A 137,200-nucleotide genomic window follows, 5' to 3' on the forward strand; every position below is an offset into this window, starting at 1 on the left:
TTGATACACAGATGCCAAATACCAGGGAAAGAAGTAAAAAAAACCTGTTCACTTTCTGGTTTGCTGCAACAAAACTATACCTAAAAGCATGCTTTTAAAGTACAGGGAATTTGCTGAGAAATCTCTCCATTTCCACAATCTTCCCAGGTTTCCTTCAACATGCAAGATGGGCACGAACAGAACAGCAGCTCGTTAAATCAACTTTGTCCCGTTTACTTGCTCTTTCAAGGCCACCTATAGGACCAAAACAAGCTGTGCTGCAGAAAACAGATCCAATCTTGAATTCCACCTTTTGACTTTATTTTAATCCTATATCCAAATATACCAAAAGAAACACAAACAGGATATTCCCGAGGCAAAATTCTGCTAGATTAAAACTTGACAGCTAGTATTCTTTGCCAAGGGAATCTTATCCCCCTGGTTTGGCAGAGCTCGCTGTAGTTACAAAACCCTATGCATGTCCGCTTCTCAGATGCACATTCATTTAATGTGAAAACAAATAATTTGTTCCTGGTGCTAATTCCCTGTAAATACTACTACAAAGCCAATGGGAACTTTAAACTTGAGCTGGCTACAGGACTGAGCGGTCAGTAAATGCACTGGGTTCAAAAGAGCAACACCAAGGAGAAAGGCAGCTGAAGGCTCCACGTAACGATAGGATGGTCAAAGACTAGTGACAGTGGGGAAGAAAAGTAGCTCGTGAAAAACCATTTACAGATCCTAGTATTGCACCATTTCTTAGAGTAAGTAGTGTTTACTTCTAGGGTCAAAAGAAGTGCCACACCTGCTAGCTGCTAATTAATCCTAAAAGTGAAGTGCAGTACCTGGAGGTAACTCTACAGCTGCTCCAGATAAAGAATCCATGTTGATGGCAGCATATAACTGCAGATACCACAGCAGTGAGGCAGAAATACCTGTCAAGGGTAATTGCCTGGTATGTTTGAAAAGAAAAGGGAGGAATGCCATAAGCTGCGTTATTAAGTCACCCCATTCCAGCAGCCTGGAGCATCCCTGTCTGACATCAACCAAGCCTATGCTACAACAACCTCATTTTACCACTCTACTGAATAAAACAGACCCAACAGGTAGAGAAGCAGAATCTGCAGCCAGGCACCCGCCTATGGCTGTCAATTAGCACACGGGATTTTGTGTTGGGGAACAAAGCTGGCATCTCACACGGCACCCACACCAATACAGCAACCACCCCGTGCTGCAGCTGGAGGCAGGGGCAGCCTGGTCTCCTGTCCAGCGGCAGCAAGCACCAGAAGTCTCGGAGACCACTGCTGAGCGTGCTGCTGCGCTGGGGCAGGGACAAGGCCCACCCGATGAGCTCACCACAGAAGCGCATTGCCGTGCCGAACCCTTGGGAGAACCTGGTCCTCAGGGTGCTGGGAGCCTCGCCCTGTCCCTGTTGGAAACGGGGCACTCGGCCGGAGGAACCCAACCCCGGCCCGCAAAGCACTGGGACCGCAAAGCAGAGCCCTGGGGAGACCGCATGGGGCGGGGCGCTACCGCCTCCGCCCCGCCCCCCGCAGCCGAGGCCCCGCCCCCGGCCCCACGCGGGACCCAGCGCGCCCCCTGCTGGCGCGACGGTAAACGGAGCAGAGCAGGAACGGGAAGGGAACGCAAAGCGGCGGCGGAGGCTGCGGTGTGCGGGGCCGGGGCTCTGCGGCTGCAGCTGACAGCGGCTGCAATGCCTTGACAGCACAAACTCGCCCTGCACCGCAGCCTGCAACGCCCGGCCCGAGGCATGGGGAAGGCAACCCGCACCCACGGGGATGCACCCGCCTTGGGTGGACCCCCCCGAGCAGCCGCCGTGGATGGGATCCCCTTGGGTGGATCCCCCTGAGCGGCCGCCGAGGATGGGATCCCCTTGGGTGGACCCCCCCGAGCGGCTGCCGAGGATTCAGCGCCAGTTGCCCGTAAGCGCAGCTGGCCACCTCCCCCTGACACCCACAAAGAACAGGTGGAGGATCTGCTGTCAGTGCCAGGACAGAGACGGCAAAAGAGAAAGGCTATCGAGTGCTCACAGAGGCAAGGGTGATGCGTAAAAGGCTTTGTGTCTCCTCATCATCGCTTTTCGTAATCGGATTTGAACCTGAAAACCTCAACTCGCAACAGCTCTCCTGTGGAACGGCCTGTGAAACCAAGGATGCCGTTCTTTACGGCCAACATGACCTCATTCGTTAACTCTTCCCCTCAACTCATCGGGAGCAACAGGAAGGTCACACTCGCCCAACTGTTCTGGCCAAAACCTGACTTATGCTCCTCAGAGAAAGCACAAGCCCTACGCAAAGCAATTAATCCCAAAGCCAGCAGACATCATGAAAGATGAACACATTTTTACATCTCACTAATACTCACAAAAACAAAAAACAGCCACAGAAGAATACCTTCAAATAGCAGAAAAATTACACAAGCCGTGTTTATGGGTTATAAAAGCCCTTTTATAAAGCCATTTTTAAACAAAACCAAAAAGTTTACAAAAGAAAATAAAAGATACAGAAGAATGAGTTGCTTAATATATTCCAAAAAGGAGAAAAAATAAAAGAGGGGACACAATTCCAACATGCTGAACAATAAAGGGTTCTTTTTCCTTGTGTTTTTCTTTAATACAAAATACAAGCGAAGGATACACATACTTAAAACAGAGCTCAGGAGCAGGTATGCAGTCCTGGGAACCCTTTCAATAAAAGCAAAGCAGGGTTTTGTTAATTTTTTTTCTTTCTTTCTTTGCAGGTACATACAGAGACTGGAATATGTAAAATTAAGTAGCACAAAAGACCATCACACAACTCTACCAATGAATGTTGCATCTATAAATTCACGAACATGGTCAACAGTCATGTTCACTTCAACCCCTTAAAAAAAAAAGTGTTGTTTTTATTTTAAATAAAGCATTAATGTTACATTCAGACTTAACTCCTAGTACCATGCGGTAGATCTCAGTCTTGTCAAGGTATTGCAAGAATCACCAACCCTATCGTGCCCAGTAGCACTGAACACCATTTGCAGCTGCCCCTTTGCCTGTTCTTATTAAAAAAAAAAAAAGTTAAAAGGGATAGGGAGGGGAACTGCAAAGAGCCTGCTTTTTAGAAAAGCTGAACAGGGGGTTGCAAATACTCAAGACAAATATTCGTTGCATACCATATAACGATGCCTTGCTGATAGCTGAAGGCCCAAGGCCCTACCTGGAGTCTCCTCCTCTACCTTCACGGTGATTATTCAGGGTTTGCTGTGACATGATGTTCATAGTTTAACAAAAATTATGTAGCTCTTATTTACACTTTTTTTGTAACAATTGCTTCTGCAGGAAAAAAAAAAAAGTAAAACTCACAAATCTTTAGAACACAAAGGGAATAAGATGTCAGACACTCCCATGCGCGCACTCACACCCGCGCACTCACACACAAAATACTTCAGGGGCTTTTACACACATTATTCTGGCTTAAGCTGATTGAGTATTTCTCCATCCCACCCATTACCCCTCCCAAAATATATATATAAAAAACCCTTGCCCCAATATACAAAGCATATGCACAATGGTGTTTTGCAGTCACACTGAGCATGCTCAGGCCGATGGACCCACTCGATTCACCGCGGCTGAAGGGGGCAGGCAGTCTAGAGAGTCGTTTCCAATAGTGGTTGATGCACAGAGTCAGCACATGTGAGAACCTGGCTAGACTTAGAAATATTTGTGGTTTGTTTTTAATATAAAGAGTTCAATGAAGAGACATTCAAATGCCAGTCACCTACTGAAGTGGGGAGTCTAAAACAAGGATACACTTGATTTGGGGAGGTCTCGAAAGGACACTGTCATCTTTCGGAGCTCTGATATTCCTCATAGTACTTTTCAAAAAAAAGTCACCTTAGACAGTAAGAACAGAATAGTTAACTTTGCTTCCTAGTTTCATTAGCAGAACTTGTATTTAAACCTCCCCAAACTGCAGGAAAATATTTGAAGTTCAGGGAAAATTTTCTATTAAATCATATACATATAGAATATACATTTTCCACACATAGATGTGAGCCCCCCAAACTAACATATCCTATATGCCAGTAACTGTTTTGTGACAGTGTCCCTTCAAATATCCATTTGCTTACATTTTCATGTCCTGCCTCCCCCAACAGATGAATGTCCACTTCGCAAATACTCAACTCATGGATCAGTTTGTAGTTTTTAAGAACCATGTGTTCAACAATATGATCTGTTATAAAAATAAACACTTCACAAACAAATTACATAAAGCAAAGCACCAGTTTCTACAGCTCAAAAGCTTCCAGCATGTTACAGTTTACTTCCCTCCCTCCTTAACCTGGGTGCCTCAGTGTCTATTGTACCTTTGTGACCATCACCAGTGGAGGGGAACAAAAAAAAAAAATAAAAAAAAGAAAAAAGGAATTCAAGCGCATCTTCTGCCATTGCCTTGGCAGTCCATCACCTGCGGAGGCAGCCGTGCGGTGGCACAGGAGCCGAGCACGCTCAGAACCAGCCCCCAGCACCAGTGAGGTTCTCGTGCTGCTTCTCGCCCCACGCACTCTTCTGCTCTGACGAAGTCAAAACAACAAAATTAAAAGCTTCTCGGCTGCCCCACTTCTAAGTCTTGCTCTCACTCACAATCCATTCTGAAACCCATTTAGCTTGACACATTTGGCATTCTCATGCTGATCAAACAGAATCTGAAGCAAATAATCTTTAGTATGAAATTCCAACTGAAATTGCAGATTTTTACTGATCAAGCCTTGTGGCCAGTTAAAGGCAGTACTATTGGCATATAACTGCGAAACTGTATGTGGCGGTGTGGATTCAGAAGCAGAACGTACGAAAGGATACATCATGGAAGTTAGTTATGAACTACCATTTTAAGAGTAAGACCAGGGCAGGGCACTAGATTAGCTAAACTTTGGAATAAATCCATTTACCTCTCTGCAAAGGCTCCCAAACTACAGCTGTGTAACAGAAGACAATCTTTTCACAGCATTCCTCTGTGAATGAAACTTTCTGCTCCGCGAAGAACTAGTCGTGCTCCTTAAGAAAGGCGTTTTTACAGCTTTCCTTCAAGAAATCAGAATGCTTAATACAAATTAATTAAAAAGGACATTTACAAATGTTAAGTCTGCCGGTACTGAAAAATGTTGTGTACTAAAAAAAAACGTATTAATCTTCACAATCTTCTTCTATCTGTAAAAATGCGAACTGCTGTATTTCTAACAGAGTAACCAAGAGACCGTTAGGGCTTAGTGTTTGCACAAATCAGCAAAACAGTAAGATATAGAAAAAATTACAAAATCCCAGTAGTAGTACAGGATTTCCATAGTGTTTGGGTTGTGACAAACTCAAAGATAAGCATCATTCAGCCTCTAACAGCCATGAGAATGAACACACCAGAAAGCAGAACATTTTTGTAAGATAAAGGGCCAAAATTGACAGGCATAAAATAATCCAGTCCAAAACCTGAACTGAACAACGGAAACATATTTTTCACAGCCTTAACTTCAGTTAACTGTGTTAGAAAAAAACCCAAAAATACATTTTAAGTGGAACTTACAAAATACACTCTTCAGCAAAAATCTGGTCTAGCAGTTGAAGAAACAGCTGTTTGGCCAGATCAGCCAGAGGTGTTCTACATTTAAGTAATCCTTGTACATTTTAATATCAAAAAAACCCTAAGAACCCAATAGACAAGAATAGCTTGAAACATCATCTGGATTGAGAGGAACTATGTGGACCATTCACAAAAGTGTACACTACTCCCAAACGTAATCCAAACGTTTTTTAAAACCTGGCCATTTGTTTTCCCGTATTATCCAAGAAGCACTGGAGTAGGAGTGGAGGGAATGCAAGGGACTCTGCTCTGCCAGAGTTCTGGAAGGTGGGAAGGGGTATGGGACAGGAAAGGGGATTACATTCACTTCTTTTTCAAGACTGATACTTTACTCCAGCCTTAAGCTGTTCTGCAAAATTAAACCACTTGAAAAAAAGATTTACAATGGAAACACCGATCATCTTTATTGTAACGGCAACAGTAGTTTCATTATAGTAAAGAATGTTAGAGAACTTAAATTTTTATAAGCCAAGGTAAAGTATTTACCAGCCTCAATAAAATCCATGGCTATGAATCACACAAGACAATCACTTGGCTGTTATATTAATATTCCTTTCCACATTTTAGGCTCCACACTGCGCTCAGCATCTTCAGGCTCCCTACACCATTCAGCCAAGTGTCCTTCCTGGTCATATTAGTGTATCACATCTAAAAGCTCTCTAAAATCCAAACAGGATTAAAAATCTGGTAGCATGTGCACCATAAATCCAACTAATTAGCTGCCTTATGTTACCTTCAAGAGGCTGGTTACAAAACATGTAGTTTGTGACAAAAAAGATGCAAAGGTTGTCAGCTATAACTGTGAGCAACATACAGAAAGCATAAAGGGTTTAAGAAAAAAAAAAAAAAGAAGAAAGAAAAATGGCAGGTCCAGTTTTCAATATTTCCACCAACAAACATGGCAGCAACCTCTGTATTTGAAAACCAAGGCTTGTGTACTTTAATTAAAGTTTAAAAAAGGATATGGCTGCTTTGATAAAAACACATTAAAATGCCACCACACACATCTCAAGTGTCCTGCATTTAGAGGGACATCCTGCTTTTACTATAAAACAATAGCCCTGCTACACTGCTTCCAAACTCCGCTTCCTCCCAGCTTTACCCTTTAATACTGTTCCCTATTCAGCACTTCTTAGGCTTAGGGAGCAGAACGATGACCAACAGTCAGAAGCAGACATGTCGACATGGGAGCAAAGCCTCCCCCACTGTAGGATGGAAGGATGACGAAATGGAAGTGGTATTGGGGTGACATTCGCTATCGATGGAAGTCTGCTGTCCCACACTGCAGCTGGAGCGGCTGAGAGGTATGCCTACATAGCCTTTCCGAGGACAGATGGAGCGAGAGAAGAGAAACACTTAAGCGTGACTCATGGGATCCGAGACTGACCAGAGCATTACAGGAATCCTTTGCTTCACATTTATAGAAGGACATCCCTCGCCCCAAAAGCTAGAGAATTTAGTTTTACACTACCCATCAATTTTTTGCCTTGGAAAAAGTTTAAAGGCATTTTCCACAATACCAAATGGAAACCAGAGTTTTAAAAATTGATTTCAATTTCTCTTCCCTATTCTGCCCATCTATAGCCAAACCTTGGAAGAAATAAAATAGAGCTAATGGACGCGATAAGCCTGTAGGTTCTATATCTGAATTTGTATAGAATGAACTGCAATTTGCCTAAAGCAGAATAGTATTCTATCCAGCAAAGACAAATGATCTCATAACCTAATTGGAGGGTCTTTTCTAAACAAGACAGTTGCTCTCCATGAAAAACGTGTCTGAATCCAAGAAACACAGGTTTCCTCCCCATGTTTCCTCTTCCTCAACTGTAATTATAATCAACTACATTTTTTCTGAGAGTGAACTTGTATCAACAAAAGTCTGTTAAAGCATAGGTTCATTTTTTCCATATATTCAAATACAGCATAATAATTGTAAAGAACTCTTACCAGCACTGGGAAATCTATTCTACTCAATGATTTGTAAGTATGGTTTCCATGTATCAGTCTCAAACCTTATTGCTTCACAACTGCAGTATCCCTTGGAAAAAATATATATTTAAATGGTCTGTTAATTTGTCTCAAATGGCTTTCAGATTTGGTGGGGGAGGGAGAACGGAATGGCCAACAGAGAACAGTGACTTCAAAATATTACTGTATAAGGGTTTCCTCTTATTAAAAAAAGGATACACTGTATTAAACAGCTGAAAGTAAAGACAGCATTCAAAGCCCATGAGTCAAGCCACAGCCAAAACCGTGTTCTACCCCTAAGTATGTTTTCTTTTCCTTTTTCTTTTTTTTCTTTTTTTTTTTAAACAAAGATTTCCTCAACTGCCATTTAATCTTCACCAGAGGGTGCTTCATCTTCAGATCCCTCATCCCCTGACTTCTCTGGTGGAGGGCTGGCTGACTTTTTCTTTTCTGGAGGACTTTCAGGCTCTTCATCCTCTTCTTTGGGGGATGGGGTCTTTTCTTTTGTTGCCTTGGAAGCTGTGGGGCGGCCTGCCTTCCCTTTGCCTTTCACCGGACTGGGGGTCACTGAAAAAAGAAAAAAAATTATAGAAGTTATCATCAGCAACAACAACAAAAAAAGTCAGATGGCTTTACACAAACAGGAGTGACAAAACACTTCAGCAGCAGGTTTCATTTTGCTTTGACCGTATCACACACATGGTGTTTTTTGCACTCTGTATTACTAAGCCTGAACTGAAAAGTTAGCTAGCAAGATTTTAAAACTATTTAACTGCTAGTCCTGACTAATTACTGGATATGACATCATAAACTAACATAGCTAGACTCTTGTCAAACCAGTACACACGTTGCTATTACGATTTTAGACTTCCTGCAGAAATGCATCAAACTTTCCTTTTGGTTCAGGTTTCTCCACCTCCCTCCACCCTGAAAACATCACAGTCCGTGAGTCCCAAACAAAGCCACAAATCGCATTATTTGGCTATGAAACATAGCAACTCAGACTGCAGCACCTCAACAGGGAAGGTTTTGCAATCTATGCGGTTTTTGCCAACAAGACGCAGATACTAACTCAGTCTCTTGATCAAGTAAGAATTAAAGCCACCTTATTATTTCATAGTGCTGCTTTAAATTAGCCCTTCAACATTCTCTGTGAATGCCTACTGATCTCAAGACTTCCACCGAGTCTTCTACAGTAGAAAAAGAAGACACTAGTCTTTGAAGCAAACTGCATGACCTTCCTTCCATAGACTCACCTGTAGCCTTTAGCCTGGGCTTCGGCATTTTCTTTTCTTTCCTCTCTGGCTTGGATTTCTTGGAGACTTTTTTATTTTTCTTTTTTGAACTGCCATAGTCGCTATCATCATCATCTTCCATGAGGAAGTCTTCATCGCTTCCTGAATCTGCTGAAAGCAGAAAGAAATTTAAGTTTTTGGAAAAAAGGAAAGGGAACAGAAGATACAGTTGAAAGATCTGCCAGTTAAACTGCAGAGACAGGAAATTCTGACTCTGTGACCTTATGAGCTTCCATCTATCCACTGTACTAAAGAAATTTGACATAGCAGGTAAGATTTTTACATTGGTAGGGATAAAGCACTATTATGATGAAACAGGCAAGTGTTTTGAGGTCCTCAAAACACGCTCTGTCTCCTTAGTAAGTAACCCATCTCAAAATAAAGAGAGCCTCTTGACAGAGAGAAGTTAAGTGATCTGGTACTCTTCATTCTGAAATCATGCTTGAACTTTGTATTTCAGGAAATTACTGCAGTTCGTTACCCACTGAACCCGTCTCTTCTTAGGAACTATACCCATGTCACACTGATTTCAACTTTTTACAACCCCATGTACTCACTTTCCTGGAACTGTGCCTCATCATCCTCTTGCTCTTCCTCCTCACTACCCACATCATCCATTAGCATTTCTCGCTGTTTAGAAGCTGCTTTGGATGCTGCCTGTCGTTGCTGACGCACATTTTTGTGGTCTTCTTTCTCGTCCTCACTGTCCTCTGCAGCAAAAGTCACCAAGTTATAATGAAGATACAGAATACAGACCACCTTTCTGGAGGTAGCACACGGGCAAGACAAAGGTCAAGTCATTTGTGAGAAAATTCATCAGAACACTCGATGAATAACTGAGCTGTGAGCAGAACAGGGTCACATTCAACCTAATATGCACATTTCTGTAGCCGCCCAACAGTGATCCTGTGCAGTATCTTTTGCTGCAAAGACTAGCAATTGGCAACTTTTTTCCTTTTTTTTACCTGCAGGCCTTTTCCTGGATTTGGAGGCTGGTCTCTTATTTTTTTCTGGTTTAGCCTTTTTTCCTTTTTTGCTTTTTTGCGAGCTCTCATAGTCACTGTCAGCTTTGCCATCATCTGCTCCTAAGTCATCATCTTCACTGCCAAAATCTTCGTCTGGAAGGAAAAGGTATGAATATGAAGCTTCTTGTATCATTCTGAAATATTGACAAGAACTACAGGGAAGATCTTAACATACATCTATCTACCCGTGAAGACAAACTTTATAGCAGCATCATATTACACACACACACACACAAAAAATCTGTTATCCCAAACCACAGCCAGAAGTAGCAGCAGTAGAGGCAGCATCCACTTAAGACAAGTCTATTAGAAAAGTGCGTGCTTCTCTAGTCAGAAAAATTTCTTTCTTACATCAAATCCTACTCCCCTGCCTCTTACAAACAGGTCTTTATTTTGAAGATACACTATCAGTCAACGTAGTTAATTACCTGCCGACTGTGAATCATCTTTTTTAGTCTTCACATCTTTGTCTTCTGAATCCTCACTGAAAATGAGAGAAAGACAGGGTTTGACTACTGTTTTAACTGATTTCAGTCACTGCTGTATGGAAAATATCGATTTTCAGAGAGCAAATTGGTATCTAGGCTGTGAATATGCACTTTTCCTGGACATTACCACATTATACTTCAGGATTACTCAGCTGTGTATGTAGTTATCGTGGTTGGAAAGATAATGTTCAAACTCTGAATCACATACAAACTTCACACAGAGTCAAGTGAACCAACCAGGAAATAATACGGTTGAGATGGATCATGCACTTCACTCCGAAACCTACCAATAATGCAGATGCCTGCCATTTTACAGAATTTTGAAGTTTTGTATCCTAATGAATGGCTGAATCTACAGATGGAATAAAGTTTTATTCTGAACAGATTTATAGCCAGAACTTGTCTTTAGGATATTGTTTTCTTTGAAATCTTTCACTCTGTGCACATTGCTATATAGTAGATAACCAGCACGTATTTGGTCTACAAGCTCCCAAACAATCTGATCTCTCATGGAGTTTCACCGCTCCCTTTAGTGGTTTCAATCCTCAGGGGGTTCCCCTATCACAGGGGTACTAATCTTCTGCTCTTATCCAACTCCCATCACTAGTCCTCACCACTGTCCAGAGAGGGTTCTCCTTCCAGCATGTGTAGGAACATGCACTCCAGTCAGGGAGCAAACAAGTGTTTTAAACAGGAATGATGAATACTCTGTTGTTGAGGGCAACTGACATCTGCTTCAGGAATGGCTGAAGTGCGGAGTTTGCCAAGGTCAAGACGTGCAATAGACCAAACCTTTCCTACTTTCAAATTCGGCAGCTGGAGCTGACACACAACATCTCTCAAGAACTCTTAATAGTTTAGACAACCTGTCACATTACAGCCCCTCAGGCCCGTTTGTCTTCAGTCCGATAGAGACAACTGTGGATTTCAATCACTTAAATGCATGAGTTTGTTTTACATGCAAGGCCTCTGCAATGTTTGTGATACATACAGAAGTGTTCTTACATACTTAAAAGTCTCCAAAGCTAATAGGACAGCAAAGTTAACTATCTAGTTGCTTTGGGAGCTGCCTAGCCAAATTTCTTTACATGTCATACCCATTAAATCTCTGATTTTGGGTGTTCTAGGCATTTTCCAGGGTGAAAATAGTCTCTCCCTCTCAGTTCACAGTAGCAGGTGGACCATGCAAATACTCCCATGCCTGCATTAGCTTTCACCATCTAGAACATGAGCACGATGGGGAAGCCTCTTACGCATACCTGCTGGTAAGTTACCCATATTCCAGCAAACAGTGCAACAGAATAGAGACACTTTGGGCTTACAGAAGAACCATCAGCTGGCAGAAATGCCATCCCTCAAGTTGATGTGTGTCGTGAAAGCAGTCTAATGACTTCATAGACGTTATGGCAATCACTTGCTGATCATAGGTATTGTAAAAAGCAAAACGCCCTCGCTCTCCAGGACAGACTTTCACTATTCAGTACGGCATCATTTAGCACTGAGTCCTTTCACACTGCTGGAGCAACTCAGTTATCAAAATGCGTTATTTTGCTTCTGAATTAGACAAAACAGGAAACGGGAAACAAAGAACCACGAAACTAACAAACGGTCCCTACTGCCAAGTGCCACTGCACCGTCCCATTTAATCTTTAACCACAGGAATGCTCTGAGAATACAAGAACATCATGGAAAATTAAATGCATCTTGCCACTAACCTACCTGGATAATTGCACTAGTTACCAATTTTTGTAACTCAGATCATATTCCTTCCCATTCTGTCTAGCTCTGGAAAGCTATTTTAATAATGAAGTACTAGTGACAAGCACTTGGCACATGATTTCTCTGTCTACTCGAATAAGAAAGAACCACCTCAATGTCCAAGCTGTGTATGCAAGCTTTGTGATTGAGAGCTCTGTATCTTACACTGCAGACCTTGAATTCCACTTACAATCAATCCTCTTAGAAGATACTGCTCCCCATATACAGGACAAGGCTTGGAGACATGTTCGTAACAGATGAAGTGCTTCTTTTACCTGTCCTCCTGAGAATTCTTCCCAGATCGCCTCTTATTTTTAGCCTCCCGGGGAGACGAACGGATTTTCTTGGATGGGGGACCTGAATCTCTTCCATAATCTTCATCTGGACGGGACAGTACAAAATGGTTTTGAATCAAACGCCTAGTTCCCAGCAAACTGACTTCCTCAGCTATAACTTAAACTGACCATTTCATGCACATCAAAAAGAAGCCCTTCAAAAAAAACAAAAATCACAAAGCTTCAAACAAAACTTTATAGAAGCAAAGTCCTGTTTTAAACTAGCAATTTACCTTTTCTTCTGCCAACAGCACAATAAAAATGCCACACACAATCAAGGGACACAGGAGTAATAGAAAACATACAAAAAGGCTCACAAGAAGACACAGTATCTCATTTTACAGCTAGTCAGAACGAGAGTTATCATGTAAACCTATTAAAAGTTAACATTCATACATATTTCTACATGCTTTTAACAGCAAACACCATTTACTGTCCTATGTTAGGAAAAAAAGTACGTCGTTACATAGCAGTTTATGGCATAACTTTTTACAACTATTACACAATACCTTATACAATATGTGTAACAGGACTCCAATTAAGACCTACGCATATTTGTTTCCATTAATTACCAGTGCAACCTCACTTAGCAAACAGTAGCAGTATGTCTATTTTCTAAGAACACAAAACATATTCCATATGGCTTCCAGAAATATTTCATTAATTCACACAGAACAAAGATTATTTTTTTTTAGATGCAATTCACAAAAATGCCTGACATGATGGGATTAACTAGAGTCCACCAAAATAAATTGAAAACATATTTTACTGCAGTAAAAAGTGGCATCAGGGAGATTCTGCCACAGAACATAACATAGACCAAGGAAGAAGACAGTTGCTGCCAACAGCCTCAAGGCATTACAACAATACAAGCAGTAAATAATGAGATTTCTATCACCATTGTTTGTTTAATACAAAACATATGAGAATCATTATATTTTCAAATACTTATTAACAGTTCAGAGACTGAGAACAGCAGAAACTCCTTAGAATTAAAGATGTGACTAGAAGCAAAAAAAATAACATGCAAAGCAATAAATGAACTGCTCTAGCCCAAGAACATTATACTGTTAAGAAAAAAGTCATTTACCAGCATCATCTGATTCCTGAAACTGGGAGTAATCGACCACCTTCCTGTTCCTGTTAAAAAGCAAGGAGGGAAAAAAGATTAGCAATTCATAATCTCAGAGATACAAAAGCTTTCTTCAAGTAACAAGAAAGTGCCACATCCTTGCTTGCAGTGCAGGATTTGTAGTCCAAAAACATCCCAGAAAAACTCTCATAAACAAGCGACCTACACCTCTGAAGCAAAAAATAAATACAGAGTACATTCTAGCATTTTCCTAAGAGTCATTATAGACTGGATTATATTCTCACAATTTTACAGTGCTTTTTTGTACGTAGCACTCTCTTACAGCTCATGACTGCAGTGAGAAAGAGCCATCTTAACCCATGCTACACGGTTCTTTCATTATATATCACTATAGTAGTGAAAGCGCTGTTTTAAAGCGGTGTCTGCACCCAAAGATTAAAGACTCATTTAAAGAATGCATCAGCCTGAACTTAAGCCAGAGCTCCCCCTAACACCCTGTCTCAAAGCTGTGATACTTCAGACTAGGATTCCAGGTATGAAACAAGTACACTAATATTATAATGAATTAGACAACTGTTTCCTAACTGCTCTTTTTTGAATTTCTGTTTCTCACAGCTCAATGTAATCATGCTTGCTCTCATACCTTCTCCTCGTCATTTTTGTTTTCCCATGTGTTCCCTGTTTCTAAAGCATTTTAAGTTTTCAGCAGGGGCTTCTAGGAGCTTTCTCAATTAGTTACTTTGATGCTCTAACAAGATGTCAGAGAGCTGTTACAATGCTTAACTGTATCACTAGGCACAACAAGGGAAGAAGATAAGCATTCTACCCAACCTACGTTTTTGGACAGCGAATGAGCATGGACCTGTACTTTCTTTACCTTATCAGCACCTTCTCTGCTCTAACCAAACCAAAAGTAGTGCAGGTAACGAGGTATCATTAACAGTGCAAATGCAATGGCCAATTCTAGGCAAAATTAGTTAATTACACAAGCAGCTATTACAGAAACCAATGCCTCACTTGCAAAAAAAAAATCAGATCTGTTTCTCTAACTTGTCAAAACCTAAAAAATGAAACCTAAGTACTTGCTGGCTACTTTCTCAGCACCTGTCCCAACTATTTTATTGACAAGACAGAACTGCCCTGCAATACAGCTACTCAAGGGAACCAAGACAGCGACATAACTGAATTCTATTTGAGTTCTAGCTGATAATGCCCAAGTCAAACGCAGACCCCAAGCACCCACCTCTTCAGCTGACACGCAACAGGAGGCGGCGGCACAGCTGAAACAGGCACCAGAGATCCAGACACCCCTTCACACACACTTTTTACAATCCCTTTGATCCAAAGCCAATGCTGACCTTGATTTTGTAGCAATCATCACGTGAACTCACTTTTACAGCTAGAAAAGTCAGGCAAGCGATAGATTGAGTGACCCACCCAGCACCACAGACTTGGGGATCACTGCAACCAGAAGCCAACACAAGCCCCATCCAGCACACCGACCACAACGCCCTTCCCCTCTCCCGCACTGCAGAGCGCGACTGTTGAATTTCACATTCAGTTCCCACAACCAAAGTGCACTTTGTGATTAACATCACGCACTGTTGATCAGACTGTTTAGTTGAAAGACACCCCAAAAGCCATTGTTGCGTTCTGACTGTTTATCCACTTGAAATCAATAAGTTACTCTCTTGTACAAGTACCTCTATTCATGGCTTACAGCAGCAGCCTTCAAAAGATCAAGGAGCATAATTATTTTATTTTAACCCTACACCAAGCCTCTTAACCCCTCCCCAACCAAAAAAAACAAACAAACAAGCAAACAAAAGGAAGACAAGACCAGTCATTAGATTAGATTTCTACAGGCTGAATCTCATCCAAGCTTCAGAGTACACGTGAGTGGAACAAAGTACAACAGCAATGTGCTACAGAGCCCTGCTTGCTCACTCGCAGTCTGAATGTGGTAAAATACCAATTTAGGAATACAGCTACTGGCAAGGCTTGTTCTGGTGCACCGTCCAGGGATTCTAATTCCTCTTCTAACAGGTAGCCTTCCTCAAGATTACCTCCTAACCCATCTCACATGCAAACCCAGTAATTTTGTTCTGCTAAGCATCTGAAGAACAACAAAGTTACTAAATAAGATGTTTGATTTGGTGTAAGTATCAGGTATTAGTGGTTTTTTTCTTCTAAAAGTGTAAACAAGGGGAAAAAAATAAAACTGCCACATACTCTGTTCTAGCAGCTTTGTAAAAAGATGGTTTCTGACATCACTTATCTAACAAGCAAGATGGAAATTGCAACATTGCCACCTTGTAGTGAGTTGGTCATACAGAGTTTCACCTTGCTTATTTCAGTCAGAAACCCATTTAAATCAGGTACTGAAAATGTAACACAGGCAGACAAAACTTTAACTGAAAACAATGTCTACCTCCTTCCTCTTTCTAAGCACCACAGCCTATTGTTTTCAGCTAGAAAGTAAATCTCGCTGGGCTCTCATTACCTAGTGAACAGGACTAGTGATATTTGTATCCAGGAAAAAAAAAAATATCACCATGGTAGAAGAAAACAAGAGAAGGCAGTCTGACTTGCTTTAGTTATTTTGCAGGGCAAGGAGAAGGGTGGAGGAAAGAAGGAATATCTGCACTGATATTACCGAAGATAGAAACTTCGAAGTCTTCCCAACAGAACCAGCGAAGCTCACCAGGGCAGAAATATCAACACCAAACTGCTCTGGCATCTGCTGTTCTCCTCACCCTATATTCATCATTCACCCTATTTAGATCAACTTCTGTTTTTCTTCAGACCTGTCAGCAACACTGATGTGCAATACTTTATGAGTTTGCAAAGAGAGACTGCATCTTTTATTACACCAAGGTGACAAAACCACAGTAGATAACTTCACTGGTGTTAAAAGCCAGGAAAAAAAAATATTGCTGGTTTTGTCAATGAAGAGTATCTCTCTGCCACTAACAAAAACTAGAGGATGTTAATTAAGGCAAGAAACCAGACATAAGAGTAAACTATTTGTTAAATTCAGTTAGACTGAGCATAAAAAGGCACTCTAGTAGACATCTGGGATGGATATTGCTCAATCTGGTTTAAAATATGCACTAAAATTTTAAGATAATTTACTAGCTAATTCAACTTAACATTTAAAACACCCGTGAGAAGGAAATGGGGGAGGGAAGGTATAGAGGTCCCGACAGCGTAAGTTTTTAGCAACAGGTGTCAGTCCAATATTTCTGGAATAAAGAGCAACTCATCTAGTCAGTCATCAACACGTTACGTCAGCACTAACTTAGCGAAGTAATACTCAAGTAATTCAGTAAGAACTCAGAAATGCACAGTAATTCTTACAACCCATACTTCATGCCTACCAAACTGAAATTCCGAAATTATGAAAAGCAACATTAACATTCAAAAGGATCACGAAATGCCTATACAATGGAATAAAGATTGTGTAGTAATACCCAATCTTCTGCTAGTAAGGTCCCTAAACCCTTAGTCTTTGTAAACCAACTCCTCAGAATACAAACAAACAATCAGTTAGAAAGCTTTTGTTTTGTTAAAAGGGAATGCTTAGATCCCCAGGTATTTCCACAGGCATTCAAATACACAGATAAAAGTCCAAGTTTAAAAAAAAATACACATACAACTAAAAAGCAACGCTAGAAGGAGTCTTCAGAAAGGTAGCAACTGATCTTATGTGCTGAGGAGGAATGTTTAGGTCAAACAATTGCCTCCAGAAGTAACAACCTATCCTCTTTTACAATAAGGCAAGTAAAATGAACAACAGATTAAATGGTTACTGAGATTTTATTTAACCAATATAACTGTCAAACTAAGTATTTGTAAAAAAAGTCCTGGACCTCTCTTCTCACATCGCAAAGGCTGCTGCGAGTCTGGCCCGGAGTGGTCAGTTTCACTTTCTGGTTCTCATTCTGGTTGGTAAAGGCATCTCACTTTGAGGTCAACATGTTATCAATAAATATTACCATTAAAAGCACCCCTTTGGTGCCTTTTTTTATATGTAGATAGGAAAAAAAAGACAGATAGGAAATATTTCTTAATGGTATTCTCAAAGCTGTGCAAAACAAATAACGCAGTGCTAGAATGAGGCCTTCAATAAACAGATATTCACTTACAATTACGCATCAGGAGTCAAAACATCAAAGCCTAGTGACAGTTATGGACCTAAAACACGTCACTATGGTGTTAGTCTATTGAAAAATCGGCACAACTGTACTCAGACAAGACTCACCGACTAGAGGTTCCCAATTACAGAGGTCATTGTTTGGGTCTGGACTTGGTGTAACTCCAAACGTCTGTAAGACTAGGCACTGCTCATGGTATCTGCAGAATTTTTAGGGATACACATGACTTGAAACTCCATAAAACAATGAAATGATTTATGCAGCAACAGTTTAAGCAGTCTTGTGCCCATCCTCCATTTGAACCTAACTACAATTGAGAAGGTTTAAAAATACCATATAGAAATGTTCTGATGCAGAGCAGGACAGGGGGAAACAAACCCCAAAACACACACACACACAAATCAATTCTGTAACCTGTGTTGTTCCTGGTATTTTGATTTTTATTGTAACTCTACCCTGCTCTTGCCTCCTCTTTAGATTGGAAGTTTTCAGAGCAAGGATCACATCTTTGTATTTCTCTGGAAAGCGTCTATAGCTTATCTCTGGATGCTATCAGTCACTACTACTCAAGTTAAACGCCAGTCCTCAAGGAAGTGTTGCCCTCCTGCTACCCCACGCAAGTTTTCCAGAATCACAATATTTATACTTTACATTGTCCAGGTACAGCACTGGCAACAAGACATGTTATACTTATGTATTCTTTTCCTGCAACTAAAATTTCAAAGGACTACCGTTCCACTGTAGTGCCAATAAAAGGCTGGGATTCATGAGTTACTAATAAAAATTTAGTACACAAAGCCTTGAAGCACTGAGATAATCAATTCATAACTGGCTTCTAATCTTCAAATGAACAAACAAAAAACCCCTGTGATTTCCATACCTGCCCTCACCGCTTCATTCTGCGGTGCCTGCAGAGGAGTACCAGCAAGTGAAAGTGACCAGCGAGGAAAAGCAGAAGCAAGTTTCATCAAATTTAAAGTCAAAACTCTTACTTCAGACACATTAATTGGTGCTGTATATAAAAACAGTGGCTCAAAATGTTTCACTTCATTTGTATTCAAGAGTCAATAGGGACATAACCAATGCTCTTTGCGGTACTTCACAGGAGTTAGCCACAAGATGCAGAGGTGCACTAACGGTAGGTTCCTTAACTTTTTACTGCCTGCCGTTCCCTAACAGTAGTTCCTACCATCCTTATCCACCCAGGAGAAGTTTAGTTGTGTAGAAAGCACTTGGCTCCTAGTGCTGGGCACATGCAGCCTGTAAATACCAGGGCTTTATTACTACTACTGAACAATTTTAAGAAACTGACTTTAACAGCCAGACTCAGTCTTAAGGCAGTCTCCTACCTACAAGTAGAGTAGAAACTGGGGATTATATGTTGGATTTTATTAAGTTCATTGTTTTAGGTGCATATATATTCACTAGAAACTAGGAGACATAATAAATTAACTCAAAAACCACTGAACAGAGGAAAACCTTTCCAACACTAAATCTTATTGTGATGAGGAACCCTTCACCAGACTTCCATCTCACCAACATTAAGCTAAGACATCCAGAAAAAAAATGTATAAAGTTTTGGAGTTAAACCTGCTAGGAGACTTCTCCAGTTACTAGCAAATGGAGCAATACAATGTACTAGCCACTGAGTATGAACATTTTTTTCCCCTGAAAGGGCCATTAAATACAGCTAGACAGCAGACTGCTACATCTATTCCTGACACGTGCTAAAAGGTTTTCTGCTACTAACAGCCTGCTGGACTTCGGCACTTCATTTTGCTGTAGACCAGTGCCTGGCAACTGAGGGTAAGATAAGTCAGGTCTTTCACAATACTGCAGGATTTTACACTTATTTTTTTTTAATTATTTTTTAGAAATGGTCGCTTACAAAGTTACTTCGCACCAGGAAACTTTAGCAGCTATACTTTTACAGATACAACACTTTCCTTACCTGCAGCAAGACTCCAGTGCTGGCAAGTAAGTCACCAGCAGAACGTACACTGAAGTGCCACCCTGAGCAGCCAAGTCACATCACCACCGTGTTTCAGAACACAGGCACCGTCATTCAACATCAGACCACGGGCCCATCCAGTCCAACATCCTGCCCTGCAAAAGGCCAAAGCCTGATGCTTCAGGGCAGGGCATACCCAGCCCTATTAATCCACCTTCTGGACCCGAGACTATTCCTTAAGACTGGAGCTTTGAGCTTTACCCTTACCTTGCATGCAGGAATACACTACTGGTCAAAGAAAAAGCTATGAAAAAAACTGTTTTACTCATCACTGCAACAAAACCTCTCTCCTCAGCAAAGCTGGCCTAGTTTCCATTTATTTTTTAAACTCTCCTGTATTAGAGGCGTTACTTAAGTATGCAGGCTATCACCTATAATGTACATATCTAAGTTTTATAGCCGCAATTAGTTTTGTATTTATTACTCCAAAACATCCAAAATACCTAGGATCCACATCCCAGATCAGGCTTACTGGGAATAAAATCACAACCAGTAACTTAAAGTATCTTGAGAATAAAAAAATCCCAGAGCATCTGGAAGAATACCTTATGATACCTTTTATCTCTTCTATAAAGACAACTTAAATCACAAGTTTGCTCTCCGAGTACTTTCAAGAGAAAAGTAAGAAAGAATACACTCCTCTCTCCTCAGTTTAGTTTCAGATACACGGCAAGCTCTCAACGCCGTAGATTTTCAAAGTTCTCGCGATTCAACAGCGCAGCTAAGCTTCCCCTGCAACTCCCTGCTCCAGGTCCAACGCTCTTTAAGTAAAGACACAAACCCCACGACCTGCCTCCTTCACCGCTGGGGCAGAATACAGCCCCTTCAGCTAAACGGCCCCCCCCAGCCCTCAAACCGGCCCCCCCGGGCACGGGGAGGGGGAGCGGGGGGGAACCCCGGCCGGGGAGCGCGGGCGGGAGGGGAAGGGCGCGCGTTCACCGCCGCCGCTCCCAGCAGAGGGGGCGGCTCCTCCGAACTCCTCCCCGCAGCGTGGTTTCGCGGGGATGCACGGCCCCGCTCCTCCAGACCCTCGCTGCGTGCGTGTCCCCTCCCCCAGCCAGCGTGGTCGGCTCCGTGTGTGTGTGTGCGTCCCCTCCCCGCCCCGGCTCCTGCGACAGAGGCCTGCTGGCGAACGCCGCCTCCCGCCCTCCCGCCCCGCACGAAGTGGGTCACGGCGGATGGCAAAGATTCGCCTCCCCCCCCCCCCGTTACAAAACGCGGGAGGCCGTGCGGGGCCTCTCTGCAGGCCGCCCGCTTCGCCGAACGCGCTGCCGCCTCCCCGCTCCGCCGCCGAGCGAGGGCCGCGAATGAAGAAAAATAATAAAATATATATATATAAAAAAAAGAGTTGTAAGGAGAAAAACGAAGGGGGAATACAGGCGCAACCAGGCCCCGCTGCATCCGCGCGGCCTCCTCGCCCCCCCTCCGCCGCGCACGCTTCTCCTCCCCGCGGCCACACAGCCGCCCCCCGCACGCCTCCCCTCCGGATAGCCCACACCGCCCTCCCCGGGCCCGGCCCGCCCGGCCTCGGGCTGCCCCTTCCCCGGGCACGGCCTGCGGCGAGGCCTTGCGGCGGCGCGGGCGGGAGGGCCTACACGGCCGGGCCGCCGCCGGGGGCCGGGCCCGGGCTGAGGGAGGGGACGGAGGGAGGGCGGCAGCGCTGGCGCCGCGGGTGGGAGGAGAGGCGGGAGCAGGGCCTCCGCGCTCCGCTAAGGACTCACCTGACAGGCCTGGACATTTTCCCCGGCGGTTCGGGCCCAGCCCGGGGGACGTCGCCCAGCGCTGAGGGGAAGGAGGGGGAAATAAAACAAAACCCCGAACGCTCGCCTGCTGCGGGCTCGGCGCCGCCCGTCCCCTCCCCGCAGCGAGCGGGAGCCCTGGGCCCAGCGCCTCAGGCCGCGCCTCCGGAGCCGCCTCTTCCCCCTCAGGCGCCTCCGCTGCCGGCCCGCGCCCCCGCCGCGGGAGACGCCCGCTCCTCTGCGTGGGCCGCGCGGCCCCCCCCCGCCCCCGGTCACCGCTCCGCCGCGGTCGCCGCCGCTCAGCCGATCCCCCCCGCAAAATGGTCGCGTTCGCACGGCCGAGAGGATGCGAGCAAGGGGGGGCGGTGCAGCCTACCCCGCTGGCACCGCCTCCTCCCCCCCGCTCATTGGCCGAGGCGGGCGGATCGCCGCGCTCCATTGGCTAGTTCGAACCATCACGGCGGGCAGACCCTGCCCACTCTCCTCCGCGGGGAGGGGAGGGGGGCGAGGACGCCCCACACGCTCAAGGTGCTGTGAGCGACAGAGCGGGGCCGCGGCGCTGCCGGCAGATTCGCTACCGGCTCCCGGCCGTCCCCGCGCCGCCCCGCTCCGTCCCGCCGCCTCGGGCCTACGCCGCCCACCGCCGGTAGCCGGCCCGGATTTTTTCCCCGCCCGGCGCACGGGAGGGCCGGCGGAGCGGCGGGGCCCGACCCGCAGATTCGCCGCGCGGGGCCTCACAGCGTTTTGGAGGGAAAACGCCGGGAAGGCGCGCGCCGCCTCACAGCGACCCCCGGGGGCGTCGAGGGCCCCGCGCGCGCCGCCCCCCTGCGGGCTCCCCCCCCCCCCCCCCCCGCCGTGGGCTCAGGGCCCACCCCGCGCGTGGGGCCCGCAGGGCTCCGCAAGGCCGCCCGCTCCCCTCAGAGCGGGGCCCGGCCCTGCCGCGCCGTCGAGGCGCGACATGCCTATCGCGACTTAGGCAGGGAGGTTAGGGCCCGGCCGCGGCCCCTTTGTCATGCAAGCGTGCCGCCATTCAGAGCCGGACTTCAGAGGGCCCTGCCCGGGGGAAGCCACACGAGGGGGCTGCCCGAGCTCCCCCCCCGCCCCGGGCGCCAGCAGCGGGCCCCGACACCGGGCAGCGCGACCCACGCGTGTCCCGGCCCCGCGCTCTGCAGCGAGACCCCCCCTCCCCCCCCCATCAGACCGGAGTCACGCTCCGGCTGCAGCCCTCCGTGTTTCCACAGCACGCTGCCCCTCTTTTGTTTCCGTGGTTCGGGGGAAAGCTTTTTCTCGTGAAGAAATGCAGAAAGTGAATTCCCACAGGTGACTCCATCACCAGCACCGGCTCCATCACCAGCACCGGCTCCATCACCAGCACCGGCTCCATCACCAGTACTCCAGGACCACCACCGCTTTTCCCCGTGCTACTCAGCAGACAGAAAGAACACGCACAACTTACGCAAACTCCAGGGGAGGTTTTGGGTTCGTTTAGTTCTCTACAAACCCGTCATTACCCATTTTGTTTAGAAAAACGAGCTCCTTTTGCCATGGAAAAATAAAACCTACCCCGCAGTCCAGTAAAATGGCAGCTTCTGCAACAGCAAGTCACTTCTGCTTTGCACTTCAATCTTTACAGAGAGTCCTCGGTTTTATCAAAAATAGTGCTTAAAAACATTGTTTTAATACGTCAGGTTATCTGAAAAGACTGGTTTGACAATACAAATATGGTCAGCTTTCTACCTAATTACAGGAGTAATTTGAGTTCATTTAATGCCTTGCTTGAGCTTAATTTGTCTCCGCTGGAATTGCTGCCATTTTTCTGATCAGTTTGGACGCGCCCTGTCCTTCGTGCAAGTCAATACTCATGAAAATCAAGCTGATCAGGAAAGAAAGAGGGGCATTCAGAGCGGCTGCCTGCCCGCGCAGCCAGCCCCAAAATCCACTGTGCGAATTAATGAGCCATAAGGAGGAAGGCGTATTAACAAACAACCACATCAAGGAATTCTTTTCTTTCTCCTCTTAGCTGGATATATTGGATTAAAAGCCACTATGACTGACTCTCAGATGCGAAAGTTCTGCATGCTTACGTCCCGCTTGTAGGTCAGTAAGACTACGAACATCGAGACAGATGTTTCAGGGAAAAGGAGCCAGTTTGTTTGGCTGGCAGCACAGGGCGGTTCACGCTGTACGCCCTACATGCACCCCGTTACTGACAGCAAGAGTTTCTTGTTTGAACTCGTGAACCCTTTGGTTTGGGCTGCTGGGACAGCAAAACAACAACAACAACTACTACATAGGCAACGTCAAACTTTTATTTCAAACTTTTGCAATACTGCATTAGTGACTGATTGAGACAGAGAAAACCTCCCAGCAGTTTCTTCTCTGGATAGTAGCGTGGTAATACTGCAACGTCACAGTCATCAGAACCCTGTCTCCAAATTACTTCTCTGTAACCGCAAGCGATTAAAAAAAAAAAAAAAGCCCAAGTTTTGATATTGTTGACTTATTTCTGAACTGCAGTCTGCCCTCATGATTTCAAATTCTATTGCAGTAAAAATTTCCAGCTATGCAGACCCATAGTGTGCTGTCATCAACCTATAAAATACACCTTTAAACTTTGTGTGGTTTTGAGTCCCACAACCACAAATTAAAGTTATAGGAATGAAAAATAACACGTGGAAGAGTGAAAGAGGTAGAGTTGGCCCAGAGTCACACAAAGAGCACAAAGTCAAAGCAGGCACTGCAGAAGGGAAAACCAAGCACCTTCATTTTAGAAACGGCTCATTCCTAACGAAGGTGCCAGTGAAGCACAGCTCCTCAGAGTAAAGACGAGGCTTTTCTGATTCGTATTTGAAAGATTCAAGTTCTCACTGGTCAGCAGGAACAAGACTTAATTTTGTTTAAAGTACTTCTTAGAAACGGTTTCACTCAAGTTGGCTTTTCCCTTTCAGTTGTTTTAAAAACAAGAACTGTTTCAGCTAGCACAAGCTGGGCACAATCTATTTCACAGGCAACGGTTCTTCACACGCTGCAAAGAGTGTGTTCAGGTGGGGCTTTTGAATCATTTTTAGTTTACAGGTCTAAATCAAGGGGTTTTGTTGTTGTTTTTTTTTAATTTTCTTTTGCTTTTTTAAGCACTTTGTGGGCCACAGAGCAAGCTCTGAAAAAAAAACACACACATCTGCACAGTAAAATCGTTTTCCTGTCTGTTTTACACCGAGCTCAAGCAACGACCGTTTCTGTTGCGCAGGCTTGTTTTTTGACACTTGTCTACTTATTAAGATGTTAACAAGCAGTAAGCAGTGGGGAAAAAAAAAGCCCCAAGGCATGCACTGGTACCGGAAACCACTGGGCAGAACAGAAATTATGTATAATAGAAGAAAACCTTCAAAGACCTTCCTTTGGCTTTTCACTTGTTTCTGAGAGGCACTGATGAAAAAGAGGTCCGGATTAAGAGGTCCAGACACCAAAGAGGCACCGGGACACACCATGCTGAGGCGCAAAAGGCATAGAGCTGCTTTCCTGCAGGACGCGTGGCCCAGCAGCTCGGCCATCGCAACAGGAATTAGAAATTTTCCTTCCAGCGCCAAGCTCTTACTGTCATTAGCTGGTCGTGGGCAGAGACGGCCGCCGTGTGCCTCGGCTCCTCCGCCCCTAAGGACAGCTCTAACGCTTGGCCTCTGCGCTGAAACGCTTTGAGGTGCGGATACAGAAATCAATAAATAACACATCAGTCTTCATGGTTTCGTGACAGATCTTTAAAAAAAATTAGACCCTTCTCCCTATGTTCCATAAAGAACTAGAAATATTTATAGGATTAAAAAAAAATGTTTTTCTTTTTTTTTTGAACACAATGTTTAGGAAGTAAAATTCAACAAGACAGTTCAGCTTTGTTGCTAACCAGCTCTACACGTTTCATGTGTTTTGGCAGTTAAAGGGTATATTTAAGCGCCTATAAAACCAAATTTGGCAATATTTGCACAACAGAATCCTAGTCCAGACATTTCAGCTTTTGATTAAAACAGTGGAACACAACACTAGTCCTAAATTTCTTAGCCCTCACTGGTTACTTATCGATCGTTTTCAACTCCAGAGGACGAAAATTCAGAATTTTTTAGTGCTTAGTGCAGGCAATCAGTTCCTGGTCTTACCACCTTCTCCCTCCACAGATTACATAAAGTAAGAAAAGAGAGACAGAAGGAATATTTTGCCAAAGAAAAGCAGTCCTAATTCTGCAGGAATCGGGACAAACCAATTTAGAGTCCTGTTTTCAAACTAAACTACTCGAGAAGGTGAAAAACGTTACGGAAGACCACTTGTTCAAATCCTAACCTAAAACACGGGCAGGACAATCCTGTAACATCGCATGCTTACATAAAATGTGTACAACGCCGCACAGCCCCAGCCCCACAGACCGAGCCTCCTGTTAACTCCCCGAGGTAACTACCTAGTCTGCTTTTACCAATTTTTTGCTGCTGTTGGCAAGACCTGTTCTCAACGACAAGGACCTGGGGATACGCTAGGGAGAGCGGGCATCAAAAGGCAAGAGGGGAGCGGTTCTCTTCATTCCCTTTTGTCCCACAAAGCCTTCTCCTGGGCCTCCCCCTCGCACCACGAAAAGCAGCAGGTGGGCTTCCAGGGAGCTGCCTTCCCTGCGCCATCCCCGCTACCACATTCACTCATCGCTACGGAATAATTGTGGGAAGGCAATTCGTCGGCAATTGCAAAGCTGTTTGAGACGGCAGGATACAGGGTGTTCTAAAAGTGAAAAGGACCGTTGTTCTGTCATACAAAGGAGTTTACAACCTACTCCTCATTCAGCTCTCAGTGCCCGAATAAAGTGGCAGCAGAACAGAATACATAGGATTGTGCTAGACAGAGGGCGAGTGAGCAGGAACGAACAGAAGGCAATGGGGCAATTTTGGACGAAAATCTGAGGTATCTGCTGTTAAACCCCGCAGTCAGTATACAGGAAAGGGCGGGCTGTGCTACACCACTTCTCAAATTCACGCTGATAATTTTACAGGTCTGGTTACGTGGGACACCGTGCTAATCCACACCTGGCTTCACACCTTCGGACAGTTAGTGGCGATGCTGAGATGCGTTGGTCTCCCCAGGACACGTAAGCAGAGGTATGTTGTTCCAAAGCACGAAGCAAAGAGTTTGCTGTAATCCCACACTGGGAATCCACAGGCACAGGGAGACCACTTGCGCTCCGCGTGCCCCGGATGAAGGTCACGGGTGCCTCTGTATGGTGGCTGCAGGCGGTGAGGAATAAAAGGTGCAACAACATTAAAAATGTACCTTCGACATCCTTTGCCCTGCCTGAGACAGGCCATCACGTGTCAGAAGATGAAGTGCTCAAAATTAAAAAAAATGAATCCAAGCCATGTGCTTGAACATGGCCCACGCTACGTTACTGGCAGCAGAGCTTCCAGTTGCTCCTACACTGGGAGAAAGAGAAGAATAATCCTTTTCTCACTCCTCTCTTCTTTCCACTCCTCACTCCAAGTCATTGTAGCAATGCTCTGCTGAGTACAAATATGCACTAAACAGAAGACAGTTCATGATCATGTAAAAAAAAAGAAAACAACAAAAAACCAAAAAACAGTGACAGCCAGTTTAGGAAAAAAAATGATGATGGTAATAAAAGGACATTGCTACTAGACCCAAAGCAGATGGTGCGGTCAGTGCATCTAACAGCACGCCCAGCCTGGCGGGGCGGTCTCTTTTATGTTAATATAATCCCCACTCCCAGCAGCAGAGGAGCTTCCATCACCGGTGGATGAGGACATCATCTTTTCAATCAGGACTCTGGAAGACAAACGTAAGTGAGGTTTGCTTGTTTGTTTTTTTAAATGCGCAGCATTGAGCCACACAGTTTTGAGGCAGGACAAAAAAGAAACAGCCATTCATTCTAGAAGGACACAAAACTCGAGAACTTTAAGGACTACACAGTCAGGTTAAGGAACCTCATGGCACTGACACCAGCACCACTACTGGTACCTGGCAGCATCAGAAGACTCTGCCCTAACAGCCCTACGGCAACCACCGCACCTCGGGTCCAGTTTAGGACTGGGACACAGCAACAGGCTTCCTGGGTACCACCCGCGCAAGATCAGGTGCGAATACTCAGTCTCATACCTTTCAGAAAAGGCCAAATTCTCCATCAAAGGACTGGTGCATCACACAGGAATTTCTAGCATCTTTGCACAAGAAGTCTCATCCTCCTGGTAGAGGCTAGCACATGAAAAAAACATCCCTGGTACTGCTCAAAGAATTTCTGTTTCCAAAAGCATGGCAGAGCTTCACCAAGGACAGAAAAACTTCTGACCTTTCAGTATTCAGTTTCCCTTCGGGAGACTGACTTGTGCGTTAGTGCTGCTATTTGTTACTTACTGACAGCATCTCCCCTCACCTCCAAATGGCCGTGTCTGAAAGGGGAATTAACTCCCAGACGTAGCCCCGGTCCCTGCGCCTACCTCATGGACTCATTGATATTCTTGTTTTCCTTGACAGACGTCTCCACCCAACCGGAAAAGCCGTTTTCTTTGCTGAACCGATCCACTTCGTCTCTTGTCACTGCCCATGGGGAAAGGTCACACTGTAAAACAAGAACCAGTCATTTTAAGTTTAGCCTTTTGATTTTTAAGCTGGGAGGGGAGTTCTCCCCCTCAGCCATGTGCTGCCTGTGCGCGGGCAGGCAGCAGGCAGGTCCAGCCCCCCGCATCTCCCAGATCGCACGCTGATAGAGAGCTCTCAGGGCAAGGCTCTTAATGGGATGTTGCAAGCAGCAATACATTTATCTCATCTGAGACACTGACACACCTCAGCCAAGCACGCGTGGAACGGAGGTTCATCCAGCACAGGACAAGGGAGCGTTGTCGCTCCTCCAAAATCTGCCCAGCCTCCCCACAGCAAGGGAACGTCACCGGTGCGGTGCCACCGAGGCAGCCACGCCGATGCCAAAGGGACGTGCGAAGCGGCACGGAGAAAACCCATCCCACAACAGCTTGTGTTAGCGTGACTGCAGCACGTACAGCCACACGGATTTCCCTAACGCAGGCAAAACTGTTACCTTAAAGCAGCTATCGGGGGAAAGCATTATTTGTGAAGAAGTGGAGATGAAAAGCCACTCTCCTGCCCACCCATCACGTTTTTGAGTCATCTCCACTTTCAGGCGCTCAAACCAGACAAGTCTCAAACTGAATCTGGAGAGGGCTGCTGAGCCAACATTGGCAAACGAACAACATAAAGGTAGTTTTTCAATGAAACCAAAATAAATCATTAAAAGACAGCAACCAATCCACGCAGTGAAACATGACGCTGCATCCAGATGAACACTGGCCATCCCTCTGGCAGCGCCGAACAGAAACTTCACCTGCAGCGTCGTGCACAACCTGCCCAGGCTACTGCACGTTAAAGACCAAAAAAGAAAAGGAGAAGCTTTATAATCCAGGAGCTACAGAGCTGGAGCTCGGACAGCACAAGGCACTGCATCTTACGACAGAGCAGTTGTTGACCTCTCCTTAGTGCCATCCATGGATTAAGTCCCACCAGTGTCCCAATTATGGAGGAGAATCCTTGCTAGAGACAGATAATTCAAGAAGAGTTAAGGAAAGGATTGAAAAGACCAGAGGCTACAGGACAGCTCTGGGCAAGGCTTAGTGCTACAGGGGTCTCCTCCCATTCTGCACTCCCGTGCACACACAGGCACGCATCCAAGCACGCGGAGCGCGTCTGGAGCTGCTCACCTTGTTGGCCAGCAGCAGGCAAGGCACGGGGTTCCCATCTGGCAGCATCAGCTTGCTGTCCAGATCCTGCTTCCACTTCTGGCTGTTGCTGAACGTGCTGACGTTGGTGACATCAAACATGATGATGCAGGCTGACGCCTCCCTGTAGTACAGCCGGGTCATGGATGTGAAGCGTTCCTGCCCTTCGGGATCAACAGGAAAGAAAAAAATCCCCCCCAGAGTTACTATTTTCAGATTTGTTCATGCAAATTACATGTTTAACATCATTTTCTCAGCTGACACTAATAATCTCCACTTAAATAATGAGGGAATATGGGCACTGCAACGCGTCCTGCCTGGGGCACCTCAGCAATGCAGTGGCAGAACTGGAACAAACTGGGCAGCTCTTAATCCTGACCCAGACACTCCGACGTCCCAGAAATCCTTGCATTCCTCCTGGTGTAATAATTTAAATTCAGCGTCCCTGAGCACACGTTTGCCTCCCCTCGAGCAGAACCGCGGTGCCTGGCACCGACGCGGCCGTCCCTGCTCCGGCAGCACTCGTGCCACCAGCATGGCCTCCTGCGGGCACGGCGCTCCCAACCAGGCTCTCCAGAGAGAAAAATTCCCTACGAAGCAGAAAGCATCACAGCTGACATACGCTGCTGTCGCTGTTTACACCGTACGGCCTGCCCGTACCACCAAAACTGCGTCCAGGAGTCACTCCGCCGTGCCGCGGCATGGTCTGGTGGTGCCTGTGGAGACGGGACACACCGCAGAGCGTCACACGGGTCGGTGGCACCGTGAACACCAGCACTTCTGACACCAGGGAGACCGCACTGCGGGCTCCCATGTGGCCCCACAGCTGGTCAACAGGCTTTCTGCTCCGCAGCCATCGAGATCCGAGCTCTCCGAGTCACCTCAAGCTGTCTGAGCGTCTCTGCCCACCCCCGAGCTGGAAGGCAGCGCGGCGGGGCCTGCCGGTGGGTGCATCCCCTTCGGCTCAGGGCACGGCAAGAGCGCTGTGACCAGCGCAGCCCCTCTGCTTTCCAAACCTTCAGTGCCTTTTCAGGGCTGAAACTGAAATCAGTTTCTTGCTGCAATCCTCTTGCTGCAAACTTCTCCTTCCTGTTTTCTTTTTAAGGATTCCAGGCGCACGCGTCTGAGCAGCGAAACTGGAAGAAACCACAGCCCTGTTCTCCTCACCCCTCCAGATCCCGAGGTGCCATTCTGGAAACACCCTGCACCGACCCGTCCCTGGTCTCCTGCTGCTAGGGAGATCGGGGAACCGCATTTCTCCACTTCATCGCACACAACGCTGTCCCCCGGCGCGTGACCCACTGCCAAGCTGGCCCCACGACCACAGTGGCACCCAACGGCCTCCTCTTGCCATGATGGCACCCAAAGGATTGGCTGGTTCTGCTCACACCGGTCGCCCAGCAGCTGATCCCAATCCCGATCCTGGCGGAGCTGCTCCATGCAAAGCTCAGGCCTTCCTGGCCATCACGCCAGAAATTGGGATTTTAGCAGAAGACTCGGAGCTGAGAAGCTACATATCCAGCTACAGATGAGCCTGGTTCCCCATTCACTCGGCTTTGAAATTGAAAAGAAAGGCTCGATAGGATTTATCAGCTGCGCTGCTGCGTTCTCTGCAGATGGGCTTTTGATTAAATACTTAAATTACTGCTGCAACCTAGAGACAGCGCTGCAGACCAGAGCAGTCCTGCCCCTTGGATCGACAGGCTTTTAGGATTTATTTTTGTAGCAGACTCCTATCGAAAGAAAAAAGAAAAGGAGGAAAAAGAAGAAAAGGAGGAAAGAGAAAAAGAAGAAAAGGAGGAAAGAGAAAAAGAAGAAAAGGAGGAAAGAGAAAAAGAAGAAAAGGAGGAAAGAGAAAAAGAAGAAAAGGAGGAAAGGCCAAGGCATTAAGAGCTTCACCTCTGCTCCTGAGCAGCTTCATGCTTCTTGTGAACATACCTGCAATGTCCCAGAGCTGCAGTCGTACTGTCTCCGATTCCGACCACTGGACCACCTTCAGCGCAAAATCCACTAGAGAATCCCCCCAAAAGAAAGGAAACCTCGTTAGTGGCATTCCGCACCGTGGGCCTTGCTCCTCGGCAGCCTCGCGCCGTCTCCCAGCCCAGCGACCGCGGTCCCAGCCGCCGCAGCTTGGCCAGGGCCATCGCCCACCAGCACAGCCCAGGCCCCGAGCAGGAGGCTCTGCAGGCGCCGACCCCACTCCTCCATCGCAGAAAGCTGCAAAATAAGTGTTAAATCCAGCGGGCTCCCTGCTCCCCAGCCTGCGGAGAGGATGGCCACACGCACACAAAATGCCTTCAGACAAGCAGAAGTCAAGAGCATTATCAGCACCTTGTCCCTCCCCGGGATGCTACAAGGGGCTTGTCCCTTCCTGAGCTTTGGATTAAACCACGCAACGAACGGAGCAGCGTTCCTCCCCGTCCCGCAGAGCCCAGCCGGGCAGGTCTGCTGTCGAAGCCCTCGCAGAGACACCAATCTGCAACGCTTTGGGAAAGAGGAGGGCGAGGTGGAATTTTTCTAGCAAAGGCAGCGCTGGGTGGACGCCGCTGCCCCAGCTCGCCGCGCTCTCCGGAATCCCGGCCCGGCAGGGTCTGTCACCACCCCGTGCACCACTCCCCGTTTGCAGCAGGCAGCCCCGGCACCACTCCCGATCCCTGGAGCTGGAACACCGGCACCCCAGACACTCACCAAGAGCTCAGGAAGCAGAAATTAAAACGTGCAGGAGTGAGAATTCCTCCAGCACGTAGCCCTGAATAACCACAGGCAAACACAAGGATACTGGAGCCTTATTGCTGGGAGAGCTTCAAGCACAGCTTCCCTTGCCCAACTCGAAATGCCAGTAGAATGCTGGATTTGCTGCTGTCACCCGACTTTGCTGGGTGCTGCCTAAATCGTTGGGGTGCTGGGACTTGGAGCTCCACGTCCCCTCACCCACCACCACCCACGCCTCAGCTGCAACCGCTGCAGGGAGCAGAAAGGGGAAACGCGGCGTTTTGCTCAGATCACGATGCCTCGGGTTCTCGCTGCGGGGGGAAAAACTGCCCGGCGACGCTGGCAGCCAGGCTCAGCAGGCCTGGAACTTCGCGAAGCCAGGAACCCGTTTCAAAAAAGGATAAAAAAGGCAAACGTCCGCAGCTCTGACTGCTGGGAGTGCTCTGCCCCAGCAGGATGCAGCTCTCCCAGCGTTCTCAACACTGATCCCCTCTCGACTCATCAATAAGAAGATTCAAACAGCCGTGCTCGGCCCCCGCTCTTTCGGGGTCACAGAATCACAGAATGGTTGGGGTTGGCAGGGACCTCTGTGGGTCATCTAGTCCAACCCTCCTGCCGAAGCAGGGTCACCCAGAGCAGGCTGTAGAGGACCTTGTCCAGGCGGGTCTGGAATATCTCCAGAGAAGGAGACTCCACAGCCTCCCTGGGCCAGGGCTCCGTCACCCTCAGAGGGAAGAAGTTCTTCCTCATCTTCAGCTGGAGCTTCCTCTGCTTCAGTTTGTGCCCGTTGCCCCTTGTCCTGTCGCTGGGCACCACTGGGAAGAGTCTGGCCCCGTCCTCCTGACACCCACCCTGCAGATATTTAGAGGCATTTCTAAGGTCCCCTCTCAGCCTTCTCTTCTCCAGGCTGGACAAGCCCAGCTCCCTCAGCCTCTCCTCTTAGCAGAGATGCTCCAGTCCCCTCCTCATTCTCGTAGCCCTCCGCTGGACTCTCTCCAGTAGCTCCTCATCTTTCTTGAACTGGGGAGCCCAGCACTGGACACAGCACTGCAGATGGGGCCTCACCAGGGCAGCGTAGAGGGGAAGGAGAACCTCCCTTCCCAGGTCCCCAGGGAGATCGACCGGGTGAAGCCTCGGCACCTCCCGCTCCTCGTCGGTTGCTCGCTCACACCAGCATGAGGCAAAGCACACCTCCGGCGCCTCGCCACCGACCTCCTCCTCACCGAGCTGCCCTCGGCCCCGCCATCCCTCCGGCCCCGAGCGCGGCTTCGCGCCGGTGAAACACCAAAACGCCGCCGGGCAGAGCCGAGGCTGCAATCCCGAACCCCCCGCGTCTGAGGGGCCGGAGGGACGGGGCACCCCGGGCCTGCCCAAGCAGGGGCAGAAGGGACTGGTCAGTCACCGGCTTGGTCACCGGCTTGGCACCAGTCGGTCACTCGTTTGGCACCAGTTTGGCACCGGCTTGGCACCAGTCGGTCACCGGCTTGGCACTGGCTTGGCACCAGTCGGTCACCGGCTTGGCACCGGGCGCGGGCTGCCACCCCCCCAGAGCTGCCGCCGGAGTTTCCCACCAGCCCGGTCTGCGGGGCCGGGGCCGAGCGGGTCCCCAGCGCAGCCCCGGGTCCCGGCCGACCCCCGGGGGTCCCGCCCGCCCCGCTCACCTCCCACCGTGGACTTGTAGTGCCGGTTGAAGCTGTCGTGCGCGTAGCGCTGCACCAGCGAAGTCTTCCCCACCGTGGCGTCCCCCACCACCAGCACCTTGAACATGCGGTCGCGCTGCCCCATCCCGGCCCGCCCCGGTCACGTGACGGTCACGTGGCGGTCAGGTGGCGGAGCCGGCGGAACCGCGGAGGGGCTGCCGGGACCTGTAGTGCGCGCGACGGGAGCGGGACCGGCCACGCCCACGGCCTCCGCACCCCGGACCCTGCCCTCTGCCCCCCCCGGACCCTGCCCTCCGCACCCTCGGACCCTGCCCTGCGCACCCCCGGGCTCTGCCCTCCGCACCCCCAGATCCTGCCCTCCGCACCCCCGACTCTGCCCTCCGCACCTCCGGACCCTGCCCTGCACACCCCGGACCCTGCCCTCTGCCCCCCTGGGATCTGCCCTCCGTACCCCGAACCCTGCCCTCCGCACCCCCGGGCTCTGCCCCACACACTCCCCAGGCTCTGCCCTCTGCACCCCCTGCCTCTTCCCCATGCACCCTGCACTCCCAGTCCCCCCGCAACTAGAAGACCAGCATAAAGCACCCCCAACCCGCACACCCGTGTATTTAAAGCAGCGCTGCACAGCTGCTGGGAGTCCTTCAAGGTCAGGTTAATGCCAGAACGTTGCTCCCCGGAATGCGCCTGCAGGAACCCCCCACCACTCGTTCCCAGCCAGCAAAGGGACACGCGGCCCTGCTCCCCAGAGACAGGGGTCTCCAGTGACCCCCCCGTGCCGAAGCACCTCGATATTTAGTGGGTGTGGGAAATGCAACTTGGGGTGGCAGAGCCGGGCCCAGAGGAGAGGTTGGAGCCAGCAAGGCTGGGGCAGCCGCTCCCCGTCCCTGGCTCCGTCTCAGGGCTCTCCAGCAGCTGGCAGGCACAGCCCTAGGGGAAAACAGCAGCGACCGCACCCCCAAAGCGCACAGAGCCCTTCAGTCCCGCACCCCTGGACCGACAGCCCCGGGCAGGGGACCGGGCAGGGCTTCCGCACGCAGCAAGCGGCTGAGGACAAACAGCGGGGGGGCCTGCCCAGAGCCCCCACGCCGGGGGCACGGCCGACGCCAGCCTGGCACTCCGTCCTTCGCACTAACCCCAGGTCGCCTCCCGCACAGCCATTTATTTGATTTTCTTCACGCTCGTTCCGCTGCGTATCGAAGGAGTTTCGGGGTAAGCCAAAACCAGCTGCAAAACGTGAGACACCTTTGACCGAGCAGTCAGGCGGAGGGAGGAGATGCCACAGTCCACATAAATAAACATCATCTTTATTTAACCAAATATAATTTATCAGTTGAGATCTGTCAATTCAGTTATAGGAACTATAAATAATTAAGACAGTCTTTTTCCTTTAATAAAAAGAGTAAACCAGTATTTTTCATTTGCAGTCAGCTGTAGAGTAGGCATGCATTTGAGTGCAACTGGTGGGAAAAGTTTTTGACCATCGATATTCTTCCGTTTTAAACGAGCTTCTTTTGCCCGGCCTACTCCCCACGCACCTCAGACCTCAGAGCAGCGCGGGGAGCGGGCCAGCTCCCAGCCCCCTCTGCCTCTCTTCCCAGGAGACCCCGAAGGGCAGATTCTTCCTCGGGGGCATCTTTCTCAGGGAACTCAATCGTGATGTGACACCTCGGCGGCCAGGAAAGTTTCCCACACATACGGATATATAGAAAAGCTCCCGTGCTAAGGGAAGGAAGTCTCCTATCTAATTCCTCAGCATTAGGCAGAGAAATGAGGTGAGCAGCAGAGAACACTCCAGAAGGCCCCGGGCTGCGACTCCAGCACGGCAGGCTGCGAGGGCTGGTTTGTTTCTGAACAGAGCTTTGGCCAAACGAGACCGGTGAGGAGCCCGTCCCCGGGGCGGGGAGCGCGAGGCCCCGAGCTGCCGCCATGAAGGCAGGCAAGGGCTGACGCAAGCCTGACGGCACCTTAGCAAGGCAGAACGGGGAAAACAGTCTCAAAAATGCATCGCCTGCCCTGCCGAGGGTCTGAGCGGGAGCAGCCTCCCGGGGCAAGCATCCCGTCGCTGCCTCCCGAGCACGGCGAACGCGTCGGCAGGAGGAGGGGAGCTCGGCCCACAGCCGCTGGAGCAGGAACGGATTCCTCGGCAGCTCCAGAGCGGTCCTGGAGCAGGCAAGCGCCTGGCTGTCGTTTGGTTTGGATGCACCCGCTCCCGCGGCTTTCCTGAACTGGTCTCCCAGTCACCAACCCTGAGCTGCCTTTCCAACACGCTCGTCTCCACAGTAAGGACCAGCTGAGCAACCAGATCTCCGGGTTGGGACAACGCCTGATCCCAGACCAACTTCGGTCTTGGCCTGGACCGTAAGGGGTGCGTCCAGCTCTTTCCTGGGGGAGGCAGAACTGTTCCTAACACACCGCTCCTCACCTAAAAAGTCTGCACTTCGGGAGGCTTGTAGGGCTCGGACAGTTCTGGCATTGTCCAGAGTAACAACAAATCGTCCAGCCTGGCCTCATTTCCGGGGCAGATCAGCGTTCCCAGCACCACAGCTCACCGCCCTCCAGCTGAGCAGAGCTGCCCGGCGCTGCTGGGACAGAAAGCCGAAAGGAGCAGACAGGCACTGGTTTGGGCGAGAAATGCAGAAGTGAAGCTGCAGGAGGAAACGAGGCCGGCGGAGGATGGTCGCGCTCCGCTGCGAGAGGGAAAGCGGGCAACCACAGCGGCGGCTGGAGCTGCAGATAAGCGGGAGAGGCAGCGCCCAGACCAGGGGCAGGACTGCGGCGCTCGGGGCCGGCACAGCTGAACCGAGAGCTTCGCTGTCGTTTCAGGATCAGGGAGCAAGGTCCTCCTACGCCGAGCGCCGCGGGCATTCCCCCAGCGCTTGGGACGGTACCGGCAGCTCCCCAAGCCTCGGCAGCGCAGCGGTGACTTCAGGCTCCGTGGGGTGCACTGTGTTTTCCCCAGCTGTGGCAGATGTTAGGAGCTTTTGCCCCACGCACACTTCTGCATTCAACTTCTATTCACGCTTCAGAGCCCGTTTGATAGCGCTGCCTGCTTGGGCGCATCGTTTAAACCTGGGTAACTGGGTGAAGTTTCCAAGTTAATCAGACCTGCTTCCACCAAACTGCTTACTGCTCAGTTCACTGAACTGATTTCTGTCCAAATGGGAAAACTACAAAGCGCTGAGAGCTGACAGCGTTCGGGAAGATCATTTACCAACGCCTTAGTCACACGGCCAGAACAGGTTTTCTCTCCTCACGCCGCTGCAGGCCGCACCAGAGTCCTTCCAACACGCAGCAGCGGCGGGAGAGAAGCGCCTGGGCTGCCGCCACCGAACAGCACGAAGAGCAGAGGGGAAAGGAACAGAAGAGGGAACCCCGCGCTCGCAGGGCTCGGCCAGCGCTCGCAAGCTGGGCTGTGACCCTGACGCCAGATTTCACACGCCTGCTCGAGGGCAAGCGGGATCCTTTGCTACAGCCCCGCACCGACAACCAGGGCTTCAGAAACCGGACTGCGCCCGCTGGCCCGTTCTCCAGCTGGTGCCCCCACATCCAGAGAAATCCCGCGGCTGAACACGGATGCCCTTTTCTAAGAGAAAATAAAGAGCCTGATGCTCCCAAGTTTGAAATGCCTCAGGCTCAACCCGGAGAGGTATTGGGTGGTTTCTTTCTTCCCAGCTGCAGTGGGCCCATCAGCAGCACTCAGCACCTGGAAGAAAATCTTCACGCACAAAATAGGATCTACTTTTCCATCCACCCCTCCAGCAAAGAGAAGTCAGCCGGACCGAGCAGGCCGCCGTGCTCACACCAGCAGGAAGGAGAGACTCACACGCAGCCCCCGCGACGGCTCCGGAGTTACCCCAGGCCCTCATCCGCGAGGTCGTACTTTGCTAGAAGGTGCCTGTTCAGTAAAATAAATCTGAACCTTCCCTCCAGTTTTCAAAACGCTTATGAAGCGAAAAAAGCAGCCCTTCACCTCTAGAGACTGGGACGGGGTGGGCTCCCTGCGTGATCTGACTGATCAGTATCTTCGCTGTAACCTTGGTTCAGACATAACTACTACGAAATTGCACTTGGTGATTGTCTCGTTACACTTTTTTTGTCCTTCCTAAAACTAGATTTATCCTCTGTACAAACTTGGCTTGAAATATAAACCACATAAAATCCCCATTGAAAATAATGAGAATCCAGTATCAAAGATGAAGTCTCAAGAAAGACAGGGTTGGGGGAGGAAGCAAAGGAGAGCGAGGGTGGAGGAAAAGAAACAACAACAGAACGAAGGGAGGAGGAGAGCTGTGCCAAGGGGGGCAGCAGGGAGAGCTAGTCTCCCACATCGGAGTCCCGGTCGCCGATGAGCCAGAGGACGTGAAAGCTGAGAGCAAGCAGACCTGTTCCAATCAGGTCCCCCAGCGCGGTCAAGTATGGGATGGAGAAGTTGTCGGGATCGAGGTCCCTGGCCCACATCCAGTGCACCATCCAGTCAGCAATGTACAGCAGGATGAGAACCTGCAAGGCAGGAAGAAAAGAGCCACGTCAGCCACAAATCCTGACCTCTGCAACCCCAGCCCTCGCGGAGCACCAGCTGGGGCAGGCTCGGAGACGCACAGCCGAGGATGGAGCTGGTGGGAGGTCAGAACCACCTTGCTGAGCGCTGTGCTCCGGGCGTTTAACGCAGGCTGCGTCCCCAAAGCAACAAGTACAGCACAGAGAGGAACTTGGCGAGAGGGCATCCAGATCCCCTGCGTCCGTAACAGCCTCTGCCCTGTCCTCCTTTAGCTTCCCATGGCACCATCAAATTTAGGCTTAGAAGGGAGAACACTGGCACTCAAACACAAAAAGTCGACATTTTCCATGCGAGTTTTCAGATCTAATCAGAACAAGCTCGAAGAGATCTGGGGCAAAGAGGGGACTCGGCAGCACGCAGGATGCTCAGGCAGGGACAGCAACGCCTGGCTCCCAAAAATAAAAGAGCAACCGCCCAGCAGCTGCAACTCCCCGAGTGCGATGTTCTCCCCTGCCTGCTCCAATGCAGTGAGAGGCTTGTGGCAGTGTCTTCAGGCAGAAGAACTCTGCATCAGATCCTCTCAAGCCTTAGGCCTCTCTCAGCCATGGCAGCGGCTCTGCGGCATGGCCGCGAGCGGAAGCCCCTCCGAGCGCCCGGCAGGAGCTCACGACCTAAATTTAGCCTCCTGGACAACAGCACTCTGCCCTTGTCTCTGATGGATGCTCTGACTCATTTCCTCACGCCGGCCTCGGTCGTTGGGTTTAGGGGACGCTGAAACCAGGCACAGCTTCCACAAGCAGAGGGGGTGCGCAGGGGGGAAGCGCAGCTGGGCTTGGGAGGAAACCCCCTAAGCAGAGCCTCTCTCCCCGTCCTCCAGCGCGGGCAGCCGGGATTTCTGCGGCACGAACACCCCGCTCTGTGCAGGAACAGCCATCGCTACGGGCTGGCACAGCTCCTGCGAGGAGCCCCACGCCTGCAGGGGAGGCAGGGAGAGCGCAGGACGAGCCACACAAGGCACGGGGTCCCTGCAAATTCCACGGACTGTTTTCTTCACCAGCAGTTTTAAAATTGCTAAAGCACCTTATATGACAGATTAACACACTTCTGCTATCAGTAGGATTTAAAAGAGACAAAGAGATAGATTCAAAGCTTGCCAAGAAGGGCAGAAAGGAAAAATGGTGCATACAGGCACCAGCAAAGAAGGATTTATTCAGTTTGATACCGGCTCATTTGATAAATACAATCTAGCTGGCATACCCCTCCCCAGCACATACACCTCTTACCTAGGGACAGCGTACATCGCTGTGCCTTCAGCAATGTCTCTACAGCTTAACTGGCTGAGCAGGTCCCCACTGTGGGTGACGCAGCAGCAGCGTCCCCTTACCCCAGCCCGAGGGGTACGGCCCGCGGAAGGGCTCCAGCTTACCTGGAGGAGCGCAGCCATCATGTAGAAGACTATGAAAATCAGGGTGAGCGTAGTGTGTCCACCTTGCATGGAGCTGATGGTGTAAAGAAAAACCAAGTGTCCAGGCACCACCAGAAGAGCGAGCACACGGGCAGAGCGGGAATTCACATCTGCAAGGAAACAAAGACGGAGTTCAGGCTTATGACAGGCTTGAACAGCCAGCAACTCTGCAGCCTCCTTGGGCTCCAGGGGACCAGGCAGCACAGCCACGGTCAAATGAGAAGGAGGGACCAGCGCAGCGGACGCTCATCCCCACACTGCAGATTCAGGCTGGAAGGTGGCCCCTGAACAATGACCCAGCTGTGAGGATGCCCAAGGACTCTTCGCACCAAGCTTGGTAGGAGAGCTTAATTCTGTCCCCAGGACAAAAGCTGTTCTTGGACCTCAGCTGCCAAAAGGACTCCTGTCCCACCTCTGACAGTACTCCAAAAGGACTCCTGTCCCACCTCTGACAGTGCTCAGTACAGAGCTGTCAAGAATTTGTCACGAACGTTGCATTTCCTCAGAGCTTTGTCTGCACCTCATCTGGTGATTGGTTTCCCAACAGACCACCACCACACCGGGGACCTCTCGCCCCTCCTCGCTCTGCAGGGAAGGCCAGGACCCAGGCTGAGGGCTACCAAGCCTCTCTAGGAAGTTTGGAGGGCAACAACCTCTGCCCACGCTCTGTGCTGGAACGCAAGTTTGGGCTGTGCTCTGCCACAAATAGCGGCGCTGCCAGGAAGCCTTCAGAAGGGAGCAGCTCTCTGTGAGCGCAGCTCTATAACCCCAGCAGAGCTGCAGCACTCGAGCACCCTCAAGGCAGGTTTCAGTATCCTGGACACATCTGGAAAAGATTTGGTGGGTGGAGGATTTACAGTCTCAGATGGTCAGGACATGGGACTTCGGCACCGTGCTCTCCTCACCCAGCAGAACTACGTCCTCTCGCACAGCGGCTCTGCTGAAGGTCCGAGCGTCTCTAGAGGGCAGGGCAGGCCAGAGGACCAGCCCCAGCCGGGAGGTGACAGCAGCCTCCGAGCAGCCTTCACCCACCATCTCCCACACAGAGTCAGCCAGCCAACCGCAGCAACTGCTGCTGGCAGAAGTCTACACTGACTTGTCTATATATATATAGATATCGGCACAGCATGAGATATATATGTATTATTGTTATAATATTGTTAGGATAATTACAATTAAAGTTTAATTTAAATTAGAAATTAAACTATAATAATATAATATATTATATTATGATTATAATATATGTGTAATGCACTGACTTTATATATATAGATATTGGCATAGCATGATATATATATGTATTATTGTTATAATATTATTAGGATAATTACAATTAAAGTTTAATTTAAATTAGAAATTAAACTATAATAATATAATATATTATATTATGATTATAATATATGTGTAATGCACTGACTTGTCTATATATATAGAAAAAACACGCATGGCATATATAATACATAGACAAGTCAATATATATTACAATACAAGTCTATATTTATTTCCACCCCCGCCTCGGCTACCTGAGCTGCAGAAAGTGCTGCAGGGGGTGGGGCACTTGCGAGGGGCTGTGGCGGAGCTGTCCCCGGGCATCCCGCCCATGTGCAGGTACGTGGAGATGCGGCTGGCCTGCACTGCCACCAGGTTGCCACCCACACCTGCAGACAAGGAGAGAGCAGTGAGCCGAGGGCTCACACACCGTGAAGAGAAAGAGCTGTTGTCAACAGCCAGCAGATCGGGAACTGCCAGGTGCTGGAATAATGCAGGACAGTCTATTTTTGACCCAAAATCCACTTTTGCAGGATGTAAAGGGCTGAAACAAAGCACACTGTTCTATGGTTTCCCCTTAGTAAAACAGATGCAATTCTATTACTGCTTAGAAGAAATAAGTGAAACAAACAAAAAAAAGACAAGTCAGCCACCAAAACAGACACAGGAAGTTTAAAACTATTTTTTTTGTTTTTGCATGAGGCATAATGAAACTGTGGAGCCCACTAGTACAAGATGCACTGGCTCAGAATTAACTCTGTTTATTGCAAAATGTAGTAATAAAAACAGAGTTTCCCTGGTTCATTAGGCAGAAAGACAGTCGAAGCTTTATACCAGAAGCAATCAGATTTCCTGACTCCGAGTTGCAAATCCAAATCTTTCTGTCACCAGGTGCCACAAGGAGCACATCTTGGAAGATGGGGGTCTTGCACCAGCCAGGAGGAATTGGGAAATAAAGGCATTTTTTGCTGGGCCCCAGAAAAACATCTCTTTTAGGCAACAGCCTCCCAGGCCAGTCCTGCCACCAAAGGCTGGCACCAGCGGGAGCCGCGCTGCCGCAGAGCTTGGGTCAAAGCACCATGTCTCGCTGGCAACCAAAGGGGATTTGGTCTCCTTAATCTGCCTGAAATCAGGCCCGCGGGACAAGTCCACTGTTTGCCCAGAGCTACAATACCAGAGGGGAGATGAACTCACCGTTAATAACCGGCGTGAAGACAGCCATCCCAGCGAAGTTTGGATCTGAGACCGTTCTGTCCAAAATCAAACCGCCAACGCTGCAGAGAGAAGACCAACGACGTCAGTGCTGAAAGCTCACCAGGAAACACTCAGGCAAAGAGGGCTGGACTAGATGACCCACAGTGGTCCCTTCCAACCCCTACTATTCTGTGAAAGCTCTGCGGGTTCTCTCTGCTGCAGTGTGTGCACCCAGGGGTGATGCACACACCTACTAACACACACCTACAGCTGCAGCTGTTGCACGTGACTTTAAGCCTCAATATTTGATAACAGGACAGTTTTAGCAGATCTTGTCTCATTGCTGCCAAAACCCATCAAAGCCTAAAGCCCCTAACGTGCAGTTAACTGCAATGCAATCAAAAGTTCTGCGGAGAGGGACCTGGGTGTGGGAAGGGACCAGCAGTGTGCCCTGGCTGCCAAGAAAGCTAACGGGATCCTGGGGTGCATCAAGAGGAGTGTGGGCAGCAGGGCGAGGGAGGTTCTCCTTCCCCTCTACGCTGCCCTGGTGAGACCCCATCTGCAGTGCTGGGTCCAGTGCTGGGCTCCCCAGTTCAAGAAAGATGAGGAGCTACTGGAGAGAGTCCAGTGGAGGGCTACGAGGATGGTGAGGGGACTGGAGCATCTCTGCTATGAGGAGAGGCTGAGGGAGCTGGGCTTGTTCAGCCTGGAGAAGAGAAGGCTGAGAGGGGACCTTAGAAATGCTTATAAATATCTGCAGGGTGGGTGTCAGGAGGACGGGGCCAGACTCTTTTCAGTGGTGCCCAGCGACAGGACAAGGGGCAATGGGCACAAACTGAAGCAAAGGAAGCTCCAGCTGAAGATGAGGAAGAACTTCTTCCCTCTGAGGGTGACGGAGCCCTGGCCCAGGCTGCCCAGGGAGGCTGTGGAGTCTCCTTCTCTGGAGATATTCCAGCCCCGCCTGGACGCGGTGCTGTGCAGCCTGCTCTGGGTGACCCTGCTTGGGCAGGGGGTTGGGCTGGGTGACCCACAGAGGTGCCTGCCAACCCCGACCATTCTGAGATTCTGTGAAAAGCAATCCCGCCCTTCAGAAGGCAGAGAGGGCTCCTGGGCAGAGGGCTGCTGCACAGGCTCGGTGCTTACTCCGTGGCCACGCCAGGGTCTCCCTGTGCAACTGGGACATCACCAAAGCCCTAGATTCCACCAGTCTGGTGCTTAATCACTCCTGTGCCTCAGGACCTGGAACCCCACAGGTTGTGTCTAGAAAACACAACATGACTTCCACTTTCCTGGCAGCCGGGACTGTGGAAGCAGCAGAGGTTTGGTTCCCTCTTGTTCCAGAACGTACCAAGCGCTAAGGGCCGGGGGAACGGGTGCGTTGCCTGTTTGCGTCGGGGGGCGAGGAACTCTGCCGTGCCTTCCTACCTGCTGATGGCCATCGCGATAATGACGGGCTCCCAGCCAAAGTACAGCACCTCCCGAGTCGCTGCGTTCTTCTTGGCAATGATGATCCAGATGGGCAGCAGAGCTATGAAAAAGGCGCACACCAGAGGATTCACGTAGGCTTTGCTCTCTGAGGAGGAAATAAGCAGAGGCAACAGATCAGGGACACATCCCACGGCAGCGAGGCGGGGTGCTACTTCAGCTGAGCTCACCAAGCCTGCCAACAGTCTGCTGTCACCCTCGGAGTCAGAAACCCCAGTAAGCGCAGGGAAACCAGGCCAGCCAGCCTCAGCCCTGCAGGCCATGGCACTGCCTTCTCCTGGTGTGCTCACAGGGGCTTTATCAACAGACCCGAGTGACACCTCTTCAATTTTAACTGCTCATTCCCACTTCCCACTGCTGGGCAAGACCTCCCGGTGCCGCTTCACCTTTGGCTGAACCTGGCTGAGTCACATCCCAAGCATCGCGGCTGCCAGGGAAGGAAGGTGGAGGAGAGGGAGGGAGGGAGGGAGGGAGGGAGGGAGGGAGGGAGGGAGGGAGGGAGGAGGAAGTCTGGAGTCTACAGCTGCAGCCCTGCGCTCAGGATCCCCAGCTGGTCCTGACAGTACAAAAGATTAAATCCAAAGCTGCCTTTTCCCACTGCTTTAGCCACAGTCAAGGCCCTGGCACTCGGAAGGAGAAAACTTCTCCCTATCACTTTTTAGCTGGTGAGAAGGAAGTGTGCAAGTCACTGCCAAGGCTGCAGCTACAAGGGAGTAAAAAGGTCCGTTTCCTCCCCTTCTCAGTTCTGACTAGGTCTCGCTAACTGAGGTAGCTTCCAGGCCAGGCATCCTACCTACGCCGTGAACAGGAAGGGTAAAGGAAGAGGGTGGAATGAGAGGCAGACGCGGCAGCACATGGGAGGACCAGGGAGAGACAGAGGCCTTTCGTTGCTCCTCACCCAGCTCTTTGTACAAGCCCCAGCTGATCCCCGAGAGCAGAGCCAGGGTGATGAGATCCCCCAGGCTGGCAGCAATTGGCGTGGCGACGTTATCAGGATTGATCCCCATCTTCCTGGATCCAATGATGACCCCAATCATAATCATGCCTACAGCCAAAAAGAGGAAGAAAACAGGATGAGGCCAACGGGAGCGCAGCGTTTTAGGAAGAGGCGCATGGAGGGTGTGCAGGGTCTGTCTCTCACCCAGAACAAGGGAAGCAATGAAAGCAGTAGCCACGCTGCTGGCACAAAGCAGGACAGCATGGTCAATGCTGAAGTGCCCATCTGGGATCCACCCAAATATCACTGCCGCGATCGAGGCCAGGAAGCCAACCACAGTAGCCTGAACCTGAAAACAAAAAATAGACAGTCACCAAGAGGACTAGAGAGCAAAAATGAACCCTGGGTGAGGGAAGAAGGAAACAGCACCCATGGTGCCATTCCAGGTGGATTAGCATCCAGCAAGGAAACCCCAAGTCTAACCTACAGGGCAGACCGTTACGGTAAGCTGACTGTGGAACAAAAGGGTGCCATCTGCCTCCCCGTTAGACATGCAATATTGAAGTCTGTAGCAAAATCCAGGCACTTAAACTTTCTGACACTTGTCCTAGTTGGGCTTGCACCAACTACCAACATTTCCACTTCTCCTTTCACTTTTTCTTACCTGTATCAGAGCCATGTTCCCCGTTATCATCCTCCAGAGCTCTTTGGGTGTATCCATTTGGCCAATATTAGCCTGCAAGAGGACATCACAACATCGTTAAAGACTGACAGCATTTTGCTCTTGCTAACAGTCAAATTCCTGCCTGCCAGCTATGCCAGTTCATGCCACGAGCAGGGGGGAATAATGACCTCAAATCTTCTCCGAGGTCAGCGATTCCATAGAAAAAGTGTGTGTGGTCGTGCATGCAGGTATGTGTGTACAGCCAGGGCACAGCTCTGCAGTAACACCCCGGTCTGTGACGTGCAGCTCTGTGAATGTCACTTGGGCTACAGACCCTGGGTAACTACAGTGCCTCTTCCATCAGTTACTCTGGTCTTGTGTTCCAGAACACTAAAGTTGTTCCCGGTATCAGTTCCTGCACCTTCTCCTTCCCAGTGGCAGGAACGCGCTGACGCTCTCCGACGTGGCAGGAGCTGAGCCAGACCCACTACCGAGGGGGTTTTGAAGGGAGTCTAACGGGGAATCGACGTCAATAGAACGTCTGATGAAAATCTTGCAAAAGCAACAAGATATACTTTGTCCCCACACAGCGTTCTGCACTGCTGCTTGTTTACCCATTGAATTTCCCCCACCGGCGACCAAGCCCAGCCTGGCTCAGGCCCCGCCGGGTCACGCTGCCCCACAGGTCAGCCAGCCAGGAGGGAAACAGGGGTGCACAGGCTCCCCGCTCAGCTGCGTGCCCAGCTCCGACACAGAGCAAGGCCAGAGCAGCACCACGTGGGCAGAGGAAGCTGGCAGCAACAACCACTGTTTCGGCAAAAAGCTGAGTAAACAAGGCTAATGCCACGTGGAGACCTCCTGAGTGGCGGGAAGCAGCCATGGCACACGGGTCACCTGGCACCGCTGCGGCTGCAGGAGATGCGAATCAGACTAACCAGTAGAGATGGAAAGCGGCTTTAATTCCTTGGCATATGTTCCAAAGTAACCCAGCGGAATCACCGCAGGTTGCTCGTTACTCCAGAGCATAAGGGTTGTGCTCTATCCTGGCACCCTCTAGGTCATGGAAGGAATGGATAGGCAGAGGGTGTAAGCCTATATCCAGTCTTGTATTATCAGAAGCTGAGGAACACGAGGAGGAAACAAGTTTGTCACTAAGAAATCAAATGGGAGAGGCTCAAGCAATCTCAAGTGGCAAATGCATGCTGGAGTTACTGGCTGACAGCGTCAAACCCAGACTTCTGCTCAGCAATGCAGCAGCAATTTCTGCCTCTCGGGTTTCCTTGCTGGCCTCTGTAAAAAACAAGAAGTCAGTGATCAACTAATCCTTCTGCTCTCCTTACTGCATGCGCTCGAGAGAACTGCTAGCTCATTTCAACCAGCACTGAGATGTGCCCATATCTGGGGTGAATTTACTCCGGTCAGTTTAGCGGAGAGGAGGAAAGAATGGGTAAAAACCAACAAAAAAGTTGACTGAAGTAGCATTGAGCCCATCCAGCACAGGAATTTGAGCTCCATATGAAGCCTGACCTTAAAATTCCAGCCACATGGCAATTAGGTTGGGATTAACATAACCTAGCTGTAGTCACTGGCAACCGGATTTTAATCCTTTAACTAACAGGAGAGTTTTGCTTCTTAATTGTGAAAGGAATTTCTGAGGTGCCTTAATGCAGCACTAATTAGAAACCCATGGTCTGAGAAACCACCGCAGGCTCTTTCACGCAGAGAGAACGCGAGAGCCACACCGTGCAGCCCTGCTCAGAGGGGAGCTCCCTCCGCACGCCTGCACGTGGATCCCTCATGCCAAGGGAAGAGCAGGGCAAGGGCAAAAAAAAATGAAAGCTCAAGAGATCGCCCTATCCCACTGCGCACAGATACAGGGAGGCAGAGCGCAAGGGCAGGGGTTTTGTGCAGGGGCAGCGCAGCCTTCTCTCCTGCATGGCAAAGGAGAGAGGAGGACAAAGCCAAGGTCTCAGCCCACGAGGCCAACGCCGACCCACGGCCATCGGCGCAGGGGAAGGAGGAGGCACCAGGAGATGGGGCCGGGGCAGGGGCCGCAGCGCTCGGCACAGACCGGTGCTCTCTGTGCCAGTTCCCTCTGACCCCGCTGCAGCCACTGGAGCAGAGAGGGGCAAGCTGTGCATTCCTGTGACTTTCTGCACAGTCTCACTTCCCTGCCAAGCCTGCCCCAACTTTACTCCGTGCCAGCCCCGTAAGGGAAGAGGATGGAGAAAGCAGAGGTGGCAGAAGGACTGCCTCTGTCCCAGGAGAGCCCAGCGCTCACCCCGATGAGCCCAAGCTCAGAAAGCGCAAGCTGGCCAAGGCCAGGAAGGAGAACGGCACGTGTCTGGGACAGCACGGATCCTGCCATGACCCGAACAATAGACAGTGAAGAAAACAAAGGGATTTGTTCCCCAGAACGAAGGGGCAAACAAAGCTCAGGCTGCGACACGAGCTGCAGCGCCCAGCCTCTGTCCCTGCCAGCCCTGGCACTGGAGCACAGCTGGGCCAGGGGCAGCACGGAGCCTCCCAGCAGCTTTGTCCTCCCCAGCAGCGCCCGGAGAGAGGAGCCCAGCACGGAGGGAAGCAGTCACAGCCCAGCCCTTCGCAGGCAACGCTGGCACAGCCATCGCCCGGGCAGCTCAGTGCTCCTTCAGACAACGAAGGGCCAAGGCCGAATCCGAGGAGGAGGTGGTCCCTGGTCAGCACGAATCAGCAGACAGGGGCTGGGGTGCAGAGGCCAAGCCAAGGGCTGGTCCAGGGAAATGCTGCCTGCTTTCCCACCCCCCGGGGGCTGCAGGGACCGGCCCAGACTCTGCAGGATACAATGCCCATGTGCCAGTGGTCCGGTGGATTAGAGCAGCACCCCTTAGGTACAAGCAGGGAGTACTGCACGAGGGGCAAGAGGGGCTGCAGGTGACGAAGGCTGGGTGGGCAGCTCCAAACGTTGGCTCCGCTGCCATCCAGGAGCGCAGCAGAAACCTTGGGCCTCAGAGGCCAACAAGCAGCTACTGAGGAGCAGAGTCACAGCTGGCTTCACCCCACTGCTCACAGTGGGAGAGCGAGAGGGGACCCTGGAGAGCAGATATACAGGGATCTTTTCAACACTCTCCTGTGCTTTCTCCCACAGCAACCAGTCAGGGGAAGGCTGTGAGGAAGGGACATGCAAAGCAGCAGCTCTCCGCTAGCTCTGCTTGCTGCTGGCACCCAGGCAGACAGCTCTCCATTCCCACGTGTCAGCGAGCACTTCCTGAGCAGTGCTCTCGGGCCACAGCAGGTCAGCTCCTCTGCACTCTCAAGGCCAAGACCAGGCTGCCTGCAGCAAGGGCTCTCTCTTCCAGCAACTCACAGCACAGAGCCAGGGGAGTTAAAAGCTGGGCAGCAGGCAGCGAATACCTTGCAGATATAAGATTCAAAGCCCTATGTACTCCCATCATGGGAAAGACAGAAACATCAGGCAGTCACTCGCTGTCACGCTCAAGCAGAAGATGCTTTGCAGACAGACAGAGCACTATTGTCCGTTAGGAGAGGATGGCAGTCTCTCTCCAGCATCGCTCAGCTGCAGAGACAGACTGCTGTGTTATAGAAACCTCCAAACAGAAAGAAATTCACTTACAGCTGGACTAACACAGTATTCTGAGGAGCGAACAGCGCCTGCCCCCATCTCTCACAGGGAGCTCACTGTTTCACAGGAACCGGACTGAATTCGAGCAAGAGGAATGCCCAGCCATGCCTCTCCATCAGCTTCAAGAGGCTGTCAATCCACCTGCTAGCTCTCACTGCAAGGGCCCCTCCGTTTCAGCCTTTACGAATCTCCCCAGGCTCTCCTAGCCCTCCTGAACTGGGCTGAGTTTACCCTGCTTTGATGACACGCCTGCACCCAGCTTCCTCACGAAAAAAAACTGGACCCAAGCACTCCAGACGTTAAACCGCCAAAGCCAGCTCACGCACCATGCCTCCAGGCCCACGAGCAGCCCTGACAAGGAAGTGAACTGTCAGCAAAGATTAAGGACTATTCAGCTTTCAAATCTGATCCATCCAGTGGGGTGAAGAGCCCTTCCCAGCACGCTAAACTCTGGGCTCTGGTTTCCGCGACCACTGAGCAAGGGATTTTCCTCTGCCCAGCCACCACGCACGCGTACGCCTGCCCACCCCTTCCCAAACCAGGTCTCCTGCTCCCTCCCTCGACCCCCTGGGTACTCACAGCCGTCGAGAGCCGAGACGCCAGAGTCATCTCTAGGTTCCCCTTCAGGCCCAGTAACGCAGGTACTAAGATAAACACCTCCGTCACGTATTTGAAGACGTCCCAGTGCTGCAAGATCAAAACAAAGACAGACTATCAGAAAATAATCACAGCTGCTGGAAACCTTTGCTTCGGACTGAGTGTCACGTGCTCTTTGCCTTTGCAGCCTGGCACTGCCCGCATGTGGCCCTGAGCAGACAAGCCAGTTCCCCTTCTGGTGCCACACTTTGAATTCTGCAGCAATTTTACTGTTCTTGACACTCGTGTAGTAGTGACCACATGTTCCTGCTGAGCTCAGAAACCGGATCTCGGCCTTCAGTTAAAAATCCCCCAAAGATCAACCACTGACAAAATGTTTATGCATACAAAGGCCAAAATAGGAAAAGACAAAGAGACTTTGCCCAGCGCTTGCAGGTTTTGGCAGGACCAAGTACTGAAGCTCAGCCAGTCTCAGCCGAGAGCCATGCCCCACACGTGTGTCTTACAAATACATTTCGGAGCAAGGCATCGCTGCTCCCTCATCCTGCCAGCTCAGCAAGCAGCTGACCACCATCTCCGTTCCCCCCTGCCTCACCGAGGAGCTGTGTGCCCTCCCTCAGCTCACACCTACGTTACTCGGGGATTTACTAACTACTCGGGCTCTGCGGTCAAGGCAGCTCTCTTGGGCACAAGGCAGAAGAGGCAGCCACGGTTATTTAGGAAAAAACGAAGTGTAATTGCAGGGTGAGCAGTCTCACAGGAGAGCAGCTGGCTGCCATGAAAACACAAAACCACCCCCAAAAAACTCACAACCGCACTTAAAAAAACCCTGCAAGCTACACAAATACTATTGCCTAACTCTTATTTTCATGAATGTTTTGCAAAAAGGCCCTGTGTCCAAAATAGCTCCCACTTCCCACACAGCCACCATCCTTACAGGACACCGAGCAGGGCTGTGACTGCGCTCTCGGCAGCTGCCTGCAGCGCTGAGCACGCTCGCGGTCACGGCTCTCGCAGCTCCCTTCCTGCGAGCAGTACCTGCCACGGGCTCCATCTCCCGCTCCGCTCCCCTCGGCAGGGTCAGACTGCCAGGCTGGCCACCCGACAGGACACGTACTTCTTTCTAGGACAAGGAATGCTAACAGCCAACACCTTACAGCAAACACCAGCCACTCTACCTGCATGACCAACTCCCTCCTGTGGGGAAGGACTTCAGGTATTTTTGTTTATTTTTCCATCCTTTGTGCTGCTCGCCTTCGCCACTGAGCCAACAAATCCCAGTTTCTTTTCTTGCGATACCACATCCAAGCTGCATCCACTTCAAAAACCATTTGAGAGAAAACCGTGATCACAGGAGGCAGGCAAGTGCTTGAGATGGATGAACTGGGACCATTTTTCCTCAAAGGAAAAAGACTGTTTTCCAGTCCATAAAAACCCCCCTTAGCGTTTCTGACAGGTTGGTAAGACAAGCTAACCGTGCTCTCCAGCTCCCAGGTGCACAGACGAAAGCTGCTCAGCTATTTCAGGCACAGCCACAACCCTCGCTCTGCGCGAGGACAAGGCTCTTGAGGATGCTCGGTTTCCAGACCCTCCTCATGCAACGAACAGTCCCCTCCCGGGCGCTGCGATGGGCAGAACCAAGGAAACCACCGTGGTCCCTCTGCTCCAACCCGCCTGCTAACCTGAGACCCTGACGTGGGAGACCTCTCCACCACAGCCAGAGGCACTCAGAGAGGATCAACAGGGGCGGCTGAGTTCAGGGCAGGAGAGAGAATCAGTCTTAAATACTTCATCTAACCCAGCGGCACATCAGGCTGTGCTTCCTTTAAGGTCACATCTAGGAACACGCGAGCTCAGCTCTCCTCAGTCTATTTTTAGGCAGGCATTATGATTATTTCGCTGCTTGTTGTCCCAGTGAATCCTTTGCTATGACTTCCCTCAGCAGTGTGTAGAATTCAGGCAGCGAGCAACTCACTCCCACTTCCCAGCAGCACAAGCTGGGTGTCACCAGAATCACTTCATGAGGGGAACATCGTCATTAGTCAGACCGCAGGCTGGAAGCACTGTGCAAAAGTTTCCTGGCTCCTTCTGCCTCCAGAGACCACAGAGGCAGGATCAGGCAACAGCTAGCACACGTTCGCAGCCCTCCCTCACCTTGTCCCGACCCTCACTTTGTAAATTAACCTTTAAAGGAGGCTGCACTGCAAGCTGCTGCCAGAAGCCGCTGTAACCGGAGCCTGCTAACGCAGCTCCCTGAGCAAGACAGGGGTGTTCCTGGAGAAAGGAATAAAAGCCATCTTCGGGGCAGGAAAACACGGAGATTTCTGCAGGCATCAGCAGCTTGCTCACTGCAAAGAGCAGGACCCATGGGCTCCTGCCAGCTTTCTTAGTATAAGAAGTTATACAAGACCGGTCTATGGGCATTTCGTACATGTCCTAGGCCTCCCTAGCTCCTGCAGAGGACAAAGCTCCCTGCAGAGACATGCGCCCATGATGTGGCTCCAAGGGGAGAACCAGAGCCAGGCTATTTGGGGAACACAAAAAAGAGAAAGAGGAAATATGAATTTAAGTTCAGGACATCGAGCTGTTAAAATCCCTTTCCTCCCCTGTAACAGCCTGCCTAGAAGCACAGAAACCAGCTGTTCTGAGGGGCGAGGAGGGAGGCTAACAGCACGCCGGACCCTCCAACACCATCCAGTCTGCTCCATGCCGAGGGGAACGCACTGCAGCGGGGAGCAAGGGAGCTCCCGGCCGGGTTCCAGCATTGCTGCAGTAGAGAATTACAGGGAGAGGCACTTCATTGCCAGCACCTCCTCCCTGCCCTCTGGGGAGGGGGAGCAGAGAGACGATAAGCAATCAAGGTTTGACTTAGTTCAGCTTCATTTTCTGCTAAGCCCGTGGTCCCTTTGAACACAACCTGGCCCAGACACCAGAGCCACCAGACCTCGGTCCCTCCCATGCAGGACCAGAGGGGCGAGACCGGACTCCAGCCTGCCAGAGGTTCTGGAAGAAACACCAAGCCCCAGGTGGTGTTTTGCAGTTTCCTCCAGGTTCGCTGCCTCTCAGAAGGTCTGCAGGTGCAGACAACAGATATTCCCAGGGTAACAGCTGCTTCTCAGCCTCTGTCATTTTTAGTCACCGCGTGCGAAGTTAAGGCTTACAAGAGCCATGAGTAACAGCGTGGTTCCGCTCCGATCGTAGCGGGATGGTGATTCATGACAGCTCAGTGGGGAGGGACGTGCTGCAGGTTGGAGCTATGACCACCTTGGTGCGGCTGCGTCGCTTCCCCCAGCGCTCTCCCTCCGAAACGCCGAGGAATGAGCGGCCTTAGCAGGAGAGCTACAGCTCCAGGGCTGGCACCCGCCGCTGGCCACGGCTACGGCCCACTCTAGACAGATGCTAACACCAGAGGTGGCCAAGCATGGATGAGCGGACGCCCTCCTCTGCACGAAACACTGCTCACCCCATCCAAAGAATCTCCAGGGAGCAGACAAGCCTGGAAAACAACAACTGGGGCTCTGCTGGACAAGGGGACCGCGCCAACAGTCCTCTACCGCACACAAAACAGCGGCTGCAACGCTCACATGTCACCTGGCTCACCGGTCTCTCCAACCCCAAAGGGAGCAGAGGCAAGTTCTCCTCCCGAGAGGCAAATTCACAGGGACACGTTAATGGGACAGCATGGCCGCAGGCCAGGGCTGCTTGTTTCACGCTGGGGAGACCAATTACAGCTGGCGGATTAGTCCGTTTACCCAAAACAGAGGAAATGGAGCGTATGGAGCCCTCCATCCACGGCAAACCACAGCTGCATCCAACGCAACGGGACCCAGTCCACCCCAGCGCACCACCCACCTGCCCCAGACGCTTCCCTCCCTTCACCCAAGGCTCTGGGTCTCTGGGAAGCCAGTTATCAAGGGCAGCTTCCCACACTCTGCAGGCAAGCAAGGCGAGACCCACATGCTTCCCACCCCCCTTTTCCACCCTGTGGCACTTTGAAGCCTCATTTAATCCCAAGGCTACAGCAGTTACAGGAGTTGGCAGGACAAGCTGCATAGCCACATGCTGAGCTGTTGTGGGACAGAGGAATTATGCAGCTTTATTTCCAATGGCCATAAAAAAAAAAAAGGCAGGAGAACACCACAGTGCGCTGCAGTATCCCACCCCTGCCCTGCTCCTGCCCGGGCAGAAGGGCTGCTCCTTCTCCAGGAAGGACTCCGGGCTGGGTGCAAATCACCGGCTCTGGGACACTGCCAGAAGAGCCACGTATGAGTTTACAGGGACCTTGCAAAGGGAAATATGCTTGAAATGTCTTTCTTTTTAAGAAAATTATTCTGGTAAATCTCTCCCAGATTAATGTAGCACAGCGGGCCTTTCCTGTTTTGAGTCACTTCACAGCTCTCTCAGCAGTTGCACCAAAAGAAACCGTAAGGCTATGACCAAAACTCGCAGGCAAACAGCCGTTAGGGGCAGGAAAGCAAGAAAAGTGTCTGCTTGACCACCCACAAACACAAAAAAAGCCTGACTTACCCTACTGGCACACAGCTTGGGTGGAGATGATCGTAACTGCCAGCAACACAGACAAGTGACTGACATTCGAGTCTTTCTATGCCAACACTGCGAGGGCTTCTTCATCCCACTCAAACCAAGAGGAGCTTCCAGCAGAGCATTTTTGTTTGACCACCGTTGCAAAATGGCTGGCTCCTCCAGCCAAACAGTTTCATAAACCTGCACTGCACGGATGATCAAGTTTTGTGTCTTATTGTTTCGGGCCACGCACCAAGACAGCTCTGCACAGCCCGTCTTCCAGAGCACAGGAGCAGAGGTCAAGCACGGATCTGCTGCCAGAGACACACGCTTGGAAACCTCGTGCCAGGGAGACCGGCGCAGGAGCCACGGTCCGTGAAGCCACATTTGCCACATAAAACCCAAGCAAGCAGCACGGCTGTCAGGCTCCCACAGCATCACCTGCCGCAGGAGACCTAACGAGAGACCATGTCTGGCAACGCATCTTCATCACCCAGAGGTGACAGCCAGCTCTCTGGCTGGCCTTTCCTCAGCATCATCCCCAGACACCTCCCGGGAGGGACCACCCTGTTAGCCCAGGTGACCCTGGATGCTTCAAGAGCGTGAGAAGGCAGTGTAAGAGCCACTCGGGCAGCCTTCCACCTTCGGAGCGAGCCACCACATAAGCGTCCCGCATGCACTGCGACAGGCGAATCATTAACCGGGCTGGCACGAGCCTGGCGTGCTGGAACAGCGCAGCAAACCCCCGAGATGGAAAAGGGACACAGGACCTGTGGAACTAGTGACTCAGCTGGGATGTCTACAGCCACTGCGAGGAAAGCACTTCAAGTCGCAATGCAGGGAGCAGTCTCGGTTCCCAGGCGGGTGCTTCGGCTGCCCATGTGCCAGCTGCGACCTCCTCCTCCGAGCCGAGGAGCTGCAGAGCAGGGGTGCCCGCAGCATCTCCTCCCCTCGTGCCAGACATCACCAAGGTCTCCCCTGTCTCCCCCCACCCCAGCCGGCACGCAGGGTAACAGGTCTCCTCCCCTCACAGTTGCTGTCTGTTGAACCAGCCTTGGCATTTGGGTCCCTGCTGGCCTGGGATCAAGCCATGGTCTACAGAGACAGGATTCACAGCCCAGCTCCATGCCAGGGAAGTATCAGTCCTACCTGCACAATGTCCAGCACCATTCCAGCAGCAACCGTCCCAAAGCCTGCCAGGAGGAACGGGAAGAGGACTTGGAGCCCGATGGACAAGGAGGTCTCCTTGAGGGGCGAGGCTGGCTCAGGACCTCGGTCCGTGCTGGTGTCATCGCTTTCATTGCTCTGGCTGCCATTTTCCAACAGGGCATCTTCTTCTCGCACCCCTTTAGCATTGGCACGGGACTCCAACACCACCACTTCTACCCCATCACCATCAGGTCCCAGGAAATCTGAGGGCTCCACCAGCTGCCCCCGGTCCGGACTGGCGAGACAGTTCACGGGCACAATGGGCAGCACAGCCCCATTAGCCTGGTGGGTCTCCTTCTGCTCTGGCTTGGAAGACATGCTGCAAAGAGGCTATCCTGACCTTCGGCTTGGTGGGCCTACAGCCAGCAGCTGCTCCAGAAGAGATCTTCTGACAGGACCTTATACAAACGGCCTTTCCAGCATCTAGAGGCGACCTCTCCTATCCCTGCTCGCCTGCCTTTGGGTGCAGAGACTGCTCCTGCAACAGAGATCCCCATCAAGCAAAGTCCAGGAACGGAGGACACCAGCCAATGAGCTAGCAGGGAAGACTGCAGGAATCAGGAGCTACCACAGATCCACTCTGGCTCTCCTCTGCAGCACTGCGCGGCACAGCAGCTGCCAAGACAGGATCCCAGCTGTTCTTTGATGTATGACACTTCAGTGCATCTGTCTCCAGGTCTCCTTCCAGCAGCACGACTGCTATGGTGGGGCACACAAGGCAGAGAGAAAACAGATGAAGCAAAGACCACTGAATAACACAGGAGCTTAAAGGAACAAGGAATCTGAGAGCAGATACAAGGGGGACTGGCTTTTAGAAACGATACAATCCAGAAAAGCTCTTCTTACTACCAGGGCTTTGTCGCTTTCTCCAGCAGCACTGTCTCCCTGCAGAATTTGAGTCTGAAGGCTCCTGTGGGCTTTCACTCTGTTTCAGCCCGTCTCGTGCTCCCTGCCAAAAAGGCCAGCAATACCAGCAAGCTCCAAGTATCACTGTCGTCCCCCTCAACCAGAAGAATTTCTCACCTTACAGCACGAGGCAACGAGAGTTCTTATTTAAAGCAACAGCAAGCTCCCAGTTAAGGTTACTCACTGAGCTGAGCAGGCTGCAGGGTGAGAGCTGGCATTTGGATGGCCTCAGATTTAACGTCACTCTCCAAGAACTCGTCTTTCACCTGAAATACACGAGAGGAACACAGCCGTCCTGTTGAGTCCCGGGGCAGTCGGCATAACAGCCCATTCATTCAAGAACGTCTTCCTGCCATGTACCCTCAAGGCACCGCTGTGCCATCCCCCGACTCCCCACGCCCACTTTCATCACCCCTTGGGCGCGGCGGGGGGGCCCCGCCAGCTCCCCGCGCCCCAGCCGCGGGCACCCAGCAGGGACCCCCACGCCGCAGCACAGGGGCTCCCTGCCCGGAGGCCACAGCCCCGCACGGAGCCAGCGGGCAACGGCCGCGGCAGCAGGTGCTGCCTCCCGGGAACCCAGCGCAGAGCCCCAGGGGAGGCCGGCGGGGTCCGGTCCCTCTCCGGGGGCCGCAGAGCCCCGCAGCCCCGCCAGAGAGGAGCCGGTCGGGGCCCAGCGGCCCCGGGGAAGCGCTGCCAAGAGCGGAGCGGCCCCGGCCGCCGGCCCCTCTCCGCGCCACGGGGCTGCCCCGGCCCCGGCGCCCCCCGACCCTCACCGCTCCGCGCCCGCGGCACTGCCCGCTCCGCACCGCTCTGCCCGGCCGAGAGCTGCCCGCGCCGCCCTGACATCACCGCCCGCCAATGGTGGCCCTGCCCAACGCGCCGCGCCGCGCGCCCATTGACCAGGCCGATTGTGGCGTCACGCCCGGCCCCGCCCCGCCGCGGGAAACGCGGGGCCCACGCAGCGGTGGGTCAGCCGGGAGGCCCCGCCCCTTCACGGCGCACAGGCGTGGCCTGGGGATCACGTGACGCCGAGCCCACGCCAAGCCCCGCCCTCCCCGTCCCCGGGGCAGCGGCTGCTGCCGCCCCCCCCACCGGGCACTGGGCCGGGCCCGGCGGCGGGGAGCGCGACCCCCAGCCGCCCCTCTGCCCTGGGGCAGCCCCAGCGCGCCGGGCCCCGCCCTGGCACCCCGACCCCTGCCTCGCCCAGCGCCGCCGCGCCGCCCTGGGCCCCAGCCCCGGGAGCACCGGCACGGTACGGGCGGTGCGCGCTGGCTTTCGGGCCTCCCTGCCGGGCTCAAGGGCTTCTCTGCCGCCGTTCAGCGAAGAAGCATCGGGAACGGCACCGCGGACCCGCTCTGCGCCTGCTGATGACAAGCCGTCCCTCGGACACACGCACACGGCGCTCAGTGCCTCAGCGCCCCGCAGAACTCCGCCTTCCCGAACGAAACCAGCTCCTCTGATTCATATTTTCCTTCTATTTCCTCTTTTTTATGTTTTTGGTTTTTTTTTTTTGCACGAGTGGAACTTTTGACCAGTTGTTGTTTTTCCTTCCTGCCTTTCCTTTCCTCCCAGGAAACCGTCAACAGCAAGTCCTGACCCAGAGCGGTTACGTGATCGCCAGCCCCCTGCCTTGGAGACAGCTCCGGAGCCAATAACGGCCGCTGTGACACCGGCCTGCGTGCGAGGGGAAGAGGGAGGGCGGCACGAGAACTGCCTTCCCCCCAGACACACCGAGTCAAGTGTGACTAGGGCTGGTGACTTCATTGCTTAAACTAAGGAAACAACAGTAGTCGTGGTCAACGGCAGCAAGAGACCCACCGTGATCCAGACCCCTCTAAAGACATGGGCTGGGCTACTTCGTTTCTCTCTGCTCGTATTAAAAATCGAGCATGGGGTCCTTCCTTTCCTGAAATACTTGCTGGAAGAAAAGGGGGACTGGCACACCTGAAGCAGAGCAGGCCATGTAATTATATAAAGCAGCACAAAGACAGCTCAGATAAACCCACTTAGGTCTCCTAACTTTCTCAGGCCCCCAAACCACTGCAAATGCACCTTTTCTAAGCAAGCTGAATTTCTGGAGCAGGTGAGCAGAGTGCCACTTGCACTGTGATAAAGGAACTGGCAAAGTGCTCAGCGTTTTGTACCCATCTGCTGCTGCACAGTCTACTTGAACCCAGTATTTGAAGGGGTGATGAGCATTTACAGGCATTTAACTAATTCTGAGGCCCTCCTGCTGTGACACTGGTAGAGAGACAGCCAGGGCAACGCGAGACGTGCAGAGGCAATGTCTTACCTAAAGCCCTAGCACAGTTCCACACTCCAGCTGGGAGTGGAGTTCCAAATCCTGCCTCCAGCCCTAGCCTCCATTTTCCTTTCTCCAAAAAAACCTAGCCTGCAAGGCTCTCTTCCTGCCTCCATCTTTCCTTCCTGACTTGGAAAATCCGTATCTCCCCCGGAGCAACCACTCTTCCCCCACCCCCCGAAAACCAACGCGCAGCAGAACGTGACCTTGGTGATGAACAGTCCGGCCAGCTGCACGCTCAGGAAGTGGAAGCGTGGAGACAGAACCTGCCTGAGACAAGAACACAGAAATAGATAACATCCCCACCAGCAACGCTGACGCGCAGAGATCAGAAAGGCAGAGGATGAAAGGGCAGGAAATGGGTTTCCAATCGCAGCGCAGAGCGGGTACCAAAGCCAACAAAACACTTGGAAAGGTTTTACCATTGAGCTACACTCGATCGTGGAATGTCGCGCCCATGTGTCACAGCAGCCACGTGACTTTGGCACTGCCAAGCTGTCCCGCTCTGGGCAAGCACTCTGTAACGGCCTAGGAGGCCACAACGTGTATAAGACGATTTTCCCCTTTTCACAGAAGAATTTGGCAAAATAAAGTGGTGTGGCCGGTGCCACTCAAAAACCCCATCTACCATGGAATCTGACAGTGTCCTGCCAAACCCTCTGCTCCCTGTTCCAGCTCCACCGCCATCTGTCACATCTAAACACCGATCCGAACGGAGTCCCAGCTGCCTTTGACCAAGGATTCTGAGGGAACCTAGCTCTTAGTTTCTTGTAACCGTGAATCTCAACAGAAAAACTCAAAGACTAAATAGATTATGGATAATGGCTTACCCCTACATCAGTCCAGAGCAAAAGCAGGTCATGAGGGCAGGCAACAACGTAAGCAGCTGACCCTAATCTGGTCCTGATCTGGGAGAAGAAAGCAGACCACAGCAGCTCTGTTTTACCAGCCTGGAAGCAAACAATACCATCACCATCCATTTTTCCAAGCTCCAAATGGCTCCCGCTCCCAACTGTGCTCATGTGTCACCCACGTGCTGTGCCTGCTGCGACAAACACAGGTCAACTTCAGCCAGGTACCTCCCCAGGGCTTTCTGCCAGGTGAGAGCAGCTGGCAGAGGGGAGCTGAAAGGTCCTCGCTTCCTGCGTTCCATGAGGCCAGCGGTTCCCCGCAGTTCCTGAGCCAGCAGCTGCCACCCCAGTGACAGCAGGGACACCTGTCACGGAGGGGCTAGGACATGCCTCACATTTTTGCTTTGTTCTGGACATAAGCTGTGAATTCATTTATATTCAGAAATGAGGCTGAAGAAGGGACTGACACCACAAGCCTGCTGGACTGATCAGAGCAGACACTAGTATTAAAAAAAAGTATAAATGAAAATAATTTCTTAATTCCCCTCTACATGCTGCTCCACAAAGATCCTCTCACTTCCCAAAATCCCAAAGCGGACACTGGATTAACCTTTTCTGGTGTCTATGTACAACTAGGCAGTACTGTGGTAACAACGTTTAAAAACCCAACTGTACTTGGAAGGATAAAAGTGCTCCAGGGCAAACAGTAATTATTCTTCCTGAGTATTTATGCAGCTTCTCAGGTAGGCTGAACTCTGGCTTATACTGAAGCTGGACTAAAATCGGTAGGTGAGCGAGTAAGTGTAAAGGTAGTTTAGATACGCACATGACAGAAGTAGTGGCTGCAGCACAGCCAAAATAGTTAGAATCTGGAAAAAAACATTCAGGTTTTCTCCTATGGGCTTTCTGGCGGAGTTCACATGTCCCTTACCCTGGCCATTGGATCAATCTGTGATGGTAATCCACTGCTGCCTTTCTCTAATCATCTTCACCATACAGACAACATGAAAATAACCTGTTGTCGCTGTCGTAACTGGACAGAGAGCACGCAGAGAGCCCTGGCATTGACACACAGGCAGCGCAGTCACCGAGCCGAGGATTACTGCTGTGAACGAGAAGGAGCTTTTTTGGTTACTCAGTTAAATAACTGAACTGCAGCCAGGCCCTGCCATGTGGTTGCCTTTCTAGTGCAAGATCAGGCACAGTGTTCAAGTGATCCCAGTATTTCCAGGGCTACAATAAAGCATACAATTATGTTGGATTAAAAATACAAACTAGAAGAGGTATGAAAAGCCCCCTGGGATATGCTACATGACTTGCATGTTGCTTCTCATAGCCCACTGCCCAGGCCTTGACCAATTCATAGGTAAATCCATCAGTGACAAAGAGCATTTACCCTTTGTCCCCTACCCCCCGCGTTAACCACCCTTCCATATGGTCATTTTCCTTCCTGCTGAGAACTGACTGCAGCTTCCTCTGGGGCCCACCATCACAGCTCTTGAATCAGCCAGAACGATCTCCACTGAGCGGAGCAGGGCACTCCCTTCCCCACCACGCTGAGCTCTTTATCTCTGCCGCCCCTGCTACCCTGGGAAGCTGTGGAATCGGAAAGTGGAGCCAAACCCCCTGCACGGCAACTCTGATAACAGCACAGCGAAGGCTCTGTGTCCGGTTAAGGAAAATAATTCCCTGGGCAGCACTTTGCACACCTCTAGGCCTCAGTGCTACAGGCACTGAGGGATGTTGGCATGCAACTACCAATGCTGTACTAGAGACCTCACAGGTCATGGCAGCACAGTTTCTTTAAAGGGTTATTGTGAGAGCCCGAATTTGGGGACTAAAATGACAAACCTGTCTGTAACAGTTTCAGAGTGCCAGCAAGCTCTGCAGGGCAGCTGCGGATGAGGACTGAGCACACTGGCAAGAATTCATGCGGGGTTCAACCTGGCAGCAGCAGGCAGTAATGAAGACTCTTGAAGGTCAGGACTAAGGGTCAGAGGCTGAGCTGGAGGTGGAGACTGCTTCTCTATAATGGCAAAGGACACTGCAGGCCATGGCTGAGCGGCCTCCAGATTCCTCAGTGGATGTCTTGCTCTATGGCATTGGCAAAAGCAGGGCTCGGTGGAAGGGGTTGAGCGGAGCGGGTGCTGTGAAAGCTTCCTCGCTTGAGAAAATGGATTTCAGCAGCTGCATGAAATACCAAGCCAAATGGCAAAGGAGGACCCAAGAATGCAACTGTCAAATGCAAGGCTGGAGGAAACAACTTTGTAAACATCTTGTTCCTGCATTCTCCTCCAGCTCTGGGCCTGAACTCTGCATAGTCACTCGCAGCTGAAAATAAACCAAGTCCTTTTAAACAGAGGCCAGCAACAGAGCTTTCTTTAGAAAATGCAGGTGTGGAACGTGACCTTTTCTCCATCATGTGGCAGGTCCAAACGACCCTAAATCAGCTGGTCTGCTAGCTAGCAAGCTGCTATGGCCAGACAACTGCAGACATGTTACTTCGAATAACTGTTGTCGGAAGAACGGCAGGTTTGTAGACTTGGCTACGAAGAAGCGGAAAAAAAGGAAGTTGCTATGGATATAACACAGGAACATGTTAATGCACTGCAATCGGACTAATACAAATAGCATCCAACACCCCATTAGGTATGACACCAAGTTAGGTGTCTTCAGAGCAGAAAATCAGGCTGCTTCTCTGGTGAATCAGATGTAATTGCTCTACATGCTCAAAGCACAGTGACTCATTACAAAAAAGAAAACAGAATAGCTCACAGAGCTATTACTCTGTTTTCATGATGTGCCTGGCATTATCAAGTGACTACTCACACAATGCAAAGCTGTATACGATCTCAGCAGAAAAAGCCAGCACATCATCCTTACACTATTATTCACATGATGACACTATGATTTGATTTCAAATACTACTCAAGACAAGAGACATTCTCTGAAAACGTATCATGGGAGCAACGAAATAGGGTGGAAAGCAAGCTGTTCTTTCAGGAGAGGTGTGCAGATACCAAACCATTGAGCGACCCTTCCGAATTGTGCCAGATAAGCACGACAAGGCAGCTAATCTGATAAAACCAGGAGACTTTAGAATATGAAGCTGCTGCATGGAAAAAAGCACAGACAATTATCAGAAGTGACCGGAAAAAAATGGGCAGAGGTGTGTAATGTGCTTTTTCACCATTGGATCCTACAAGATAAGTCTGTTTCAAGCACCTCAGTTTAGCGGCTTCAGGTTGCAGTAAAGCTCTGTTGAACATTTACTCAATGCAGAGGCACTGCATGATTTCAGCAGCGGCTGATGAGCAGCACTTAATGAGGCTCTGCGACAAGCTGCATTAGCGATACCTCATGGCACACACTTGCACAGTACCTGCCAAAAGCAACTCTGCTTTTCCAGAGCTGTTTGCCCTTCACTTCTCCTTCAGCAGCAAAAAGAATCTCCAGATGAATGTCCTTTAAAGAAACAATCCTCACCAAAACAGAGATGAGTGATTTTTGGTTGGGGACAGGAGATTACAAAATGTAAAGGATGCTTTATGTCTTTAGGACCCATTTGCTACTACCATAGGCAACGAATCCCTCCGTCCACACCACTACGCAGCCTTCACTGCACAACAGCATGACCTAAGTCATGATTTTCACAATCTGTACCCTACAACAGAATCACAGAATGGTTGAGATTGGAAGGGACCTCGGGACGTCATCTAATCTTTACTCCCAGGATGCTGTTGGCCTCTTCTGCCTCCAGGGCACACTACTGGCTCATGTTCAACCTGTCCAGCAGCACCCCTACATCCTTCCCCGTGAAGCTGCTTTCCAGCCAGCCAGTCCCCAGCACGGGGTTATGCATTTCCCTTTGCTGAATCTCATGAGGGTCCTGTCTTCCCATTTCTCCAGCCTGTCGAGGTCCCTCTGAATGGCAGCACAACCATCGGGTGAGTCAACCATTTCTCACAGTTTGGCATCATCTGCAAACTCGCTGAGGACGCATTGTCCCATCACCCAGGTCATTAATGAAGATGTTAAATCATATTGGCCCCATGCTGCCAAAGTGAAGGCTTTAGACTTAGTCGTCTTTATAGAGACTTGGCAAAGAAAAAAAAAACAACTAAAAACAGTCTTCCACCTCCCACTCCCAGGGACGTATTTTATTCTGTGCTGTACCCTGACACATCACTTTTGCTGTGTCTGCAACGGGAGTTTGCAAGAGGAATGACACCTCCACAAAAGAGCCACAGGCATGCGGATAAACAAATTAATGACATTACAGCACACAGACAAAATGCAATAAACCGTAAAAGATGCAAGCTATTTACTACCAAATAATGCATAAACAGGGTTAGCTAATTTTGTACAGAAAGCGGAGCACCAGGGAGGGTGTAAAGATTAAAGCAGGATGGAAAATATGTGGATTTGTTTTGATGGAAACTTTGTAACTTGCAGTGAAGTCATTTCCACACCTGATTCTACACTAGAACAATTATACAGTTACATAAAAAGACTAAATAATAATCAGAAAAGAACCTGCATTCCTTTTTTTATTAGATGAAAATGCCTATCTGGTTTGAATTATTAGGTCGATTGATACAGGTTGAGCCCATTGGCCATACTGATAAGATCAAACTGCAAATAAATAGAGAATGGTGAACAGAAAGAATAGGAATTACAGTTCCATCACTGTTTTTCAGGGTATTTCCTGTACATTCCAGCACATTTTACAGTATGAATTTAGAGCAGAACAACCACCCATGCCAGTGTGTAACTCAAACTCTGAAAAAGTCACACACCTCTGCAACAGTGCAACAGGGGGAGTTGCTCTAGTACCTACAGCACAGAGTCTGAAAGTCAGCACAACAAAGCAGTTTTCACCCAGTCTTCACTTTGGCTAACATCCGGTTCTTCATTCTTTCTTTAATTAATAATAGTAACTCCAACTAAAGAGACTATCAAGGCCAAAAGAATGCTTAACCCTTTAGTGCTAACAAAGCTAGGTATGCTAGTACAAGGTGGAACAGAGTCAACATCAATGACCCATCCACACCAGGATTCCCAAAGAGCTGAATCAACAGAAGTTCTGCAGCGCAGTGAAAACTGCTTGCATAGGCAGGGACGGCACAGAGACTCTGCTCCCACTGAACTGGAAGAAACTGAAGGGCTTCACCATCTTTCACAATCCAGTTCTCAGGGGAACAAAAGAGAAACATACTCTACAGAAACTGATTCAGTGAAAAGAGAATATGTACGAGCAGACAATATTGATTTAGTTCCTTTTTTAAAACTGCAATTCCTTATTGTGACACCCAGCTGCACGACACATCCTGGGCCATACCAAAGAGCGAAAAGAAAGTCAGTGAAAAGACAGGAAGAGAAGTTTTCAGCAGGTCTAAGATCAGGGCAATGTCAGTTAAAACAACCAAGCCAGAACTTCTAGAGCTCAGTATTTCAAAATAGAGTCAGAAATCAGTGCATGCGTGGGAGAACTCAGCAGTACCAAGTTAACACTGACACTGGCTGAGAGTGCCATCGATGCTGGTTGAGAGCACCTCCTCGGGGAAGAGCCCACGCCAAGCAGCAGTGCAACAAACTCTCAGTGCAACTCTGCCAGTTACCTGAAACCTACACCATGTCACAAACAACTCGCGTGAGCTTTTGACAGACACTTCTTCTGTGAAAAACCAATTAACTGTATAAAATGAGTTTGTCAAAAGCACACATAGGAGGATCCACCTCTTTTACTGATAGGTGAGTGACTGCTATTATAACTTAGATTTTTAAGTAACGACCACTTTCAGGGGCTTAAAGAAAGCACTGAAAAAATTAATGCTGTCAGATCAATGGCTGCACGGCAGACCAGGGAGGAACAGAAATCAGGGTCACTTGTGCTTTGTCCAAGTTCTTATCACTTTCTGGCAAACTGTACATTTGCCTAAAGCAGCAACCAGCCGTTCTTCCACCTGTGTGTAAACCACAATATGCAAAAACCAAATTCCAGACACAGCTCAATACGAAACGCACAACTGCATCTTATGGCCCAGACCCCTGCCATCCCAGAGTCCACCTTAGTAGCTGCTCTTCTCAGGTGTGCTTCTCACAGCTCGTGGGAGTTTGCGTGAGGCTCCGGAAGCTTGTCAGTATCACAGTTCTTAATCAGCTGAAAGAGGAACTCGACCTGCTTCTCGTAATTCTCAACTGAGATTCTCTCATTCAACCCATGAATCCTGGAAGAAAAAGAAAAACATTCTTCATTCCAGTGTGCGTTTGAGACTCACATGCATATACCCAGCACCTCACTTGTCTGTCTACTTCATAAAGCAATGCACAAAAAAAAAATACAGTGATATACATCAAATACTGCACTGTAACTGCAATGTCTGTTCCGCAGGCCAGTCAAATATACTGATTCTAAGGCTCAGAGCACAGTAACTAAGTCGATGGTGTATGTGGAAAAGAAAAAACCCCACTATTCCAGCTCTTTGCCCATTTCTTGCCATTTATGTCACTGTCCTGTACAGCTGTGAGAACACTCTACTCCTGTATCATCTGCACCTCAATAAAACGACAAATCTAGTACACGCTAAATAAACAATCCCTTGCATGATGATGTTCTTTGTTATCACTTTACTCCAGGAAACCTAACTTCCAACTTTAAGGAACAAATAAATTCCAAGTGGCATGTGTTCAGACATACAGGTCAATCTCTTAAACAAGGCCAACTACCAGAACACCACCTTCCACACTGCTGCATTGTCATGGATCCAGTCAGCTTCACAGCGTTGCTGTACTACCGAATGGGACACCTAAATGAGGTCTTCTCTGCGTTTGAAGTAGAGAAGAGTAAGGACTAACACTCTCCCAGTGTAATTACCACCCCTGATTTGAGCAGCACCCAAATCTGCAGGAAATGGGTGGCCTAACAGAATGTGAGGCCACAACATCACCATGCCAAGGTATACAAGGTTGGGTTTCCTTCTTCTGCCTAACACGTATCGATTTTCTCTTTCACTAGTCCCCACCCCAAACAGCTGCCCACATGCAGACAGAATACGGTACCTGGGAAGATCATCTGATCTCAGGAGCAGTGGGTTAAATCGGTAAATGGCATTTGTGACGTTAGTGAAATGCCTGCTGTCCGTGTTTCCAAGACACGTGCCTGGAAAACAAACCTCAGGTTTACTCTGCATGACAGCAGCGATTTAACGACCCACGCTTTTCCCAGAAGAAAGGCAAGGCAACTGATAGAAGAGTTCTATACGACTTCTAGCTACACCAAAAGCAGAATCATTGGAAATGATTTTTCGGTACCTCCTGGAAGAAGAATATGCTCTCCTTCATGAACAGGAGAAACTGAACATGCAATTCAATAATTGTACGACAGCCATGATACTCAGCCTCCACAAAAGCTTAAGCTTCAAACTGCAGTCCACATACAGTACAGAACTAGGAAGGAGCTGCGAGAAAGGGAAGGGGCTGGGATCATAAGGAACAATACAGAAAAGCAAGAATGGCTTTGCCAGCTATGAAAACAATAAAAGAAGAGCTACAGCAAGAAGACCTCTTACTCTCCCTCACAATTCCTTTCTTCCCTGAAGAGATTCCTTTGTATGTACAGAGTCAAATTAAAGACTCATTGTTTCTGTCAGTTTCCTGTTTGCCTTTTTACTTCCACCACTAAAAAATAACATTAAAACTTTTAAAACATAAAGAGGGAACCAAATAAAAAGAGGAAAAAACAGCTGTTTCCAGCAGTTAACAGCTGGGGTGGAGAAATACACAGAAAATGGAAACAAGTCAATATGGGAGGATGGGGGAGAGAAAAGCAGGGTGGAAGCTGGAGAGGAAACAATAATCATCACGTGCTTGCTGTTACCTGGGACTACACTGTCAACATCTGGGAAAGTATCCAGAACAGTTCTTTGAAAAATATGGACTCCAAATGTCTGATCATCCCACGGACTGATGGGGAGCGGGTCAAAGGCGTCTACAACATCAATCTTCACTCTGTCATCAGCAATAGTCTTTCTAACTATGTCTAGCACCTATGGGTAAACCACAGAGATGAAATAAGCAGAAGAAATCAGAGACCATCCCTTCTGGATGTCAGCAAATGTTCCACTTCCCAGAAAACGTTTGTCTGTGAACTGCCAATTGTGGCTTCAAATACAGATGCATAGTTAGGACTGAAACGTGTGGCAATCTCTCTTTCTCTTACTCAGCGGATGGCTGATACTTAAATGTGGATTTTTTTCCGCTAGTGCAATCAGATGCCCATCACTGTTTCAAAGTATTCCTGAACTGCTTCAGTCCTGAAAGGCAGGCGGTCAGCCTGCTGCTACTTGGTAGTTGGGTCATCCAAGCAAGCAATCCAGAAAAAACTTCCAGAAAGGTAAATTTTCATCAGGGGTTTGGGAAGGGAAGATACTATTTACTGACCATGTTTCACAGCTGTCCTTGGCTGGACAGGCATGCCACACCTACTGAGGTGTGCAAGACGCCCATATTCTCACAGGTCACAAACCTTAACACTTCCATTCCACAATCACGTATGATCCATGTGATCTTTGGTACAAAAAGACTTCTGAAAGCTGCTCGACATAACTGCAAGGCACGCTTCCGAGTTTGGCCTGCCTCCTGCTCTGCTCCACATTCAGAAGCCATAGGTTGCAAAGTATGTTGTTTACTATCTCAGATGATGAGAAAAGACATTTGATAAGCTGCGTTTCTGACAGCCTCCAATTCCCAAATCTTTCCCTTCACTGCTTGTATGAACACAGGAAGAGATGAAAAGAGTGTTCTTATAGAACAGATCTGCTGCCACAAATGGCCAAATGCTGCTCTGCTCGAAAAGGGATGGAGAACAGCCCCGCAGCTGGGGTACAGCCAGTACCTCCGCGGCCTTCTCTGCCGAGTGGATCCGGAAGTTCACGGTGGCTTTTGCAGAAGATGGGATGACATTTATCTAGAAAAAACAAAGACCCAAACAAAAACAGAAACAGATTAAAATGTCAACTGCAAACTGAGAAACTGCTCATACAACTCCAGGCCTCAGACTTATGCTTCACTCTGGTTCCAGTACCATGAATGTCATATCTCTTTCTGTACTCTGTGTTAAAACACTGTAAATCTCACCTCTAGTGCAGATAACCACACAAACAGATATTCATCGATTCAACCAAAATGAAGTTAGCTGCTACATAGAAGTTTTCCTCCCGAGATACGCCCACTTCCTTCAGAAACTTCATATTGTGAAATTCTGAAGTTTGTGTTCGTTTTTCTAAGCAGTATTTTTACCTAATTGTTGTATTACTTTTCTCCAAGTATGAGACATGTAAATTGCTTAACAAACGATGTTACTGAAGACACATAACTCTTCAGAACGAATACTTATAATTTTGTTAAACAAAAAAGGTATAACCTTTAGAAAAAAACCAAGAAACTAGGGTGCCACTTCTCTCCTGGCCACTCAGTGTCACTGTTCAGCCACTGTACCTTGTTTTCTTGTCCAGTGATGCTTTTCAGTAACAGATTTTTTCAGGGACACACCAAATAGCCTGTTTATTTTCCAGGGCTACAGTACTTTTGGATGGCTACACCTCCTTATCAGGGCAAGACCTGGCTGCAGCAGTCAGAACCTGTTATCTCTCCGTCCAAGGTGCACACTAACCCTACCCGAAGGTAAACGCCAGCCCCGTGCTCACAAACACAAGATCCCGCCTGGGCTAGGGAAGCATTTATGGATGTGACAGTTTCAAATACTGTCACCAACACTTTGTATTATTACATAGAAAACACTCTTTCTTGTCCATCCTAAAATGTAAACAATCTTAACAGGGGTTTACAGAGGTCTTTTTGTGACAGAGATCAGACACTCCTGAAAGATGTAATTTTCAAATGTAGCTAAATCCAAGCCACATCTGAAGTAAAAACGAGACTGCTGGTGACACCACACAGGGTCTAACACCAGGGCCAGTACTGATTTTATAATTGGATATAAAAACAGGTGGAAACCAAATGTCCTAATGGTCTCGTCACACTTCATGGAGAAAAATAAAAGTGAAACTACCTTGATTCCTGCATTGAACATCGTGACTGCTGTTGTAGTTCGAATCAAGGCATTGGTGGAAGGTTTCCAGGAGAGAACCCTTACAAAAAAGTAAAGAAAAAAACATTTTCAAAGAAATTTAATAGCCATAAAACATAAGCACCACAATCACACAGGCAATAAGCTGAATGAGGCGTATTCAATTAACAAAGTGGTTATTAACGCTAAAGCACTGACACTGTCTGAACTATGAAATGGTATAACCGGTTTCCTGGGAAGAACAGAAATGGCTAGTGGTCTTCATCTTTTAAGGGTGACAGGCTGGCAATGTTCATCAAGGACATATTTTCTTACCTGCTGACAACAGGTGAAAACAGCCACAGATTGCTCATGATGAGATTGAGAGGAAACCTGAACTAAGTGGAAAAAACAAAACCACGAATGAGAAAGTTTCTAGTTTTCAAGGCAGTGGAGTCACCTGGCTACGGCTGAAACAATTACAGCAGAAGCAACCACATGGGAGAAAGGCCAGCTTAGGCCTTCTCCTTTCCAGGAACTATGCAACTATGTTCTAAGTTCATATGCTAGGTTACTCTTCACTTATTACTGTGAAAATCTGAGAATGAAATGATAGTTCTTTTCTCACCTCTGATGCAAGGTACTCCATAGTCATGAGTTCTGGCCCATGGCCAAACAGATTGCGCAAGGGATTCTGCTCCAGTCTACGGCAAAGCAAATCAACGTTTGAAATGTAAAAAAAAATCTCTGGCTATTATTGCTCCAGCAGGTTGATAGGAATTTGATTTGTGAAATGTATCCATGTATTTGAGATACAATCACACTGTCCTCTCCTGGTAAGTAAATCTGCGAGCACACCTCCACGCCAGATTTCTGAGCATTCCAGTCACATGCAAAGACTTTCAAGAACAGCTGAAAAAATCCAGAAGCCTGACTCTTATAATGAATACCTGGAAATCTAGAAAAATATCAAATTCCACCATATCTGGACATATAAAGTTTTTCTAAAATAAGTATTTATTGGCCAATTTGGTATCCACACAGACACAGAATGAGATGAGTTACCCAGTCACATTCTGACTTTACACCACATTTATTGGCTTGGATAATTACCAGCTAGAGGTAGCAGGTATGTGCAACGATAAATTCCAGAGAAATTCTGCAGCCCAAAGCGATATCTATCCCTACAGAGTAAATTATGATAGATATCACGAGGCATCAATTGTCTTGGTTTTAAAGAATCAACTGACACTAGGAACAGCTGAAGTGAAAAGACACTCCAGACTTCTGGCAATTGTCCCTTGACTGCAGATTGCATTTCTGCCCTTCAAAGTGACCTACAAAGTTCAATTTCAAATATGTCTCAGGAATTTGCAAAATACTCTAAATGCAAATATTAAAAAAGAAAGTCACATAGCAGTGAGTTCGGAATTTGCTCGACTCTCTTCAATGTTACCTGACAGAGAAGCTCTCACCTGGACATCGCTGCTGCAAGAATGCCAATACTTGTCTCCTTAGGAGGAAAGGATGAATGTCCCGGCTCTTGTTCCACTGTGAAGTTCAGTGTTATCGAACCCTTTTCTGTGATAGCAATTCTGGTCAATGATAAAGAAATAAATGATTAATGTGACTCCAAACACACATGCACAGACTATAGGCAAAAAGAAGTACTCTGCCTATTTTTAGTATCATAAAAAACACCAAAGAAGCAGCAACAACAAATCCTTAACACAATCTTTAAATGTTTGGAGAACCGACATCTCGGCTGCTTCTCCAGAGCAGACTCTACAGCTTGCAATTAACATGCTTGCCCTCGTTAAGTGGAACATTCTGCTTCTGTCAGCATAGCTGTAGTGGACAGCAAGCAAATGCTGAAGGTCCTTTGCTTGCACTTTGTGCCACTGCTGTAGCTTTAGCAACATGAACACCGCCACATGCCTTGAAAACATATTTCATTGACATTAGCAAGGTCACTTCTCACAAATTAATTACTGAAAATGGATCACTCATCATGGTCAACTGTGTTCTCTCTTACTTACACAGCTACTGGCTTCTCCACTCCTGCAATGATGCCATCTAGTACTGCGCTCCCCTCATCTAGCAAGAAGGAGAGTTTCACTCCTCTAGATTCCAACAGAGCTGCAATCTTCTTTGCTCCCTTATGACCAGACACCTGTGAGAATCCAGTCAGTGAAACTGGTCAGATCAAGCCACACCATTGGGAAGAAAACCAGAAAACATCTTGCTGTTGACAGTGACCAGTGCTACAGTGCAAAGAATTCAAGACATCTCCTAATGCACAGCTCTAGAGCAACTCGTCAGTGAAAGATTCTTCCTACCAAAATTAATATGAGATTGTTAACAGTCTAGTAACAGATGAATTAGATCCACACTGAGCAATGCTCTCATTCACAAGCCACTGCATGTGGCTTTGAATTCTACTAGTTCTTGAACACAATGATGTCTCAGAGCTGTAAGCTCCACAGACTAATTAGTCATTTTAAAGAGGTATTCATTATAACTACTAACAATTCATTGTCTTTGTATTTTGAAAAATGAATAAACAAAACCACCTCATCTGTCTCCTTGTACAGTTCACTGATCATTCACAACAACCATGTAAATCTTAGGTCAGCTTTTCATGTATCATATATACTCCAAAATGTGACTCCTAGTGCACCATCCATGCAGAAAAGAATTTGCAAGAACATTCTACTGCTTTCTTTTCTCTTTGCTCATCACACCAAACACTTTGTCAACATCACTTAAAGCCAATCAACATATAACTATGACCACGTGCCTGACACAGTATCTACCCACATAACAAAGAAAAACAGGGAAGACTTTCTAGCTAAACAATGTTTAAAAATTAAGCCTTGTTACATACATGAAAATGCAAACTAATTGTTTTGATGAAATGAAAGGAAATACCTCTTCATCATGTCCAATGCCAATATAGAAAGATCTGCGGGGTCTGTAATTTCTTCTCAGCAAAAATTCTAGCGCTTGCAGAATACCCTGCAGAAAAAAAAGCAGAATGTATTGTACTATCCTTGTGTGTTGGTAAGGATAATAAACGTAAAAGAAGTAAGATGCATTTACAGCCCTTAAGAAGACTTTGTCCTGTGCACAGTTGAGCTTTTGTTTCTACAACTCCTACTGATGACATTCACATTCTCTGGAAAACACACTGCAATGCTCTTGATCAATAATGCTTAAGATTTAGTGTGCTACACAGTGTCAGCGTACATACACAAAGTACAGTGTAGGCTTGTTCTTGCTACTGAGGAAGTCAGTGAAGCACCACACGGGAAGCACGACAGAGTTATAATTACCCAAGGAATTCACTGTTCCTTTAAACTGCCTACCCTACACACAGCTTGGCTCTGACTCGAGCCACCAAACCCATTTATTGTAACGATGGTGTATTTTGCACAGAAAGTGCTAAGAAGACAGAAGAACAAGAAACTCAGGATGAAGAATGAGAAATAAAATCTACCATTTGCTGTACTATTCCCTCTCGCCCATTTTTTTTCAATTCAAGCTAGTTAATTTTTTACATTTCAGCAGAAATTGTATCACCTCTACCTTGTCAGCACCCATTTTTGCCGTGTGCACTGAAATTGCTGATTTTTATTGTCTATTTGTGGTGTTACTTGTGCCAGCTCACAGTAGAAGGAAGCATCAAAACAAAGTTTTAAGTTGCAAGGCTTTGAAATTGATGATTACACACCTTGAAGAAACTTTCTAGGAGTACGGCCTATGCTGCAAGAAGCAGCCACAGCATCTGTGACACTGGTCTGCTAAACCTGTTTAAGTTTAAATACAAGGCTGTCATGGAAGTAATCTTTGCAACTCACAAAGGACTGTTTTCCTTATTAAATTTTCCATCAACCTTTTCCCAAACGAGAAATCCACAGATCAGTCTTTTTTGTACTTCATTCCTCCCAAATGTACTTAGTAGAACAGCTCTTTGTTCTGCCACAGACTAGATAATACAAGATGCAAGGTTATTTGACTATAACACTAAATAAACATTGTTTATTTTGAAATCCAAGCCTTTTCAAAGGGCCAAGTTTGGCTTTGAATACCCATATGACACCTGGGAAAAAGAATAAACTCTATCCCTGATTTCAAACACAGCATTTGACACTAAATTTAAATATGCCATTTAACCAAATACATCTGCATCTGTGAATATGTTTTTCTGTATCTTCTAAAAGCTTTAACTCTGTTTTCTTCAGCAATAAATGACCACTCCATCTCTAGCAAAAGCTGGGAGAAAACTGCAGGGCTTAGGAACTGATCATTAAAGTCCTGCATTCACAGAGGAGCAAGAGAGACAATACAGTAATTTCAAGAGAACAGATTCCCCCAGTCTGCCTTTTTCAGGCTTTGTATCTCTCTGAAATGATATTACCAACACAACGTACTATGGCAGAATTTTTGTTATCCAGCGTTCCTCGTCCATAGATGAAACCTTCATGCTCTGCAGCTGAGAAAGGAGGGAAATCCCAGCCCTCTGGGGGAGCAGGCACAACATCCATGTGTGCAAGCAGCATGTAGGGCATCATTTCAGGGTTAGAACCCTGAACAGTAAAGAGATGGCTGTATTTCCCAACAATTTCATGTTCAATGAACTTTGAAGAAAATACAGCCGGGAAGACTGTTAAGAAAAAAATTAAAAACACATGAAAAATTAACAATAATGCCCAATTTTATCACTACATACTCCACAGAGTAGTCATCTACTTAGCCTCACGGGGAGCACTGTAAATAAGACTGATCACAACAAATTTGCTTCAGGGAGCAGATCTGCAGCTTCGGTCTCACACTTCTACCAATCCATCTCACTTTGTGTTTAACACTTTCCTAAGCAAAAGCAGGAACTGTTATGCACCAGTGCTGCAGCCGTTTCGCAGGTAGCAATGACTGGACTGCTAAAAAGCAGTCTTCCCCTCTTCTTTTTTTTTTTAAATTACAAAGTCATTTAACCATCTCAAGGACCAAAAACCACCATTGCAAAAAGACATTTGAGTCTCCTCTCTTCTAGCTTAGGCCGTTGCTACACCAAAGCACACTGTTGCAGAGGTGACCTATGCATACCATTTTTGTCAGTCCTTTCTTGAGGAAAAAAGTAAAAATCTGTTCCATTATATGCAAAAACCATATATACTCTCCTCAATTTGTTTATGAAAATACAACTGAGCAGCAGAGATTGCTGAGAACGAAAGTTTAATACCTTTCTGAATGTAATTCCCAAATTCTGCCATGGCAGTTGTATTCAAGTCCTCTGGAGATATGGAAACTGTTGGGATTTTAATAGCACCTTCAATGAAATACAAAACAGAAATCATTGACATAGAAATTAGTCTAACAATACTTGAATCGCATTTCAACAGAAAAAGTAATCTTCATGTTTCTGAATACTTCCCAGACTTTTTTAGACTACTTCACAGGACAGTAAGAGCTGCCACTATCAAAAACGACTGGTGTACTTCAGCTAAGTTGTGCACGTGCAGCACACCGGGATTTTCTTCTGGTTTCAGGCAAGGTATTTCTCTAGATACTCCAACTCCATTTTTCATCCTAGAGTGTTGAATGATGTTGTTAGAAACGCTACTGCCCAGAAGCAGCTGCATTTTGCTAGGGTGAAGTGATTCCTCATAGTCATAAACTATTCCAGCAGCTAAGCAGGCAGCTTAGCTGGCAGTTCAAGGTTCTTTTTCAACAGTAAGTCAGGTTGCAATGATAAGATTGCTCTAGCACCTGCTTTCGTACTGCTCCAACCCTTAAAGATGTATAGACAGACAGGTCTTTTGCTGGTCCTTCTAGACTGCTCTGTCATTTAAACAGGGCCAGACAAGGCTGCTCTCCAACACTGAGTCACTGTCATGCAAAACACGGACACAACTTTGTCCCAATGACAGCTGCCTTTCCTAAGGGCATCTGTCAAGTGAGCGCACAGATTCTTTTAAAGGTCACATTACTCAAGAAGAAATATAACTAGCATTTTCCCTTTAAAAAAGTACATAAACAGAATTTGCTAGGCAATAAATCTTCCAAACCAACAACGCACAAGATTTACGGAACCCAACCCCTACTCGAACAGACAAGGACCATTGCTTCATGCCAGAGTGTGGCTTCCTGCAAACTGCCAACCCTCATGAGACCCAAACATCCTCTGAGTCTTGCGCAGAAGCCTGTGTCAGGGAGTGCAAACACACCACGAGTCGCTGTGGACAGACTGCCCGCAGCAAAGCAGCGTGCAAGGGCGCAGCCAGCAAGAAAGTTTTAAAAAAAAAACCCAACAACGATTCATCCAGTGGACAGAGATGCCTGGCAAACGCAGTCACAGGCTGCCCGGAGCATTCTGTGTATATCAGAGAGAAAGGCTGAAGAAAATGAGCCCAGGAAGCAAGCTGGCTTCAAGAGAGCCAATCACAGAATCACAGCATGGCAGGGGGTGGCAGGGACCTCTGTGGGTCACCCAGCCCAACCCCCTGCCCAAGCAGGGTCACCCAGAGCAGGCTGCACAGCACCGCGTCCAGGCGGGGCTGGAATATCTCCAGAGAAGGAGACTCCACAGCCTCCCTGGGCAGCCTGGGCCAGGGCTCCGGCACCCTCAGAGGGAAGAAGTTCTTCCTCATCTTCAGCTGGAGCTTCCTCTGCTTCAGTTTGTGCCCACTGCCCGGTCTCCACCCCAGGCAGCGTCCCTCTCCCTCGCTGCCCCCTTCCCGCCCGTGCCCCGCAGCCGGCGCTTGACGCCAGCCTCTCCCTGCGGCCCCGGGGCGAGCTCGGGAGGCCCCAGCCGCCAAACAGCGGGCCGGCAAGATGCCCCGAGCCGGGGCTGGAGGGGGGCACAGCGGCTGCAGGCCCCGGGGAGGCCCCACCGGGCCCCCTCACCTCGCAGCGCCTCCTTGAGCTCCAGCCTCTCGCCGGCGCTGAAGGCGGCGGTGCCGCCTCTCCGCGCCCACAGCCGGGGGATGGCCGGGGCGCGCAGGGCGTAGGCGCGGAACAGCACGGCGCCCAGCAGCGCCAGCAGCCCGCCGCACAGCCCCAGGCCCGCGGCCCACGCCGCCGCCCGCCGCCCGCTCCCGCCCGCCATGCCCCGTGGACTTCGGGCGCCGTCGCCCTCCGCCCCTGTGAGGAGAGGATGGGCGTGGCCGAGCGCCAATCGCCACGCGCCCGCCCGAGAGAAGGGCCAATGGGAGGCTTGTGCCCGCCCACCCCGCGAGTGCTGCTGGGAGTTGCAGTTCTGCGCCGTGGCACAGGTGAAATGGCGGCGAGCGGGTGGGCAGGCCCGGTTTGGTGTTTCTCTTCTCCGTGAAATCGGGTGTTTCTTATCTCGAGCGGACGTTCAGGAGCCATGGTGAACGGTGTCTGGTACCCACAGCAGCAAGCAAGAATGGGAACGTCCCCTCACACTGGCTTGAGTTGTGCCCGGAGCCCGCTGGGAGGCCGAAAGCGCTGGGGCCAAGGACGCTGCTCCCAAAATGACGGGGCGCTTGGGGGGACGGGGGTTGCCCGTGGGCAGTAACCACCCTCCGGTTCAGGGGGGCTGCAGGCTGGGCAGGAGGCTGCCGTTCAGCCAGGACCAGGCCGAGGGACGGGCCCAGGTCAGGCGCGGTGGTGTGCGGTGTCCAGCGGTGCCAGCCCCGCTCCCGACAGGCTTTACAGCCGCCTGGTTTTCAGAACGCGTTACCTCTTGCCTGAATTCACCAGGGAGCACGGTGGAAGAATTGTTCTTCCTGTCTTTACAGCTGTCTTGTGCTGGATTTGAAGTAACCCGTCCTCCCATGGCGTAAACTGTTCTGAGAGGCTTGGTACCGCATGGGAGCTGCCGTGGAGAGCCTGCTCTCGAATCAGCAGAAGAAGCAGATGATTGTTCACACATTCTTTATTATCAAAAAAGAACAAAACCAATATTAAATTAAATAAATTACAAACATTTCTGAGCTGGTTATACATCATGCATTTATCAAGTAAGGCTTCAGAGCCATTACACGTCAACATCACTGTTACTTTAGGAGCAATAAAGGGACACTGGAAATCAAAATTTTTCTACCCCAGCATGAATTTGAGCTTCCCTAATTCTCTCACCCGGGCACTTGAAAATTAAGACTTTGGACTGTCTGCGTTGTGCCTCCAGCAATGGCATTTGCCCACGGATGTTACATTTATTGCCAGAATTGGCCCATGGCTACAGAAATGAGGTATCCTTCTTCTGGGTCCTCAGAATCACAGAGCATGTAGTCACTGCTGCTACTTTCAAGCCATCTCTCTCGACATCCAGTCCGTGATGCTTGCAGGAACTTCAAGAAACGCAATCTGTTTTTCATACATGGTCTGCTGCTCTGAGGCTTCCTGTGTTTGGCCCGTCAGGCCCTGAGACTGAAATCAGCCTCCTGTAATTAACCCTGAACGAAGAACTGGAAACTGGAATTTTCCTCGTTTAATGTGATGCCACCTCATAGGTACAGAAATACTGATTAGCTACTGTAGGGTAGTTTCTTGTTCCATTGCACCAATTTCTTTGTTGCTTTTTTCAAATGAGCAAGTAAAAGGAGCACTCGGGCAGTAACAAAAGACCGTGAGTAATCACCCTCAAAAATAATTTAAGAGAATTAGTCTCTTGATTTTACCTTATATAAAAAGCTATACATGGTTCTGGAATAATCACTGGTGTCTAAGATTAAAATAAGTAATAACCATTTGTTAGTGGTTTTTTGCTTTTGGAAACTAACCTCCTTTGGTTTTATTACTCTCTCCTGCACCACATAATCGGAAACTGAGGTAGAGAAATGGTGACTTAGTTAATGAGGTGTTACATAAAAGCAGACTAGCAGGGTCCTGATGTTGTTTCCTTTAATGGTTGTCTAGCTACGATGGTTCATGAAGCTCTATTTTCCTTAAAAATGAGACATCTGGGAGCTGTAGGAAAGCCCCACTTTCCCTCAGAAAGCCTTCTAGCAATCTGCTAGTGAATCAGCTCAAGAATGCATTGGTACTTCAAAACTGTACATGAAAGCTTTTTAATATCTTAAAGTAATAAAATAGAAATAACCTTTAAAAATATAATTTACTTTCATTATTAAGGCCACTCTTTATTTTTGCATTCATGGAAAGACAACAGACTGTCCAGTTTTACTTCCATTACTGTTCACTTTTTCTGGTTGACTCTTGCATTTTATCTCAGTGCTGGAAATAGCTTGTAGGATGATTTGAAATTCAAACAAAAGAAATTCTTTTCATTGCAGTTGAAGACATACCAGTACATGTCTGTTGTAAATTTTTTGTAACCTTGTTTTCATAAAAGCCATATATGAGGTTGAAATGCATTGAAGAAAAGTCCCTTTAACCCTTGGCTTATGCTTAGATTTTTCAGGCTTTATATTGTCATCTTGTCATTACTGTCACAACATCAGCACCGGGTAAGAAAGGAGGGCATCAGAGAGGGAAACTAAAATAGCAGTTGTTATTAGCATCATTCAAATATAAAAGAATGTCAGATTTTTAGAAATGATTAAGATCTCAACTGTCTGTCTCTGTGTTAGTGAGGCAGGCTGGTTTGCCTGAGAGGTAGATGGTCCTGGTAGCATCAGTCTGTGGTGAATTTTAATGAAGATCATCAAATGTAGTAGAGAATAGTCATGGAAATACCACACACTATAGAAAACTTGTCTATTGGTGCACAAGTGACCGTTTGAGAGCTTGTCACCAGAAGCGCTGCATAGCACAGGGTGTCACTTGGGCTGTTCCCTAGCTGTAGGTGTAAAATACACTCAAATTTCAGTTTTACTGCTCTGGAGCTATGGCATTATGAAAAGTGTGCAGAAGGGGCTTCCTTCCCTGTCCCTGAATTTGCTGCTTGTGATCAGAATGATTTGGGAAAAACATCTTTCCCCAGAGCACTCATCCATGTTCTGCACTAGATCTTTTAGTTGTTCCAGTCAGCGAGAGGATGGGAAGAGCCGGAACACGCTTGGGGTGATTGCTTTCGTGCCATTCACAGTCCATGAGCCTTATCTGAAGCGCCGTTCAGTCAGTAGAAAGGTCCCTAAAAACCTTCAGAGGGGATCTGAACTGGACCCTGGGTCTTTTGAGCACGTACTCAACCCACTGGGCAGGCAGGACAGTATGTGCATGTAACACACAGTAACAAGGAATTCTTATTTCTGATTACAAACTAGTCCTATTGCTAAGAAAAAAAAAAAAAAGTGATGCAGAAAGTAGCCCTACCGAGGCAGAGTACCAGGGCCTTCAGGGTATCAGAATGCAGCACTGGTTAGAGGCAGTGGTTTCTGGGATGTTAGGTCTCGGGGAGAGCAGCGCAGGGGTCACCGGAGAGGGGCTGTGGGGAAGTCAGCGGTGGGGCTACACAGACACGCAGGGAAATTCAGGGGTTTGCACCTACTGCGCGGACACCCCGAAGGTCAGTGCACTTTTTAGAACAACATTACCTTTCAAAGCTGCGTCGCCGCACCTTGCATGAGTTGCTTTTGCTTATGAATCAAAGCCATGGAAGGCTTTTAATATTTGCTTGTATTATTTCACTTCATCGGGAAAAGAGGGAGGGGGAGAAGAGAGAAGGGAGATGCCCAGATTGCATAATGCCTATGTGGGCAGAAGAGTGCGATTGTGTGAGACAAAGGAGGGCACTTGGCAATGATGACTAATAGTCCCATATGGTAAGGCACCTGCCTTCAAATGGACTCGCTTCTCTTCTATAATTAATGAGGTGGCATTTCCCGAGTTCCTCCTTCTGTAGTTTTCTGTTGCCTGCTCCAGAGTCCGTCGCTCTGAACACCAGGAGCAGACCAGGAAGGAGGGAGGAATTTATCAGTTCAAGAGGTGTGATGGCCTCTTGCTTTGCCAACTTATTGTATCCCCAGGTAGAAGTGCAGCTCTTCACGAAGGGATGGGAGAGAGTTGTCTGTTTGGGAGGGTTTGCCCGCACGCTGACGCTCCCTGTGCGCTCACAGAGCTGTCTGGGTCTCTGAGTGGAACATGCTTCCAAACATCTCCTGAAGGGCACAGAAGGCAGGCTGGGTTAGGGCTGATGCCGTGGCACAAACCCAGCAATGCAGCTCAGCAGCCATTTGGTCACACAGAGAAACGCCACCAGAAACTCCGACCCTTCCCACACCTCTTCTGCAAAGAAAAGCTGGCGGTGGGGAGGCTGCTCTGCTTCCAGCTGTGCATGGACAGCGTGGGGAAAGTCAGCGCTGGAACCCATCTCCTCCCAGGGGCCTGGGTTCAGTGGGTACAGATCACTTCAGCATTAACAAAGACTGCGCTGAAAAACTTGACCAGTGCCCTGTCTTTTGGGCTTGAGCTAAACCCAGTTCTCCAAGTTCACCCCAATGCGTGGAGACCACAGGTCTGAGTGTGAACCTGAGCTCCGTGGCCCAGAATGGATTAAAGGATTCTGCTGTGGGGTAAACCTAGCTGCTCCTTCATCCAGGTGACTGCCAGAGCTCCTCATGGCAGGGATTTTAAATTATTTTTGCAACTAACTTTTCAAAGCATTACTGTTGCTAGCAGTTTGCCTGGCAGTGGCACAGGGGACTTCCCATCTAATCAATCCCAACCACGACTTCTGATTTCCCCGTATGTCCACAGCTGAAGAAGTGACCCCTGGCACTAGAACTAACCTCCTCCAAGTTCTTGAACTCTGCACTGCTTGCGTCCACAGACTCGTCAGAGATGGAGAGCTCCGTCTGATTTGGCGTCTGTGCAGGAAAGAATCAAATCCACAAATCAGCAGAGTGCAGGGTTGAAAGGAGTGAAAAACATGACTAGCCCAGGCTTAAAACATCACATGTGCTCAAAGGGGAACGCCCAGGAAGAAGGGGTGCAGGAAGAATCCTGTTTTGATTGTTTATGTCCTCTGACTTAGCTGGCGTTTACATCTCTCTGCTGAGCTGTGAGATACCTTAACTTATTCTTCTGAGATAACTGGCTAACACTGCCCTGGTTCCAACTCCGGTTATCATGCAATAAACCAACCCATGTTTGGGGAAACAGCCTCTCTCACCCTGTGTTGTCAGCATGTGCCACGTTCCTGCCTCAGCCTTTTCTCTTCCCACCAAGGGAAGCATTCGTGGGTTGTGGAGCTAGTCAAGGACGGGGCGTGTCCTTTGCCTTAATTTCCAAGGGCCAGATTCTGCCTTTGTGTGCAGCTGCATGTTGCAGCCAACATCAAACTGGGGGCATAGTGCTGGAACAGCTCTTTTGGCTTCTCCAGGCTGGGACAACATTCACCTCCCAGCTAGGGGTTTGCAGAAGACATTTACACTTCTGAATTCCAGTTGAAATAAATTCAACCAGTAGGCACTTGGTCCGCACATGAGAATTAGGAGCTGAAATATTTTGTTGCGTTTAGACCTTTACCACTTGAGATAAATAAGAATTTTTATTAGGTGCAGCACTGAGTTGTTATTCTTCCTTTGCGCTGATGTAGCACGTAAACTTAATAGTACAGTATTGTGAGCTGGAGAAAGACTGGGGAGCAAATTTACCTCTTCTAAGATGGGTGGGTGGACAACTTCTTTGCTGTTTGCTAGTGCAAACAAAACAGCATCGTGGATTGTCAGGAAGATGTGACTTTGGTCCAGGCCTCCTTCCTCAAAGACTCCACCTGTGCTAATGTCATTATACACCTGGGCTGAAGAAAGGAAAAGCACATGAACAAGGCAGAAAACAAAGAAGGAAGCCTTTGAAAGTGCGTGTCACTGACGGTGGTCCTCTGAGCTGAAGCAAGGCTGGGGTGCATAGGCAAGAAGCAGGTTTGCTGCAGAAAGGAGTGCAGGGATCGATTTTTCTACATGCTAAATGTGGAGCTGTTGCAGTCATATCACATCCCGAATGAAAGGATCTATTTCACACACAGAGAGCAGTGTTTCTCCTTTCTTTCTTCTGTTGTGTTCTTTCATCTTTTCTGGTTTGGTTGCACAGTTTGCATAAAGAATACAAAAAGAACTCCTGTCTGTCAGGAGCATATAAATGGGTGAAGATCACATGGAAATGTGTTCTTCATGGATTCTTACCATGCACGTTTGCCAAGAATACTTTAATCCCAATCTTCTGGTAACTCGAACACAACTAGAGGGGAAGACAGGGGAGAGAGAGGATTAATAGTACCATGTTTATACATTCAGTCTTTATTCAGGGCTTTATGTGTGTCCTGGGGATGCTGAAGGTGAAAGCCACACAAACCTTCTGTTGAGGAGGGTAAACATCTTTCTCTGAGCTGCACGAGAGAGTAGAAGGTACCTGGGTGGTATGTTAATTGGCTATGTTGATGGTAGAGGACTCACCTTGCCCAGTGCTTTTGTGCCCATGAGGTCGACAAAACACACTCCACTCATGTCCAGGATGATGGTGTGAAAGCTGATGTAAGGTGGTGCTGTCATCATAGGGTCAACATCTGCTGTAGGCATGACACTGAAGGTGCTGCCTTGCAGAGTAGTGGTGCTGCCCAGCTGACTGGAGGTGTGCATCTGCCCAGCACCGTTGGCGGGTGGATGGAATGTAATGTAGGAGATGCTGGCACCATTAGCAGTTGTCTGGTTGTTATTGGTGTCTGTTGGAGAGGTGCTTTCAAAGTCTTTCTGGAGCTCTTGCAAAGACAAGGTCTACAGCAAAGCAGAAGCACACAGTCAGGGCAGGGCGCAACTATCAGCACCAGATGAGACCCTGGCTTGTGAATGCACCTGAAGCAGTCAGTGCCATGAAGTGTTTTAATCTGGACTAATTCCAGCCTGGTGCTAGATTGAGTGTCCCTTGGGGGTGGAGTACGTTGGGTTAATTTTAAGTTATTCCCGTTCATGTGCTTCAAGACTGCTCAGCAATGCAAACCAAATGAAGCTGGGATGACTGGGAAATGTGCTTAAAAAGGATTTTTGAACTGAAATGCTGACCTAGATGCGTCCTTAGAGAAACAGAGCAAGCTCGGTTTCTAGCAAATTATTTACCATGTTTCCACTCTAGCCATCTCTATGGCTTTCTTGCTCCCAGCCATTTCCAGTTTTCCTGCATCTTAAGGTTTTGGCTGTTGGGAGGAATGGAAGTGCAGGTTGGAAGGAAAGGAGGCAGGAGGTGGTAAATGTGATAGGAAGACAGTGCAGAAGATCCCCTGTCAAGAGGAGCTGTTTGACTTGGGATCTTATTCCGCAACACAGGACCCCAAACTGACTTACCTTGTTCTGCCTCAGTAAGAATTTCGGTAGCTTTGTTGGCTGTTGTGCTGTCCCCTTCTCCTGCTGTTTCACATATTTCTTCCTGGCTAAGTACACTTTACCAGGATCCACTCCGGTCTGCAGGAAAGAGAGAGTTTTCTTTGAACAAGTCTGTTCAGCCCCATAGTCAGGGGCTGCTGTTCCTCTCCTGCTGTGTCCCAGCCTGTGGCATCTGGCACAGGAGGATGGCGACAGCTGTGCGTCAGAGTGAGGTGGTGCTGGTGGCAACCAAACAGCAGCATCTTCAGTAACATGGGGTACCTGCACATGCAGGGAGGAGAGACAGTAGCAGGATGACTTTGCTTTGGCAGAGCTTGGAGGAGCATACCCGCCAGGATTCAGGCATAACCTCTAAAATGAGGTCTACAAACAATCATGAAGGTCAAGGGGAAAAGGATGGAAGAGCAGAGGATGGATGTGACCATCTTCCATGATTGTCCCAGGCTTAATTATCTCCATGTAGCAACAGAGGAGAAAGCAAGGGCCATTTGGAATTGGCTGCAAGCGGAAATTTCTTAGGCCATTGCTCACCTTGGCTATGATCTTCTCGCGGAATATCTCTGAGTTGGCAAAATACAGCGGTGAGCAGTAGGTCACAATTTTAATCCCATTAAGTTCATGTATCTGCAACAGAGACAAGAGCTCAAGCCAGGCCTGGCAGGTTGTGCATGGGGTGCAGGGTGGCTGGGAGTTTGGGCAGCAGATAACTGGGAAGGTCAGGCTGACAAGCAGCTCTGCTGCTACCCCTGAGACCAGCAGCAAACAACAGCACCAACATCCAGATCACGCTGGGTATCAGTGGCAAAGAACAGCATTTTCTCTGAGGATGCTTTAGCTTCTGCTTACCTTGTTGTAGGCTTTAGGGTTCTTGTATATGTCAGTGGAAGTTACCTGGCCCAGGGCAGAGCCGTTACGGCTAGGAGAAAAGAGGCAATCAGAATTAGAGTAAATGTTGCAGGGGAAGAAAACTGCTTCGCTTCACATTCCAAGATTTGAAAATTTGCTTTATGAAAATACTTAGATTTCATCCCTTCAGAGGCTACAGGGCAAAAAAGAGTCAGCAGTTTGACATCCCAGACTGGGAAATATTAATAAAGGGCTTTGATGGGTTAAAAATGGTGTGTAAACTTCACACCAGTCTCTGCGTGTATACGGGGCTCTTTCTTTTCATGAGCAGGGTTTTCTGCTGGGAACTACGCAGGCAGCTTTTTGTGCTGCAGTGAATACCTGCAGACTTCCCTCTGCCTTGGGATGTGCACATCTCGAGCCGTGTGCGGGAGCGAGAATGCAGGCAGTAAATTAGCGCCTGCCATTCCTGTTTGCACATTCCAGGGGCCGGGGAGGACACCTGCACTCCCCCGGGCTCCTGCCGCACGTTCCTTCGAAACATGGGCCAGAGGTCAGTTATAAAAATAATCTGTCATTTATTCTGCAACCAGGAGGTTTTCCTTCTCTTTCAGTTCTTGTAGCTACACCTGTACTTACAACTGGGTATGGAAAACCACGACCAGCACGGAAAATCCCACGCCCACAGCGACTCCGTAGGGAAGGCTGAGGAAGAAAGCGGACAGGAAGCTCACCAGCCAGACCAACTGCAGAAAGAGAAGAGCATGGCAGGTCATTTTACTCTGTCACGGACAGGAGCACGGTGATGGATGGAAAATGGCTCTGTGCTGATGTTCTGGACCCAAAGAACTACACAGCTCAGGATCAAAAGACCAAGACCTGATTTCTGCAACTATTCTAATTATACAGTTTATTGCGTGCTTTCATGTGAAACATCATTGCTGGGAAGCTTGCCAGAAGCCCCAGTTTTTCAGCCATAAAAGCAGCCAGTGCGTTTCTTCACAGCTGTGTGAGCACCCGCACCACTCATTCAGTTCAAAAAGTATCAGCCTATCTAGTCCAGAAAAGGCTCCTGCAGATCAGACCATCTGCTGCTCAGCAACTGCTCCCAGCCCCAAGAAAGCTCCTGCTGTCAGTCAGAGTGTTTCAGAAGGAATGAGCATCTCTCAGAAAACTGTCTGAGCACCTACTATAAATGACCTGAACACAGAGCAGATATGATGACAAAGTGTGACAGAGCATAACAAAACCTGCTCCACCTCTCAGCTCAGAGCTCTATCATTTGTCAGTTTTATATATTAGCACTCGAGCATCTCACTTCATATGAAATTAGTCCTGCCTACTCATATAAACATGCCCTCTGAGAATCAATATCGCGTTATTGTAATCCCATCCTCAAGACTGATAAAGCCTAACTTTGACCTTGGAAATCAGGGTAACTTTGATGACTTTAGCATCTTAACTTATATGCATGGTGCATAAAAATGGGAAGTAAGGAGGTAAGGGCTTCCCTCCGTCTGGACTTCACACTGGGCTGTATCCGTGGAGTGATCCCTGCAGTTAGTTTCAACACAACCAGACTTCAGGTAATGAACACTGATGGTCTGACATCACCCAGAAGCGGTGCTCCCCGTTTTGGGACAGGACACTGAATCTAGTTCAAATTCCAGGGAGATTAAGGTCAGGGGAACGTAGTTCACTCCATTGGCATCTGCCTGGTCCCCACGCTCCCTGTAACCATAGGCTGTCCTGGGCTCCCTTCTGCGAGCTCGGATAACGGGCAGTAACTTCACTTGCTCTCGCATGAACTGCCGGAGCCGACCGAGACCTTCCATTCTATCCACCAGGCACCAGCAGAACCCGTTCAGAGATGTCTTTAAATTGCCATAAACGATTCCTGGCAGAGAACTGCATCTTCCCATCAGTGACGTTCCCTCTCTGCCAGTTCTTGCCTGCATAACTTTGTCAGCTCAGACCTCGTGCGTGCCTGGTCCAGTCAGTCTGCCAGGCTCTCTCCTAAGCATGGACCATTTTTCTGTAACTCGTGCCCTGTGCTGGAGGACGCCTTCACATCATGGTCACACCCTTGTGAAATCTCTGCCTGCACTGCTAACCCATCTCTTCTCCAGCACCTGTTTGAACAGTATTTTGGGAAAGCTCTTGATGGCTCAGGTCAGCCCCTTTGGACTCCTGATTTCTCCGATAAGGTGGTTTGTCGGGACCTGACAGGATATTGGCTCAGTGTCCACACACACCACTCAGCCGTGGGAGTCCTGTTCAAACACTGTCTTTTTATGTCAGACATTTCCAAATTCCGTTCTCACTCCCCCGCACCCCCTGCCTGGGTTTATACATCAACCAGTGCCTGGAGTCCTTATCACTGTGAAGGGCTCTCCTCACCCTGGAGGGCTATTGTGTGAGTTTTTAAGTCATGACTCCTAGATATTGAGCAGGGCCGGTTTGGCTAGTTCTGGGCAAACAGGCTCCCGCAGTTGATTGGCATTTAAACAGAGCAGGTAATAGTTCAGGCCTCTCTGATACGTGCACTAAGCATGAGAGTGCTCAGCTGGGCAGGACGGCTCCGCTGCTGCTGGGGACCTCGCTGGTGAGGGGTTGGAAGCACAACTGCACCGAGAGAGTGAAACCCACCTTCTGCAGGGGACTCATATTGTCCTCCTGTCCCCGAAAGCCTGTCAGGGGCCAGCCTGCTCACCCAGCCTCCTGCTCGCAGCCATGGGCTGAGCTGGCAGCATGAGGCAGGTGGGTGCCTCCCACCCATCCCCAGGCACTCACGCAGTCCAGCTTGCTCTTCTTCCACAGGTAGAAGGGGTCAGCCAGCTGCTTGAGGGAGTTTTTCAGGTTCACTGCGATGAGGGCTCCCAGGACAGACTGCGGAGGAGAGAGGATTGTGTCAGCTAGGATGTCCGGCAGTGTGGATGTGCCACATTATGCAGCAGATGCTTTCTGCGGTGTTTCCGTTCCTTGGTCCAGTTACACAAGGGAATGGGAAAAAGTGATGTTCACAGAGATCTCACTTGGATCTGAGCATGGTAGTTTAGGCTCTTCTTGCCTCCAGAGACTCAGCGCAGACAGGACCCCAGCCCAGGAACAAAGCATGCTGTGCAACGGTTTGCATCAGGGGTTTTTGCAGCAAAGTTGTGCCTTCGCTTGGGTGTGTAGAGTATGTGACGCAATGGCTGTGCTGTTTGCATAGATGTTTGTGTTACCTTTGGAAGAGGTTCGAGGTAGATCCCCAGAGCCAGCATGGTCACCATAACCACCAAGGCCACAAAGAGACTTGCCACCTGCAAAAAAGAAAGAAATCACTTCAGCAGACGTCAGGGTTTTCCTAAACCCCCTCTGGGTCTCCTGCTGCTTCAGCCAACTTGTCACTGTGGTATTTTATGTGAGCAGATGATTGCCTCTGAGAAACAGGCTAGGATTTTGCAGATCACACAGATAACCCCAAAATTCCCTCACATGGTAGCTCTGCTCAATTGGAGGAGCCAGACTGGGAGTGCAGATTTACAGCCTGACATCTGTGACCAATCCAAAGAAAAATCCAGGGAAGAAAATGGGGTTGGGGAGGGAGGAAATTCTGCTTTAACAACAGCAGTGTGGATCACTCATATATGGAGCTTCTCCAGACCTGCAGCAGTGATGTCAGGCTGCCAGCAAGCAGCAGCTGCAGGGGTTTGTGGTCAAGCAGGGTCGCGTAAGGAAGAGAGGAGGAGGAGGAGATACTAACTTGTGATTTCCCTCCTGCCCCATCCACAGCGAGAGTGACGGAGAGAGCACAGCAGATCACGTGGATTTTGAAGAAGGATCCAAAGAAGTTGCTGCAGCCCAGGGCCAACATTTCCTGTGGAGATGAGGGAACATGGTCATCAGAAAGGACAGCTGTCCGACCTGCCTTGCCAATGGGTGCGAGCTGCCAGGCAGGTGAGCAGGTGCCCGAGTCTGGGGTTCGTGTGGCCAGGGAAGGGACCTGGGTTCTCTGCAGTGTGTCCCAGACTCTTTCCTTCCAGTAAGAGCTGGGACAGGCTTGGGTATAGCAGGGAAACCTGGAAGCACAATTCCACATAAACATGTTGTCATCTGTTGACACACTAAGGGCAGGGCTTCAAGTGGTATGCGTGGCTGTTATTGAAAGCTGCCACTGTGCCAGTGATGACAAAAGAGGATTATTTAATGTCCTGCCTCTCACAGTAGCTAGGTGACACACCAGGAATCCAGGTCTTTCTCTGCTCAGTGAGAAATAAGTGTGCCTCATCGTGCTCCAGCAACCTGCAAAAATGCCGTCTATGCTAGCACTCAGGGCTGAAGCTTCAGGTCTGGATGGAGAGCAAAGCAGAGAGCTCAACCTCAGGCTTTCTTCCCTTTTGCAGGCTTTCTCCAGTCCATGGGAGATGGATCTGCCATGCCCTTTCAACCCCAACATGGCAAGCTGCCACGTGAGCCTGCATGCATGGGAGCAGCACGTCTCATTTAAGCAGAGCATGTCTGAAAGCTTCCCATTCATGCAGCGAGGCTTTCCTTTCACGCCTGAGAGCACAGGGAACAGTCCTTGACTGCATCCTTCCAGATCAAGCGTTACCTGGTTGGGGTCCACATCGTAGCCATGCTTGGCTGCCAGCGTTCTCCCCATGGCTAAGTTGATCACGTAGCTCACGATGGCGAGTGAGAAAGCTGTGCCGATCATGTCTTTCCACTTGTTCACCAGGGGCAGGGTTGGCACAGGGAACCTGCACTCAGAGCGGAGGCGAGAAGCGGTTGTGACACTAGTGTCCAGAGGCTGGTGAAGTGGGTGAGGAGCTTGTGTGTTGAGGAATGGCATAGTCTGTGTCTGCACTGTGGAGAGCGTGAGTGGATGGTGGCAGCTGTGTAACAGAGCGCAGCAGTGCTGCCTGACAGTCCTGGAAAGGGACTGTCGTACAGCAGGGAAGAGTGAGGTGTTTTCCAGGCTGGAGGAGGAGGAGGAGGAGGAAGGAAAATTATCTGGAAGTTGAGTCAGACCTGCACATGCGCTTACCCCATGCTGATCTTCCCAACTACTGGCATGCCGTACTTCTCGGGCATGTTAAAGCTGCCAGAGACTGCTGTTGCAACTATTACCTGAAAGTACAGAGAATAAAAGAGCAGTAAGCAGAAAGGGCATGAGCTTGCTCAGAAGCACTAAGCTTGCTGAGATCCTGGGGCTGACAGTAGAAAACTAGTACCAATTTCAGGCTAGAGAAGGGGAGAAGCTCCCCAGAATGTGCCATATTCCTCATTGTCAGCATCACCAGGCTGCAGGTACAGTCTAACAGGGATGAGCTGGGCCTCAGAAGTATCCTGCATGAGGATGGCCCAATTTCTGACCCCAGCCCGTGTGGGGTCACAGCATATTCACTGTGTAGGTGCTCTACATGATGGGCCCGCTGTGAGCAGAAGTGGGTGTCCCAGGACTGTAAGGTGAGGGAATGGACTGTCTCCTGGAGGGTCCGAGGGACAGCTCATGCGTCACTTACAATGATGATCTCCATGGGGATGGGCATCCGGATCTTTTTCATGTACTTTAGGTTGAGCTCCTTGACAATGAACAGGAGCACAGCACTGACCAAGGCATAGACCAGGGAGGCCACATTGGTCTTGGGCAGACCTTTACAAATATCAATGAATGTCTAAAGGGGAGAGAAGAGGAGAAGGTGTCATGGGGAACCAGAGGCTCTGGACAACACGGACAGCGCAATGCAGAGCACTTGTTACCATGATCAACTGCAAACACCCTGAGGTGTGATGCGGGCTCTGTAGGGTGAGTGATGTGCTAGAAACCCTGCTGCTGAGAGGTCAGCAACCAGCCCTGGGTCTGTATTGCTTGGTTAGATGCAGTTCTAACTGCATCAGTGGAGGATGCATCCATGGAAAATGCACGAAAGTTCAGGAATGGGTAAACCTACTCGTAAGAAAAGTTTCTGTTGCTAACAATTGTGCAAGACTCCTGCTGTAAAGCAACACAGTAGATATTGTCCCCAAATCCCAGACCCGTTTCATCATTTCTAATTAGAAGCTAGCAGACAGGGGCTCAGATAATACTGTATGGGAAATACAACAGCAGCAGTGTAGGTGTGCTGGGCTGGGAGTGGTGCAGGCAGCCTTATTCCCCCTCCCTCCAGCCTTTCCTCCATTCTGAGCCCCCCTTTCCCTTGCATGGGTGGCAGTAATGCCTGTGGTGTGGTGGTCACTAGGGGAGGAGGTGCAGGGAAAGACCCTGTCCGGAGCACCCACTTACATAGACGATAGCTAAGGGCCCGGTGTAAGATGGGACTGTCAAGCCGAAGACGTACTTGAGCACGGAGATGAGGATCTGCAGCCCTGCTGCTGTCATGAAGCCCCTGATGAAAGACTCTGAGAGGTAGATAGCAACAAAGCCAAACTGCACGAATCCCAGGCACAGCTAGGGTAGGACAGACAAGGCGTTATTAGAAGCATGGCAGCCAGAGAGGGCGAGGTGCACAGCCTGAGCGTGCCCGTGCCGGACAGGCTGCTCTGCCGGGAGAGAGGGCACATCCCTTGGCATGGGCTGGGCTGAGCAGACTGGCCCAGAGCAGGGATGGGGAGAGGAGAGCTGCAGCGTGCTGGGGTGTCACTGCTGGCTGCGATCCTGCCCCGGGGGCTGGCCTCACCCTCGGCTAGTCCCTTCAGAGAATTTCACACCAAAATGGCAGCTGGGGTGGGATCACCCCAAAATCTCTATGCTGAGGCATCATCCACTTAGAAGTGGAGGCCTCTTCTAGCATCTGCTACTACCATCTCTGCTCCAGGGAGAGAGCTGGGCTGACTCTGTGTGCGTCAGCTCTGGCCAGAGGACACAGCAGAGGTGATGCAGTGAGTTCTTACTTGTATGATGGCTGTCAGGCAGGCTAACGTGGCAGAGATCTCCAGCCTGGCTGCTTCCAGGGCTGTGGTATTCACGCTGGTCTCATTGGTAGTATAGTTGAAGTACTGGAAGTCCGACTCTGGAGCCAGCTCATTGCAGATGTTGCCAACAATAATGCTGATGACTGCAAAAGTACCTACAGCACAGCACAGTGATGTCAGTAGTTTTCTCTAGAGAGCAGGAAGGCAACAGGACAGGTTAAGCTGTCCAGACTGAGCCACCCAGCCCATCGCCGCAGTCAGCCCTGAGGCAGGATGCAGCATCAGTTCATTGGGGTGAGATCCTGCTGTGCAGCCAGAATCAGGGATCCCGTAAACCCCGATGCACCAGACGTGCCCACACGACTCTATTCTGGGACACACCGAGTATTCCCAGCCGGTGTTTAACTGCCTTGGGCAGACAGTTGCTCTGCAGACCCTTACCTGGGACCATCTGATGGATACCGCCAAGGAAGAGGTATGTTACCAAGGGGAAGAAGGAGGAGTAGAGCCCGTTGACGGGAGGCAGGTTGGCCAGCAGCGCGAAGGCCATCCCTGGAAAACAGAAGGGAAATGGGCAGGTCTCCCAGATCTGTGCAGCTGGCGTCAGCCCCCTGCCCTGCTCACACGTCAGCTCCGAGAAGGTGCTGTGGCCAGCACAGACTGCTGCTTTCTGGGCAGGAGAGGCCAAAAAGAGCAGTGAAGGGCTCTGTGGAAAAATATAGTTGACGACCAGGTAGGAGGTTGAGCTTGGGTTTATACACGTCAGCAGTAAGGGTAGCTAACCCCCCGAGACCGGACGTCGGCTGTCATCTGCAGGCCTTTACATGAACTGGCAAAGTGCTGCCGCCTCTCTGTGACACAGAAAGTCATTGCGTCTCACCTTGTGGCACTTGAATCGTCCCCGCACTGAGCCCACCGAGAACATCAGACAAAATGTAGTCCTTAATTTTATACTTGGGAAGCCACACGAGTATTGGGAACAGGCTAAAGAGGATGAGTTTGAATCTGGAAGCTGAACATCTAGAGAAGACAAAAAAATGCAAATACGTAAAGAAGGAAGCAAGCAAGCGAGCTGAGAATGAGCAAGCGAGGAAGGATATTTGTATGAATGTCTCAACCTTTCTCCCACATCAGATCATCAGCCCAATATTTGGTGCACAGCCCTTCCCTGGGAGTGCAAGGCTCTTGCAGTTAACTAGCTGGACGTGTGTGAGGATTATTGTGGGGACACTCCTGACTTGGTGAGAGGTCCCCAATGCCGCCACAGCTGGAAGGAGAACAGAGTGAAGGATTTAGCTCCCCTGTATCTTGCTACCCTTCACAGAGGGGGTGAGTGAGCTGTAGAGAGGAAACACAGCTCGGAGATTCATGGGGCAGTTGCACAGAGCCAAAGATGAACTTTTTTGGGTCTTTGGTCAAAAAACCCCAAGTGTGCCTGAAAGATGAAGATTGCTTCTGGGTTGGCACATGCAATTTCTCACGTCTCTGCCTGCTGACATGTTTGTTCTCTCTTTCCTGTATTAGTGCCTTCGTTTTTCCAAGGAATGGAAACAGATTTCTAAGACAGCAATCATCAGAATTAATCATCTTTCTTTAAGGAAAGCCAGTACTGTTTTTAATCAGAAAGCTGACAAAAACAAAATCCCAGCTGGAATGCTTAAAGAAATAATCCACACACTCATACCTACATCACCAGTTATGCCTTTTTCATTATTAGAAAATTTGGGAAACAAATCCCAAATGCACTTAGTGCAATATGTTCCACTTATTTGCCTTGCAGTGCAACAGCTGAGGCAGTGAAAAGAGCAATGAGTTTCACTTACTTCAGTACAATTTGCATTTCTCCTGTGCCTTTCATCCATCAAAGCCCTGAGGTTCATGGAGAAGGTTTCCCAGGATAAAAATGGGAGCTATATCCCCAGGTCCGAATTATATCCCAATTCCAGAGCAAATCTGACTTAGATTTGCCCCAGCTATAGCATTCTATGTTACCTGAAAAGGTTTTTCAATTTTTCTCCAACAGGGTAACTTCTGGTTTTCTTCTCAAACTCTTCGTCGAAGAGGCTGACTGAATATGCAGGGCGTTCAATGACATAGCGAGGCCTGGTATGGTTCATCTCTGGATCATTTAAATTTTTCCCAGAAAAAAGAAAAAACAAAGCCAAGAATGTGACTGGAGCTGGCCCCACCTGCAGTATAACAGACCGGACACCTCCAGCGTCTGGGAGCCCTCCCCGAACATCTCCACCCTAAATAGTTTCCCCGTGGCGCAGAGGCAGGTCCTGGGAGTGGCTTCTCCCAGCACCGGAGGCTGCTGCTCCCCGCACAGGGAGTTTTTACCGGCTATTTTGAGGTGATGCTAATGAACGATGCCTTGTGAAGGGGACCGGAGCACGTCCTGGATTGTCTGACAGATGAGCATGGGTGCTAATCTTAGCTCTGCCAGTGACTGCCTTTTTGCCTCGGGCAAGTCACTTGACCTTTCTGATGCCTCAGTTTCACCATCTGCCATGGGGCTGGCAAGACGTCGCAATGCTGGGCAGCCCTGACACAGTTTGCAATGGCAGCTGCTGGCACCGTGATTAAAGGCAGCTTCCATCCGAGGTGTTCCTGCTGCACTGCTGAGTGGTCTCATTCGCGTTCAGCAGCCATCCTATTTCTCACTTGCCGTGAGAGGTTGTGCACGAGTCCTTGGTTTATTCTAGGAAGTGATGCACAGAAAGATAACTGTTAATTCATTTCGGTGATGAAGATGCCAAAACATCCAGATGGACTAGTCCTGCTCGGTATCTGGATCTCACCAAAGAAAGATGATGAACTTCAGAGAGCTTTTATTTTACTATGACCAGCGATGCCCTGGAAGAGGGGAGAATCATTATGAACTGGAGAGGCTGGGGGTGGAGGGAGGAAGTGGTCAGATATAAAACAAGGATCTTGGTAATTATTTGTGGTATGGCGTGTATCTAAGTGGGTCATTGCCCAACACAGGAGTAGAAGAGGGGGTGGAAAAAGCTGGTGATTCAGGCAGGAGAACATATCAAGAAACAACATCCAGGTTGCTGGGAGCTTACAGAGTGATTTGAATGCACCACATCCTCTTCTTTTTTGGCACTGTGGGTACTGATGAAGTCAGTGCACACCTTGACACCAAGTTCAGGGGAACCAGGATGAGCAAAGTGTCCATCCATAGGACTAATATCTGTCCTCACTGATAAGCAGTTACCTCGAAGCGGGGCCTGGAAGACATGAGTAACGTGTAGCAGAGTGGCCCAGCAGTCCAGGGCAGGAAGGAAAGTATGATGCAGGCAGCCGAAACTTTTGGGAGAATTTAGGTCAACAGAATCATTATGCAAATAGGAGCTAATGGGTTTAGAACGGGAGGTCATCAACCCCACTCCTGCAGTGGATGCTTTAGTGATCACAGGGGCAATCAAATGCAGTTTTCTGTGAAACAGCTCCAGCAATGGTGTGTTTCTGACTCCAAGCTGCGATCTGCGCCCGCGCTGACTCGGGAGGGACCGCAGGCTGTGTCTTGGGAGGGCCGGCTAGGAGCCAGCTATCTGGAAGAGGAGCCATGGCCCTCTGCCTGCCTTGCCAGGTGCTTCATCCAGTGCCCTCTGCAGGCGTGCACACACTGGCATCCCTGCTGCTCCTTTTCAGCTAGAGATACCCTTCCAAGAGCAAGTATGAGGTTTACCTTTTGGAGAATTGGTGCAGGCCAAGACTAAGCGGTGTCTTAGGCTCTTTCCTAATCCCTATGTTCATGTCAGGAACCCATCTGATGAACAGTCAGTCCCTTGTTTTCCCACATCAGTGTGCGGAAGTCTTGTCCCTGCCTTAGAGCCTTGCTCCAGGTCCCATTGCTGAGCAGGTTCCCAACATGCCCAGCCTTTCTCCAGGTCCCAGCCCCACAGCTCTGCTCTAGATTTCCCGTTCTCCCTCGTGAATATTTTGTAGCCCAGCTCCAGACTTAGCAACAAGCTGCTAAGGGGTGATAAATGCAGCCAAGTTTCTGGCACAAGAAGTCTCTCTCAGCTTTATTTCTCGGCTCCATCACTAGCAGAGCAACAGGCCTGAAATCAGACAGACTGAAGCAGCCAATTATATCACAGCTCTTTAATGAATTTCCCCCGCTGAGCGAAAGTGCTGGCAATCAGGAAAAATAATAAACAAGGCAAGTATAAAGGTAAAAATATCCCCATGATTAAATTCCATCTTAAACAAACAGGCTAATGATGTCAGCATCTCGGACAGAGTCAAGTTCTTGACTTGGCTTATCACTGGCCTTGCCCTAGATCAAACAGCGGGTTAAACCTTTGTGATTTTGGAATTAAAGAGAACTGAGCTGTGTGACTGCTCCTTGAACAAAAGGCAAAACCAGCTGTCCTGGTGTTGATGAGATAAGACCACAGTAAGCTGCAGAGCTGGTTTAAATCCTGCGGCTGAGGTAGGACGCTGAAGCAATGCAATACGTGTGGAGAGAAAAACAGAGTGCTAGTAAATTGCTGCGTTGCAAGGACCAGGTTTTTTAAGAGCTCTGTTCCAGTATGGGCATGGAAATAAAGGATGAGGTCTGGGGGAAGAGCTCCAAGCACAGAGCCCCCATTACAGGCTTTTCAGGAAGCCCGTTCCTCCGGTGTGTTGGCTAGAGTAGATTATGCTGAGAAATGTGAAGTTTGGTCTCACTTGTAAGTCTGCTGAGCCTGGGGTCTTGGGGAAACAGTGACACACTGAGCATGTAAGTGTGATCTGATACTTGGAGCAAGCAACAAATGAAGGCAGAACTGCTTCACTCCAAGAAAATGATGTGGGTGAAATATATTGCCCCAGCAGGTCAGCAACTAAGGGTCCCATCAGTTCCTACCTGCCTGATCCCTGCCCTGCCAGTCTCAAACCAGCCTGTGCATGCTAAGCACAGGCCTTTTTTCGCAGTGTTCATCTTGCAAATACATTTACTAAGCTCTTATCTTCTGTCCCTGTGCTGGTGATAGCTGTGTTTGGGAAGAGGAAAGTCACATTGAGGTTTCTGGCTAGTGTTGACAGGAGCCATTGGCATAAAGCCACTTTCCTGTGCTGGCATAGGCACAGAAAAGGGACTGCAGTCCAAGGAGTGAGTCAAAATCTGGTGGGAAAGCAATCTGATCGCCTTATGTGTGATGGGCCCAGATGGATCCCAGTGCAAGAGCTGTAGGTTCAGGGAGTGCCGCTGCTACATTTTAGGGAGAAAAAATCAGTGCTCTGAAAATAAGGTTTCCTCCTTTGTCTGCCTCCTCTCCATCCCCCCTTCTCCTTGCACAAGGTGATGCACATGTAGATCTCCTCCCTGATGGCTTTTTGGCTGATGGAGTTCAGAGGTTTGGTCCCTTCCAAATCCTGGGTGAATCTTCATTAAAAACATCTCTCTCCCAGCTCCATCTCCCAAGAAAGGGTTATAAAAGCAACTCCCCCCTATACCCCAGGAGACAAGGTCTGCCTGGAGAAGGCAAACACAGGTGCAAGGGTTTGGTTGCGACACCAGGACAAGGTCTTGACTCCTGTTCCCCTGAATCAGTGCCTTCAGCACTGTGTCCACCACGGTTCCCAGCCTCCCACTCCCGGCTCCGGCCGCAGGTGCCATGGAAGCCCTGGGGCAACACGGTGAAAGGGCTCGAGTCTCGTAAGGTCAGGGGAGGAAGCCATCACCTCCTCCCCTGAAACCCGTGCTGTGCTGTGCTTCTTCCCCGAGGCACGGCGTGGGGAAGGGCAGGGTGGCTGCAGTGCCAGGCTCTGCGGTGCTGGATGCTGCAGGACCGGGTGCTCCCCCAGACTGCACTCTGCCTCACCCCCCTGCTGCACACCGGCTTCCCTCTCCCTTTCATGCCTCTGGGGTCGAGGTGGGCTTGCAAAGCACGCGGGCAGGAGGAAAAGGAGGTTTCTGCTGTCAGGCAGTTCAGGTATTTCAAAAGGATGTTGTATAATTCACCTCCGCTATCGGGCCGATCAGCCCAGCGGATCTGCCCCCACGCTCCCGCTTTGTTCACTCTCTCTGACCTCCTGGCATCAGGGACAGGCCAGGATGAGTCTGGCTCACGGGCCGCAACGGGAGCTCGTCACCAAGGGACACCGGCACGTTCGTTTGGGTTGGCGTCTTCAGCTGGGCTGTTGGACTGGGCACACCTTTTTGCTCACAGCAAAAATCTCTATGATCCAATTTAGTTTTGCTTTACCTTTGGCTCCGAATGGCCACGAGATTCATCGACAAATGAACTGATTCATAAAGAAAGCACCTTGCGGTGGCAAAGCCAGATATGTAGTCCCACATTTCTGGCACAAGTATATTGGTGAAAACACCTTTCCTAGCTATCTGGGGAAGGGGAAGAGGCAGAAGCAGGGAAGCGGTGGTTGTGTTTCACGATGCTGAGCAGTTGGCTGCACACATGGTGCCATACACTGAATACACACAACATTTAGCCATGGGGTTTAAGTTTTTCTTAACCTCTGCCCTTTGGAAATAGAAGAGGCTGATGCTGGGAGAGCATATTGGTCAGTTATGAAAAATATCCTATCCCAGAAATGGCTTTTACCCTCAGAAAAGACAAAATATCAGAGTCTATAAAGTTCAGGAAAAAAGTAGCTGTTTCAATCAATTTTCCACGAGCAGCACACGGGAACCATCGTGATGGCTGGTGGAATAAAAGGCAGAGAGAGAGGGAGAGGGCAAGGGAAGGAGCGAGGTGCTGGGAGGTGCTGCCTGCCCGCGGTGAGGCACAGCGGGAGCCGCACGCCGCGGGTGCTGCAGACGTCTCTGCTTCCCTCCAGCTCCCTCCTTCCCATCCCGCCGCACCGTGCTGCAGCCTCGGCGTTAACGTCCCCCTCGGGAGCAGCCATCCCGTTCCTCCACCCCTGCACTTATGCCACTGAGCAGCCAGGCATTAAATCAATGTTTTCTTTTCATTTAGATTCAATATTTGGAGTGTTAAATAGGTGATTTCCACAAGGCAGATGGCCCTTTTCTTGTTATAAGCAGCCCAGCCCAGCGCAGGCACTGGGCAGGAGTGCTGCGCTCTACTCTTGTTCTGCCGTCGCTGGGCCGGTGCCAATGTTTGATGTACCACTTCACACGAGTTTCTAACCAAACTAGCTCTGCACTTGGTAACCAGAATAATAAGATCTGCAGACATCTGCCAGCTACTGAAGGTGAAGCCAAAGTGTTTGGCTCAAAGGGTGTTTATGAAGTAAAATGCTTCTATCCAGCAGTTTGGCTTCTCCTCGTTTTAATGCGGTTGTAAATGCAGCAAATGCCCTGGGCACAGGGGATCTGCTCTGCACGGACACTGCAGTAGAGGAGCCCAGATTGAGCCCACTCTTTCTGTGACTTGTTTGATTAACCCACTTGTTCTCAACCCCACCCTCACTCTCCATTACTTTCATAGCTGCATCCAGCGCTGTACCTCGCCGAGGCAGGGCTGGGCTGGGGTGAGGCAGCGGGCACACAGCCTGGGGTGCTCTGGGATGCACATATGGCCCCACTGTGGTCTTCCCAAAGCCACTGGCTTCCCTGCCCTGTGTCCCCCGGAGGTGTCACCTTGCTGAGTGTGGCCCTGCGGTGCTGGGATCAGGCTGCCAGCTCCTTGGCAGGCAGGGAGAAGTGCCTGACCTTAACAGCATCTGAGCCTGTCCCCTGGAAAGTGGTGTGTCCAGCCTCCCCATCCCCTTGCCGCTCCCTCGGCATACAGAGCCGTTGGGATGGGGAGGAGGGAAGGTTGGAAAGTGGGCTTAAAACAAGGAGAAGTGAAACTTCAGCGTTCCTCGCTGCTGTGAGTCTCTGCTCTCCACATGCCTCTGACACAGACGCTGCCCTCTGCCTTTGAAGAGCAGGTGGGCAATGCAAATCCCAAGGAATTAAAAAGTTTGCAGACTGCAGCATTCTTGCAGTGCCTGTGAACACTTATCCAGGATACCTGCTGAGAGCTCGCTCCTGCACATGCTCCCTACCCCTGCAGATTCGATCTCGAAGAAGGAAAAACACCTCTGGGGTCACCCAGTCCATCCTCCCCCAGAGGCAGAGGATGGGACAGCACTTCTCTGCTGGAAATCTCTGTCCTGGGGCAGAAATACTGTGTGGCCAGCAACAAATGTCACTTCAAGGACTTATTTTCAAGGCAAAGAAGGACAGGTCCCTAGCTTAAGTTTTCAGCTTGCTTACGAATAAGGTGTGGACAAGTTTTATCAGGGCAGAGCGGAAAGCATCCTAACCGCGTGAACAGCAGCTTACCACAAAGGAGTCGGCTTATGGGGATCTTTTCTTTTGTCTGTGTGTGAGGGAGCCTGCCCAAACTGGACCTAAACATCCCATGAAATGGCACAGGTCTCAGTCTGGGAGCACTTCTCATTCCCAGCTTTAAAATTCCCTCCTAATCTGATTGTGTGCCCGTAGCCATGCATCCATGCACCAGGATCTCCTGCGCAGTGAAGACCACTCGCCCTGGTTAGAGTCCTGTGTGTGACCAGTGCTCCACAGCCAACGCCCACAGGCACTGGGCTCCTCATCCTTCCTCGCTATGCCAGTGTGCACAAAGTGCAATTTGGGCTGCTTGATCCTCGGGGCAGGGACCACTTTGCATAGGCCCATGCACAGAAAGTTGTCATCACAACAAGGATCCGGAAACAGAGGGTCTCTCATCAGTATTGCCTCTCCTATACCGGGCAAATCCCCCCACAGATCTCAGCAGGAGCCAGCTGGGATAAGATGGCAGGATTTATTCTAGTAATAATTAATTCACATATTTGGCTCTTCCAGCCTCTCTTCATAAATCAAGCTCTTGGATCGTTGGTGTTGCTAATTCCTGAGTAAATCTGCTGCTGTAAATCCCCTTTGCAAAAGGAGGGAGAAAAAGAGAAGGGGCGGGGGGGGGGGAGAAGTACCAGTTCTCCAAATACTGAAACTCACACCCAGTGGCTGTGCAACCAGAGTGTAAATCCCCCACGCCCACCCAGACAAAGAGCCCGATTGTTGGAGCTGGGTTACCTGCGCCTCGCCGGGCGGAGGAAGGGCCGATTCTGCGAGGGGAGCTGCAGATGTGGCAAGAAAGCCCGGGCAGAGAGGTGCTCCCAAGGAGGTGTGCAGAGGTCTGTGCTCAAATAAGCCAGTGAGTCATTTATAAATCACCTCAGTCAAGGGGACCGAGGGCTGTGCTCGGCGCCTGATTGGCTTGGAGGAGGTAATTGCGAGCAAGTACACCCAGGCTAAGCCCAGGAGATAGCCAGGGGAGATAAGGAGAGATCTGAAGAGGGACAAGGGCTTTTTTGGATGTCCCCCCTCACCCCACCTCTTCCCGCTCAGGCTTGGGCTGTTTGATCACCTTTGCAGGTCCCTCCATGCTCGGGGCTCTCGGTGACAATAGCTCATATTCACCGTCACCCTGGGCCCCCTCCCTCGCCTGCTTCGGACTCAGGGCAGGAGAAGATGCTTTTGTTGGCCTGGGCGAGCTCCCCGGCGCGGTGGGTAGCGTCTCCCCGGCCTTTGTGCTCTGGCCGACTCTCTGCCTCGGGAAGGGACAATGGTGCGCTTTGTGCCAGCGCCGGACCCCGCCACTCGGGCTTTGAAGATGGGATTGGCAGGGGAAAGCAGTTTCTTTCTTATTTCCAGGTTCAAAGGGATGAGAGAAATGGGAAAGAGAGGTGAAGCCCCTGCTGAGCAGGAGAGAAGGCGCGGGCTCCATTCCCCTGCGTAGGGAAGAGGCCGAAGCCCTCAGCGGTGCGGGGATGTGCTGGTGTGGGTCAGGCTGGGCTATCTGTCATCAGCCTTGCAGGCACGGTCCCCAGGCAGGAGCCACACCTGCGCCACGTGCTCGTCTGGAGGAGAGTTTGACAAGTTCTTCGGATGCCCCTGGCAGCGGACGGGGATGGAGCAGAGAAGCGCTGCTGGCTGTCCAGGAGCTGCAGACTTGGGGGCCACCCCCTGAAGGTATCAGCCAACCTCCTGGCCTGGGAATTTGCCGATGTCTCAGGAAATGCAGCATTTTGAGCTGGAAAAGGCACTGGTGTGACATGCGTGTTGGCAGGGAGCAGCCAGCTGGGACCAGGGGAAAAGGCTCGTCCCCTCCTGCCACTGTGTCCCCAACCCATGCTGGTGTCACTGTGCCGAGCTGTGTCCAGGCTCGTGGTCTCCTCTCCTCCCAGAGGGATTCGAAAGCGCAGGAGCTGGATACTGGTCAGGATGTCACAGATGATTCAATGGATAGCGACATCAGCAGGGGACATTTCCCAAGGGATAGACCACTAGGAGGAAGCTGTAGGGGGTTATTTGCTGTGGAAGGAATCGATCTTTTATGTTCCCGTTGTCCCCAAGGACCGCTCGGCACAAGCTGTTTATAGGGGTCAGCTCTGCTGCCCTCCCTGCTCCGGGTGCGAGCCCAAAGCGCAGGCGCAGAGCGGCTGGAACGTGCTGCCACCAGCCTGTTTGTTGGCCTGTATGTGGGGAAAAGGATGGGAAAAGCATGAGGGGAGAGAGAAGGCAGGGCACCAAGAGAGGGAGAAGGAGGGAGCCATGGCTGGGGTGGGAGGGAGAAGACAACCATGTGGCCTTTGCTCGCTCCCAGAGGCTGTCAGAGTAAAAATCTCTGGTACCTTTTGCATGCACAAGGCATCAAAGTTTACGGCCAAGAAACCTCATCTTATGGGAATCAATCATCGTGTCTGGAGCATGCCAAAGGAACACCCTGCCAGAGGGTGCCAGAGGAAAGGGGGCTGATTCATTGCTATCTGACAGACAGAGGTAATAATTGCCAAGCAGTTATCCTGTAAATATCATTAATAACCCGTATCAAGTGTTTTTTTAAAGGGCAGCCTGATATACATGGAGCCCTTTGAAACGGAAACGCGTGACATGGCAGGAGGATCAGCCCACAAGTGCGCGCAGTGGTCCCGGCCACGGGGCAAATCCAGGGAACCCGGAGCACCAGCACCCAAAGGTCCCAGCCGCGGGGATCCTGCTCGCGAGGCAATGCAGAAGGAGAGGGGACAGCATCTCTGCTGCAGAGGCAATGCTGGTGTTGCTAAACTGCCTGGAATATCAACTAATGCTAAAAGGGACTTTTTGCCGTCATTGAACTGGTACTTTTCTTAGCAGTGCTTCACCAGTGAAAGATTTTATTTTCCCCTCGCTTTTCTAAACTGATGTCCCAGTGCAGGCAGACCTGTGGAGCTGGAGAAGGGGCCATGGGCACAGGGTGGGATTGCAAATGACTTGTTTGAGATCAGTATCTGAGCTTGGAATAGGACCACAGAGCCCGAATTGGAGCTTCCACTCTAATCACAGCCATCTGCCTTTGAAAAAGAGAAGCTGCTGAGCAGAGAGGCTGTGCAGCCGGTCTGTGTGTCCACAGGGGACAGGTCTCACCTCAGGGACCAGCCCCACTCCCAGCTTTGGTACCAATGTCAGCTTCATTTCAGCCTTGCTGGTGTGAAAAGGACAATCCCAAAGCTGGCTCGCTACAGGAGCGAAACAGGAATGGCTCCAGGCGAGGAGGCTGCTGGTGCTCCTCATCCTCCGAGCTGTCTGCTCTTTGTGTCAGGCTCTGGACAGACATGTGTAGGACCCAGCAAGGTCAGCAGTGGGGATGCTATGTCCAAGGGAATGCCGCTGATCCCTGGCAGACAGACAGTAAAATGCAGTTACACTGGGATGCGAAGCCGAACCAGCCAAAGGGTCGCACTGGTGCAGGTGCTTGGGACTTGGGCCGGGACATCAACAGGGCAGAAGTCCAGCTGGTTGGGTTTCTTGCCCACCCAGCATTGGCAAAACCCAAGGAAGTTCTCAATCCTATGCCAGGTAATTTTTCCACAAGGGATGACTGACATGAGACCTTCAGGCTTGCTCTGTCCCTTTCAAATCCAAGTGTCCCTCCCGCACAAGCAGACTCACCACCAGTTCTTGCTGCGTGGGGACAGGCGAGCTCGCAGGGAGGGCTGGCAGCTCCCCGTTGCAAAAGCTGCTATTCCAAAGTCCCGGTGGGTGTGATCAGGGTGCTGCAAGGTCTTGCCCTATGGAGAAACCAGTCCCGTGCAGCCACTGATGGTCCTTTGGCATTTCTTGCGACGGGAGGTGCAGTCCTGGTCAAATTCCAGTTTCAGTAACTGTAAATATAACTCTGATTCTGCCTCTTTCTTCTGTGGCCAAACTTGCCATGTGTGGCCCAAGACACTCTGCTGGGATGTGTCCACCAACGGACCGGCCAGGACGATGTGCAGGGCATGGACGAGTGTCTGGGGAGCACTGGAGCTGCCCGGAAAGCCGGGAGGTGCTGGGAGATGGAAAGACACCACAGGGACTTCCCTGGGTCCAACATGGAGCCCTGGGTGCACGGACTGCTGAGCTGTTTATCTGCTGGTCCGATAAGAGCATACCAAGTGCTGGAATGTGTGGATTTATTTGTAGATGATTAATATTAGTGGATATATTGCACTTAATGAGGGTAATAATTCAGTGGTAATTTACTGCAGAAAATCACGACAAAGCTTCCCTGGAGCCCTCAGGTTAGAGGGAGTGGGGAAAAGCCAGCACGTCCCCCAGGGCGGAGGGTGCTGGTTCCTGGGAGCTCTGCCGGTGGTGGGACCTGTGGCCAGCAGCCTCCCCTCCCTCCGTGGGACCTGCGGCCGGAGCTGCTTCTCGCTTTCAGACGGTTTTGCCAAGGAAACGGGGCTTGTGCAGCCCCAGGCGTGGGCAGGAGCTGGGTCTGGGGTGGAGATGCTGCTGGTGGAGCCTCTGTGGAGAGAAACTGGTGGATCTGGGAGGTTCTGAAGGGCTGTTGCTGCGCTGGCTGACACGTTGCTCAGGCTGTGACACCAGTACTGCAGACATGTGAAATTAGGTCGGGTGTCCTGCTTCTCTCTCTGTCTGTCTGTCCCTTCAGGAGCTTTTGAAATCAGAAGTGTACCTCAGCCAGATAGGAAAGCAGAGATTTGGGCTGCCAAATTCCTACAGGAATGAGGAACGGGGTGGCTGGTCCTGGAGCGGGGTGCTGGGCGTGCGTGGAGCTGCGGGATGCTCTGGTCTGCCGGCTGCGAGCAGTGGGCAGGCAGGGCTCGGCACCTGCCGGGTCCCCGCAGCGTGGCCAGCAGTGTCACCCGCGGGGCCGTGTGTCACCGCACACAGCCTGCCTGGAGCGCTGAGGTTCCCAGGGCTGGTTATCATCGTTCCCTTCTTGCCTAGGAATGCGGCTCCTGGGCCCGGGCCGGGTGCCACGCTCTTGCTGGCAGACATGGCCGAGCCACCGGCTCCGTGGTGTCAGGCGATGGAGACGCAGATCCCGCTTGAAAGGGAACCGCCAGCTTTTAACACTTCCCAAGCTTCCCCTTCGCTGCCGGGACACGCAGTTGGTCTCACCAGCTGGCACAGGGGTCAGTGGCTTTATCCGAGGAGGAATGAGGAACACAACGTCCTCGAGGGAGACAGCGGGATTATTTACAGCCCCAAAATAAAGGGTGGAATGCAGAAAGGCGTCGGGAGGTTCAAAGCTGACCCTATGGATCAGCACCACGTGGACTTTTAAAGCAATTTATTTCATGGCGAGAACTTAGAGCTGGGGAGAGGCACTACAGCTTTCTGGTTATCTGCTGGAGGGAACTGCCATGTCCCATCTGCTCACGGCCTTTACAACCTGCCTGAGCCCTGCAGGGACATCTCCAAAGGCAAAGGAAGGGGTGGCCTTCTGGTGAGACCGTGTCCACTGCACGTGTCTATCAAATAAGCCCTATCACATAGGTGCTGGCCCTTGTCTTCAGACGAGACCTCCTCATGGGAGAGCCCTGGGCCACAGCAGCAGGGCTGGCACCAGCGCACCGTGCTGTGCATCCCCAGACTGAAGGCTTTGCAGCGTAAGACAGCCTGGCTAGGGGAGCAGAGCATGTTCTGTTGGTTAGAGTCAACCCCACGGATGCTGATCTCCCTCTGGAGCACAGCAAGGGCCTCCAGAGCAAGCATCACCCTGAGAAGACCCTGCCCAGCTCAGGAGCAGCCCCCGGAGAGCATCGTGGAGCTGGCGTGGGCTGTGCGTGGCAGGTGCTGGGCTGTTTGTCCTCGGCAAAGTGCTGAGGCTGGACGGTGCTCTCCTGACGGCCCTCTTCCCAGCTCTGCCTCCGGTGACCTTGAGCAAGGGCTGTTATCTTATTTGTAAAGTAGGTGCAAGATAGCTGCCTTCTCCAGGGGAACACACAAGTGCTCAGCAAGGTCTGCCCAAGGCCCAGAAACGTGAACGGTGCTCAGCAGCGGGGCGAGCTGCTCCCAGGGGCTGGGTGGGGAGCAGCCCCAGCCCACACCTTCAGTCAAAAATGCATGGGGTTGCAGCAGCTCCGTGCCGGGGGGGCCTCGCCGGCGAGGGGATCACCCCCAGCCCGCAGGCTGCCGTGCGGGGATCCTGCTCGCCTGGAATGCGGGCTCGGGGCTGGCTCCAGCTCTGCCTCCCCCCACCGCTCGTTGCTTCCCCCCTCGAGGCTTGCTGCCCACTCGGAATTAGGAGAGTCAACCAAAAGGAGGCTTTTTCGTACCAACAATTGAATTCCAGTAAAGGGAGGTTTTCCAGCTGAAAAAAAAAAGAGGAATCTTTCTGTAAAAAATGTGGGAAGGTGCGTGGAGGAGTTTGGGAGAAGCTCAGCAGCTCGCAGCTTCTCCTGCCTTCAGGCCAGCGTTTGTGCAAGGCGGTGCAAAGCTGGGGACGCGGCGGGAGCAGGGGGGTGTGGGTGGAAAGCGAACGTGGTCTCGGCAGAGCAGCAGCCATCACGTTGGTACGTCGCTGCCTGCTATGTGGCCTTGGGCAACTCATTAAGGCCAAAATGCTCGAACCTCAGTGATGGGAGATAAGCCGCGAAATCAAACGTCTCATTGTTGAGGGCTGGAGGTCAGCATCTTCAGAAGCACTCAGGTGTTTAAAGTGAGGATGGCTGCGATGGAGGTCCTGTCGCCCCTGGTTAGAGAGATCAGGATCCAGCTTTTAGATGAAAGAGCCAGCAGACCACTGTGCCTTCTTCAGATGTTTTAGGCAGGGTGTTGCTGTGCTGCGTCGATTGGTGCCGGTGACACAGGACCAGGAGCCAGCTTGAGCTGCCAGGCTGCCTCGAAAGAGGCGTCGGGCAGCGGGTGTTGAAAGCTAAATGAATCGTTTCGGGCCAGAGGGATGCACTGCCTGGGCGAAGTCTGGGAGGAGCACAGCTCCCTGCCCTGCACCTCGCCCGGGGCTCGGAGGAGGCTGCAGCCCTGCTCCACGCGTGCCCCGGATCCTGATCTGGTCTGGCCATGTCCTCAGGGATGCTGGTGGCCTTTTGCAGGCTGTGCTTTGCAAGATCCTCACCCAGAACAGCGAGAAACATGTCTGCACTTTCCCTTAGCTCAGCATGAGGGAAAGGTTGCAAGTCACCATGGTTCACATCTGTCCACGCTCTGAGGAGCTGCTTGCTCATGGAGGACAGAGTCTGGCCAAAGCCAGAGTCTCAACCCAAAAGTGAGGGAATTTGGGGTCAGTGAGCTCCTCATTGGTCAGTGGGTACATGTCAGCGGGAGGCTGAAGCTGCTTCCACTCTGCAGGTGCAGATGGGATTGAAGCTCCTCAGTGAAGGCAATGTCCACCCCTATGCAAAGGGCCACCTCCACCGTGGTGAGCACTGCAGCACGCTTGGCCCTGCCCCAGTCACCGCCGTGCTGCCCAGCGTTGCGGCACGGGGCTGGTGAGCCCGTGCCTGGCCTTGGGCTGGCCCTTTGCACGGGGAGCAGTCCCACCCCGGTGAAACCAGTCCTTCCCGGATTTCTCCGAGTTGCTTTTGCTGCTATTACTCCTGCCCAAACCCTGCGTGTGGCTCTGGCCCACACATGGGACCCTCTCTGCAGCACCTGGAATTTCCGGAGGGCTTTGCAAAATGCGCATCGACTGCAGCGAGGGGTGGAAAACCCTCCGAGCAGAGCAGTGCCCTGGCTAGTGCCCCGCGGGACCGCGGTGCAGCCCCGTGCTGGGCTGGCCGGAGCAAAGCTGCCCGTCCCAGCAGCCGGCTGGCAGCAGACTGCGCTCTGCTGCTGTCCCGTGCCTGGTGGGAAGGACGCCTGAGGCTCAGGCTCGCTGCTGACTTCAGCATGTACCTTAGCTGGCTGGGGGACTGGCCACAGCCCCTAATCCTCTCTACGTGCTGGCTCGCAGACCTGCCATGTCCCCTGGCCCCGCCGCTCGCAGCCCCCGGGGCCGGGCAGAGCCCCGTGGCCCCGCACGACCCCGCGTGTGGATGCTCACCCCAGCTGGGACGTGGTAACAAAAGCTGCCGTGTGATGGGTTTGAAGGAGAAGCATCAATATTTGCTGTGACTAGGTGGACAATGAAGCCGAGGGCGAGGGAACGGCATCCGCTCCCGCCTGACTGTGCTTCAAGCAGGGGCTTATTGTGTGTCCCCGGCAGTCAAGGAGGCCACAGTCACAAAAACCCGGTTAGTGTCACCCGCAACGGGCTCGCTGCTGGTCAGCTGAGGTGGAATAATGGGGCGGTGATCCAGGAAACAAAGCACAGTCATTCAAATAATTAATAGCATCAGCAGTGCTCATGCGAAGACGTGCCAGCGCGCAGCGGGATGCTCCGGCGCTGCTCGGTGCCCAGCCTTGTGCCACGCCGCGCCACCAAACCCTTCATTAATGAGCGAGCGGTGCCCGTCGTGGGGCCCCTGATGCCACACGCGAGCGGGACCGGGCGCGTCCGAGCACGGCACACGTAGCCTGCGAAAACATGGGCTGGCACGCTGTCGAGGCGGGGGCATAGCTGCTGCCCGGCGGCACTAGAGGGCAGAGGTAAGGCTGTGCCTGATGCCGTGGTTGTGTTTGTCGTGTTCGAAGCTCTCCAGAGGGTACCTGCTGCTCGGAACCTCTGGGGTTTGTCAGGTTTGCTTTGAAGACCAACGTCTCGAAGGGGCTGAAACTGCTGCGTGACTCGAAACCCAGCGCCAGGTTAATGGGGCTTCTGCTTTCAAACAGGAAAACCTGATTTTTTAAAATATGCTTCGCAGTTTTTTAAGCTACTTTCCAATGCCTTAATTTTAATTATCACAAGTTCAGTAAGAGAATTCGATTCCAGCAGCGCCAGGGGCTGCAGGCTGGGGTGGACGGCCACTGCTGCCTGTCCAGGGAGCTGCTGCTGAGCCGCTGCCGGCCCGGCAGAGAGGCAGTCGGTGCAAAGCCACAGGCTCTGCCCAGACTCCCACACCTGGAACCAGTCGGGACTCAGCCAGTCTGGTTGCACGAGATAACGTGGGGCGCACGCGGCGGTTTTAGAGCACACGGGGTGGCGGAGGGTGGAAGAGCTTTTAGGAGCAATTAAACCTCAGAAGCACCGGAGCAAACTGCAGCTGGGAGTCAAGGATTTAGGGTGAGTGTCAGGAACTAATGCTGCTCTTCCATACGTGCCACAGGGTAGGGATGGTTTCTGTTTGGTGATCAGCATCCTCAGGCTGGGCTTTTACCCATTTTTGTGCCTAGCTTTGATCAGTGAACGGAACCCTGCAGAGGCAGAGGTGCAGCCTGGCTGTGCTGGCCAAGCTGAGTGACGCGCAGAGCCCAGCATCACGGCTGGAAAGTATCTTTGACTTATTAAATACGTCAGCGTGGGGTAGGACAGCGGGAGGGCGAGAGCTCAGGTTGATTTGGTTTCTTGGCCGTTGCCATGGGCCAGGCCCTCGGCCGTGGTGAGCTGCTACCGCTGGCTTCACAGGAACTCACTGAGTCACACAAGGCAAACATTTTTCCCTTTGATTTTCACCCTGAGAATATCTCGAGCTGACCTTGTTAATCCTGTGAGCTGCAAACTTTTCCCCATCCTTTATCACGTTTCGGCTGCAGGATGGTGTTACCAGCTTAGCACCTCTGGCCGCTCGTGCCAGCATCCTGCCTGGCGCAGTGCCGCCTGGTCAGCCTCCCGCTCTTCCTGGAGCAAGGATTCCTGGGGTCACCCTGACCATCTCAGGGCTGCCGGGCCGGCAGGACCACGCCAGCGCTCCTACCCATGAGGGATGGAGGGAGGAGAACAGCTGCATGGCTGTGGGTGCCTCCAGCATGGTGCTGCACATCTGCAAGCGCGTTACCCGGGGTCTCTAAGAGGTGGTGATGCCGTTGGAGGTCCTGCCAGCTCCCAAGGTTTGCGAGCTCTTACACAGTCTTAATTTCTGTGCCTGGAATGATGCTCCATGGCCACTCAAGTGCTTGGGCCCTGTTGTTCTGTGTCCCACTCAGTTCAACCCCAGTGTCTCAGAGCCTGAACAAGGGCTCTGGAGTGAGCTTCGCCCGCGGTCAAAGGTCTGACCCCAGCTCGGCTGGGTGCTGCGACACGCCAGGGCAGCCCGGTCCGCAGGCAGACCCTGAGCCGAGCCTGCAGCTCCCGCCTGGCTCCGGCTCCTGCTGCTCATGGGCTCTGGCACCAGAGGCAGCCCTGGGCATGTACCAGCGGCTGCTCAGCCCCGGCCGAGGGAGCACCCGCTCTGCTGAGTGCGTTTGTGTGGCCTGCGCAGCTCTGGCTGTCCAAATTGCTGCTTGCTGCAATCAAACAGATCGAGTTTGCATCCGCTTCCAGCACGGAGAGCTGCTGGAGAAAGGGTGGAATTAGAAACAATATGGCTATTGAAGCGGACGGTGCTTGTCACCTGCCGTCCACACAGACCTGGCCGAGCGTGCTGGCTGATGCTCAGCCCCGGGCTGTGCTGGGACGGGGGCTGCGTCCCGATGCTGGGCACAGGGAGGGGTCCGTTGTCCAGCCGCCTCAGGGATACAGGGGGAAAGGGCGTGCGGAGCTTGGTGAGGAAATAGTTAATGCCCCTCTCCTCCCAATATTGAGGGATAAATCCTCTCCCCGGCCTGGTGCCCAAATAAACAGGCTGAGTGTTGCGTAAGGAGGAGGGTGGGAACATCTCTACGTGCCTCTCCGGAGACTGGCAGGCTAATTACGGTGCCACGGCCCCCCGCGCCCACCGTGCTGAGCCCTTGCTCTGGTTTCGCCCTGCCCGCGCGCACCCCGTGCCCTGTCACTGCCCCGGATGGGTGCTGTCCCTGGGCTGTGTCACATCTCGGTGGCCTTGGGTGGGGGACAGCCACAATGGGGCTGCTGCTCACGAAAATATGCGGGCGATGCTGGGGTAGAGCCCCCACAGCCCCTGGGAAGCTCTGCGGGACCACTGGAGTCAGCGTGGGTGGGTCTGGAGCGGGGTGGCGAGAAGGCAGGAGGTCCCGTGGAGACCTATGGGGCAGGGTGCCCGGCTGGGGGTCTGCCCCGCTCCGTCCAGCCCTACGGCTCCGCAGTGAGCCAGGTGCTGCAGCCCCAGGGATGTGGCCTCTAAGGCCATGGGGAAGGTGGCACGGGGTGGCCATGGCCACCTCACCGCCCAGCCCCAGCCCGTGCCTCGACACAGCCTGGCCAAGGTGCCCGAGCCGGAGCAGGATGGATGCAAGCAGGGAAGCGGGCGCTCAGCTCAGCTCCCAGTGGGCTCCCTCTGGTGACAGCTGCCCCGGCCAGGTCCCCACGCCACTGCTGCACACCCGCTTTGCACCATGCCCCAGGTGCCTCCTTTCTCCCCTGACTCAAAATTTGCTCTGGAAAAAAAAAATCCAGCCCCAAAAATGCATCCCCCTGCCCCGAGAGGCTGGTGCAGGCTCAGAGCTGCTGACCTCGCCGGAGGAAATTCTGGAGCGTAGCCCGTGGGACAGCGCACGAGCCCGGAGCCCCCACCCCGTCCTCCTGTCCGCCGGACCGCAGGAGTGTTTTGCGACACATAGATATAAATAAAAATGAAATATTTAATTTCCTTTTTTTAAAAAAAGAATCCCTTGGCAAAGTGCTTTACTGAGGATCCTCACCAGTGAGGCGGGAGGTGGAAGGTGTTTGATGGGGGGGTGCGTGGGAGCAGGGGAAGCCGAGGCACGGAACAGTGACATCCGCGGCGGCAGATCCCGGGAGGGGACCCGGCTGCTCTCAGACCTGTGCCGTGGCCACCAGCCCCGCTCCTCCCCCAGGACAGCCCGTATGCACCGTGAGTGCCACAGGGCCACCAGTCCCCACCCTAGGAAGGATCACCAGCGGGGCCGAGGTCATGGCCAAGGCAAGGTGTCAGCAGCACTGCCCGGCTCCCCGGCACCGTCACCGCAGGGGGATCGCCCGCTCGGGTGCCGGGTGGCAGCACATTGAGGAGGACAGGGCCACCATGATGCAGCAGCGACGTGGGAGGCTGCCGGGGTGGGCGAGCAGCCCTGGAGATGTGGGAAGTGGCGAGTCCCGGGATGCGCAGCCAGCTGGCCCCGGAGCGTTGAGCAGCGACCGTCCTGCGCCGCGGCTTGGGCAGCCTCTGCGGCTGGGTGGGGGGCACGGACCCCCCTGGGCAGGGCTCCAGCCTTGGGCATCGTGGGGTGCTCGGCTGGGCCGTGCTCACGCAGGGCAGCCTGGAGCGTGGCAGCGTGCCCGGGGTCAGCAGCACCTCTTCTTGGGCTTGTCGTTGGGAGTGAGTTTGATGGAATCGGTTAAATAACTCTCAAAAATCCCTTTATACTGGAAAAACAGAGAAGAGAGAGGGTGAGTGACGTTAGCACGGAGTCAGCCTAAGCGGACTAAAGGACCAGGGAGCACAGGTTCTGTCCCAATTCGCGAGTGAAGATGGACTCCAGGGAAAAGCCACCCCGCTCGCCTGGCGTGGGGACACGCAGGTCCCCGTGGGCTGGCCGCTAGAGGACAGTGCTGGCACGCCTGTTCCCTGCACCGTGGGCCAAGAGAAGGAGCAATTCTGACTCTATTCTAACTTGTTTTAGATCTCTTTTCAGAAATTAAACATGCATTTCTCTTCCTGGGACTTTCCTACACAAAATAAGCAGAAGATATTCTGCATCGGAGGGTGGGCTGGGGGGGTCTGTCGCATCGGCTCTGGGCAGCGGCTGAGTCCTGATCCCACCCGAATCCCTGCTGCTGGCCCAGGCTCGGTGCAGGAGCGCTGCTCACCGTGGTTAACGCCTGCTTCGCCAGGGTCTCGAAGGCCTCTGCAACGTTGATGTTGTTCTTGGCGCTGACTTCAAAATAAGGGATGTCTTTCTCCTTGCACCAGGCTGCGGCAGTCTCCTTGGGTACCTGCGGGAAAGGAGGATTTGAACCACAACATCAAGCCCTCCGAGGGACATAGGGGAGGCAGCAGCACCGGGGGCCCAGCAGCTTCTTGCCCAGGAGCCTTGGTTTTCACGTGAGCATCAGAAGAAGCCTGGCTCTGCAGAAGGATTCAGCGCTCGTAAGCTGTTGGGTCACTACGGTGTCCCAATCCACACCCCGCGTTCTCTCTCCTCCACCCTTACCTGGCGATCGCAGATGTCTATTTTGTTCCCCAGCACGACCATGGGGAACCCTTGCTCCCTTGGAATGACCTTGTCAAGGAAGTCATCTCTCCAGTTGTCCAGGGACTCAAAGGACTCCCTGTCCGTCACGTCAAAGGCCAGCATGCAGCCGTCGGAGCCTTTGTAAAACGTTGACACCATGGATCGGAATCGCTCCTGTCCCCCTGTGTCCCAGATCTAGAGCAGAGAAGGGCACAGGTACAGACACACGTCACGAGCGGTGTGGGTGTTTGCAGCCCTGTGCTCTCTTAGGCTCAGGGGACCAGCTTCAGGGAGTGCCGAGTCCCCAGATCTCATGTGGAATTCTGGTGTAGTTCACGGATTCTCAAAGCTGCTGAATATCAGGCCCTGCAAATCCAGCCCCCACCTCACGATGCCAGTAGGCGCCTGGGGACAGCAGGACATAGAATCATAGAATGGTAAGGGTTGGAAGGGACCTTGAAGATCAACTAGTAATGAGGTGGTGGTAAATGTGTGGCGTAAATGGTGGTCCCAGCCCCGCTCACCTGCAGCTTCAGGGGGGTGTTGTCCACCGCGAGGACTTTGGTCAGGATGCTGGCGCCCAGCGTGGTGCGGTAATCTTCGTAAAATGTCTTGTGCACGTACTGGTGCAGGAGGGAGGTTTTGCCCACGCTGGCAGGAGGGAAGGGACGTGGGTGAGGCTTTGCACTGCGCAGCCGGGCCCAGGGGGTCTGTCGCAGCAAGGACAGGGGCTGCACACCCGCAGGCTCCCGGGCCAGTGCACGCCTGGGGCTTCCCTCCCATTGCCAGCGCCGCTCCTTACCCCAGAGCCCCTATGATAATTATCTTCAGATCCACCTTCTTGCTGGCATCCATGGACGGGCCCTGTGGGGCAAGAGGGGGTCACCTGGCTGCGGGGATGGGACCAGCTCCCGGCAAGCCCCGCGGCGCTGGCGGAGGTGTGGGAGCAGCCATTGCTCCCCACGGCCTCTCCCCACTCCCACCCTGGCTGTCCCAGGGTCCTGGACATCGCCGTGTCCGTGCCGTGGCAGCACCCTGCTGCGCTCGCGTCCCGGTGATGGTGGGGCCAGAAACCCCTGTGCCTAGCCCAGCCCACGTCGGCTCCCGAGGCGCCGGTGCACGTTCAGACACGCCGCCGCGCCGCACCGAACCATCACCACTAAAGCTGCTGTGAGAACCTTCCCTGCCTCTCCCTCTGAAGTGCAATCCCTCCCCCCTAAACCTGGCACACACCGGGGTCCTGGGGAAAATCACATTCGTTACAGAAGACCATGGCCGGCTGGACTTTTCTGGGGCCCCAAGCACAGCCCAGGATGCCACCCAGCCTGGGAGCACCCCAAAAGGCTCCCTGCAGGCTGCGTCCCCAACACGTGCTGGTGTCCCAGCCATCTCCAGGCAGGAGCCCCGAGCACCTCCAGCAAACCCCCTCCCCAGGCGGGACGAGCATCCTCCGGCGTCTCGGCAGCCGTGGCTGCGTGGCAGCGTCCGGCACGGCACCGGCCAAGGCGCAGAAGGAAACGCTTTCAGCCTCATCCCTGCATTTTTCCCCGATGCGTTGGCCAGCCCTGCGCCGTTCCCCCTTGGCACATCGCCCCTGCCAGGGCGGCTCTCGGCCATGGGGTCCAGGCTCTCCCGTACCCCCTCTGCCACCCCAGCCCGGCCGTGGGCAGCATCCTTGGCACAGCACAGCCTCGTATCTCAGCACTCAGAAACTTTCCAGTCCTTTAGCCAGCGCCAGGCAGCTTTCTCGGAGGCCAGGCGGTTTTAAACTCAAAATGGAGTTTCCCAACCTTTTTGCCTGCTGGCTGTTGCTCCGGGGGTCCCCTGCTCAGCCGAGCTCTCGGTGGCATCCCCGGGGCAGGAGGGGCTGGAGGGCAGCTCACTCACCTGCCAGGGCATCCGTCTGCCGGGCGGCCAAGGCTCTCGGCTCTGTTCCAGCCGGCGTCCCGGGGAGGGAAGAGGCGAGAGAGGAGGATCCAGGAAAGGGCGGCTGATTCCCATCTGCCCGCCGCCTGGGGAAGGCGGCTGCGGGGCCCCGTGCCGTGACATCAGCAGAAAGGGGCTGAGATCCTGCCGGAGGAGCTGCGGGCGGGTGCTGGGATGGCACGGCGTTTCCCTTGGCGCTGGGGTTCTGCCGGCTGCTCCCCAGCTCAGGGTCTGGCAGGGGAAAGAGAACAAGGTCCCTTCATCCACTCGGGTTTGGGATTGACTTTTGGCTTCTCCTCTTGCTCAGGATTCCCCCAGTATCTTTTACTCACCTTCCAGGGACCCCTCATCTGCGTTTGTTCCCAGGGGATTATTTAAAGCCGAGAACAAAAGACTGTTGGGGCTATCAGCAGCATCCTCGGAGCCTATGGGAGCCACCCTGGACTTTGCTCCGGCAGCTCCGATAGCGTGGGATGGGATGAGGGGCATCGGGAGCCGGGGAGAGCAGGGGGAAGGTGGCAGGCAGGGGGCTGGGTCCGGCAGAGCGGGGAGCAGATGGGCAGGGGTCCCTGCGAGGGGGCTGTGGGCTCTGTGCAGCTTGGATTCCCTTTGCAGGCAGGAGGAGAGGGGCACGGTGGGAAGCAGGAGTGTTTGCAGCCCCTCGGTACACCGTGCTGCATCCCTGCAACCCCCAGTCCTTAGGGGCTCCCACCCAGCACCCATGGCCAACACCACCATGCCGTGGGCACCCCAAAAGGAGGGCACCACACCAGGGTGGGACCCCCAGTAACCAGAGCCAGTGGCATCTCCTGGAGGAGGATGCATTCAACCCTGAAGTGGGATTTTGGGATTCTCATCTGCCACCATGGAGCAACGGAGGAAGCCTCTGGCCGTCTCTCTGAGCATCAGGCTGGTGGCCGTGGCTCTTTGGCATGGGAAGACCCACTTGGCCATGGCTGCAAAGGCAGAGCTGTGCAAGGCAGCGTTCAATAAGATTTGGGGTTCGCACCGGGAGCGGGGTGTCCCCTCCAATCTGTGAACCCTCCTTGCTCCTTCACCCTGATAACAACCGGTGGTCTCGGAGGGAACCCTGTGCCTGGGGACCGGGGGGGACAGGGCACAGGGTTCCCTCCGAGGCCACCGGCTTTTGCTTTTCCACTGGTTGCCCTCATTTTTGTAGATCATTTTTCCTGCAGACATTCCTTATGGGATCTCAGGGAAGATCGCTGCACTCAGCAGGACAAACCCTCCCCCTCCTGCTTCCCAGGTGTAATTTTGGGACCTGTCTGGCCAGAAAAATCTGGTTTTTTTTCCCCCACGGGGCAAGCGTGGGGAGGAGCTGGGATGAGACAGGAGAAGCACCTGAGCCAGTTCTCACCAGCGGTGGGTAAAAGGCTCGTGTTTCCCTGGAGCAGCTCTCTCCTAATCCCTGTTTTCAGCCAGTTTTCACTGAGCTGCTTCACCTTTGCCCTTGCAGCAAGACTCTGCTGTCCAGCCTCCCCCCCAACTACTTCTGCCCCCGTTCCTCTCCACGTGTCCCTCCAAGCCCGGTGGGATGGAGGTTGCTCACCCAGTCAGATGATCGATGCCTCTCCACGCCGGTGGGGATGGGGTTTGTGGTTACGTTGCTACAGCTGATGCCCACAGCCACTTCTGCTTTCAGGCAGGAGGGGTTGAACCCATCAGGACGCGTAGCCCGGGCTCAGCACCGGCTCCAGCTTTTGTTTGATTTCACAAGAAAAGGGATTTTGCCAAAGCTCCTGCTCTCCGTACTGCTCCTGGTGTGAGCTTTGCCCCAGATGAAGACGGTGGGAGCGTGGTGTAGAGGAGGTGATGGCCAACGCGTTGCTCAGCAACTCCTGCAACCACAGCTACAATCCTGTCCCGATTGCTTCACCAAGTCAGCAATTCTGAGGAAAAAAGCGTGTTTTATGTACCCTGTGACTATGAGGAAGATGTCGCAGCTAGCGGATGACGAAACACGGGCTGGGGACTGCCACGTCCAGAGGAAAGGCTCATGTGGACGAGGAGAGGACGGACCATTCCTGGTGGCAAGGCTTGCAGGACAGTGAGAGTTAGGGAAGGGGAAGAGAGAAAATGGAATCCAAGTGACTGAACAGTTCCCTGTGGCTGTTTGGCCACCTCTGCTCCCCGGGGGACAGCAGGAGCCCCGTTGGTCCCGATTCAGAAGCTCAGCGTTTGCTGGAGCAACGTCCCCTGAGCATCCCCCGTGTGTGGGGAGGAGGGCTGGAGAGGACCCCCCAAAACCTGCCAAGGAGACGCGGGGTGCTCTGAGATCCCAAGAGCACTTGGCATTGGAGCAATCCTGGCCGAGTCCAGGCCTGGCCACGTCTCGCTGTCGGCCAGTGTTTGGGGACACTGGGCGGTCCCTCGTCGTGCTGGGCAGCTGGATGCTCCCCCAGTGCCCACGGCCGCAGTGATGGACTGGTGCCCAGAAGAACCTTGGTGTGCTAAGAGTTAAGCTGGAAGAGGGAGAGGAGACCTTTGTCCAGCTGCCTGCACCTTATCTTCGCAGCGCCGGGGGAAAGCGCAGCTGAGGTGAAGTCAACACAGGAACCGGTTACAGAAACCATATGTTGGTCAGTGGCACAATCAATGCTTCTGAGTAAGGCAGACATTTCCTTTTATTGCAAATGACAAAGTTCAGCCACAAAGTTTACCACCAGATCTGAATTTTTCAGGGCTCTCAGACCCAACCCTGGGCTCTGCTCTGGGAAAGACGCAGCAGCTGTGAAGTCTGGCCCTGGCCATGGAGACCCTGGTACCTCGACCTCGACGCCAGCCCGCTGCAGGGCCCTGCAAGCTGAGCGAAGGCACGGATAAAAATAACCCTTCTCTGCGCTTCCCTTTCTCGCTGCCTTCCATGCGTGCCTCGGGATGCATCATGCGTGAGCCATGATTGCTCATGCTTTCTCCCGCATCCCTTGCACCGTCAGCGAGTCGCATGCGCCGCGGTGACTCACGGGGAGCCCTGCAGAGACTCACGGGGAGCCCCGCAGCCCCCTGCAGCCCCCCAGACCCCCACCCACTGAACCAGCCCAGCCCGCGGCTGCTGGCTGCAGAGCTTGCCAGCTGGTTTGCCCTCTCTTGCTTCGAGCAGCCACCAACCACCTTGTCTTCACAAGTGCCCCAGGGACCGAAGCAAAACACGCTGGAAATCACCCACTGTTCTGGGAGTTTTGCGGCGCAGAAAGAGCCCCTGGGTCTCTCCAGTCTTGTTGTCACCTTCCTGTTTACCGGCACCAGCTCAGCCTGCTGCAGCCACACGTTTTCCCCGGTAACCTCGCTGCTCCCCCAGCCCCTGCCCTGCCCCTGCCTGCAGCCGTCGCCTCGGGCTCGGCGGGCAGCTCGGGGATGCCCACGGTCACCTCCAGAGACTTTCTGCTCCAGCTGGGCAAAGCATCCTCTTCTGCTGCTGTGGAAACCCCACCTAAGGACCACGGACGCCGACCTTTCAGATCCAGCGTCTCCTGCACTGCCAGGGCTCCCTCCAGAGCAGGGAGACTCCGGCAGCGCCGAGCGTGCAGCCCTGGCAGTGCCGCGGGTGCTCCGAGGCTTTCGGCTCACCAGGAGGAGGGCAGGGGCTGGGGAGGGAGGATTGAACACTCCGGTGCAACCCAGCCCAGACCTGCAGGGTTGCTGCGGTGCTAATCACAACGCCAGCACGGCAGGTTTTGTTTTATTAAAGCTTTTATTGACCCATGTTTAAAAACAGAGAATCTGCGAAGCAGATCACAGAGCTGCTCAAGACATTTTCGTATTCGTTATGAAATGGCTTCCTGGCGTGGACTGAACTTCTGCTGGGCTCTTCAGCCGCGGTCCCCGGGGGTCTTCATCACCTCCGGGGACACTGATGCAGCGGTGAAATCCCCTGCCCTGCCCGAGGGCAGCAGCCCGGTGGCTCCGTTCCCCTCCTGCCCCACGGGATGCCACAGCCCTAAGGGACGGCGGGGGCCAACCCCACCCTGTTATTTCCACGGTCAAAGATGGAGTAAAACTGCCGGATGAAAACGTCGCCCAAAATCCAGAGGGGTCCAGCGGGAGGGGCGATGTCCAGCCCCTGGAAGCCGCTGGTGCAGAAGGCCAGGCCGTCGCTGTACTCCTGGGGAGGGAGAAGAGCAAAGCTGGGGACGAAGCCGAGCGCCTCGTGCACACAGGAGAGGGCAGGAAGGGTGACTGCGGGTCCCGTGCACGAAGCAGTGGGGCTCATCACCCGCCAGGACACGCGACTCGGCTCCCGGGGTGGCTCTGGGCCCCCGTTGTCTCCAGAGCCGCTGGGAACTGGGGGCTGTGGTGCTGCTGGAGCCGCAGCCGTACCGTGAGGGTGTAGGCTTGGGCGCTGAGCGTGTAGGGGAGCCCGTTGATGGTGAAGGTCACGTCGGGCATCACGTTCAGGTTGCTGCACTCTATGGCGTACTGCGAAACAGCCGGGCGGCTCAGCGGTGCTGCTCCACGGGAGGTCCCTCTCGGCACAGTGGGGGTCCCGGGGCTTTGCCCCCCTCCTCTCCCCACCCTCGCTCTCACCTCTCCGTCCGCAGGTGCAGCACCAATATAGCTTTGCAGTTCTTTCATATCCTTGGTAGGACCTGTGATGAGCGACGTCCCGGTGTCCACGATGGCCTGGCAGCCGTTTGCGCAGAAAGCCACTGTCCCACCCAGCTGGATGCTGGAGGAGGAGGGAAGAGAGAAGGACCAGGAGGGTCTTGTCCGGCTTGCCCGCCCCAGCCCAACCTTTCCCTCCCTGCCCAGCACCACTCACTTGTCCAGTTGGATCTGCCAGTACCCTTGCTGGGTGACTGGCACCCAGTTCAGGGTCCCCGTGAAGTGGGAAGGGTCAAAGCCACCAAAGAGCAGCTCTCCTCCCTGGGAGGATTCGGGGTTCCTGGAGGGAGGAGGAGGAAGAGACGTGAGGGATTTCCTCTCTTTTGCTTTGCACATCGTGTTTTAAATGTATGGATTTATACCCACTCGCTTCCCCCAAATGTTTAGGGTCATTTGCTTTATTCCTGTAGGGCCTGAGGTCTGTTGGCACGCTACCAAAAAAACCCTTTACTACCTCAGTAAAACATGCTTATTTTAGCAGCTCCCCTGGAAGTAATGCCTGAGTCTAAGCAACAGCCTGCAGCAAAGCTGTGTCCGTACGTGCTCAGGTAGACGGAGAACATGGGCGTCTCCACCAGATTTTGTGCCATCATGTTGTCAAAGACGGGGGTGACCCCGTCCACAGCCAGCGAGGGGTAAGCCAGCCCCAGGATCCCGTCGAACTCGGCATCCAGGAAGGCTTTGCCCGGCTCGCTGACGCTCTCTGCAAACTGCTGGTTGCTCACGGCGAGGCCCTCGACCTGCGGGGAGGAGGAGGAGGCTCGATGGTGATGCTGAGTCTTTCAGCAAGTCCCAAGAACCTTGTCCAGAGCCAGAGAAGCCAAAGATGACTCACGACAACTTGGTCGGATCCGATGACCCCTGTCAAACTGCCGGTCCCGTACTGGATGGAGAAGGGGGTCCCGATCGCCTGGTACGTGCTGGACTGCGACGGCTGAAACTTGGAGTGCTCGGCTGGGGAAGGAGACGGGAGCTGCCACCAGAAATGCTATTTACCTGCACGGCCAGGGATGCCAGGAGCCCCGCCACGACCGGAGGCAGCGACCGCCCTCGGAGCAAACCGACGGGGCCACGTGGCATCAGAGAGCTTCTCACGAGACAACGGGGCGTGCTGGTGTTTTGAGAAGGGATAAAGCCCACCCTGTTTCGATCTGCCTGAAAGATGTGAGCTTTGCTAAGGTAAGCGGGATTAGCTCCTGCGATATTTTTATGAGACCTGAAAACCAGCACTGCTGTTGCTGTTTTACAGATGGAAGCAGCCCCATGGGCGCAGCGATTTTCCCCAGCCCACCTCAGGCGCTGCTGGAAGCGCCCGAGGACCCTTGGGGCTGCGTGAAGCCGCTCCGTGTCCCGGGGCAGCAGGGCTGGACTCGCCGGGGCCGGCTCATCGCCGACAGCCCGAAGAAGCCCGGTGCTTGTCACCCGCCGAGCCCCGGGCAGCCAGCCCAGAGCTGCGCCGTGGTCTCTGTGCCCGCCTTGTTCCTGCCACCAGCCCCTTGCTGACGAGCTGTTTGTGTGCCATCAATCATCTTCGCTTGTTTGTTAGAGGGCTCTCCCAGGAGAATGGCCCAAAGAGCACGTCCGATAGCTCCCGCGGGCTGATGGTGCCGGGTGCTGGTGGTGTGATCGCCGCCTGCGCCTGAGCAAACCCCGCCGAGGCTGCCCCGGCTCACCCACCCCCAGATTTCTGTTATCCGTGCGTGCCCTGGGGGGCTCAGCAGGGTGGGAACAGCCCCCCAAGGTCCCTGGGATGTGTGTGCTGGACACCCCTCGCTGGGGCCACCCCGGGGGGGTCACCCAGGTCCCACCGCTGCCGGCCGGGGGACCTGCAGCTCACCGCAAGCTTTGCTGACGCAGTAGACGGACGGCACCCAGAGGTTGGAGGAGCCCGTGTCGAACACCACCGTGAAGTTCTGGGGGGGGGTCCCGATGGAAATCTGCCCGAAATACTCCATCTAGCAGAGAGCAGAGCAGAGACCGCTGTTAGCCGTCGGCACCCCAAGAAATCCTGGCAAAGGGGAGCCTGTGCCGGGGTGTCTGCAGAGGGCTGGCGGGCTTCGGTGCGGGGGTTGGCTGGCACCCGGGCAGCGTTTGATCTGTGCCAGGTGAAACAGAGGTGCCAAATATTTAAGGAACGACAAGGTAAGGCGAGAACAAAAGGCAGGATGGTGGGTGCGGGCACCATCCTCTTCCTGCTGAGTTCAGTGGGAAGGCTGGGCCCTGAGGGAACCCTTGTCAGCGGGACGCAGACGGTGGCAGGGGCTTGGGGACAGGACCCTCATGCTGCGGGGAGTGGGATGAGCGTGGGGAACACCCTCCACCTCTGGCTCTGGGTCCTTGGTGGTGGGGTCGTCCCTGATGCGTGATACATGTTCGTTTTGGAGGAAGTCTGTCTCCCCAGTGCGTGTCTGGGAGCACTGTGGGCTCAGGGAGCGCAGCAGGCAGGGAGAGAGCTGGCAGCCCCTGCCACGAGCGCGCTGCCGTGTCCCCTCTCATCGTCACATTCCCATGAACAAAGGACCAGGCAGGGGTGGGCAGGCAGCGAGCCCTGGCACGCCCGGGGCACTGGCTGTGGGCGTGCTTCGTTAGCAGGAGGGGATGTTACGGGAAGTGTTTGGGCATTGGGGACCGCTCATGGGATTTCGGGGTGTCTGCGGGGCTCTGCCGGGACTCGGCACCCCCCAGCCCTCACTTACATCGAAGTAGGTGATGAGAGGCTCGCTGGTCTCGGTGAAGGCGGCGCAGGCCTGGCTGTCCTGGACCATGTCGAGCCTGTGGGCTTTCCAGAAGTGGGAGAGCTGCCCGTGGTCCCGCAGGGACTTCCGCAGGGAGCGGTGCCGCTTCAGGGGCACCCTGCGGGAGGGAGGGTCCCGGTCACGGGATGTCACCGATGCTGTGCAGCCCCCACGTCCGCCCCGAGGGTCCCAGTGCCACCAGGATGCAGGTCCAAAGCCTGCTTGCCCGCATCCCCCGCTGCAATGCTTTCTAGACAAGGCACAGCGAAACCGGGGACTTGATCTCTTTTAGGAGGCAGCAAATCAAGGGCAAAGCTGGCAGGAGAGCACACACCCCCCAGCATAGGTCTGCCAGCAGTGATGGGTCAGGCAGGAGCTCAACATGGCTGATGGAAAAGGACCCTCAGGCTGGGAGAGGGGACTTCATGCTGGTGTTTTCTGCCCTGTTTGCTTACACAGACCATGGCTGCGGCCGGCAGCTCGTCCTGCCGATACTGCTGCAGCTCGCAGGGATGGAGACGGCCACGGAGCTGATGGACTGATGGGAGCAAAGCTGCAAAGCCCCATGTGCTCCCTGCGTGGTCCCTGTGTGCTCCCTGCGTGGTCCCTGTGTGCTCCCTGCGAGGTCCCCATGTGTTCCCTGCGTGGTCCCTGTGTGCTCCCTGCGAGGTCCCCGTGTGTTCCCTGCGTGGTCCCTGTGTGGTCCCCATGTTCCCGTGCAGCCCCAGGCTGTCCGTGCCGGGGGAGCTCAGCTCTGCCCGTCCATTGCTGCCACGCTCGGTGCTGGCAGGACCCTGGGAGCGAAGCCGCCCCGAGCGCCCAGGAGCTGGGCTTTCCCCCTGGGCACCCCCCTACCTTTTCAAGCCGCTGGCCAGGGAGAGACAGAGCACGGCGAGGAGGAGGAGGGTCTTCATGTCGGCGACTCGGCGGCAGCGCTGGCCTCGGCCGGGCTCTGCGGGTGCGGGCAGCGCCGCGGCACCGTTCTTATACCGACAGGTACACCCTCGCCCCGCCGCACCAGCGCCCGCGATAACGCCCCTTGCAATGTCAACACGGGGCTTTGGCAGTGGTGATGAATCACGGGCCACGTCCCAGGCAGAGCGGGTGCTCCGGGTTCACGTTTGTTTTTGTGGGCGAGGGGATGGTGCACGGGGACGTGCCGGGCGCTGGGCAGGGGGGGTGTTGGCAGCTTCTGGGGGCGGTGAAGGTCCCGCAGCAGGAGCAGAACGGGGTTTCCATCCTGATGCCAGCCCCTGATCCACTGGAAATCGCATGGCCCTGCTCGTGGGGAGCGTGTCCCCTTTCCTGTGCCCCGCAGTCCCCTCGGGGACCTGCCCGTGGCCATGGGGTACCCCACACCCCGACGGCTGCTGGAGGGATGCAGGAGAGGGATGAGTTCGTAGCATCAGGCAGCAGCCAAACAAACTTTAAAAGGCACAGACTAATTAGCAGTGATGAACTGCTGAGGAATCTGCAACTTTCCCTTTTAAACGGCAGTCAGTGCCATCAAAGCTCATCGGGAAGAGCTGGCGTTGCATGGGACAGCTCGGTGTTGCCTTACAGCCGCTAATGGGCTCTTCCCCAGTGGCTGATCTTTGTTTAACACAGGATGGCCATCTCATTAAGCCTCTGTGCATGCAAATAAGAGATGCTAATGAACAAAGAAAGCCTTCATATACGGAGTGGGGGGAGGCGAGGCTGTCCTTGCTGCCACCATCCCTCAGACACGGATGCTGTGCTGGCCTTGGGGTTGTTTTCCATGTTTATGGCGCTGATGGGTGCCACAAAGGGAGGTGTTTTACCCGGTAAGTAACGTTCGTGTAATTAACGGGGTTTCTACCCTTCACACTGTTCTTATCAAATTCCCATTTATCTCGGTTAGGCCATTTTATCTAATTAAAGTCCTCGCCCTGAGAAATTAAAGTCCTCGCCTGCGAGGTACCGGTACCGGCGGGGCGGTGAGCCCGGCTGGCGGGGGACGCCCGAGAAGGAGCCGGCTCCGTCCCCTGCCAGCGGGCTCTGGGGTCTGCATCCCCGGGGGCTGCTCCCGGGCTCCTCCTCGCCCTGGCTTCGCAGGCAGCTTCGGCTTAAAAAAATCTCATCAAAGCTTTCTTCGGTGCGAGCGTGGAGACGCAGGGCACGGCAGAGTCAGCGCTGGTGGCGGCTGCAGCCGTTCTTCCCAGGTCGAATGCCAGTTCCCCGCGTTTCCCCATGCCCAGGCTGGCAGCTGCAGATTTTTTTACTGAGTAGCTTTTACACTGTTATTATCTATTTCCCTTTGAAGATGCAGTTTAATGTACCGGCCTCCCTTCCCATCCTAATCTTATATTCACAGCAGGGATTTAAAACAAACGACTTCCTAACCCAAAACCTCTTGCAGCAAGTGCCAGAGCAGCTGGCAGCAGCGAGTCGATGGTTACGGACATGGTTTATAACCCGAAAATCCTATAAGAAAATCCAGCCTGAAGGGCCGTCGGGCTGCCGAGATAAAGGTGAGTGTGAGCTGTGGTGCGGGCAGGCTGAACACGTTAAGCAAAATGGTTTATTTAGTGGAAAAGATCCCCAATTGGATCATAATAATCTGCAAACTCGTGACAGTAGATTCAGCGTTAAAATATGAAGATTAAAGAAATAAAGAGGCCAAACCTGCCATTTAGAAAATGTTGAAGCTAGGCGTGTTTTTTTCTACTTTTATTTAGTTATTTCAAAAGTAATTGTAAAGCCCAAATTCTTAAAGTTAAATAAAAATTTTCATTTAGAGTCAAACAAAATGTTTTTTTTTCTCTTGGGAGCCAGTGCAAGACTGGGCTGTATTTGTCCAGAAAACTGGGAAAAAAAGACTTTGCCTCGTATGGACGTTCAGCTGTTTCTCGATGTTTGAAATGCGCTGCCCGTGCAGGGGGCAGAGCTGCAGCCTGCTCACTGCCCGGAGCCCCGCGCCTCGCAGCGCTGCCCGTCCCTGCCCGCCGCTAGAAATAGGTTATGCACCTTGTGCAGGCAACACACCCCTCGCCAGCCCAGCGTAGGGCGCGTTAGTCATTATAAGAAACCTGCCTGCAGGCTGAAAATACGTTATCTGTGTTCTTTTTTTGTATTTCCTTTAGTTTAGCCACTTCCACGATTAGCTCTGACTGATTCAAATCGCAGCCAAGCAGCATTTTCTGAAAAGCCTTTCTTCTCTGTTTATCAAATGCTCCTTCCACCCCTTAATCTGTTTATACATCACCGAGGGCCTGAAAGAGTGAAACTCGCTAATAGCAAACACTCGCTTTTTAAAAAAATAAAAACATGCAAGTTTCAGTTAAATATTTACCAGTGGCACAGGCGCTGTGGGTAAAGCAGAACTAAAATCCCCCTGTGATGGGGCTGATGGGTGGCGGGGTCCGTGCAGTCCCGCGGATGGGGAGAAGTGTGGGCAGCGACTGCCCCGCGGCGGGGGCCGGGCAGGGGACCCCCGCTCGCCATGCGGCTCCTGGGACGAACCTCGACGGCACCGGCAGCTGGGTCGAGTTTCTCAAGACCGGTTTCCCTTTGCCTGCAGAAAGTCCTGTGGGATTCGCTGAGATGCTAGGACGTTATCCCCCCGGGAGAGGATGGCTGCCGGAGCCTGGGGGTGATGGAGGTGTCTAAACGCCAGCGGGCACCGTCCCTGCGGGTCAGGGTCCCCATGAGAAGGGGGGTCCCTCACTCCCTGCCCATCTCCTGCTGGGGAAGAAGCACAGGAGAGGTCGAGCTGCTGCAGAGCATCTCCAGCACCGAAACGCTGCTGTGGGGCAAGAGCTGCAAAATCAGGTCCTATGGAGCAGCGGGCCAGCGCTCCCCAAATCTGCTGCGAGCCAACGAGAGAAGGTCTGCCGGTCTGCCGTCTGCACCCTGCCGCTATGAAGTGAAGCAGCAAGTTACTACTGACCGGAAAATTCTTCCAGAAAACGGGCAGGTGGAGGCCCATTTGCCCCCCAGCAGACAGCAAGCCATGCCAGACTCTGGGGCCACCACTCTTATGATTTAAAATGTTTTACCCCTATAGCAGACTTCTACTTGGAAGCACCCAGAGCACTTTTGGGGTGACAGCTGCGTTCCTCGGGGCTGAGCCAGCTCCATGGCTGCTGGGCAGAGCTCTCTGCCCTCAGGGACTGCTTTGCTCCAAGGAAGCTCAGCTGCATTTGAGCACGAAGCTGCTGGAAGACGGCGCAAGAGCGGGGACATCTCCGAGGAGAACTGTGCAGGGGGATGCAGTGTCCCTAGGCCTGGAGCAGAAGCGGCCGCAGAACAGCCCAGAAACACCCAAATATATTTAAATGAGCCGGTTGACAGAGGGGAAGCGTCATGGAACCTCGCGTGGGCTCGTTCCTGCCATCACCATCGGGGTAGAGCGAGACCGCATCCGGCACCGAGCTGCCGAGCACCTCTGCGCTGCTGGACCCCCGCGGCGGCACGGCCAGCGAAAATGCCGCCAAAACGCCCGTAATTCCTGCTCCCTCGGAGGCCCCGGTCCTGCGGGAGAGGGACGGTGTAGAAGGCTCTGCTCCCCCAGGTAACACACCGCTGGGCATCGCTGTCCGCCGGCCGTCGCACGCGATGCCTCGGGGAGCAGAGGGGTTGAACGTCGGGACGAGGGCTGGGTTCGGTGTCCGCGTCCGAGGGATGCCTGCCGGCGCGCGTCGCTGCCAGCCTGAGCTTTGGCCATAACCTGGGGCAGCAAGGCCTGACTCGAATGGGATTAAAAGAATTCGAGGCGTTCACGTGATTTTACTTACCGTTAGACTGAGTGTAGACATCTTGAATTCACCACTCGGTAACCAGCCAAGCAGGAGCTCTGTACAAGCCTTGGTTTCTGCAGGGCGTCTTGCTTGAGAAAGGGTTAATCCCCTGGGGGCTGGAGGGAGGGAGGCTCGCAGCCAGTTACCTGGTGCACCAAAAAAGTACATGTGCTGCCAGCATCTTACTAGCTCTTATCTTCAAGACAGATATTGCAATACGCGTATGCGTATCATCTCCTCAATCTCGCCATCCCCCACCTTAGCAAAGAAGCTGCCTGCTACCGATATTTGGATTTGGGTCTTATTTTGCAATTTCCTTTTGAACAGCTCTTTTTTTCAGATCGTTATCTGCTGCAGCAGCATCCCCTGCCCCACAATAGGAAATGAGCCATGTAAGAAGGAGAGCCGTTTGAGAAAGATACTTGGGGACAGAGCAGTTCAATAAAGGAAAGGGAAAATTCCAACAGGAAATGGACTTTTAGCTTGGCAGTTGCCAAACGGTTTGGGTAAGTGGGATTTGGCAGGTGACTGGTGAGGCTATCGGAAAAGCTTGTGATGAATTACTCTTAGAAATATGTCGTCGGGGAAATTGTAGAATCTGGTCCAGAGGATGGATAATGCCTTTGCTCTAACTATCAATCTATCTATCAGTCTATCAGTCGTATTATTATGGCTCCTTTAATCATCGTGTCAAAGCGTGAGTTGAAGACACCTCCCCGTATCAGCCCTTTATAAACAGTAAGTACATAGGCATCCAGTGAAAATTTAAAGCGCTTTTTTGCAAGTGAAAGCTCACAAAATGAATGCCCCCGATTGCCATCGTTTATTACAAATATCTTGAACGTTATGGCCAAAAGGGCCCAGTTCGGGCATATGTGTTTTCTGATGGTATGCCTTAAGTCCCCGTAACTTCAAAAGGATTTACGCACTCACCTAGAATTAAATCCAAGCTGTTTCAAATGCAGAGGTGCTGCCTTGACCTTTCTGTCTGGATCTTGACTGATGCAAGAGCCTGACACCAAACCCGTGGCCTTCTTTTGGTTACTTTCTTCTATGTTTCAGGATTTTTTTTTCCAGATTATAGCTATAAAATATTTTTTGTGGATTTAAAAAAGAAAGGAAACGTGCAAGAGGATTAAAGCAAGAAGAATAAATTTCAGTTCAGATTATCAGGGCCACTATCCAGTCGAGAATCAGATCTGACCGAGGCAGGGGTGTGTAAAGCCGTTCAGCTCGGTGCTAACGGCGGGGAGGGTCTGGCCGTGTAAGGGGTGCCTACGGGAAGGACTCACACCTACAGTGAGACGGAAGGCAACATCAGACCGCTGCTTTCAAGTGGCAAGCCTGATCTCCAGTCGATGTGGAGCGGCGTGAAGCTCAACAGAACCGTTTTGGTTGATTGCCACCAGGGCTAGCTGCCTCTCGCTGTGCCCCCCGAGACCCCCAGCGCTTCGCCGGGCATCGCTCCGACCGCCGAGACGCCTCGCAGGGATGATGAGCACCTGCGAGTGGTGAGTCCTGCGGCCTGGGCTGGAGAGCGAGGGGGATGCTCCGAGGTGGAAGGATAACCGCTGCGCCGGGGCACCTCGCTGCTCGGCTCCTCGGTCCTCGCTTGGCCCCGGGGGGGCTGTGCTGGGGGTCCAGGAGCAGCGGCCACGCCTGGGGACGCTGCAGCCCTTGTTGCTGGGATGCGGTGGCTGCTGTTTGCTGTGCTGGGGGCGATTACGTGTTGTCGCTGGGTTTGGCAGACACGCAGACGTGAGTCTCAGAAACGGCTTCTGATTTTGGCAGGAGCCGTGTTCCTAACTTCTCTCTTCCAGCAAGCCCTGCGCGTCGCTCCACTGGCAATCAGGCTTTTGAAAACCTGGCTTAAGACAGGCACACACAAGTGAAATGTGAGGAACACTAGTCATTCTCGAAAACAAAGCCCAGGTTTATGGGCACAAGGCTTTAAAGACAGAAAACAAAATCCAAAACTGTACCCGCAAACCTTGTCCTAAAAAATGCATTGAAACTATGGCAGCCAAACAGTTCTCAAAAGATTTATAATAATTTAGTTCTTTCTTTCACTTAGACAAAATATTTTTCTCTTGCTCAGGTGGGTGCTTGCTGCCATCTCAGCTGTCACCTTCATCCTGTATGCTCTCCTCTTGCTGACACTTTACGTCATGCTCAGCAGGAAAATAGGTAATGTACTGTCTTGTCGGCTTCACCTGCTGCGTTCCTCCTTCTCGCTCACATCGTCCAGCTCAGAGAGTGAAGGGCATTCACCCAAAGCTCCAGCATCCCCCGGTCTGTAAAGCACAGCAACGTCCTTGTTCTGGGTCTGGTTCTCGGAGGGTGGCCGGTGCCACCGCAGAGCCCACATGGGGTGGATGCAGGAGCCGGGATCCCCCAGGGACCCCCCAGGCCCTCCAGGGACCCACCACACCCCTCCCAGGGACCCCCTGGACCCCTCTGGGACCCCCCAGACCCCCAGGTGGGCTGGGAGTGGGGCAGGGCAGGGATTAGCCATCAGCATCACTGCGCTGTGCCGGGGGCCAGGCTATGGCCAGGGGATGCTGCCCCGGCAGCCGCTGGGCGAGCAGCTCCGGGTGATGCGGGCAGTATCGGGTGGGGTTATACAGCCTTTTGGTGTTTCAAAAACAGTTTATTTTATAGTTTTTGTTGGTAAAGTGGTGGAAAAATTACCATCAGAATCAATCTGCAAAATACTAATTCAGATGAAGCTACAATTTACAGCAGGGAAATCTTTCACACAGAGCTGCTGCCCACGTTTGCACGTAACCAAACTCTGCCTGGCCCCGTGGGTCAAACTCATTTTGAGCTTGCACGGGCAGAGGCCGTGATGGCGTGATTGAACACGGGAATCTTTCATCGTGGGAGAACAGGGCATGCACTTAATCATCTCAGTAACTGAATTGATAGATACTTGCCCGCTCTAGTACAGAATAATGATTATTGCCGTGCCAGCGGCTTGTGCTGAGCTGGCTTTGCAGTGGGGCAGCGCTGGGGCTCGGCAGCGGGCGGGGGTCGGCGTGGCACGGTGCGTGGGGCTGCGTGGGATGCAGCTGGTGTCTCGGGCTGGAGCAGGGAGCTAACTCGCCTCTCGGTTGCAGCCAGCCATTCCTGCAGCAAGCAGGCGAGCGGCAGCCCCGCAGCGCAGCCCCGCCAGCCTGCGAGCTCTGCGCCGGCAGGGGAAGGGGTGCAGAGAGCGACCTACACGGGTAAGGGGGGATCCTGCGGCAGCACAGGGGGGCTGTCCTGGCACAGGGGCGTGAAGACGTGGGGTTGCGTTTGCGCAGTGCTCGCTTCCTTCGGCGGCTGTGAAGACCCTCGGCTGCTGGCCCTGGGGTGGAGCAGGGGGCAAGCGGGGGGCGGAGGGGAGGCCAACAGCCGCTCGCAGTCCCGGTTCCTCCTGCCTGCGCTGGGCTGTCCCTGCCCGGTTCCCCAGGGACAGGGGGATGGGGAGGGATCACACTGGTCCCTTCTGGATTTTCAATTTTCACTCTCAAGCTCACTTGCTTTTTCTGCCTGATCGTTTTTTTGCCTTTCACCCCCCAAAGTAGCGATGGAGGTAGTAATGTTTCCTGTTTTTAAGGGAGCAGCGACACGTCTTCAGAGACCTCGGAGGACTCGGACAGCAGCCCTTCCCACCCGCAGGTACGGCCGCGGGCAGAGAGCCTTGGCCAAAAGCAGCTACAGCCGCGAAGGTGCCGGCTCCGTGTCCGTGTGGCTCCCGCCCACCGTGAGACCAACGGGGAGGGCAAATGCATCGAACCATATGGATATACCGGCAGTGAGGCTGGGGTGGTGGTTGTCACCTGCCGTAAGCAACGTTCCTCATTTAGAGGGAAGCATCCCCCGGGGTCAAGGAGGTCCCTGGGCACATCCTGAGCCCCTCAGATGGCTGCACGCCTTTGCGTGGGTTCAAGGGCAGAGCCGCCCTGGGGGATGCCAGTGTCTGACCTGGGGTTTGTGTCTGCTTCTCCAGGGCCCTCGCTCAAAAGAAAATCTCAATTACACGTCCCTGGTCTTCCCAGGGAAAGGCCACGGGCCAGGCTCTGCCAGGGACTACGAGAACGTGAAGACTGGGGCGGACTACGTCAACGTGGACCCCAAAAAGAAGAAAGTGGATTTCTGGCCCTGCTCCAGCCCCGTGTCATCCAAGTCCATCGAGTACACCGAGGTGAAGCTGTGACTCCCGGGTAGCTGCTGGCAGCGTTTCGGGTCAGAGCGCTGCTGGGACGGGGAGAAGCCCGAAGCCCCTGGCAGCCGCGAGACCAGGGCTTCCCCTTCCCCTCGCCTCGGTCAGTGCCTGGCACCGGCTGATGCCTGCCAGCTTCTAGTCCTTGTAACGCTCTGACCCGGCGACACAATTTGCTTGGTGTTTTACTTCAATGCACGGCTGTTGCTGAAGGCTGCTGAGCGTGGGATGGAGCGTTCCTCCTGCCCAGGCTGAAACGTGCTCGCCAGCTTTGTGTGACAGCCCTGTTTCTCATTCCATGAAGGCAAACGGAACATCCCTCCCTGCCCCTCAAAATGGGATGTAGTCTGGGGAGGGAAACGCAGTGGTCTTCAAAATGCCCATCCGGACTGGCATCTCCTCCGAACCAGGCTTTCTTTGCTGATCGCTGTCATAAAATCCTTTTCAATACAATTCCTCCACCAGCTTTGCGCTCACTGCCCGACAAGCCCTGATCACTCCCCTCCCCTGCACCCCTTTTCCTCTGATGCTCAGAATCTTTCCAAGCCCCGGTCACCCTCAGAGCTGTCACTGGGGCTGGGGTGACTGTGGGGGTGCCTTGACCCCCCCCCCGGCCACGCATCGAGGGGGATGCCAGGGCAGGGGAAGGAGGGTGGCCCCGGGGCAGGGGAAGGAGGGTGGCCCCGCCGGGGAGCTTCCTCCCCCAGTTGAAAGCTGTAGGCATCAGCCCGGCTGGCAAACGGCCGAGGGCTTCCCCAGGGATCTGTATCCCCCCCGCTCGGCTGGAGAGTGCGGGCTGGCTGCTGGTCCTGGGGGCTGTGAGGGGCACAGGACCGGACCCCGCGTCTCCACGTGAGCGTAGACAAGTCCGATCCCTCTGGGTCTTGTGGCGAGGGATGATGTTCCCCGACTCCCACCTTTGGTTTTCCTGCTTTGTCCCTGCACCCAATGCCCTGGGTGCAGGCATCGGCCTCTCCCCATCCAAGCGGAGCCCCCGCTGTGGTCTGACACCACGTTTCACACTTTCCTTCAGTATTGGCTTAATTCCCAGGGGACTCGGAGTACAGCATGGCGATTTTATTGAACAAAACAGAGTTGGGGCTCTCCAGCTTGCAGAGATAAGCCTGGGATTGTGAACTGAATATGCTGGAAGGCTGTTACCTTCCCAGAGGTGCTGTCTCCCCTGCTTACCAGTGATTGCATTTCTCAGGTCACCTTCATGCTCCCGAGGTCCAGGCGAGCCTTGCCCGGCCAGCCCTGCCCTCGCTGTGCTGCGGCAGATCCGCTGCGCGCGGGCACCGCTCCCCCCGGCACTCCGCCCCTGGCTACCTGTGATTTTCCAAGAAATCATAAACTTTCAAAGCGCTGGGGAAGGGGAACCGTGCAACAGCTGGGAGCTCTGTCAGGGGGATGGAGCCGCTGCCTCCCGGTACAGCCGCCCTTTGTCAGGGATGGGGCCGCCCCGAGTGCATTTCACATCGGCTCAGCAGCGATGTGCGTTAATGAAAGGTTGTGAGATGATTGATTTGGTATCGATCCCGGGGAGGATTCTGGCACTTCTGGTTTTATGACCTTGTCGTGCAGATCTGGGCCAATTTGAAGGGCACGTAAAGGAAAGCGTTCGAAAATCCCACCAATCTCGGGGAAACGTTGCTAAAGCCCAGGAGAGATGGGTTTATGGAATCGGAGCTGAGGTCAGAACCAGCTAGTGGGAGTTTCTGGAAAAACTGATTCAAATGCTTGGTGACTAAAAAGTGAAGACAATTTAAGATTTCAAAATACTTTACTCTTAATGTCTTATTTTTACAGGTTTAGCCTGTGATAACAGAGAGAACAGCACACCTTGCATGCAGGGAATTCGGTGCCTTGCTCTCTGGGGCACTTGTGCATCCTCCATCCTTCTGAGCTCGGCTCCCAGAGCGAACGGATGCTCTCGCCTGCCTCCCTCGTGCTTTCTAGTTAAACCAAACAGCTTCTGGGAGCCCCACAACACGCCGGGCAGGGGCCAGGCTGGGACTGCAAGGCCACGGCTCGCCCAGGCTGCCGACCACCCCCCCTCTGTGCTCCCAAGTCCCTGAAGCCATCTCCGAGCCCTGGGTGGTTTCGGCTCTCTGATCTCTGCTAAATAAGACAAAAGCAGCAGCAGTCTGAGAGCTGCTCGTTAATGGGATGCAGCAGCTGTTGAACAGCACAGAGCAGCCCTGCACAGCGGCTGGGGGCTGTGAGTAAACCTGACGGAAAGTGCCAGGGCGCGGAGGGAGGCAGGAGCTGCCCAGGAGAGCCGGGGCTGGGCCAGGGCTCCTCCGAGCAGAATCACAGAATCCCAGAATGTTCGGGGCTGGCAGGGCCCTCTGTGGGTCACCCAGCCCAACCCCCTGCCCAAGCAGGGTCACCCAGAGCAGGGGGCACAGCACCGCGGCCAGGCGGGGCTGGAATATCTCCAGAGAAGGAGACTCCACAGCCTCCCTGGGCAGCCTGGGCCAGGGCTCCGTCACCCTCAGAGGGAAGAAGTTCTTCCTCATCTTCAGCTGGAGCTTCCTCTGCTTCAGTTTGTGCCCGTTGCCCCTTGTCCTGTCGCTGGGCACCACTGAAAAGAGCTTGGCCCCATCCTTCTGACACCCACCCTGCAGATATTTGTAAGCAGCTCTTCCGTGGTGTCAGAGCCGCGTTTCGGACACTTGCCCCAGCACAGTGCGATGCCGGGACGGCTGTGCCCAACACGAGAGGACATTTCTGCTCTTTTGCTCTGTCCCTGGCCCTGGGGAGGTGGGCAGGGGGTCCGGCTCCAGAGCTGCCTGGCTGCAGAGGGCAATGCTATGCGGCGCAGCGGGGAGAGGGTGCTGTGCCCCCCGGCGTGGGAAAGCTCTGTCTGCGTTTGCTGCTCTGCCAGCCAGGCCCTGAAGATGGGAGATGAGCAACTGGCTTGCAGGGAGCTCCCAGCAGATGTAGCCACGCTGCCTGCTGACCCACTCAGGCTGCTTTGCTGTTGTTAAACATCCAACCCTGGGGTCCCTCCAGAAAGACGCTGGTGCTGCATCCCCCAGCGGATACCCGGGGTGAGAGGCTTTGCTGGAGGAGAGCAGCCAGGCAGCGAGAGGCTTCCCAGCATCTGAGGGAGGTGGATGCTGTGGTCGGGCAATGGCTGATGGGGCTCTGTCCATCTCCCTCGATGCTCACAGCAGATGCAGCGTGCACAGTAGCAAAGCACACAAGGACGAGACGGACGGTGACGCTTTGTGGGTTCAGCACCCAGCTTCCTGCAAAATGAGGTGCTACCAGGTGGGGAGGGACACAGCTCTGCAGCGGCAATGTTCGTGGTGTCACATCTGGTGGCAGCTGTCCCCAGCGGAGGGATGTGCCTGGGGACTTCTGCAGCCTAGAGCGTGCCCGACTCCGTCACCGCCTCCTCGCAGGGCGAGTAGAAGTCCTTGGCACTGGCCCCGTGCAGGGGGAGGCCGGGGGGGCTGGCGTGGTGGCTGTGGCTCAGGATGGTGGTTTTCCTGCTGCAGAGGCTCCCGGTGGAGGCCTGTCTTGGCAGCCCGGGCCTGGGGCCACCCCAGCAGGACAGGCAGCGTGCTGCGTCCTGGAGCAGGTGCCCGCTGAAGAACATGTAGATCCAGGGGTTGCAGCAGCTGCTGAGACTGGCCAGCAGCATGGTGATGGTGAAAGCCGCGTTGGTGGACTCTGGGGAGGCAAGGGAGAGAGCTGGAACATCCACCAGGCTGGGCATGGTCTGGGCAGGGTCCCAGTGTGCAATGGGCAGGACCCTGGGGGCTCTTTTTGGCTCGGGCACATGTCCTTTGTCCCATTCCCGTCTCATCTGAGTGGCATTTCTTGGGTAGGAGAGTTTGCAGCATGGCAGGCAGAGTTGTGCTCTAGCCTTGGCTGAGGGTTGCAGGTGGGTGATGTACCGTGACGGGGATGTGCTGGAGCACATCCCCAGGGAGAAGAGACCCAGCAGCTTTTGGACCTGTTTGGCCAAAGCATCTCCCAGAGGCCTTTCCATCTTGGATAAAGTTCCTTCTACCCACAAACAGGCTAGGACAGCTACTGAAAAGTTCCAGAAAAAGTCAACCCATGGGATCAGAAATGCACTTCTGAAACAGGTGAAGTTCAGAAGCCATTGCTTTCCAGTGGATTATCTGGTGAAAGCAATGATTTGACTCTGCAAACAGTTTTGTATAAATACTACTGGGGAGCAAACCTGTAGCCTTCCCTGTTTTTTTAACATGACAAAATAACAGTCAGCTCGTGTTTGTTAGAAATGCCACGGGCATGCTCTGTGCCCAGGGCTCTGCGCCCGCTCTGGGCTGCAGCCCAGCATCCCCACCACTACTCACCATCGTCAGGAGCATCCTCGTCCCACACCGACCACATCTGCATGCTGAAAAACGGCGCCCAGCAGACCACGTAGGCCACCACGATGACAAAGGTCATCTTCACCGTGCGGATCTTGGCGCGGGAGATGGTCCGCACGCTGCTCACCCGCGAGGGCTGCCCGCTGGGGCATTGCCCGCTCTTCTCGGAGGAGCGGGGAGCAGGAGGGGCAGCAGCTGCGGCCCCCCCTGTGCCAGGGGCACCGCTCTGGGTCTTGCCCTTGAGGTTCTTGCAGATCTCGTAGCAGATGAGGCTGTAGCAGACAGTGAGGATGCCGACGGGGAGGATGAAGATGCACAGCGTGGTCCAGGTGATGTAGGCTCGGGCTCCCCACGGGTACCTGAAGTCTGCCCAGCAGTCGAGCACCCCTGAGCCCTGGCGCACCTCCCGCAGGGAGAAGATGAAGAGCTGGGGCAGGCTGAGCAGGCAGCTGAGCAGCCACGTCGCCCCGATCATCCCGTAGGCCTGCCGGCTGGGCTGCTGCAGCGTGCGCAGCGGGTGGCACACGGCCATGTAACGGTCCAGCGTCATCGCGAGGAGCATGTAGGTGGAGGCGAACATGCTCAGCACCTGCAGGTACTTGACTGCCCTGCAGAGCGGGTCCGGCCCCAAGAAGCGGTACGTCACCTCCCAGATCATCTGTGGCAGCACCTGGAAGAGCGCAACGCCCAGGTCGGTCAGGCCCAGGTGCAGGATGAAGAGGTGCATCCGGCTCATCTTCTTCCTCAGGCGGTACATCGCCAGCAGCACCCCCACGTTGCCCACGGTCGCTACAGCCAGGATGGTGGCCAGCACCCCGATCTCCGCCTTGGCCAGCTCCTCATCCCGGGTGTGCAAGAGGGTCAGGTTGGGGTCCCCTGCCAGGGTCTGGGGGCTCAGCAGCCCCTGGCCATGCCCAGGCCGGCTGTGATGGGTGCTGTTCCAGCCCCAGCCTGGCTCCATCCCTTCGGGAAGCTCTGCAGAAGCACAGGCAGCGGCACTGCTCGTCTCTGACGGCCTGTTAAACCCTTCCCTGCCTCCCCAGGGCTGAGCTCCTGGGGTCAGCCCTCCCTCAGAGCCCCACTGTACCAGCTCCTCTGCCCCCGGCCGGGGGGCTGGACATGCCTCCTCCTGAGGTCCCCACCACCTCCTGCTGTCACCTCCCCACCCGTGTGCTCCTCAGCATCACGCTGATGCTGTGCTGCGCAGCTGCAATCCCCCTCTCTGCCTGGGCTGCTCCACGCAAATATTCCCGATAAGCAACGAGGTGCAAGAGCTCCCAGCTCAGTCCTGGATCCTTTTCTCATCTGCACTAAACATTCCCCACTCCCCGTTTCTTCCTGGACAGCTCATCTTGCGCATCCCCTCTCCCCGCCATGCTGGTAGATTGGAGGGGGAAGGAGAGTCCTCTCTGATGCTTCTTTCTAGCGCAGCAAAAGTAACAGAGAAAGCTACAGAGGCTGCATCGCTTTGGCCTTTTCATTCCAGGAACGGTAAAAGTGTCCGAGCGTCCGTGTCTCTGCGGGAAGCGGAGCAGCCGTCTGCCGGCCGTGGCTCTCGGTCGCCGTGCGTGCGTGTGAACGCCGTCCGCCCGGCTCTGGGTTTTATAGCCTGCCAGCTCCCCTCCCTGCCTGGCTCCAGCCTCCCGGCTCTGCCGCTGCGCCGTGCCGAGTGCTGCTGGACGCTGGAGCGGGTGGGTGGGAGCCGGTCCCCCTCCTGCCGCCCTCTCGGGGGCTGCAGTCGCTGGGCTTTGCTGGGGGCTTTTACCAAACACAATTTCTAGGCGAGAGCCAAAGGCTGGGAATCCTCCTGCCCTTGTCCCCTGCATCCCCTCTCCGCAGCATGTCAGGGCTGGGGATGCTCTGCCCCCGGTTTGCACCGTCCCTGCTAGTCAGACCCCCGATCCCGGCCCAGATGGAGAAGCCTTGGTCCCGAGAGCCGGGGTGTGGGGGGACAAGGGGGTGCGGGTCCACCGGAGTGGCAGGAGCCAGACCTCCGTCAGCTTTGTGGGTCTCAGCCCTGCAGCAAAGTCGGTGGGAACTTCACTCATTGGCA

General features: G+C 52.2%; 9 protein-coding genes and 1 long non-coding RNA gene across 13 annotated transcripts; 1 reads left to right on the forward strand and 9 right to left on the reverse strand.

Annotated features, from left to right (window-relative positions):
• Positions 1-3,039: 3,039 nt before the first annotated feature.
• Positions 3,040-21,706, reverse strand: NUCKS1 (nuclear casein kinase and cyclin dependent kinase substrate 1). Of its 2 annotated transcripts, none has more exons than XM_075442846.1 (8): positions 21,458-21,706; positions 13,566-13,615; positions 12,416-12,521; positions 10,323-10,378; positions 9,835-9,987; positions 9,427-9,579; positions 8,831-8,980; positions 3,040-8,141 (listed from the first exon to the last, which is right to left on the reverse strand). In XM_075442846.1, exons 1-8 carry the CDS (start codon positions 21,472-21,474, stop codon positions 7,942-7,944), a joined length of 885 nt encoding a protein of 294 aa, XP_075298961.1. In that variant the 5' UTR covers positions 21,475-21,706; the 3' UTR covers positions 3,040-7,941. The 2 variants fall into 2 exon arrangements, with proteins under 2 accessions (XP_075298961.1, XP_075298962.1); XM_075442847.1 differs by having other exon boundaries at positions 8,831-8,977; positions 21,458-21,705.
• Positions 14,596-20,816, reverse strand: LOC142364115 (uncharacterized). Its single transcript, XR_012766183.1, has 3 exons — positions 19,677-20,816; positions 17,833-17,924; positions 14,596-14,967 (listed from the first exon to the last, which is right to left on the reverse strand). It is a non-coding gene; the product is annotated as an uncharacterized LOC142364115 (long non-coding RNA).
• Positions 21,707-23,774: 2,068 nt separating the features above from the next.
• On the reverse strand, positions 23,775-33,757 carry RAB29 (RAB29, member RAS oncogene family). Its single transcript, XM_075443055.1, has 5 exons — positions 33,618-33,757; positions 31,183-31,254; positions 29,227-29,408; positions 27,955-28,076; positions 23,775-27,286 (listed from the first exon to the last, which is right to left on the reverse strand). Exons 1-5 carry the CDS (start codon positions 33,739-33,741, stop codon positions 27,169-27,171), a joined length of 618 nt encoding a protein of 205 aa, XP_075299170.1. The 5' UTR covers positions 33,742-33,757; the 3' UTR covers positions 23,775-27,168.
• A 1,148-nt stretch (positions 33,758-34,905) lies between these two features.
• Positions 34,906-55,399, reverse strand: SLC41A1 (solute carrier family 41 member 1). Of its 2 annotated transcripts, none has more exons than XM_009944998.2 (10): positions 55,022-55,399; positions 49,331-49,438; positions 45,130-45,201; positions 44,670-44,814; positions 44,427-44,573; positions 43,469-43,616; positions 42,044-42,123; positions 41,104-41,238; positions 39,542-39,690; positions 34,906-38,117 (listed from the first exon to the last, which is right to left on the reverse strand). In XM_009944998.2, the coding sequence occupies exons 1-10, from the start codon at positions 55,397-55,399 to the stop codon at positions 37,932-37,934; spliced, it is 1,548 nt and encodes a 515-aa protein (XP_009943300.1). In that variant the 3' UTR covers positions 34,906-37,931. The 2 variants fall into 2 exon arrangements, with proteins under 2 accessions (XP_009943300.1, XP_075299273.1); XM_075443158.1 differs by lacking the exon at positions 55,022-55,399 and adding an exon at positions 50,527-50,920.
• A 778-nt stretch (positions 55,400-56,177) lies between these two features.
• Positions 56,178-76,317, reverse strand: PM20D1 (peptidase M20 domain containing 1). Of its 2 annotated transcripts, XM_075443155.1 has the most exons (14): positions 76,116-76,317; positions 74,452-74,538; positions 73,643-73,875; positions 72,141-72,227; positions 71,249-71,382; positions 70,685-70,804; positions 69,838-69,913; positions 69,546-69,607; positions 69,213-69,291; positions 68,037-68,108; positions 67,020-67,188; positions 66,203-66,302; positions 65,211-65,370; positions 56,178-56,253 (listed from the first exon to the last, which is right to left on the reverse strand). In XM_075443155.1, exons 1-13 carry the CDS (start codon positions 76,315-76,317, stop codon positions 65,241-65,243), a joined length of 1,551 nt encoding a protein of 516 aa, XP_075299270.1. In that variant the 3' UTR covers positions 56,178-56,253; positions 65,211-65,240. The 2 variants fall into 2 exon arrangements, with proteins under 2 accessions (XP_075299270.1, XP_075299271.1); XM_075443156.1 differs by lacking the exon at positions 56,178-56,253 and having other exon boundaries at positions 63,273-65,370.
• A 3,871-nt stretch (positions 76,318-80,188) lies between these two features.
• Positions 80,189-93,315, reverse strand: SLC26A9 (solute carrier family 26 member 9). Its single transcript, XM_009944996.2, has 20 exons — positions 93,191-93,315; positions 92,079-92,218; positions 91,640-91,750; positions 91,178-91,353; positions 90,570-90,734; positions 89,809-89,961; positions 89,331-89,413; positions 88,896-89,043; positions 88,047-88,160; positions 87,526-87,603; positions 87,092-87,187; positions 84,938-85,044; positions 84,299-84,368; positions 83,984-84,076; positions 83,414-83,530; positions 82,532-82,849; positions 82,262-82,316; positions 81,734-81,879; positions 80,867-80,944; positions 80,189-80,236 (listed from the first exon to the last, which is right to left on the reverse strand). The coding sequence occupies exons 1-20, from the start codon at positions 93,313-93,315 to the stop codon at positions 80,189-80,191; spliced, it is 2,421 nt and encodes an 806-aa protein (XP_009943298.2).
• A 17,703-nt stretch (positions 93,316-111,018) lies between these two features.
• On the reverse strand, positions 111,019-114,559 carry RAB7B (RAB7B, member RAS oncogene family). Its single transcript, XM_075443001.1, has 6 exons — positions 114,426-114,559; positions 113,341-113,402; positions 113,063-113,189; positions 112,518-112,733; positions 112,174-112,299; positions 111,019-111,729 (listed from the first exon to the last, which is right to left on the reverse strand). The coding sequence occupies exons 1-6, from the start codon at positions 114,537-114,539 to the stop codon at positions 111,649-111,651; spliced, it is 726 nt and encodes a 241-aa protein (XP_075299116.1). The 5' UTR covers positions 114,540-114,559; the 3' UTR covers positions 111,019-111,648.
• Positions 114,560-118,422: 3,863 nt separating this feature from the next.
• CTSE (cathepsin E) lies at positions 118,423-121,042 on the reverse strand. Its single transcript, XM_075442875.1, has 7 exons — positions 120,925-121,042; positions 119,923-120,041; positions 119,628-119,827; positions 119,245-119,367; positions 119,010-119,151; positions 118,803-118,901; positions 118,423-118,587 (listed from the first exon to the last, which is right to left on the reverse strand). Exons 1-7 carry the CDS (start codon positions 121,040-121,042, stop codon positions 118,423-118,425), a joined length of 966 nt encoding a protein of 321 aa, XP_075298990.1.
• Positions 121,043-123,541: 2,499 nt separating this feature from the next.
• RHEX (regulator of hemoglobinization and erythroid cell expansion) lies at positions 123,542-131,315 on the forward strand. Its single transcript, XM_075443068.1, has 9 exons — positions 123,542-123,627; positions 124,203-124,314; positions 125,364-126,356; positions 126,910-127,088; positions 127,992-128,093; positions 128,681-128,769; positions 129,702-129,809; positions 130,184-130,245; positions 130,577-131,315. Exons 5-9 carry the CDS (start codon positions 128,074-128,076, stop codon positions 130,781-130,783), a joined length of 486 nt encoding a protein of 161 aa, XP_075299183.1. The 5' UTR covers positions 123,542-123,627; positions 124,203-124,314; positions 125,364-126,356; positions 126,910-127,088; positions 127,992-128,073; the 3' UTR covers positions 130,784-131,315.
• Positions 131,316-134,165: 2,850 nt separating this feature from the next.
• AVPR1B (arginine vasopressin receptor 1B) lies at positions 134,166-136,108 on the reverse strand. The gene is made up of 2 exons (XM_009944994.2): positions 135,130-136,108; positions 134,166-134,473 (listed from the first exon to the last, which is right to left on the reverse strand). The coding sequence occupies exons 1-2, from the start codon at positions 136,106-136,108 to the stop codon at positions 134,166-134,168; spliced, it is 1,287 nt and encodes a 428-aa protein (XP_009943296.2).
• Between the last annotated feature and the right edge of the window lie 1,092 nt (positions 136,109-137,200).

Source organism: Opisthocomus hoazin, chromosome 25, assembly GCF_030867145.1.
Source record: "Opisthocomus hoazin isolate bOpiHoa1 chromosome 25, bOpiHoa1.hap1, whole genome shotgun sequence".
Taxonomy (NCBI): Eukaryota; Metazoa; Chordata; class Aves; order Opisthocomiformes; family Opisthocomidae; genus Opisthocomus; species Opisthocomus hoazin.

Coding starts and splice junctions, on each gene's coding strand:
- SLC26A9 (XM_009944996.2), bottom strand. CDS start 93,315: ATGAACCATACCAGGCCTCGCTATGTCATTGAACGCCCTGCATATTCA. Junction 89,044..89,330: donor GTTGGGAAGATCAGCATGGG/GTAAGCGCATGT, acceptor CTCTGAGTGCAG/GTTCCCTGTGCCAACCCTGC. Junction 84,077..84,298: donor ACCCTAAAGCCTACAACAAG/GTAAGCAGAAGC, acceptor TCTCTGTTGCAG/ATACATGAACTTAATGGGAT.
- SLC41A1 (XM_009944998.2), bottom strand. CDS start 55,399: ATGTCTTCCAAGCCAGAGCAGAAGGAGACCCACCAGGCTAATGGGGCT. Junction 45,202..49,330: donor CGTCTCGGCTCTCGACGGCT/GTGAGTACCCAG, acceptor GTCCTCTTGCAG/GCTAATATTGGCCAAATGGA. Junction 44,815..45,129: donor GGAACATGGCTCTGATACAG/GTAAGAAAAAGT, acceptor TTTTGTTTTCAG/GTTCAGGCTACTGTGGTTGG.
- AVPR1B (XM_009944994.2), bottom strand. CDS start 136,108: ATGGAGCCAGGCTGGGGCTGGAACAGCACCCATCACAGCCGGCCTGGG. Junction 134,474..135,129: donor CGAGGATGCTCCTGACGATG/GTGAGTAGTGGT, acceptor TTGCCTCCCCAG/AGTCCACCAACGCGGCTTTC.
- RHEX (XM_075443068.1), top strand. CDS start 128,074: ATGATGAGCACCTGCGAGTG. Junction 128,094..128,680: donor ATGATGAGCACCTGCGAGTG/GTGAGTCCTGCG, acceptor TCTCTTGCTCAG/GTGGGTGCTTGCTGCCATCT. Junction 130,246..130,576: donor GCAGCCCTTCCCACCCGCAG/GTACGGCCGCGG, acceptor CTGCTTCTCCAG/GGCCCTCGCTCAAAAGAAAA.
- RAB29 (XM_075443055.1), bottom strand. CDS start 33,741: ATGGGGCAGCGCGACCGCATGTTCAAGGTGCTGGTGGTGGGGGACGCC. Junction 31,255..33,617: donor CTACAAGTCCACGGTGGGAG/GTGAGCGGGGCG, acceptor GGGATTCTCTAG/TGGATTTTGCGCTGAAGGTG. Junction 27,287..27,954: donor AATATCAATGAGTCCATGAG/GTAGGCGCAGGG, acceptor TTTGTCTTCCAG/AGTCCTGATTGAAAAGATGA.
- CTSE (XM_075442875.1), bottom strand. CDS start 121,042: ATGGAGTATTTCGGGCAGATTTCCATCGGGACCCCCCCCCAGAACTTC. Junction 118,902..119,009: donor CTGCACCTGCGGACGGAGAG/GTGAGAGCGAGG, acceptor GCTGTTTCGCAG/TACGCCATAGAGTGCAGCAA. Junction 118,588..118,802: donor CCCAAGCCTACACCCTCACG/GTACGGCTGCGG, acceptor CTCCCTCCCCAG/GAGTACAGCGACGGCCTGGC.
- PM20D1 (XM_075443155.1), bottom strand. CDS start 76,317: ATGGCGGGCGGGAGCGGGCGGCGGGCGGCGGCGTGGGCCGCGGGCCTG. Junction 69,608..69,837: donor TGGAGTACCTTGCATCAGAG/GTGAGAAAAGAA, acceptor TTTTCCACTTAG/TTCAGGTTTCCTCTCAATCT. Junction 69,292..69,545: donor TTTTCACCTGTTGTCAGCAG/GTAAGAAAATAT, acceptor CTTTTTTGTAAG/GGTTCTCTCCTGGAAACCTT.
- RAB7B (XM_075443001.1), bottom strand. CDS start 114,539: ATGGGAATCAGCCGCCCTTTCCTGGATCCTCCTCTCTCGCCTCTTCCC. Junction 112,734..113,062: donor ACACCCCCCTGAAGCTGCAG/GTGAGCGGGGCT, acceptor TCTCTGCTCTAG/ATCTGGGACACAGGGGGACA. Junction 112,300..112,517: donor TAGACATCTGCGATCGCCAG/GTAAGGGTGGAG, acceptor CCTTTCCCGCAG/GTACCCAAGGAGACTGCCGC.
- NUCKS1 (XM_075442846.1), bottom strand. Junction 9,988..10,322: donor AGATGATTCACAGTCGGCAG/GTAATTAACTAC, acceptor TTTTCCTTCCAG/ACGAAGATTTTGGCAGTGAA. Junction 8,981..9,426: donor TGAGGCACAGTTCCAGGAAA/GTGAGTACATGG, acceptor TTCTGCTTTCAG/CAGATTCAGGAAGCGATGAA.